General features: G+C 63.9%; 5 protein-coding genes across 12 annotated transcripts; 2 read left to right on the plus strand and 3 right to left on the minus strand.

Moving 5' to 3' along the window:
• The first annotated feature begins 3,073 nt into the window (after positions 1 to 3,073).
• On the plus strand, positions 3,074 to 10,830 carry DHRS7C (dehydrogenase/reductase 7C). The gene is made up of 7 exons (XM_029049328.2): positions 3,074 to 3,259; positions 3,574 to 3,733; positions 4,388 to 4,500; positions 6,053 to 6,263; positions 8,958 to 9,050; positions 9,974 to 10,123; positions 10,210 to 10,830. Exons 2-7 carry the CDS (start codon positions 3,580 to 3,582, stop codon positions 10,416 to 10,418), a joined length of 930 nt encoding a protein of 309 aa, XP_028905161.1. The 5' UTR covers positions 3,074 to 3,259; positions 3,574 to 3,579; the 3' UTR covers positions 10,419 to 10,830.
• Positions 10,831 to 21,455: 10,625 nt separating this feature from the next.
• On the plus strand, positions 21,456 to 43,349 carry LOC114806112 (BLCAP apoptosis inducing factor). 3 transcript variants are annotated; one of them, XR_003754215.2, is made up of 3 exons: positions 21,456 to 21,515; positions 25,537 to 25,626; positions 43,033 to 43,349. XR_003754215.2 is itself a non-coding variant. In XM_029049285.2 (3 exons), exon 3 carries the CDS (start codon positions 27,595 to 27,597, stop codon positions 27,856 to 27,858), a length of 264 nt encoding a protein of 87 aa, XP_028905118.1. In that variant the 5' UTR covers positions 21,456 to 21,515; positions 25,537 to 25,626; positions 27,479 to 27,594; the 3' UTR covers positions 27,859 to 27,886. The 3 variants fall into 3 exon arrangements, 2 of the variants coding, with proteins under 2 accessions (XP_028905118.1, XP_028905119.1); XM_029049285.2 differs by lacking the exon at positions 43,033 to 43,349 and adding an exon at positions 27,479 to 27,886; XM_029049286.2 differs by lacking the exons at positions 21,456 to 21,515; positions 43,033 to 43,349 and adding exons at positions 25,215 to 25,391; positions 27,479 to 27,886.
• On the minus strand, positions 32,247 to 61,891 carry SRC (SRC proto-oncogene, non-receptor tyrosine kinase). Of its 4 annotated transcripts, none has more exons than XM_029049283.1 (14): positions 61,861 to 61,891; positions 46,724 to 46,973; positions 46,442 to 46,541; positions 46,102 to 46,119; positions 41,395 to 41,427; positions 40,661 to 40,759; positions 40,409 to 40,512; positions 39,104 to 39,253; positions 38,695 to 38,850; positions 38,425 to 38,604; positions 38,246 to 38,322; positions 37,977 to 38,130; positions 36,012 to 36,143; positions 32,247 to 32,581 (listed from the first exon to the last, which is right to left on the minus strand). In XM_029049283.1, the coding sequence occupies exons 2-14, from the start codon at positions 46,962 to 46,964 to the stop codon at positions 32,373 to 32,375; spliced, it is 1,653 nt and encodes a 550-aa protein (XP_028905116.1). In that variant the 5' UTR covers positions 46,965 to 46,973; positions 61,861 to 61,891; the 3' UTR covers positions 32,247 to 32,372. The 4 variants fall into 4 exon arrangements, with proteins under 4 accessions (XP_028905116.1, XP_028905117.1, XP_039770994.1 ...); XM_029049284.2 differs by lacking the exon at positions 61,861 to 61,891 and adding an exon at positions 50,890 to 51,033; XM_039915060.1 differs by lacking the exon at positions 41,395 to 41,427.
• A 15,317-nt stretch (positions 61,892 to 77,208) lies between these two features.
• MANBAL (mannosidase beta like) lies at positions 77,209 to 83,950 on the minus strand. Its single transcript, XM_029048660.1, has 3 exons — positions 83,877 to 83,950; positions 80,058 to 80,252; positions 77,209 to 78,452 (listed from the first exon to the last, which is right to left on the minus strand). The coding sequence occupies exons 2-3, from the start codon at positions 80,205 to 80,207 to the stop codon at positions 78,345 to 78,347; spliced, it is 258 nt and encodes an 85-aa protein (XP_028904493.1). The 5' UTR covers positions 80,208 to 80,252; positions 83,877 to 83,950; the 3' UTR covers positions 77,209 to 78,344.
• Positions 83,951 to 97,401: 13,451 nt separating this feature from the next.
• On the minus strand, positions 97,402 to 118,264 carry RPN2 (ribophorin II). Of its 3 annotated transcripts, none has more exons than XR_003754216.1 (18): positions 118,237 to 118,264; positions 115,103 to 115,308; positions 113,766 to 113,861; positions 113,262 to 113,437; positions 112,975 to 113,050; positions 112,697 to 112,831; positions 111,367 to 111,543; positions 110,489 to 110,607; positions 110,191 to 110,296; positions 109,588 to 109,679; positions 109,390 to 109,504; positions 108,747 to 108,941; positions 107,772 to 107,858; positions 107,436 to 107,531; positions 102,510 to 102,585; positions 101,237 to 101,366; positions 98,480 to 98,605; positions 97,402 to 97,683 (listed from the first exon to the last, which is right to left on the minus strand). XR_003754216.1 is itself a non-coding variant. In XM_029049290.1 (18 exons), exons 1-18 carry the CDS (start codon positions 118,247 to 118,249, stop codon positions 97,671 to 97,673), a joined length of 1,941 nt encoding a protein of 646 aa, XP_028905123.1. In that variant the 5' UTR covers positions 118,250 to 118,264; the 3' UTR covers positions 97,402 to 97,670. The 3 variants fall into 3 exon arrangements, 2 of the variants coding, with proteins under 2 accessions (XP_028905123.1, XP_028905124.1); XM_029049290.1 differs by having other exon boundaries at positions 98,573 to 98,605; XM_029049291.1 differs by lacking the exon at positions 98,480 to 98,605.
• Between the last annotated feature and the right edge of the window lie 18,600 nt (positions 118,265 to 136,864).

The raw sequence follows: 136,864 nt of genomic DNA on the forward strand, positions 1-136,864 counted from the left end.
TGCGTGCCGAGCACCGCTCTAAGCGCCGGGGGGGGGGACGCGGGGTCATCGGCTTGGCCCCCGTGGGGCTCGCCGTCTTCATCCCCGTTCTCCAGTCGGGGTCACGGGGCGCAGAGAAGTGAAGTGACTTGCCCGAGGTCACCCAGCTGACAAGCGGGGGAGCCGGGATTAGAATAACAACAAGGATAATGTTGGTTGTTAAGCGCTTACTATGTGCAGAGCGCCGTCCTAAGCGCTGGGGGAGATACAGGGTCATCGGGTGGGGCTCGCACGTGGGGCTCGCGGTCTTCATCCCCGTTTTCCAGATGAGGGAACTGAGGCCCGGAGAAGTGAAGTGACTTACCCAAGGTCACCCGGCAGGCCCGCGGTGGAGCCGGGATCGGAACCCAGGTCCTTCTGAGTCCCACGCCCGGGCTCTATCCACTAAGCCACGGGCTCGTATCTGCCCCGGCGCTTAGCGCGCAGTGAGCGCTCAGCGCCCGCCGCGGTGACCGGGAGTGGGCCGACCGGAGTCTCTGCCCGCAGGCTGGCATGGGGCTCCTTCGCCTTCTGCATGGCAGCGGCGGTGACCGTCCCGAACCGCTATACCCGAGCAGCCCTGGCACCGCACCCCTAGGACGGCCCGCCCGCCGGCCGCGGGGGCCGCCGAGAGATGGGACGAGGCGGGGACCGGCGGCCCCGCTGGGGGAACACCCCAACTGCCCGAGCCCCTCTCCGCTGCCGGCGGTGGTCGGCTCCAGAGGGCCGGACTGTCCCGGCTGGGACTCGGGACCCGCCGAGAGCCGGCCGCTGATGTGGAGAGCCAGAGCGCAGACTGTCCGACGTCCCGGCTCTCCCTTCTCCATCCCTGGCCCTCCCCCCGGTGACCCGGCCCGGACGCCCTCGCACCTCTGACTCTCCCCTCTCCGTTTCTGTCTCGCCCCCAGTGACCCAGCACGAACTATCCAATCCCCCCGACTCTCCCCCAGTGACCCAACGGGGATTATCCAACACACCCGACTCTCCCCTCTCCATCCCGACTCTCCCCTAGTGACCCGGCCCGGCCCATCCAGCTCCCCTGACTCCCCCAGCGACCCAACAGGGAGTATCCAACACCCCTGACTCTCCCCTCTCCATCCCGACTCTCCCCTAGTGACCCGGCCCGGACCATCCAACACCCCTGACTCTCCCCTCTCCAATCCGACTCTCCCCTAGTGACCCGGCCCGGCCCATCCAACACTCCCGACTCTCCCCTCTCCATCCCGACTCTCCCCTAGCGACCCGGCCCGGACCATCCAACACCCCTGACTCTCCCCTCTCCAATCCGACTCTCCCCTAGTGACCCGGCCCGGACCATCCAACACCCCCGACTCTCCCCCGGTGACCCAGCCCGGACCACCCAACACCCCTGCCTCATCCCTCTCCATCTCTACTCTCCCCCAATCGCCCAACACAGACCATCCCACCCCTCCGATTCTCCCCCCAGTTTCCCAGCGCGGACCGGTCCTCCCGACGCCCCCGGCCCCGTAAGTGTTCCCGGCCGCGGTCTCCATGGGAACGGATGCCTGCGGACCGGGGTCCGGCGGGGGGCACGGAGGGATGCTGGCTCGAACCCGCCGCCCTCCCGCTCCGCATCCTGGGGGGCGGGAGGTGGGATCCGGGGAATAGCGATTCCGCGTTGGCGCCGCCCACCCTTTTCCGGGTTCTATAAATCCCAACCCCGCTCCCCGTGTCTCCGCGGACGGCAGACCCCCGACCCTCAGGGCCCATCCTGGCCCCGGCACCGCCCCGGCCCCCGATCGCCACCGTGCCCCTCCCCGGCCGTGCCAGACTCACACACTCCGACCCCGTCGCTTCGGAAACACTTCACGGACCCTCTCTCCGGACGTTTCGGCAATAATAATGATAACGTCGGTATTTACTAAGCGCTTACTACGTGCCGAGCACCGTTCGAAGCGCTGGGGTAGACACGGGGTCACCGGGTGGCCCCGTGGGGGTGCTCGGGCTTCATCTCTATTTTCCAGATGAGGTCACTGAGGCCCAGAGAAGTGAAGCGACTTGCCCAAGGTCACACAGCTGACCGGTGCCGGAGCCGGGATTAGAACCCACGACCCACGGGGGAGCGTCAGCGGTAACAGCAGCGGTCGTTGGAGTAATACAGCTGCAGTAGAGCGGCATTTGGGATTTATGCACTGTACTAGACGGTTGGGAAGGACTGAAATGAGGAGAACCCCGTCCGCAGAGAGCTTCCACTCCGGAGCGGAAAGAGCCCGGGCTTAGGAGTCAGAGGTCGTGGGTTCGAATCCCGGCTCCGCCGCCTGTCAGCTGTGTGACCTTGGCCGAGTCACTTCACCTCTCTAGGCCTCAGCGACCTCATCTGGAAAATAGGGATGAAGGCGGTGAGCCCCACGTGGGGCAACCTCATCACCTTCTAGCTTCCCCAGCGCTTGGAACGGTGCTCGGCGCATAGTGGTTCGGCGGAAAGAGGCCGGGCTTGGGAGTCAGAGGTCAAGGGTTCGAATGCCGGCTCTGCCCCTTGGCAGCCGGGTGACCGCGGGCGAGTCGCTTCGCTTCTCGGAGCCTCGGTTTCCTCATCCGTCAAAGGGGGATGAAGACGGCGAGCCTCACGTGGGACGACCCGATGACCCCGCGTCTCCCCCGGCGCTTAGAACGGTGCTCTGCGCATAGTGAGCGCTCACCGAATACCGACGTTACCGACTCGTCCGTTCCAAGCGCTCAGTACCGTGCTCCGCGCGTGGTAAGCGCTCACCAAATACTACTGAATTGAATAGATTATTACACGGGGTCATCAGGTCGTCCCACGTGAGGCTCACGGTCTTCATCCCCATTTTACAGATGAGGCCCAGAGGAGCGAAGCGACTCGCCCGCGGTCGCACAGCCGGGCGGAGGCGGGACCCGGACCCCCGGCTCCCGAGCCCGGGCTCTTTTCCGCCGAGCCGCTTCTCGGGTTAAGCTCGGTGGATGCAGGAGGCCCGAGAGGAGACCTATAAAAGGTCCGACCCGGGCTCCCGGAAACAAGATCCGCCCGTCAGCTGATCGGCCGAACTAAAATTACTCTCGTCCGGCCCCTAAGCGACCCCCGGGATCCCAGCGAGGAGGCGGCTCGCGGCACGGGCCCCTCTCCGGTCCCCGGTTTTGATCGCGCCAGATCGAGGGGCGAATCCGGCCGGGAAGCCCTCCGGCCCCGGCCGCGAGCCGTCGCTCTCCGTCGGGCCTCCCGGACGGTCCCGGTCGCCCCGGCGCGGCCCGGCCGAGGGAGGTGGGATCTGGGGCCCGGGAAGGGGAAGGGGGTGGGCGACGGGATCCGCAAATCGGAGGGGGCCGGGGGTGGGGGAGGCCGCGGCCCGGAGATCCGCGGGGCGAAGGAGGGAGGCCGGGGGTCGGGGCGTGAGCCGGGATCCGCGACGGGCGGGGGTTGGGGCTGGGAATCGGGGCCGGGGGCTCGCGGGCGAGCGAAGGCTCCTCGAGTGGGCCGGGGAGCCGGAGGGGGGTCCGGCGCGGCGGTGGCGGACGGGGCCCGGGGCCCCCGGGGGTTCCCGGGGGTCCCGGGGGTGAACGTCGACGGTCCCCCAGGCGGAGATGGGCCTGCCGCTGGTGCTCTTCCTGCCTCTGGTGCTCTTGGCCGGGAGCGGCGTCCTCTTCATCTACCGGCAGGTGTCCGGGCTGTGGGCCAGGTCGGCCGTCCAGAACCGGGTGGTGGTCATCACCGACGCCACGTCGGGCCTGGGGAAGGGTAAGGTCGCCGGGGCGGCCGGACCCGTCCGGACCCCCCCGCCCCTCGCGCCCCAACGCCCCGTCTACGTCCATCCTCGCGGACCGGAGGCGGCCCGTCGCCTCCTCCCGGCCCCCGGCCCGCCCCGGCCCCCTCTTTCGGCCCGGCGGAGGCCAGAAACTCCGGCGAAGCCCTCCGGAATCGGACGGCGCGCTCGAAAGGCCAAGGGAAGGTGGCCGGCCACTCTCCCGAGGGCTCGGGCCGGCCCTCGATACTGACGTCGGTATCTGTTAAGCGCCCACTACGCGCCGGGCACCGCTCTGAGCGGCGGGGGAGATCCGGGGTCGTCGGGCCGTCCCACGGGAGGCTCCCGGGCTTCATCCCCTCGGATGAGGGAACCGAGGCCCAGAGAAGGGAAGCGACTCGCCCACGGTCACCCGGCTGCCGGCATTCGAACCCACGGCCCCGGACTCCCAAGCCCGGGCTCTTTCCACCGAGCCGCGCCGCTTCTCCGATAAGCGCCAGCCAACGAAGGGGGGAGCGAAAGAACTCAGCCGCGTCCCAGAAGGGGGTTCGGGGGGGGGGGGCGGTCCCCCGCGCTCTCCCGAGGGAGGATCCGTCAGGGTGGGCGGAAGGGGAGCGCTCAACAGATAGCCCCGTTATCGTCATCTTTAGAGTGTTCCCGCTTGTTCCACGCCGGCGGGGCGAGGCTGGTGCTGTGCGGCCGCGACTGGGAGAAGCTGGAGGAGCTGTGCGAAGCGCTCCGCGGCGTCGCCGATCCGAGCAAGGTGCGTGGGCGGCCGCCCCCACGGCCTAGCGGCCCGAGCCCGTCGCGGGCCGGGGATGCGTCCGCTTCTCCCCTCCGGACCGTCGTCGGCTCGTCTTGGGGGGTTTTTGTTAAGCGCTCACTATGTGCGAAGCGCCGTTCTCAGCGCCGGTACGGGCGTCATGGGGTGGTCCCACTCGGGGCTCCCGGTCTGAATCCCCATTTTCCAGACGAGGGAACCGAGGCCCGGCGAGGCGAGGCGCCCGGCCCAGGGTCACACGGCTGACGAGAGGCGGAGCCGGGATCGGGGCTCAGCGGAGAGAGGCCGGGCCGGGGAGTCCGAGGTCATGGGTCCGAATCCCCGCCCCTCGGCAGCCGGGGGACCGTGGGCCAGTCGCCTCTCTGGGCCTCAGTTCCCTCATCTGGAAAATGGGGATGAAGAACGGGAGCCTCACGGGGGACGACCCGATGACCCCGGATCTCCCCCGGCGCTTAGAACGGCGCTCGGCGCCTAGCGAGCGCTTAACGGATATCAACGTTATCATTATTATCAGAACCCGCGACCCCCGACCCCCGAGCCCGGAGCTCTTGCCACTGAGCCGCGCCGCTCCTCTAAGCGTCTCGTTACGGGCGGGGAGCGCGTCTACCGATTCTGTTCTAGTGGACTCTCCCAAGCGCCTAGTACAGTGTTCGGCCCATAGTAAGCGCTCAATAGATACGCTCGATCGACCCGCCCCAGCACTTAGTACGGTGCTCTGCACATAGTAAGCGCTCAATAGATACGATCGATCGGCTCGCCCCGGCACTTACTACGGTGCTCTGCGCAGAGTAAGCGCTTAATAGATACAACCGACGGATGGACTCGCCCCAAGCACTTACTACAGTGCTCTGCGCAGAGTAAGCGCTCAATAAATACGCCATAGAGAAGCAGCGCGGCTGGGGAGTCAGAGGTCGTGAGTTCAAAATCCCGGCCCCGCCACTCGCCAGCTGTGTGAGCGCGGGCGAGTCGCTTCACTTCTCTGGGCCTCAGTTGCCCCATCTGTCAAATGGGGATGACGACCGGGAGCCCCGGGTGGGACGGGGACCGGGTTCGACCCGATTATCTCCTACCTACCCCGGCGCCTGATAGAGTGCTCGGCCCGTAGCGAGCGCCTAACGGACACCACGACTATCATCGGCATCCTCATCGGGGGGGGCAGGGGCCCGGAGATATTCAGTAGGATCTTCTGAGCGCTCACTACGTGCAGAGCACCGTACTAAGCGCTCGGGACGGACGGCCCGGCGGCAGGGAGCGACGATCCCCGCCCGACGACGGCCTAGACGGGGAGAAGAGCTGACGGCCGCCCCCGAGAGGCTTCCTCTCTATCGATCCATCGGGAGCAGACTGAGCGCCCGCGCCGCGCGGGGCACTTGGGTGGCCGCCTCGGAGCGGGCACGGCGTCGGCGGGCGCGGCCCCCGCCTCCGGGACCTCCCGATCTGGCGGCCCGTCGACGTCTCCCGGGCCGGGCGCCGTACGGGGGACGCGGATCCCCGGCGGTCCCCTCCGCCGACCGTCTCCCGTCTCGGCCTTCAGACCTTCCCCCCGAGGCTCGTCTTCCTGGACCTCTCGGACATAAACTGCGTCCAGGATGTAGCCAAGGAGGTGTCGGACTGTTACGGCTGCGTGGACGTCCTCGTCAACAACGCCAGCGTGAAGCTGAAAGGGCCGGTCCAGAGCCTCTCCCTGGAGCTGGACAAGGAGATCATGGAGGCCAACTACTTCGGGCCCATCACGCTGACCAAAGGTACCGACCGCGCGGCGACGGACGCCTCCCTGACCTCTGACCCCGCCGGCCCCGGCCCCTCTCCGACCTCCCCGTCCGGCGAGGCGGGGATCTCGGCCTTCCCCTCGGCTCCCCCGTCCCTTCCGCCCCGCTCGGCGGATCCCGTCGGGCCGCGCCTTCACGGCGGCCCCCCCGGGACCCGTCCCGTCCGCCCCCGCGTCGGCCTCCCGTCCGTATCCGTCATCACGGGGACGTGAGGCGGAGCAGCGCGGCTCGGCGGCTTGGGAGTCGGAGGCCGCGGGCGAGTCGCTTCGCTTCTCTGGGCCTCGGTTCCCTCATCTTCACTTCTCCGTGCCTCAGCTCCCTCATCTGTAAAATGGGGATGAAGACGGTGAGCCCCACGTGGGACGACCCGATTCCCCCGGGTCCACCCCGGCGCTTAGAACGGTGCTCGGCACACAGTGAGCGCTTAACAGCCACCAACGTTATTATTAAAACGGGGATGAAGACGTGGGACCATCCGATCCCCCGGCGCTTAGAACGGCGCTCCGCGCGTAGTAAGCGCTTCACAAAGACCGACATTATCATTATATTTATTTTTTAACGTCTGCCTTCCCCTCTCGCCTGTCAGCTCGTTGCGGGCGGGGAATGCGTCTGTCACGTTATTCTTTTGTCCTCTCCCAAGCGCTCAGGGTTCCGCACGCGGTAATGATAATGTCGGTATCTGTTAAGCGCTCACTACGCGCCGAGCACCGTTCTGAGCGCCGGGGGAGACCCGGGGTCATCGGGTCGTCCCCCGTGAGGCTCCCGGTCTCCGTCCCCATTTTCCAGAGGAGGGAACTGGGAGCCCCACGGGGGACGACGACCCGATTCCCCCGCGTCTCCCCCGGCGCCCGGAACGGTGCTCGGCACACAGTGAGCGCTTAACAGATACCGACGTTATTGTTATTAAATACGACCGACTGACATAAGCGCTCGATAAACACCACTGGCCGACTGGCCCCGGCCCCAGCTTAACTCCGTGAACCAAGGGGGTATCCGCAGTTGGGGGACTGTGCTGGACACCCACTGGCTCCCCGAGGTCACCCGGCTCGGAGGGCCGCTGGCGGGGACCGAGCCGCGGCGACGGCCCCCGTCGGGGAAGCGCCGCGGCCTCGCGTCTCGACCCGGGTTCTGATCCTGGGACGCCGGGCGAGCCGCATCCCGTCTCTGGGCCTCAGTTTCCTCCTCTGGAAAAAGGGGCTTCGATCCCCGTTCTTCCTCCCCCCTTCGACCGTCGACCCCGGGGGGGGGGGGGGACGGGGACCGCGGCCGACCCGATTCTCGGAGCTGAGTACGGTGTTTGGCGATGAATGGCGTTTAGCAAGTGCTATTATCGTTGTTGTTATTGCCTTCGAGGGGCGGATCACCCCTCCTACCCCGGAGGAGGTCAGGGGGCCCGAATCCCGGGTCCGCCCCGACCGGGACGGAGGCCTCGCCTTCCCCCCATCTCTCCGCACGCCACCCCCGCACCTTCCCCCCGGGGACCACGGCCTGTAAATATTTATTCTTTCCGGGGAGTCCGTTTCCGCCCATCTCCGGCTACGCGATGTTCCCCCGCGTGTTTACGCGCGCTCCGGGACGGAGCTCGGCACGGAGCGGGGGCCGGGGCTCCCCTGAGCGTCCAACACGGCGCCCCGATCTCGGGGGGGTCCCCCTGGACGCCGGGGAAGCGAGCGACGGTCGTATTAACCGCGCGCGGAGCCCCGTACTAGACGTCGGGCGAGCGCCACGCCGAGCAGGCGGACGCGTCTCCCGCCCCCGGGACGGTCTCGAGGTTGGAACTCGGGGACGGCCAAATGGCAGGGGGTTTGGGCCCGGGGTCACCGGGGTCTCTTCGGCTACCCCCCCCCCCCACCTGCCACCCGGCCCGGCCTACCCGAGGGGGAAACCGAGGAAGAGAAGCGGCGGGGCCCGGCGGACGGAGCCCGGGCCCAGGAGTCGGAAGGACCCGGGTTCTAATCCCGGCCCCGCCTCCTGTCTGCCGGGTGACCTCGGTGGAGTCATTTCGCCGCTCTGGGCTTCCGGCCGCCCCTCCGGTCGATGATGATAAAAATAACGTCGGTATTTGTTGAGCGCTTACTATGTGCACTGTTCTAAGCGCCGGGGGAGATCCAGGGGCATCGGGTCGTCCCACGTGAGGCTCCCGGTCTCCATCCCCATTTGACAGACGAGGGAACTGAGGCACAGAGAAGTGAAGCGACCTCATGATAATAATGATAATGTCGGTGTTTGTTAAGCGCTTACTATGTGCACTGTTCTAAGCGCCGCTCAGTTCCCGCGTCCGCCAAATGGGGATGAAGACCGGGAGCCTCACGTGGGGCCGCCCGATGACCCCTTACCTCCCCCGGCGCTCAGGACGGTGCTCGGCGCATAGTGAGCGCTTAGCAGATGCCGACATTATTATCATCCCCGTCGATATCGGCGCTTAGAACGGTGCTCGGCACACAGGGAGCGCTTCACGAACACCGACGTTAGGGTGACGATTACTGCGATTATTCCCTCTCCGCCTTTCCCCACTGCTCCCCCGACTCTCTCCCCTGTCCCCGTCGGGACCTGGGGACGGGGCGGAAGGACGGGCCGGTCTCCATCTGGCGCCGGATGTCCGCTCCAAGCGCTCAGTACAGTGCTCTCGATCAGGTCGACTGAAGAAACGATTCTCCGATTGACTTTCAGCTCTGCTTCCCGGCATGTTGTCCCGTAGGACCGGCCAGATCGTCCTGGTGAACACCGTGCAGGGGAGAGTGGGGCTGCCCTTCCGCACGGCCTGTAAGTCTCCCGAGAGGGCGAGCCGGGGCGCGGCGGGAGGGGAGAGCGGACCTCCGGGAAGAAGGGGGGGGGGGGGCCGGGGCCGTTCGGGCCCCAGTTTCGAGGTCACCCAAGCGGCCGGGCGGATCCCACATCAGAAGGGCGGCGGAAACGGCCGAGGAGCGGTGCGGCCGCGAGCCGGGGTCGGGAGGGCCCGGGTTCTGATCCCGCTTGTCTGGCGCGTGGCCTCGGGCCAGCCGCTTCGCTCCCCCGGGCCTCGGTGCCTTCATCCGTAACCCGGGGGTCAAGGCTGCGAACCCCCCGATTGGCTTCTATCTGCCCCAGCGTTCGGTACGGTGTCCGGTACAGAGCAGGCGCTTAGCCGACGCCATCCCGCACACGCTCCTCCGGGCCTCGGTTCCCTCGTCTGCAAAATGGGGGTGAAGACCGTGAGCCCCACGAGGGAGAGTCGGACACGACGAGCTCGAATCTCACTCAGCGCCTAGCACGGTGCCCGGCACCCGAGGAAGCGCTTGATAAATAGCGTAAAAATAAACGGGGGAGGGGGGCTTCCCCGTCCCCGATCCCGCCAACGCGGTGGCCGCCGCCGGCCGGGGGCCCGCGCTCGGCCCGTGGCGTCCGGCGAGGGAGCGCGCCGCCCCCCGAGCCCGCCCCCCTCGCCTAGGGAAGCGGCGCGGCGCGGCGGAGAGAGCCCGGGCTTTGGAGTCAGAGGTCCCGGGTTCCAATCCCGGCTCGGCCCCTCGTCGGCCGGGTGACCGCGGGCGGGTCGCTTCGCTTCTCGGCGCCTCGGCCGCCTCCTCTGTCGAATGGGGACGAAGACGGGGACCGCCCGATGACCCCGCGTCTCCCCCAGCGCTCAGAAGGGCGCTCGGCACCCAGCAGGCGCTCCACAGAGCCCCAACGCTGTCGTGACGCCCCGGCAGACGCGGCCTCGAAGCACGCCGTCCTGGGCTTCTTCGACTGCCTGCGGGCCGAGGTGGAAGAGTTCGACGTGGCGGTCAGCACCGTCAGCCCGGCCTTCGTCCGCCCCGCCGGGCCCCGGCCGGGGACCCGGGACGGCCCCGTCCGGAAGCGTGAGTCGCCGGGGGACGGGGTGGCGGGTTCGAGGGCCACCCCGGGGAGGCCCCGGGGCTGACGCCGGGCCGCCCCGCCGGGGCAGTCTTCTTCAGGAAGCCGGCCTACGGGTCCCACCCGGCGGACGTGGCCGAGGAGGTGATGCGCGTCGTCCGCGGGAAGAGGCCGGAGGTCCTGCTGCTCGACCCCCTGCCCCGGGTCGCCCTCTACGTCCGCACCCTCCTGCCCGACCTGTTCTTCGCCGTGACGGGCCGCGGGGTCGAGGACCGGCCGAGCGCCCCGCGGGACGGGTGACCGCCTCGCCCGCCCCGACGGAACCCTTCCGGACGGGCCCCGACGGCGCGTGCGGTCGCCACGGACGAATAACGACGTGGGTGTTGGCTAAGCTGCGCCGAGCGCCGTTCCGAGCGCGGCGCGGGGGCGAGTGAGTCGGAGCTGGGCGACCGCGGGCCGGTCGCTTCGCTTCCCTGGGCCTCGGTTCCCTCATCTGGAAAATGGGATTTAACATCCGACCCCCATCGCCCTGTACCGACCCCGGCGCTCGGAACGGCGCTCGGCACCTAGTGAGCGCTTAACAAATACCAACGTTACTAGTCCCCGTTAAGTATCCGTAATAACGTTGGCGTTCGCTAAGCGCCCGCCGGGTGCCGAGCGCCGTTCTGAGCGCGCGGCACGTAGCGGGCGCTTACTAAATACCAACGTTATTATTGAAGTATCTGTAATAATGTTGGTATTTGTTAAGCGCTCGCTAGGTCTGAGCGCTCGGCACCTAGTGAGCGCTTAACAAATACCAACGTTACTAGTCTCCGTTAAGTACCCGTAATAACGTTGGCGTTCGCTAAGCGCCCGCCGGGTGCCGAGCGCCGTTCTGAGCGCTCGGTACGTGGCGAGCGCTTAATAAATACCAACATTATTAAGTATCTGTAATAACGTTGGTATTTGTTAAGCGCTCGCCAGGTGCCGAGCACCGTTCTGAGCGCTCGGCACCTAGTGAGCGCTTAACAAATACCAACATTATTATTATTATTGTTCTTATTATTAACAAATAATGATAATGTTGGTATCTGTTAAGCGCTCACTATGTGCAGAGCACCGTTCTAAGCGCTGGGGCAGATACGGGGTCATCGGGTCGTCCCACGGGAGGCTCCCAGTTAATCCCCGTTTTCCAGATGAGGGAACGGAGGCCCAGAGAAGTGAAGTGACTGGCCCACGGTCACACAGCTGACAGGTGACAGAGCCGGGATTCGAACCCGCGACCTCTGACTCCCAAGGCCGGGCTCTTGCCACTGAGCGCGTACTGCGGGCGGAGCACCGTACTGAGCGCTTGGGAGAGTCCAATACAGCCACACGCAGCGACATTCCCCGTCCCCGACGAGCTGACGGCCTAGAGTGGCGGCGCGGCTCAGTGGCCAGAGCCCGGGCTTGGGAGTCGGAGGTTGTGGGTTCTAATCCCGGCTCCGCCGCGCGTCTGCTGCGTGACCGTGGGCCAGTCGCTTTACTTCTCTGGGCCTCAGTGACCTCATCCGGAAAATAAGGACAAAGATCGTGACCCCCGTATCTCCCCCAGCGCTCAGAACGGCGCTCGGCACACAGGAGGCGCTTAACAAATACCCTCATTATCATTATTAGAGCGGGGGAGACGGACGTCGATACAAATAAATGAAATGACAGATAAAATGGTGGCGTTGGTTAAGCACCTACTAGGTGCCGAGCGCTGTTCTGAGCGCTGGGGGAGAAACAGGGTCATCAGGTCGTCCCACCCGAGGCTCACGGTTAATCCCCGTTTTACAGATGAGGTCACTGAGGCCCAGAGAAGTGAAGCGACTCGCCCGCAGCCACGCAGCTGATAAGATGTGGACGTAAGGGGACATCGGAGAAGCGGCGCGGCTCAGTGGAGAGAGCCCCGGCTTGGGAGTCGGAGGTCATGGGTTCGGATCCCGGCTCCGCCGCCGATCAGCCGTGTGACCGCGGGCGAGTCGCTTCACTTCTCTGGGCCTCCGTTCCCTCGTCTGCAAAATGGGGATGAACCGTGAGCCCCAGGTGGGACGACCCGCTGACCCCCGTCTCTCCCCCAGCGCTTAGAACGGCGCTCGGCACGTAGTGAGCGCTTCACAGATACCGACGTTATTATTATAAGGGGTGAGGAAGAAAGCGAGTCGGGGCGACGCGGGAGGGAGGAGGGAGGAGAGGAGGGCGCAGTCAGGGAAGGCTTCTCGGAGGAGGAGGAGGAGGTGGGCTTTCCATAAGGCTCTGAAGGAGGGGAGAGTCAAGGTCGGATTCGGGGGCCGCTGGCGGGACGGGGGTCTGGGTCCAACCTCACTTGTCTCCATCCCCCAGCGCTCAGTAGACGGGCTTTGGAGTCAGAGGTCGTGAGTTCGAATCCCAGCTCTGCCACCGGTCGGCCGTGTGACCGCGGGCGAGTCGCTTCGCTCCTCTGGGCCTCGGTTCCCTCATCTGGAAGACGGGGATGAAGACTGGGAGCCCCAAGGGGGACGACCTGATTCCCCTATGTCCACCCCAGCGCTCAGAACAGTGCTATGCACTGGTAGTAAGCGCTTAACAGATACCAACATTATTAGTGCAGTGCCCGGTACCTAGTAAGTGCGTGATGGATATCATAAAATACTCAATTCATCAACTGTATGAGTACGTACCCTGCGCGAAGCACTACGAAAAATACCAGAGCGTTAGAAGACACAATCCCTACCCACAGAGAAGAGGGACTGTATCCAAACCGATCAACTCGTATCTAGCCCGGGGTTCAGCCCAGTGCTTGGCACATAATAAGTGCTTCACAAATTCCACAATTATTATTCTTATTATTCTTATTAACAACTCGTCATCTAGCCCAGGGTTTAGAACTCGTATCTAGCCCGGGGCCTAGCACGGTGCTCGCCACATCGTAAGCGCTTCACGAATAGCGCAGTTATTATTCTCAATATTCTTATCAACGGCTCGTCATCTAGCCCAGGGCTTAGCACGGTGCTCGGCACATCGTAAGCGCTTCACGAATACCGCGATTATTATTATTATTCTTATTAACAACTTGTATCGACCCCAGGGCTTAGAAAAGTGTTTGGCAAACAGCACTGTTATTAAATAGTACTTAAAAAGTACCCCTATCCTTATTATTATTAGCAAATTGTATCTACCCCAGGGCTTAGAACAGCGCTCGGCATATTATAAGTGTTTCGCAAATATCACAGTTATCATTATTATTGATAGCAATAACGACTTGTATCTAGCCCAGTGTTTACAACAGTGTTCAGCACATAAGTGCTTAAAAAGTACCATTATTATTATTAACAACTTGTATCAACCCCAGAGCTTAGAAGAGTGTTCGACAAATAGCATTATTATTAAATAGTGAGTGCTTAAAAGTACCATTATTATTATTAATAAATTGTTTCTACCCCAGTGCTTAGAACAGTGCTTGGCAAACAGTATTATTATTAAATAGTAAGTGCTGAAAAGTATCATTATTATGATTATCATTGTCATTATTAACAAATTGTATCTACCCCAGTGCTTAGAACAGTGCTTGGCAAATAGTATTATTATTAAATAATAAGTGCTTAAAAGTACTATCATTATCATTATTATTATCATTATTATTAACAAATTGTATCTACCCCAGTGCTTAGAACAGTGCTCGGCATATAGTAAGTGCTTAACAAACACCACAGTTAGATTATTAATAATAACAATAACAACTTGTATCTGCCCCAGTGCTTAGAACGGTGCTCGGCGAATAGTATTATTATTAAATAGTAAGTGCTTAAAAAGTACCATTATCATTATTATTATTATTCTTAACAAATTGTATCTACCCCTTTCTTAGAACAGTGCTTGGCAAATAGTATTGTTCTTAAATAATAAGTGCTTAAAAGTACCATTATTATTATTATTATTATTAACAAATTGTATCTACCCCAGTGCTTAGAACAATGCTTGGCAAATAGTATTATTATTAAATAATAAATGCTTAAAAGTACCACTGTTGTTGTTATGATTATTAACAAATTGTATCTACCCCAGTGCTTAGAACAGTGCTTGGCAAATAGAATTATTATTAAAAAGTGCTTAAAAGTACCATTATTATTATTATTATTGTTAACAAATTGTATCTACCCCAGTGCTTAAAACAGTGCTCGGCATACAGTAAGCGCTTAGCAAAATCCACAGTTATTATGTGATTGATAATAAGCAATAACAACTTGTATCTACCCCAGTGCTTAGAACGGTGTTGGACACATAGTTAGTGCTTAAAAAAAATACCGTTATCATTATTAACAACTAGTATTTACCCCAGTGCTCAGAAGAGTGCTCAGCATATAGTAAGCGCTTAACAAATACCACCGCTGCTATTATTATTATTAGCAATAATAATAATGTTGGTATTTGTTAAGCGCTTACTATGTGCCGAGCACCGTTGTAAGCGCTGGGGGAGATACAGGGGAATGAGGTGGTCCCACGTGAGGTTCCCAGTCTTCATCCCCATTTGACAGATGGGGTCACTGAGGCCCAGAGAAGTGAAGTGACTCGCCCACAGTCACACAGCGGACAATATCAACTTGTATCTACCACAGTGCTTAGAAGAGGGCTTGGCACATAGTGAGTGCTTAACGAGTATCCATTCGATAGTATTTATTGAGCGCTTACTATGTGCAGAGCAGTGTACTAAGCGCTTGGAATGGACAAATCGGTAACAGATACAGTCCCTGCCCTTTACCATACCATTATCATTATTATCATTGTTATCATTATTATCATTATTCCAATGACGCCACGCATCTGTCCCTCCTCGGAGTCGGGGGAGACCCGGTGGCCACCCCCTGTCTGGCTCGGGAGGTTGGCGGATAGGAAGGACCTTGGGACAGCCTCGGGTGGAGGTCAGCACAGCGCTCCGCACGTAGTAAGCGCTCAATGAATACTACTGAATGAATGACCTCTGTCCGGGCATCTGCTCCCGGGGGGTCTTCTCCAGGAAATGGACCCCAATCCTCTGAGGAGGGGGGTCTTCTCAGGCCGCGGACCACCCTCGAGCCATCGATTTTCTCCAGGAAAGGGACCCCAGTTCTGCGAAGAGGGGTCTTCTCTGGCCGCAGACCACCATCGATCCATCCATTTTCTCCAGGAGAGGGACCCCAATCCTCTGAGGCCGGGGCGTCTTCTCTGGCCGCAGACCACTGTCGATCCATCGGTTTTCTCCAGGAAGCGGCCCCCAATTCTGTGAGGCGGGGGTCTTCTCTGGCCACAGGCCACTATCCATTAAGTTTTTCCAGGAAAGGGACCCCGATTCTGTGAGGAGGGGTCTTCTCCGACCAGAGACCGCTCTCAATCCCTCAATTATCGCCAGGAAATGGACCCCAATTCTCTGAGGTGGGGGTCTTCTCCGGCCTCAGTCCGCTATCGATCCCTCAGTTTTCTCCAAGAAACGGACTCCGATTCTGAGGCGGGGGGTCTTCTCTGGCCACAGTCCACTATCGATCCATCGATCTTCTCCTGGAAATGGACCCCAATCCTCTGAGGCGGGGGTTTTCCCTGGCCGGAGACCACTACCGATCCATCAGTTTTCTCCAGGAAATGGACCTCGATTCTGTGAGGGGGGCCTTCTCCGGCCACAGTCCTCTATCGATCCATCAATTTTCTCTAGGAAATAGACCCCAATTCTGTGAGGAGGGACCTTCTCCGGCCGCAGACCACCATCCGTCAATTTTCTCCAGGAAACGGCCCCCAGATCCGCGAGGAGGGGCCTTCTCCGGCCGCAGACCGCTATCGATCCATCGATTTTCTCCAGGAAACGGACCCCGGTTCTCTGAGGCGGGGGGGGGGGGGGGGTCTTCTCCGGCCGGAGACCGCTATCCATCAATTTTCTCCAGGAAATGGACCCCGATTCTGTGAGGAGGGCCTTCCTCCGGCCACGGTCCGCTATCGATCCATCGATTTTCCCTCGGAAACGGACCCCGATTCGGCGAGGAGGGGCCTTCTCCGGCCGCGGACCGCTATCCGTCCGTTTTCTCCGGGAAACGGACCCCAATCCTGTGAGGCGGGGGTCTTCTCTGGCCGGAGACCGCTCTCAATCCATCGACCGCGTCTGCCGAGCGCTCACCGTGTGCAGAGCGCTGTATTAAGCGCTCGGGAGAGGACGATGCAAGAGTTGGCAGGCCCCCTCCGTACCCACGACGACGGGTTTACACTGTAGAGGAGACAGACGGTCAGATAAATAAATAGAGGACGGATCCGGGGACCGAAGCGCCGCGGGGCCGAGGGACGGGGGGAAGAGAGGGAGCGATCCAAGCGCCGGGGCGACGCGGGAGGGACGAGAGGGTTTAGGCGGGGAAGGCCTCCTGGAGGAGGTGGGCCTTCGGGAAGGCTTCGAAGGCGGGGAGAGGGATGGTCTGTGGGGTTTGAAGAGGGAGGGCCTTCCGGGGCGGAGGCGGGATGGGGGCGACGGGACGGCGGCCACGTGGCCGAGAGGGACGGTGAATGAGGACAGCGGGGAGGCCTAGTGGCTGGAGCCCGGGCCTGGACTCGGGGGGACCTGGGCGGGCCTCAGTTCCCTCATCTGTCAAATGGGGATGAAGCCCGGGAGCCCCACCGGGGGCCGGGGACGGCGCCCGACCCCCTTAGCTTCGATCGGCCCCCGGCGCTTCGATGGGTGCCCGGCACGGAGCAAAGATACCACGTGAAGAACGACGGAAGGCCCGCCGGCAGTGAGAGAAATTCATCCGGTAGTATTTATTGAGCGCTCGCTATGCGCAGAGCACTGTACTAAGCGCTCGGAATGGACAGATCGGCGATAGAGACGCGCGGGGCCGGCGGGGAAAGGGACCACCGAGGAGGATGGGAGCCCCCCGGGGTCTCCCCCGGGACCCCTCCTCCCAAGGGGCTGGTCCACCCCTGCCGCTCTTTAATAATAATAATGATGGTATTTGATAACAGTTATGGTATTTGTTAAGCGCCCGCTATGTGCCGAGCACCGTTCTAAGCGCTGGGGGAGATTCGGGGTCATCGGGTCGTCCCGCGTGAGGCTCACGGTCTTCATCCCCATTTTATAGATGACGTAACTTGAGGCACAGAGAAGTGAAGTGACTTGCCCATAGTCACCCAGCTGCCAAGGGATTCGAACCCGTGACCTCCGACACTAATAATAATGATGGTATTTGTTAAGCGCTTACTATGTGCCAAGCACTGTTCTAAGCGCTGGGGGTGATATAAGGTGATCAGGTCGTCCCATGCGGGGCCTCACAGTCTCCATCCCCATTTGACAGATGAGGGAACTGAGGCACGGGGAAGTGAAGCGACTCGACCAAAGCCACCCAGCTGACGAGCGGCGGAGCCGGGATTGGAACCCACGACCTCCGACTCCCGAGCCCGGGCTCTTGCCACGGAGCCGCGCTGCTTCTCTAGCACGATGTGCCAAGCACTGTTCTAAGCGCTGGGGTAGATACGACACGATCACCAGTTGGTCCCACGTGGGGCTCCCAGGCTTCATCCCCATTTGACAGAGGAGGCCACTGAGGCCCGGGGAAGTGAAGGGACTCGCCCGAAGTCACCCAGCTGACCGGTGGCGGAGGTAGGATTAGAACCCACGACCTCTGACTCCCGAGCCCGGGCTCCGTCCACTAGGCCGCGCTCCGCCGGCCTGCCGGTAGCCGCGGTCCCGGGTGCGACGGGACTTCCCTCTCTCTGTCCTCTAGACCCTCAGCTCCTTGTGGGCAGGGAATGTGTCTGTTTATTCATCCGTCCATTCCGTCGTATTTATTGAGCGCTTACTATGTGCAGAGCACTGTAGTAAGCGCTTGGAATGGACCATTCGGCAACAGACGGAAACCAACTTCTCTGTGCCTCAGTTCCCTCATCTGTCAAATGGGGATTAACCGGGAGCCTCACGGGGGACCGCCCGATGACCCCGTCTCTCCCCCGGCGCTTAGAACGGTGCTCTGCACGTAGTAAGCGCTTAACAGATACCAACGTTGTTATTATCCCTGCCCAACGACGGGCTCACGGTCTGTCTGTTGTCCTACCGTCCTCTCCCAAGCGCTCAGTACGGTGCCCGGCGCACGGCCAGCGCTCAGTAAGTACTTAGAGAAGCAGCGCGGCTCAGTGGAAAGAGCCCGGGCTTTGGAGTCAGAGGTCACGGGTTCGAATCCAGGCTCTTCCACTCGTCAGCTGGGTGACTGTGGGCGAGTCACTTCACTTCTCTGGGCCTCAGTTAGCTCATCTGGAAAATGGGGATTAACGGGGAGCCCCACGTGGGACAACCGGATTCCCCCGTGTCTACCCCAGCGCTTAGAACAGTGCTCGGCCCATAGTAAGCGCTTAACAGATACCAACATTATGATTATTATTATTATTATTATTAAGCACCTCCGACCGGGCCCCCCCGCGCCGGGTTCGCCTCGTCCGCCGTGGGCTCAAGATGCCGGTGTGTCAGCTTGTGCCTGCTCCCCTTCGCTCCAGGGTCAGTCGACGTGTTGGAAAGAAACGGCGTCCAAACAGTATCTTCCGAGGCCAATCCAGTGAATTTCTAGAGAGGCAGCGTAGCTCAGCGGAAAGAGCCCGGGCTTGGGAGTCAGAGGTCACGGGTTCGACTCCCGGCCCTGCCCCTTGGCAGCTGGGTGACTGTGGGCGAGTCACTTCGCTTCTCCGTGCCTCAGTGACCTCATCTGTAAAATGGGGATGAAGACTGTGAGCCTCACGTTGGACCACCTGATGCCCCTGGATCTCCCCCGGCGCTTAGAACAGCGCTCTGCACATAGTAAGCGCTTAACAGATACCAACGTTATTATCACTGGGAAGCAGCGTGGCTCAGTGGAAAGAGCCCCGGCTTGGGAGTCAGAGGTCATGGGTTCGACTCCCGGTTCTGCCCCTTGGCAGCTGTGTGACCGTGGGCGAGTCACTTCACTTCTCTGGGCCTCAGTTCCCTCATCTGGAAAATGGGGATTAACCGGGGGCCTCACGTGGGACGACCCGATGACCCTGTATCTCCCCCAGCGCTTAGAACAGTGCTCTGCACGTAGTAAGCGCTTAACAAATACCATTAACAAATACCAATATTATTATTATTATTATTAGGGAAGGGCACGGGGGAGGCCCGCCCCCTGCTGGTCACTCTGTGCACTAACATCCCAGCCACCTGATCGATCGATCAGTAGTATTGATTTTTTTTTGTTTCGAGGGGAACTTGATAAGCTCTTACGAATAATAATCATCACGATCATAATGTTGGTACTTGTTAAGCGCTTCCTATGTGTCGCGCACGGTTCTAAGCGCTGGGGCTGTGTGACTGTGGGCCAGTCACTTGAGTTCTCTGGGCCTCAGTGACCTCATCTGGAAAATGGGGATTAACTGTGAGCTTCACGTGGGACGACCTGATGCCCCGGGATCTCCCCCAGCGCTTAGGACAGTGCTCTGCACACAGTAAGCGCTTAACAGATACCAACATTATCATTATTATACAGGGGCATAAGGCGGTCCCCCGTGAGGCTCCCAGTCTTCATCCCCATTTCCCAGATGAGGTCACTGAGGCCCAGAGAAGTCAAGCGACGGGCCCGAAGCCACACAGCTGACAGGGGGGGGCGGAGCCGGGATTAGAACCCAAGACCCCTGACTCGTAGGCCCGGGCTCTTTCCACTGAGAACTATAATAATGCTGGCATTTGTTAAGCGCTCACTACGCGCAGAGCACCGTTCTAAGCGCCGGGGGAGATACGGGGTCATCGGGCGGTCCCACGTGAGGCTCACGGTTCATCCCCATTTTACAGATGAGGGAACTGAGGCCCGGAGAAGCGAAGTGACTCGCCCACAGTCACGCAGCTGCCAAGTGGCAGAGCCGGGAGTCGAACCCGTGACCTCTGACTCCCGAGCCCGGGCTCTTTCCACTGAGCCGCGCTGCTTCTCTGTACTAGGTGCCAGGCGCTGTGGTAAGCACTTATTCAATCGTATTGAGCGCTTACTATGTGCAGAGCACTGTACTGAGCGCTTGGAAAGGACAATTCGGCAACAGACAGAGACCATCTTTGCCCGACGACGGGCTCGCCGTCTAATCGGGGGAGACGGACGGACAAAAACAAGACAACATCATCAGGTACGAGGAAAGCAGTGTAGCCTAATCGAGGAAAGCAGTGGAAAGAGCCCGGGCTTGGGAGTCAGAGGTCATGGGTTCGACTCCCGGCTCTGCCGCTCGTCAGCTGGGTGACTGTGGGCGAGTCACTTCACCTCTCTGGGCCTCAGTTCCCTCATCTGTCAAATGGGGATGAAAACCGTGAGCCCCACGTGGGACGACCCGATGACCCCGCATCTCCCCCAGCGCTTAGAACGGCGCTCTGCCCATAGTAAGCGCTTAACAAATACCAACATTATTATTCTCTGGCCCTCAGTTGCCTCATCTGGAAAATGGGGGTGCAGACCATGAGCCCCACGTGGGACAACCTGATTTACCTTGTATCCACCCCAGCGCTTAGAACAGCCCTTGGCACATAGTAAGCGCTTAACAGCGTGGCTCGGTGGAAAGAACGCGGGTTTAGGAGTCAGAGGTCATGGGTTCGAATCCCAACTCGGCCACTCGTCAGCTGGATGACTGTGGGCGAGTCACTTCCCTCCTCTGGGCCTCAGTGACCTCATCTGCAAAATGGGGATGAAGACTGGGAGCCCCATTTGTGGGACAACCTGATTCCCCTGTGCCTACCCCAGCGCTGAGAACGGTACTCTGCACATAGTCAGCGCTCAACAAATACCAACATTATTACTCTTATTTAAAGAAAAAGACAAGGTTGCCCCGAAAGGTCATTTCGCCCATGCCCCTGCTGCTGGAGGCCCCGCCCCTCCGCCCCCGGAGGCCTTTTCTCCGCGCGGGGGCCCCAGTGCGCATGCGCGCAGATAGAGCTCCCGCGGGGAGGGCCAGAGCGCATGCGTGTGGATGGGGCTGCCCGCAAGGGGATAGTGCGCATGCGCGTGAGTGGGCTGCCCGCGGGGGGGGGGACAGTGTGCATGCGCGTGAGTGAGGCTGCCGGCGGGGGACAGTGCGCATGCGCGCGGAGGGGGCTGCCCGCGGGGGGAGCGGTGCGCATGCGCGCGAATGGGGCTGCCCGCGGGGGGAGCGGTGCGCATGCGCGCGGACGGGGCTGCCCCGCCCGACGCCTGACGGAAAATGGCGCGGGGTCGCCAGCGGGAGAGGGACGAATCGTGCGCCGCGGAGCCCGTCCCGGCGCGGGAGGGAGGGGAGGGCGTCCCGCCGCGGCCCGGCCGGGGCGTCCGGCGGGGTGGGGCGGGCGGTGCGGCGGGCGGGCCGGCGGGCAGCCCGGGGGAAGGGGCGGGGCGGGGGCGGCGCGGCGCAGCCGCAGTGGGTCGGGCCGTTCCGGCGGGGGGCGCCATGGCCGCACGTCAGGTACTCGAGCGCCGCCCCCAGGCCCGGCCGGGCCGGGCCAGCCCGGGCGGCCCGCCTGGCCGCTCCTCTTGGGCCGCATGGGCCTCCCCTCCCCTCCCCTCCCCCGCCTGCCCTCGCCTGCCCTCGCCTCCCCTCGGGCCCAGCGCCACGCAGCCCGTCCCCCTCAGCCTTCGCCCTCAGCCCCCACTTCCGGCCCGGCTGCCCCTCACACCACACTTCCGGTCTGGCTCCCCCTCAGCCCCCTCACTGGGCCTGTCTCCCTCTCAGCCCCCCACTTCCGGCCTGTCCCCCCTCAGCCATGTCCCCCTTTAGCCCCCCACTTCCAGCCTGTCTCCCCCTCAGCCCCTCACTTCCGGTCTGGCTCCCCCTCAGCCCCTTCAGCCTCATCCCCTCTCAGACCCCCACCTCCGGCCTTGTCCCCCCTCGGCCCCCCACCTCTGGCCTGTCTCCCCTCAGCCATGTCCCCCCTCAGCCCCCCACTTCCGGCCCGTCCCTCCTCAGCCCCCCCAGCCTTGTCCCCCCTCAGCCCCCTGAGCCTTGTCCCCCCTCAGCCCCCCACATCCATCCTGTCCCCCCTCAGCCCCCCACTTCCGGCCCGTCCCTCCTCAGCCCCCTCAGCCTGGCCCCCCTCAGCCCCCCACATCCATCCTGTCCCCCCTCAGCCCCCCACTTCCGGCCCGTCTCCCCTCAGCCCCCTCAGCCTGGTCCCCCCTCAGCCCCCACATCCATCCTGTCCCCCCCTCAGCCCCCCACTTCCGGCCCGTCTCCCCTCAGCCCCCTCAGCCTGGTCCCCCCTCAGCCCCCTCAGCCATGTCCCCCCTCAGCCCCCCACTTCCGGCCTGTCCCTCCTCAGCCCCCTCAGCCTGGTCCCCCCTCAGCCCCCCACATCCATCCTGTCCCCCCTCAGCCCCCCACTTCCGGCCCGTCTCCCCTCAGCCCCCTCAGCCTGGTCCCCCCTCAGCCCCCCACATCCATCCTGTCCCCCCTCAGCCCCCCACATCCATCCTGTCCCCCCTCAGCCCCCCACTTCCGGCCCGTCTCCCCTCAGCCCCCTCAGCCTGGTCCCCCTCCAGCCCCCCACATCATCCTGTCCCCCCTCAGCCCCCCACTTCCGGCCTGTCCCTCCTCAGCCCCCTCAGCCTGGTCCCCCCTCAGCCCCCCACATCCATCCTGTCCCCCCTCAGCCCCCCACTTCCGGCCCGTCTCCCCTCAGCCCCCTCAGCCTGGTCCCCCCTCAGCCCCCCACATCCATCCTGTCCCCCCTCAGCCCCCCACTTCCGGCCCGTCTCCCCTCAGCCCCCTCAGCCTGGTCCCCCCTCAGCCCCCCACATCCATCCTGTCCCCCCTCAGCCCCCCACTTCCGGCCCGTCTCCCCTCAGCCCCCCACATCCATCCTGTCCCCCCTCAGCCCCCCACTTCCGGCCTGTCCCTCCTCAGCCCCCTCAGCCTGGTCCCCCCTCAGCCCCCCACATCCATCCTGTCCCCCCTCAGCCCCCCACTTCCGGCCCGTCTCCCCTCAGCCCCCTCAGCCTGGTCCCCCCCTCAGCCCCCTCATCCATCCTGTCCCCCCTCAGCCCCCCACTTCCGGCCTGTCCCTCCTCAGCCCCCTCAGCCTGGTCCCCCCTCAGCCCCCCACATCCATCCTGTCCCCCCTCAGCCCCCCACTTCCGGCCCGTCTCCCCTCAGCCCCCTCAGCCTGGTCCCCCCTCAGCCCCCCACTTCCGGCCTGTCCCTCCTCAGCCCCCTCAGCCTGGTCCCCCCTCAGCCCCCCACATCCATCCTGTCCCCCCTCAGCCCCCCACTTCCGGCCCGTCTCCCCTCAGCCCCCTCAGCCTGGTCCCCCCTCAGCCCCCCACATCCATCCTGTCCCCCCTCACCCCCCACTTCCGGCCCGTCTCCCCTCAGCCCCCTCAGCCTGGTCCCCCCTCAGCCCCCCACATCCATCCTGTCCCCCCTCAGCCCCCTCAGCCTGGTCCCCCCTCAGCCCCCCACATCCATCCTGTCCCCCCTCAGCCCCCCACTTCCGGCCCGTCTCCCCTCAGCCCCCCAGCCTGGTCCCCCCTCAGCCCCCCACATCCATCCTGTCCCCCCTCAGCCCCCCACTTCCGGCCCGTCCCCCTCAGCCCCTCAGCCTGGTCCCCCTCAGCCCCCCACATCCATCCTGTCCCCCCTCAGCCCCCCACTTCCGGCCCGTCTCCCCTCAGCCCCCTCAGCCTGGTCCCCCCTCAGCCCCCTCAGCCTGGTCCCCCCTCAGCCCCCCACTTCCGGCCTGTCCCTCCTCAGCCCCCTCAGCCTGGTCCCCCCTCAGCCCCCCACATCCATCCTGTCCCCCCTCAGCCCCCTCAGCCTGGTCCCCCCTCAGCCCCCCACATCCATCCTGTCCCCCCTCAGCCCCCCACTTCCGGCCTGTCCCTCCTCAGCCCCCTCAGCCTGGTCCCCCCTCAGCCCCCCACTTCCGGCCCGTCTCCCCTCAGCCCCCTCAGCCTGGTCCCCCCTCAGCCCCCCACATCCATCCTGTCCCCCCTCAGCCCCCCACTTCCGGCCTGTCCCTCCTCAGCCCCCTCAGCCTGGTCCCCCCTCAGCCCCCCACATCCATCCTGTCCCCCTCAGCCCCCCACTTCCGGCCCGTCTCCCCCTCAGCCCCCTCAGCCTGGTCCCCCCTCAGCCCCCCCACATCCATCCTGTCCCTCCTCAGCCCCCCACTTCCGGCCTGTCCCTCCTCAGCCCCCTCAGCCTGGTCCCCCCTCAGCCCCCCACATCCATCCTGTCCCCCCTCAGCCCCCCACTTCCGGCCCGTCCCTCCTCAGCCCCCTCAGCCCTGGTCCCCCCTCAGCCCCCCACATCCATCCTGTCCCCCCTCAGCCCCCCACTTCCGGCCCGTCTCCCTCAGCCCCCTCAGCCTGGTCCCCCTCAGCCCCCCACATCCATCCTGTCCCCTCAGCCCCCACTTCCGCCGTCTCCCTCAGCCCCCTCAGGCCTGGTCCCCCCTCAGCCCCCACATCCATCCTGTCCCCCCTCAGCCCCCACTTCCGGCCCGTCTCCCCTCAGCCCCCTCAGCCTGGTCCCCCCTCAGCCCCCCACATCCATCCTGTCCCCCCTCAGCCCCCCACTTCCGGCCCGTCTCCCCTCAGCTCCCTCAGCCCCGTCCCCCCTCGGCCCCTCACCTCCGGCCCGTCTCCCCCTCCGCCCCTAGGCCCACCCCCGCTCTCCTACGACGCCCCCGCGTCCCCCTCCCCGGCTCGGTCCCTTCACTCCCCCTACCCACACACGTAACCACGTTGGTATCTGTTAAGCGCTCACTAGGTGCCGAGCACCGTCCTGAGCGCTGGGGGAGATCCAGGGTCATCGGGTGGTCCCCCGCGAGGCTCCCGGTTAATCCCCATTTTCCAGATGAGGTCACCGAGGCCCAGAGAAGCGAAGCGACTCACCCACGGTCACCCGGCTGACCCGTGGCCCAGCAGGGATTCGAACCCGTGACCTCTGACCCCCCCCCCCCCCGCCAGCCCGGGCTCTCGCCACTGAGCCACGCTGCTTCTCTAATAATAATGTTAGTATTTGTTGAGCGCTTACTATGTGCGAAGCACTGTTCTAAGCGCTGGGGGGATACGAGGTGATCGGGTTGTCCCACGTGGGGCTCCCAGTTTTAATCCCCGTTTTCCAGATGAGGTGACGGAGGCACAGAGAAGTAAAGTGACTTGCCCAAAGTCACACAGCTGGCAAGCGGCGGAGCGGGGATTCGAACCCATGACCTCTGACTCCCAAGCCCGTCTCTAAGACACGGCGGGCTCGTCCGCGATTTGAACCCGGGACCTCTCGCACCCAAAGCGAGAATCACACCCCTAGACCAACGAGCCACATCACACGCTCCCGCCCCAGGTCCGGCTCCTCTCCCCGCACCGCGTTTCCCAGCCCCAGTCCACACGCAAAAATCCGGAATTCGAACCCGGGTCTCCCAAGGCCCCGTCCCGTGTCCCAGCGGCGGCGCCGCCCGTTAAATACCCTCCTCTCTTTTGCTTCGTAGGATACGACTCTACCCTGTTTCTGACCGAAGGACACCTTGGGTCCTAGAATATTTCCAACCTGTCAATAGTCACTCGCCCAGCAACCTGCGGTGAGTCCTTCAGCTCCTTCCATCTTTACGCTCTTTCTCCCTCTAAAATCAAAAAAACCCACGTGCGGGTGAGCGAATTTTTCTTTTCTTTCCGGCCTTCCGTGGCGGGCTAAAACAATCCACTTGAAAGGAAAGAACTGACGGTCCACCTCGTGTATCTACCCCGCTGCTGGGGACGGCGCTCAGCACATAGGAAGCGCGGGGTGAAGCGCCGTAACGATGATAATCAGACATCCCGTCGCACTGGGATCGGGGGCCGGATCGGAGTCCCCGTTCGAATTCTGCCTGGCCAGATTATTGTAGTTTCCTATCTCAGTCACCCCTTTATCTTCCCGGAGGAGAACTGTCATCTAAATCTCCGTTTCCGGGCCGAAGCCTTCCAGAGGGTTTGCGTGCGCAGAAGGCAGCCGTTGCTCAAGGCTTCGAAAATCCAGAATTCCCGCCCGCGAGGCCTCTCGGGGTTAAACGACGCTCCGCGGTTTCCATTTCGGGAGCTGCCCTGCGGGTCTCTTCATCCCCTGCCCCCCGAGGGCCGACTCGGCCCGGCCCGGGGGGCGGGTTCGAATCCCGGCTCTGCCGGGTGACCTTGGGCAAAGCACTTGGCTTCTCCGGGCCTCGGTTCCCTCATCTGTAAAATGGGGCTGGAGTCTGTGAGCCTCGGGTGGGAGGCGGGACTGGGTCCGAGCCCTGTTGGCTTGCGCCCACCCCAGCGCTTGGTACGGTAAGCGCTTGCTTGACAGATACCACAACCGTTGTGATTATTAGGCACCGAACGGGCGCTCAGCAAGTAATGGACGGCGTTTACTGAGCGTCGACCGAGGACAGAACGCTTGGGACAGCAGAGAATAATGGCGCCGGTGGGCCCCGTCCCTTCCCTCGAGCAGCTTAGGGCGCGGCGGCGTTCCACCCGATTTGCGTGCGTCCACCCCAGCGCTCAGCACAGTGCCTGGCGCGTACTAGGTGCTTAACAAATGCCGCTGCGGTTATTACTACCGTCTCAGTAAACGCAGCTGGCGGCCCCGCCGGCGGGGACGGGGTTCGAGCCGCGGGAGCGGAGCCCGGTTATCGGGCAAACCGCCGACGGGATCGCTCGACGGCCAGATTCCCAGAGGGCGGGACGGAGCCTCCGTCTGACTCTCGGCTTCCAAGATCCAGGCCGGGCCTCGTCGCCCCGCGACTGCATGCCCAAATTTGGGAATGGCTCTCATCTCCCTAGCGATCCGTCACCCGAGCGGGATAACCGTGGCACCTGCTCAACGCCGACCGCGTGTCGGGCGCCGCGCTGAGCGCCGGGGTAGAGAGGAGCTCGTCGAGTCCCCCGCGGGGCTCCCGGCCCTCGGTGGGAGGGAGCACGGGGTCCGAATCCCCACTCTGCAGAGGAGGGAACTGAAGTCCCGAGAAGCGACTGGCCCAAGGTCACCCAGGGGACAGGTAGCCGGGGTGGGATCAGAACCCGGGCCTGGGCGCTTTCCCCTGGACCGCGCTGCTTAGCGGAGGGAGAGAGCGGACAGAGCCGGACCCGGGTTGGCGTCGCGGCTCTGCCGTGTGACCCCGGGCCAGCCGCTCCCCGTCTCCGGTCCTCGGTTCTTTCCCCCGTAAAACGTCGAGCCCCGTACGGACCGTGTCCAACCCGATTAGCGTCTGTCCGCCCCGGTGCTGGGCCCGTAGCGAGAGCTTAACCAACGCCACGGAAAAGAAAAACAAAGCGGGCACCTGCGGAGCGATACCTGGCTCCGTCTCGAACTCTGGGACCCCAAGACCCCCCGAGGGGGCGGGGAGGGGGCGTCTCCCGCGACCCCGGGATTTAGGGAGCGGCGCCGGCATCGCGGTCTCGTCTCTCTTTAATCCCCAGGCTCGGGGGGCCGCCGGAGACCCGCGGCCGGCGGCAGCCACGGCCGCGGCGGACCCGACCGGCCGGCGCGAGTGGAGAGGGGGCGGAGAGGAAGCCCCCCGGCCCCCCCGCCCGCCATGTACTGCTTGCAGTGGCTGCTGCCCGTCCTCCTGATCCCTAAGCCGCTCAACCCGGCCCTGTGGTTCAGCCACTCGGTGTTCATGGCCTTCTACCTCCTGAGCTTCCTCCTGGAGCGGAAGCCCTGCACCATCTGCTCCCTGGTCTTCCTGGCGGCCCTCTTCCTCCTCTGCTACAGCTGCTGGGGAAGCTGCTTCCTGCTCCACTGCCCGGGCTCCCCGCTGCCCCAGCTGGCCCACGACCCCGGCATCGTGGCCACCTGAGGCCCGGCCCGGGGACCCCCCCCCCCCCCCCCGCCCCCCGGCCGACCGGAGCCCGGGGCTCGCGGCGGCCGAGAGGCCGGCCTCCGCAAGCGGGCCGCCGGCTCTCCCGTCGCCTCCCGGATGGACTCCGTCTCCCCGAGAAACAGATTTCCAGAGTTTACAGAGATTCCCGACGGTCGGGACGGCAGACGTTCGGCGGCGGGGATTTCGGCCGGGGGGGGGGGGGGGGGCGGCGGGCGAGGGGGGGCGGTTCGGGGGGCTCGCTCTCCTTTTTCTGGGCGGCGGTCTCTCCCCCCACCTCTCGTTCCCCGCCTCACATCCCCCCACGTCGGCTTCGAGCCGGCGGGCACGTGGAAGCGTCCCGCCCGGGTGGGGGTCGGCGTTCCCCGCCGCGCCCCCGGTCGGGCGTCTCCGTCATCCGTGGGCCCCTCTCCGCCGTTTTTTGTTTCTTCTCCCTTAGAGGAACTCAAAGCCAAGAAGGAAGATTCCTTTCTGTACAGTAAGATGTTTACTCATGAGAAACGGCCCCACCTCTCCACCTCTGGCCCCGTTTCCGGGCCGGGGCGCTTGTGAGTAATCTTCTCCTTGGCGGCGCTCCCCGAGGGAGAGGGGGTGGGGCTGGGACCCGACCCCCCCACCCCTCCTCCAGCTCTCGATTTGGACCCGAGACAACACCGGGGAAACGTCGGGCCGGGGCTCGGGGTCCCTCCGCCTTTCTGTTCATCCACCACCCCGCCGTCCAACGTGTTTAATAAAGCTTTCCAAACTTTGGTTTTCGAACTCGTGCGGGGCGAGGCCCCCCTCCTGGCAGCCCGAGCGACCTTGCGGAGGCCCGGCGGCGGGACCGGGCGACCCGCGCGGCCGGGCTTTCGAGGGTCCCTCGGGGTGAAAATCTTCACCCGGGGGGCGGGGGCCGCGCCTTCTCCTTTCCTTCGCCCCTCTGCCACTCCCCGCAGCAAGCGGGCCGCCCCCGAAGCGTCGCCAAGAGCGGCCGCCGGTTCCCAGAACCGTCTCGGGCGCCTCAGCGTAACCACCGGCCTCGTCCTCTTGTCCGGCGGAGGAAAATCGAGCCGCCCTCTGGCTCGAGAAAGACGCCGCCGACCCAGACGGGCGGCGCGGACGGCGAGGGGACCCCCCCCCCGCCGCCCCCCGCCTCGGCAAGAGGTGACGGTCGCGGTGTTCACCGAGCACGGCGTCCTGCACCAAGTCCTCGCCTGGGGCTCCCGCCGCTTCCGTTCAGGGTCGGTCCCGTCACCGGCGCTCGGAGACGGGGCGGGGGCTCTGGATGCGGTGACGGTTTGCGCCCGAGACCGAAGCCGCCGGGGGAGTCTCCGCCCCCTGCCCGGGAGTCTGGGGCCCTGGGGGGCGGAGGGGGCCGTGCATCCCCTCTCTGGCCGCCGGTATCCGTTCGAGACTTGATAGGCAGCAACCGTTCCCCCCCTCCGGGGCCGAGCCCACGTTCCCATCGGGTCGGCCGTCGACCTTCTTACTAAATGACCACGGCGGTAACCGCGGTACTCGTTAAGCTCCGTGCCCCGCACTGCGCTGAGCGCCGGGCTAGACAGGAGATCATCGGGTCGCTCACAGTCTGAGGAGGAGGGAAAACGGATCGAGTCCTCGTATTTACAGACGAGGGAACCGAGGCCCAGAGGAGCAAAGTGCCTCGCCCGAGGCCACCCAACAGACGAGCGGCGGAGCCGGGAGGAGAACCCGGGTCCTTCCGACTCCGGGCTCTGCCCGCTAGGCCGCGGGGCTCCTTCCGCTGCCCCGGCCCCTCGGAGCCCGGAAGGCGGCGGCTCCCGATCCCCGAGAGCTCGGACACGGTTCTTCTCCCGACCCCTTCCCCCCGGCCGGGGTAGCCGCCGCTTCCCGACGTTCCCCACCGTTCCCGTCCCAGCTGACGTAACGGCCCCGCGCCCGCCCCGGACCACCGGTTCCCCCTCCGCCGGGCGGCTCCCTCTGCTTCTGCCCCGGCACGTCCCACCGACTTAGTTTTCCTCCCTCCTGGAAACCGAGTTCCAAAGCTCCCCGAGGGGAGGGATCTTCCCTGCCCGTCGGACCCCCTTCCTTCTCCCGTCCTAAATTGGAAGCTCGACAAAGAGGCGAAGCGGCCGGTCCCCGGAGTTCAAAGTAGCGGGGCTAAGCGGGAGACTGGGAGTGGACGAAAGAACGACGGTAATGACGGTCGGAGTATTTGTTAAGCACTTGCTACGGGCCAGGCGCTGTACTGAGCGCTGGGGTGGGACTCGGCCTTAGATAAAGGAGAGGAGCGACGTGGCCTGGGGGGGGGGGACCCGGGACCGGGGGTCCGAGGACCCGGGTTCGCCTCCTGACCTCGCCCCTTACCTGCTGGGTGACCTCGGGCGAGGCGCTCGGCTTCTCAGTTGCCGCCGGTCTCCGAGACCCCGCCGGCCGCGGGGAGCGGGATCCGCCGACGTGGGCAGACGGGACGGCTCGCGAGGTCGGGCCGGGTCCCCTTCCGGAGCCAAAACGTCCGGTCATCGGCCCTCCTCTTCCCCCTCCCGGCAACCCCGGGCAGGGGTGGACCCGGGGCCGCAGCATTGGCCAGGGTTCCGCACCTAATTGTGCCGTTTAAGCGCTTACTACGTGCCAGGCACCGGACCGAGCCCCGGGCGGATACAAGCAAAGGAGGTCGGACCCATTCGCCGGCCCCCGTGGGGCTCACCTGCTTCGGGGGGAACAGAGGCCCTCGCCGGGGCGGTTGTTTCCCGTCCTGGAAGTCCGCGAGAACCGTGGCTCCTGCGTCTCCTGACACCCCCGGGTTGGGCGGGCGTATTCCCGAATCTTGGAAAACCGTCCCGGGCGACCTTCCCGAGGGCCCCGAGTGGCTACGGTGGGTCAAGCGCCCCGCCGGCCCCCGGGGCGGCTACGGGGTCATCACGGGACGGGCCAGCGGCCCGGGCGGGGCGAGGACCTGGCCGTCCCGACTCCCCGAGGTTTCGGGGTCGGGTCGTCTCGGGGGCCGAGCCGGCTTGGGGAAGGAGGGAGGAAAGGAAGAAAGGGAGCGTGGCCGGCGAATCCTTCGGCTTCGGGGCGGCGTACGGCTCCCGGGCCGCGGAGGGGGGAACGCCGTCCCGGGTCCCGCCGTCTCCGCGCGGGAAGGGGAGGGAGTCGCGGGCCGTGGGGAGCCGGGGTGAGGGGGACCTCCGGGACCCCACACGGAGGCCAGAGCCCGGCCGAACGGGCCGCCCCGTCCCCCGCCGCCCGTCGTCGGCCTTCCCCGGGGCCGAGAGGGTTCCCGGTGGTCGATCGGGGGGCCGGCTGTGATCCCCACGGGCCTCGACCCGGACCCGAAACCGTATCGAAGAGCCGGGGGGGATCCGGCGTCCTCCCGCGTGGGGGGCTCGGGACCCCCCTCCTCCCCGTCAGTGCCGATCCCCGCCCCCCCCACCGCCGCACACGCCGACCCCCCCCCCCGCTGAAGAATGAGGTGCGCAGAGGAGAGGTCTGCTTCTCGTTTAATCGGACAAAATGTCGACTATTTACACCACCACCTTGGGAGTTTCAGAGAACGTTCCCCGCCACCGCCACCCCAGCTCTTTTACAAAACACCGTTAGAAAAACCCGAGGGGGTCCGCGCGGCCTAAACGACCCCCCGGCCGCCGGAGGGAACGGGAGGGGCGGGAGGGCGCGGGGCGGAGGGGCCGGTCTCCGGGGGGCAGGGGGGGGACGGCGCCGGTCGTCAGCGCTACGCTTCCGGGGCCGAGGCCTCCCGAACCGGCGGAAGGGCCGAGCCCGCGCGCCGTCGCACGGGCGCCCGCGCGTCCGGACGCGCGCCCGCACGCCCGATGGCCCGCCCGGGATCGTCCGGCGCTCCCCGGGGCGGCCGCCGCCCTCCGGGCGAGCCCGGCGCGGAGGGGCCCGCCCTCCGCCGCCGGAGGCGGGCACGCCGGCACGCGGGCCCTGCCCTCTCGCTCCGCCGGGGCGTCTCCGTCGCCCCTCTCGCCTTCACCCTCCGCGGCTCCGCTCCCGAGCCCCCGACCTAGCGTACGTGTGGCACGTCGGGGTCGCCCGCCGCCCCGCGTCCCCGTGCCCCAGGAGGCCCGGTACCGCGCCTCGCCCCCAGCCGGCGTCGAGTACGGTGCCCCGCGCGCAGGAGGGACCCTGGTGACTATGGGGAGGACGCCGGGGGGGTGGGTCCCGCGCCGGGATGCGGGTCCGGCCCCCGCAGACCGCCCCCGACGAGGGTCCGCCCCCTCGGGCAGGGACGGGGGTCGGGCGCGAGGAAGAGGGCGGATTCCCCCTTCCCCTCCGTCACCGGCTTCTCCGGGCCTCGGTCTCCTCGTCCCGCGAGCGCCGGGGAGGACGGGGAGGGAGGGGACGGCGTCCGACCCGACGAGAACCCGGTAAACGCTTAAATACCACAGTCACCGCCTCTCGCCGCCCCCGCGCCCCGAGACGGGGCGGCCCGGCGCGGGGAGGGGGCCGCTCCCCGAATCTCACCCCCGGTGCCCCCGAGACGGGGCGGCGGGGGTCCGGCGCGGGGCGGGGGGCTATAGGTTCTCGCCGGGCTGGTACTGGGGCTCGGTGGCGGTGAAGTAGTCCTCCAGGAAGGACTGCAGGTACTCGAAGGTGGGCCGCTCCTCGGGGTCCGGCCGCCAGCACTGCCCCATGAGCTCGTGCAGCGACTCCGGGCACTCGGGCGGGCAGGGCATGCGGTACCCTCTCTCCACCTGGTCCAGCACCTCCCGGTTGACCATCCCTGCGGGCGGGGCGCGGGCCGAGGGTGAGGGGGACGCCCCCCCCCGGGCCGCCGGCGGGCGGGGGCGCGCCCCCGGAAGGGCGGGACCCCGCCCGGCGTCCGCCTCGGCCGGAAAACGGGGCCGGGGAGGACCGGCGGCCCCACGGCGTCTCCGGCCGGTCCCGTCGCCCACATTAGAACCCGTCGCCGCCTCCATCCGGCGCCCAGCTGGCCGGCCCGGGCGCCCGGTACGGGGCTCTGCACCCAGTAGGCGCTCAATAAATACCATCGAAGGAACCAATAGTCAGCGCTTAACCACTAATAATAATGTCGGTGTTCGTTAAGCGCTTACGACGTGCCGAGCGCCGTTCGAAGCGCTGGGGGAGATACAGGGCGACCGGGTGGTCCCACGTGGGGCTGGCGGTTTTAATCCCCATTTTGCAGATGAGGTGACTGAGGCACCGAGGAGTGAAGTGACTCGCCCACCGTCCCACAGCTGACAGGTGGCAGAGTCGGGATTCGAAGCCATGACCTCTGACTCCCGAGCCCGGGCTCTTTCCACTGAGCCGCGCCGCTTCGGTAACCCCTACTATCCTAATAACGACGATGATGGCATTCGTTAAGCGCCTACTATGTGCAAGGCACCGTTCGAAGCGCCGGGGAGGAGACAGGGTGATCAGGCGGGCCCACGTGGGGCTCGCGGCCTTCATCCCCATTTTACAGAGGGGTAACCGAGGTACAGAGAAGCGAAGGGACTCGCCCGAAGTCACACGGCTGACGGGGGGGGGGGGGGGGCGAGCCGGGATTCGAACCCACGACCCTCGACTCCCACGGAGTCGCGCTGCTTCTCTACTTAGACCGTGAGGCCCCTCGTCGGGCCGCGCTCGTCTCCACCCGCTGCCGAACGACGCTTTCCAAGCGCTCGGCCCGGTGCTCTGCACACGGTGAGCGCTCCAGAAATATGACCGAATGAATGAATGACGTTTGATCGAGTAGAGGGCCCGCCACTCGGTAAGCGCTTAACAAATAGCACCATTATTATGTTTTATCTGGTAAAGCGCCTGGCACGTAAAAAGCCCTCGACAAATGCCATTATCATGATGTATTATCTGATGGCGTGCCTGGAGCGTAGTAGGTGCTTAGAAAATACTATCATCATCATCACTATTATTAATAGGGATTACCTGGTCCGGTACCTGGCACCCAGTAAGGAGTTGACAAATACTATTACCGTTATAGATTATTTGATGCCGTGCCTGGCGCGTAGTAGGTGCTTAACAAATAATATTATTATTATTATCACTATTATTAATAGGGATTATCTGGTCCGGTACCTGGCACCCAGTAAGGACTTGGAAAATACTATTATCGTCATAGGTTATTTGATGCCGTGCCTGGCGCGTAGTAGGTGCTTGGAAAATAATATTATTACTATTATTAATAGGGATTACCTGGTCCGGTACCTGGCACCCAGTAAGGACTTGACAAATACTATTATCATTACAGGTTATTTGATGCCGTGCCTGGCGCGTAGTAGGTGCTTAGAAAGTAATATTATCATTATTACTATTATTAATAGGGATTATCTGGTCCGGCACCTGGCACCCAGTAAGGACTTGACAGATACTATTATCGTCATAGATTATTTGATGCCGTGCCTGGCGCGTAGTAGGTGCTTGGAAAATAATATTATTGCTATTATTAATAGGGATTACCTGGTCCGGTACCTGGCACCCAGTAAGGACTTGACAAATACTATTATCATTACAGGTTATTTGATGCCGTGCCTGGCGCGTAGTAGGTGCTTAGAAAGTAATATTATCATTATTACTATTATTAATAGGGATTATCTGGTCCGGCACCTGGCACCCAGTAAGGACTTGACAGATACTATTATCGTCATAGATTATTTGATGCCGTGCCTGGCGCGTAGTAGGTGCTTGGAAAATAATATTATTGCTATTATTAATAGGGATTACCTGGTCCGGTACCTGGCACCCAGTAAGGACTTGACAGATACCATTATCATTATGGATTATTTGATGCAGTGCCTGGCACGTAGGAGGTGCTTAACGAATATTATCATTATTACTGTTATTAACAGGGATTATCTGGTCCAGTACCTGACACCCAGTAAGGACCTGACAAATACTATTATCATCATCGATTGTTGGATGCAGTGCCTGGCGCACAGTAAGTGCTTAACCAATAATAATATCATTATTACTATTATCAGGTATTATTTGGTCCAGTGCCCGGCACATAGTAACCACTTAATAGATATCGCTGGCATCATTATTCTGCATTATTTAGTTCAGCGCCTGGCACGTGGCGCCTAACAAATCCGTGGCTCGGTGGAAAGAGCCCGGGTCTCGGGAGTCAGAGGTCCCGGGTTCTAATCCCGGCTCCGCCTCTTGTCAGCTGGGTGACTCTGGGCGAGTCACTTCACTTCTCTGGGCCTCAGTTCCCTCATCTGTCCGATGGGGATTAGAAGCGTGGGCCCCCCGCGGGACAACCCGATGACCCCGTCTCTACCCCGGCGCTTAGAACGGGATCACCCTATATTTATTTTGTCATCACCCTATTTATTTTGTTAATGAGATGTACGTCACCCCGATTCCATCTGCTGCTGTTCGAATGAGACGCTCTTCCCCTCGATCCTATTTACTGCCGTCGCTCCCGTCCGTCCGTCTCCCCCGATCAGACCGGGGGCCCGTCTCTATCCGTTACCCATCTGTCCGTTCCAAGCGCTCAGTCCGGTGCTCTGCGCCCAGTAAGCGCTCGACAGATACGATCGAATGAATAATAATAATAATAATGTTGGTACGCGTTAAGCGCTTACTAGGCGCCGAGCACTGTTCCAAGCGCTGGGGCAGACACAGGGGAATCAGGTTGTCCCACGGGGGGCTCACAGTTAATCCCCATTTTACAGAGGAGGTAACTGAGGCCCAGAGAAGTGAAGTGACTCGCCCACAGTCACCCGGCCGACAAGCGGCAGAGCGGGGAGTCGAACTCATGACCTCTGACTCCGAAGCCCGGGCTCTTTTCCACTGAGCCCCGCTGCCTCACGCTGCGTGAATGGACCAACGGTGCTTGGCACGTAGTGAGCGCTTGACGAACGCCATCGTCGTTAGGACCGTCACTGTTCTTAAATACCGCGATCGTTATTATCGCTCTTATTGAGGGCCGAGGACCCGGGGGCCCCCCCGGTCCGGGCGGGGGGGAGCCCGGGGACCGAATCCTCGTCTCCCCGACGAAGCAGTTAAAGCCCGGCCGAGTGACTCGGCCGAGGTCGCCCGGCGAACGAGCCCGGATGGGGAGCCGGGACCCCCCCCCCCCGCCGCCCCCCCGGCGGCGGCTCCCTCCCCGAGGCCGCGCGGCCTGGGCGTCCCGGAGGGGCTCCCGCGGGGCGCGGCGCGGGCACCCCGGGGCGGAGGCGGCGCCCGCTTACCCGGGTAAGGGACTCTGCCCTTGGTGGTCAGCTCGGTCAGCAGGATGCCGAAGGACCACACGTCCGACTTGATGGTGAAGCGGCCGTACAGGGCCGCCTCCGGCGCCGTCCACTTGATCGGGAACTTGGCCCCTGGCCGAGAGAGCGAGAAGGATAACGGCTCGGCGGGAAGAGCCCGGGCTTTGGGGTCCGGGGTCACGGGTTCGAATCCCGGCTCCGCCCCTCGTCAGCTGGGTGACCGTGGGCGAGTCGCTTCACTTCTCTGGGCCTCAGTTCCCTCATCCGGAAAACGGGGGTGAGGACCGGGAGCCCCATGGCGGGGGCAACCCGATTCCCCCGTGTCTACCCCAGCGCTCGGAACGGTGCTCGGCCCACAGTGAGCGCCTAACAGATACCGACATCATTATTATTATCTGTTAAGCGCTCACTACGTGCAGGGCACCGTTCTGAGCGCTGGGGGAGACACGGGGGAATCGGGTTGTCCCCCGTGAGGCTCACGGTCTTCATCCCCATTTTCCAGATGAGGGAACTGAGGCCCAGAGAAGGGTCTCGCCCACGGTCCCCCAGCCGCCGAGCGGCAGAGCCGGCATTCGAACCCGTGACCCCTGACTCCCCAGCCCGGGCTCTTTCCACCGAGCCGCGCTGCTTCTCAATGACCACACCTCCGGGACCTGATGAGCGCTTACTACGTGCCGGGCGCTCTACCAAGCAGCGAGTCAGCAGGCTGTGGGTTCTATCAGAGAAGCAGCGCGGCTCAGGGGCGGGAGGCCGGGCTCGGGGGTCCGAGGTCACGGGTTCGAACCCCGGCTCCGCCGCCCGGCAGCTGGGGGGCCGCGGGCCGGTCGCTTCGCTTCTCCGAGCCTCAGGGTGACCTCATCTGGAAAATGGGGATGAAGACCGGGGGCCCCACGGGGGACGGGCCGGCCACCTGGTAGCCCCCCAGCGCTTAGAACGGCGCTTGGCACCGAGTAAGCGCTTACCAAATGCCATCGTTATTATTATTATTATTATTATTATTATTAATAATCCCGGCTCCGCCACCCGTCTGCGCGGGCCTCCGCCCCCTCCTCTGTAAAACGGGGATTCAGAACGAGAGCCCCACGTTGGGACGGGGACTGGGTCCAACCTGATTCGCTCGTAATAATAATAATAACGTTGGTATCTGTTAAGCGCTTACTACGTGCAGAGCGCGGTTCTAAGCGCCGGGGCAGACACGGGGTCATCGGGCCGTCCCCCGGGAGGCACCCGGTCTTCATCCCCATTTTCCAGATGAGGCCACCGAGGAGTGAAGTGACTCGCCCACGGTCCCCCGGCTGCCGGGGGGGCGGGGCCGGGGTTCGAACCCGTGACCTCCGACTCCCAAGCCCGGGCTCCTCCCCCTGAGCCCCGCCGCTTCTCCGGGTCCAGCCCGGCGCCGGGTCCAGTGTCCGGCACATAGCAGGCGCCCGCCGAACGCCACGCCGCCATTAATAACGTTGGTATTCGTTAAGCGCCCACCGCGTGCCGAGCGCCGTTCTAAGCGCCGGGGTGGGTGGGCACGGGGGGAATCAGGTCGTCCCCCCCCCCGTGGGGCTCCCGGTCTTCATCCCCGTTTTCCGGATGAGGTCACCGAGGCCCGGAGAAGCCAAGTGACTCGCCCACAGTCCCACAGCCCACGCGGGGCGGAGCCGGGATTCGAACCCACGATCTCCGACGCCCGGGCTCCTCCCACTCAGCCGCGCCGCTTCTCGAATTATTATTACAGGCGGAGCGGGTCGGACCCGGCCCCCGCCCGCCGCGGGGCTCCCGGTCTCCATCCCCATTTAGCAGATGAGGCAGCCGAGGCCCGGGGAAGTGAGGCGACCGCCCCCCCCCCCCCCCCCCCGCCCCGAGGCAGATTAGAACCCACGACCTCCCGCCCCGGAGGAGGCCCCGCGGGAGACGGGCGCGCCGTACGCCAGGGTGGCTCCCGCCGGTCCCGCCCACCTTGCCGGGCCGTGTACTCGTTATCCTCGATGAGCCGCGCCAGCCCGAAGTCGGCCACCTTGCACACGAGGTTCTCGCCGACCAGGATGTTGGCGGCCCGCAGGTCGCGGTGGACGTAGTTCATCCGCTCCACGTAGGCCATGCCGGACGAGATCTGCGGGGACCCCCCCGCCGGGCGCCGCCCCCCGCCTTAGAGGGGGCGCGACGGACGGAGCGGCCCCTCGCCCCGACCGTCGGGGAGACCCGCCTCCGGTCCCCGCCCCGCTCACCTGAGCCGCCATGTCCACCAGCTGGGGCAACCGCAGGTACTTGCCCATGTCCCCCTTGAGGAAGTCCAGCAGGCTGCCTGCGGGCGGGGGCGGGGAGGCAGACGGGGCCCGGGCTCAGCCTCGGGCGGCCCCCCCGGCCCCCCCCGGCCCCCCCCCCGGCCCCCGCCGGCGGCCCTCACCCTTGTTCATGTACTCGGTGACGATGTAGATGGGCTCCTCGGACACCACGGCGTACAGCTGCACCAGCTTCTCGTGCCTCAGTTTCTTCATCACCTGCGCCTCTTGCAGGAAGGCCTCCGGCGACATGGTGCCGGGCTTCAGCGTCTTGATGGCCACGCGCGTGGTCCCGTTCCACGTCCCTGCGGGAGGGCGCGGGTGGGTGGGGCGGCCCCCCCCCCCCGCGCCGGTCTCCCTCCCGGTGCCCGGCGGCGGGGCGGGGGAAGGCTTACCCATCCACACCTCCCCGAAGCAGCCCTGGCCCAGCTTGACCTCGAGGCGCAGGGACTCGCGGGGAATCTCCCAGGCGTCCTTGGCCAGGCCCTGGGTCTGCGGCTTGGCCGTCGGGCAGACGCCGGCGAGCCGGTAGCACAGGCCGTCCGCGTGCTCTGGGGGCGGGGGACGCGGCGGGGGTCACGGCGGCCCCGCCGCGCCCCCCGCCCGGGTCGACGGTCACCGCCGGGGCCGGGGGACGCGCCCGACGACCCCCGTGTCCGGCGCCCGACGCGGACCGGGATCCTCCTCTGCCGGGGACGCGCCCGCGCCGCCCCGGGGCCCCGCGGGGGTCCGTCCGACGGTCCGCCCGCGCCGTCCGGACCCCCGCCCCCGGACCCCCCCCCAGCCCCTCCGCCCGGCCCGTACTGGAGTAGTAGCCGACGAGCTGCTGCAGGCTACTGAACTGCGTGCGCGAGGTGATGTAGAAGCCGCCGCTGTCCAGCTTGCGGATCTTGTAGTGCTTCACGTTCAGCCCCTTGGCGTTGTCGAAGTCGGAGACGGAAAGGCAGAAGGCACCTGCGGGCGAGGGCGAGGGGCTCGCCGCGAGGACCCCCGGCCGCCTCCCCGCCCCCCCCGGCCGCCCCTCTCCGGCGGCCCGGTGGGACCCGGGTCCTGATCCCGGCCCCGCCGCCCGTCCGCTGCGGGACCTCGGGCCGGTCGCTTCCCCTCCCTGGGCCTCGGTTCCCTCCCCGGGAAGATGGGGGTGAAGACGCGGAGCCCCCCCCCCCCCGTCCCGCCCCTCGCACCTGCCCCTCCCCCGCCGGTCACCCGGTGGGCGCTTAACGAGCACCGTGACTATTAACGAAAATAATAACGCCGGGTATCTGTTAAGCGCTCGCTATGTGCCGATCTAAGCGCCGGGGGAGATACGGGGTCCCGTCCCACGGGAGGCTCACACCCTTAATCCCCGTTTTCCAGCTGAGGTAACCGAGGCCCAGAGAAGTGAAGCGACTCGCCCACGGTCACGCAGCCGACGGGCGGCAGAGCCGGGAGTCCAACCGGTGACCTCCGACTCCGGAGCCCGGGCTCCTCCCACGGAGCCGCGCTGCTTCCCAGCGCTCCGCCCGCGGCGGGAGCTCACTCCACGGCCCCGGGGGGGGCGGAAGGCCGGACTCGGTGGCAAGAGCCCGGGCCCGGGAGGCGGAGGTCACGGGTTCGAAGCCCCGCTCCGCCACCTGGCGACCGCGGGCCGCTCACTTTGCCTCCCTGGGCCTCGGTGACCTCGTCTGGGAAACGGGGATGAAGCCCGGGGAGCCTCACGTGGGACGGCCCCACGAGCCGGCATCTCCCCCAGCGCTTAGAACGGCGCCCTGCGCGTAGTAAGCGCTTAACGGATACCAACGGGATCATCGTGGCCGAGCGGCCCGGGCCGGAGGGCCCGCCGGCGCCGGGCGTCCCCCCCGGCCCCGACCACGGCCCCGGACGCCGGGGTCCCCCGCGGGGCGTCCCGCCCTCCCCGGCTCCCGCGCCGGCCCCCGGCCCCGCGGGAAGCCCTCGGCTTTCTCGGCCGGACCCCCCCGCCCCGTCCGGGAGAAGGGCGCGGACGCGTGCGGGGGTCGGAGGCCCGGGCCCTCGGCGAGCGGTCCCATGGCTCCGCGCCCCGGTCTCCCCGGCCCCGGGACGGGGTCCGGGGGGCGGCGGGGACCCCGCGGCCCCGGGGAAGCCGACTACCTTTGGTGGTCTCGCTCTCCCGCACCAGGAAGGTGCCCCGGGGGTTGCTGGGATTGAGCAGAAGACGCTCGGACTCTCGCCTCGTTATCTTGCCGAAGAACCACCTGCCGGAGAGGAGAGGAGGGGCTCCGGCGGGCCGCCGCCGGCTCAGCCGCCCTCCCCCCGGCCCCCCGGGGGGGGGGGGGGGCGGGAGGGCGGACCGGGGCCTCGGGTTCGAGGGGGGGCGAGGTCAGCGGGGGACCGGACACTCACTCCTCGGCCTGGATGGAGTCGGACGGGGCCACGTAGTTGCTGGGGATGTAGCCCGTCTCCCCGCTGGTGAGCGAGTGGGCCAGCCACCAGTCTCCCTCCCTGGCGGGGGCGAGAGGAAAGAGACGGGGCCGGAGGTCAGCGGGGAGGCCCGGAGCAGGCCGAGCCCCCCGGGGGGCGGGGGGAGGCCCCGGGCTCCCGGCGGACCCGGCTCGCTCTCCGGTCCGGGGGTCTCCCTGAAGACGCCGCAGCCGGCTCCGGACGTCGGTCCCCCGGCCCCCCGAGGCCGCCGCCGGCGACCGCCGGGCGGGCGGGGGCCGTCCCCGCCCTTCTCCGGGTGGGCGGCGCGGAAGCGAGGGGGGGGGTCACCTGAGGCGGCGGGGAGGGGCGCGCGGCACTCGAATCCGGGACGCCGGGCCCCCCGGCGGCCCGGACCCGGCGGCGACGGGGGCCGGGCCTCCCCCCCCCCCGGCATCTGGGACCCGTCCCCGCCCCCGCCCCGCCTCCGATCGGGATTTAGACCGGCGGTCTCTCCGGGGCGGGGAGGGGAGGCCCGTCCGGCGGCCCCCGGAGACCCGTCCGCCCGCCCCTCCGCCCCCCCGGCCGGGGCTCGGGTCCGCCCGAGATCGGCGGGACGGGCCCCGAGGAGAGCCGGGCGTCGAGAGGGAGCGACGCCCGCGGGGCCGGGGCGGCCGGCGGGGGCCGGGGGGCGGGGCGGGGGGGGCGGCGGCAGGTACCTTTGGAGCCATCTGAATTTGAACCAGGTGTTGCTGGAGCAAGGGAGATCCAAGAGAGGCGGAAAATGGCACGGGCGAGGAGAGGGACAGAGCGGGCGAGAGAGAGAGAGAGAGAGAGAGAGAAGAGAAAAGCAGAACGGCCGTGGTGAGAGGCAGCCGGAGGAGCGGGCGGCACGGCCCCCGGCCGGGGGCTCCGGCCGGCGGAGGGGGACGGACGGAAGGACGGGCCGGCGGCCCCCGCGAGCCGCGCGGGGAGCCCCGGTCGCCGGCGGGGAGAAGAAGCCGGAGCATCGTCGCGAGGACGGTAGCTGTCGAGCGCTCCCTCGGCACCCGCCCGCTTAGAAGGGCGCCGGGGGCGGGCGGAGCCGTCGGACGCGGGCCCCGCCGACCCCGTGTCCCGGCCGAGGGGACCGAGGCCCGGAGGGGCCCGGTGACTCGCCCGGGGCCCCGCGGCGGACGGGCGGCGGAGCCGGAGTCGGGACCCGGGATCCTCCCGGCCGCCGGGCCCGGGCTCCGGCCGCCGGACCCGCGCCGCCGAGGCGGAGGGAGAGACCGAGGCCCGGAGGAGGCGAGGGACGGGTCGGAGGCCTCACCGCGGGGCCGGCCGGGACCGCCCCCCCCCCCCCGACCCTCCTCCCGCCCGCCGCCTCTCTCCCCTCTGAGCTGGGTGGCCTCCCCTCCCCCCGGGGGTTTTAATCGGGGGGGGAAACGGTACCTACGGAGCGCTCACTGCGCGCCGGGCCCCGTCCTCGGCGCCGGGGCGGACGCGAGGTGAGAGCCGGGACCCGGAGGGGGCCCAGGCAAAGAGGCGGGGGCTTCATCCCCGCTTTACGGCTGGGGAAACCGAGGCCAAGAGCGGTCGGGGGACTCGGGCGGCCACCCGGGCCGCCGAGACGAGGGGGGCGGAGCGGTGAGGTGGCACCCGCCCGGCGTCAGCGCCGGGAGAGCGCGGCGCGGACGCCTCCGGACGTTTCCCTCGCGCTGCTCTTGGAAACGCGCACCCCGCCGGGGGTCCGCCCTCTCGCCCTCCGACCCCTCCGGGCGCCCCGGGCGACGGACGGGCTCACCTCTCCGGCCCCGCGCCGCCCCTCTGCCCCCTCGCCCCCCTCCTCCCCTCCTCCCGGCCCCGCGGAGACGAGGGCGCGGGGACCGGGCGGCCCCGGGCCCGCCCCGCCGCCGGACACCACTGCCCGGAGGGTCTCTTGGCTCCGCGGCCCGCATCGCACCGGCAGAAGCCCCCGGGACCCCCGGCGACCCCCACTCCCGTCCCCTCCCTTCAATCCCAGCACGTCCGGTGGGGACGAGAGCTTCCGTGGGGATGAGAAGGACGCAGAGTCCCCGGGGGTAGCCCGCTCTACCCTCGGGAATAATAAAAATCGTGACGACGACGGTGCTTGCTCGGCGCTTACTGTGTGCCAAGCACCGCTCTAAGCACGGGGGTCGATACGCAGATCCGCGTCCCATATGGGCTCACGCTCTCAATCCCCATTCGACACCTCGGGTCTCGTAATGATAGCGACCGCGGTATCTGTTAGGCGCCTAACTACGTGCCGAGCACCGTTCCAAGCGCGGGGGTGGACGACGGGGGTCGAGCAGGTCGGCCCGCACGGGGCTCACGCTCTTATCCCCATTTTACAGACGAGGTGACCGAGGCCCCAGAGGAGGGAAGCGACCGGCCCGAGGCCGCCCGGCAGACGCGCGGCGGAGCCGCCCCTGGAAAGGAAACGGTCGACTAGTTGAAGACCCTGGATCGATCCAACAGCGTCCGCGTTCCCCGGCGGCCCCGGAGACCCACGTCCTCCCGCCGTCCGAACGGCAGCGTCCGAGAAGCGAGCGCGAGGCTCGGGGACGGCCGGGGGGGCCGCCCGGGCACCCGGAACGACGAGAGTGACGACGACGATGGCGTCTGTCAGCGCTTACCACGTGCCAGGCGCTGTTCTAAGCGCTGGGGTGGATGCGGGACGATCGGGTTGGACGCCCCCCCCCCCCCCCCGCCCCCCGCCGTCCCTGTCCCACGGGGGGCTCCCGGTCTCAATCCCCATTTTCCAGATGAGGGAACCGAGGCCCAGAGAAGGGAAGCGACTTGCCCGAGGCCACACGGCGGTGGAGCCGGGGTTAGAACCGCTGGCTTTCTGACTCCGGGAGCCGGGTGCCATTCGGGTCGGGGAATGATAATAACGTTGGTATTCGTTAAGCGCTTACTGGGTGCCGGGCACCGTCCTAAGCGCCGGGGGGAGACACGGGGTCATCGGGCGGTCCCACGTCGGGCTCACAGCCTTAATCCCCATTTTCCAGCTGAGGGAACTGAGGCGCCGAGAAGTGAAGTGACTCGCCCGCAGTCACACGGCCGCTAAGCGGCGGAGCGGGGATTCGAACCCACGACCTCCGACTCCCAAGCCCGGGCTCCGCCCACCGCGCCGCTTCTCGAAGCCAGGGCGGGGGGCGGGTTCCGGAGGGGGCGGGGGAGGTCCAGAGACCGGATAAACCGAGGCGCGGGATGGGGGGGGGTCCACGCGGCCGCAGACGGGTCGACGGCCGATGGGGCCTGCGTGACGCCCCCCGCCCCCCTTGTCGCTCCCTCGCTGTCCCCCTGCGATCCCCGCGCCCCTTTTCTGCCCCATCCCACCCCCGCCCCGCCCCGGGCCCATCGTTCAGTCACTCCAAAGTATTTACCGAGCGCCTACCGGGTGCACGGCACCGTACTAAACGCCGAGGCCCCAACGGGCCGGACACCTAAAGCGACGGGCGGGCCGGAGGTGGGCTGACTGGCCTCACCCGCAGGGCTACAGGGCGGGGCCCGGAGGGCGGCCTCCGTTGATAACGTCGCAAGCGCGCTTACTACGTGCCGAGCGCCGTCCTAAGCGCCCGGGGGCGATCCGGGGTCATCGGGCGGTCCCACGGGAGGCCCCCGGTCTCCATCCCCATTTTCCAGATGAGGGAACCGAGGCCCGGAGAAGCGAAGCGACCCGCCCGCGGTCGCCCGGCTGCCGAGGGGCAGAGCCGGGGTTCGAACCCGTGACCTCGGCCTCCCGGGCCCGGGCTCTCCCCGACCGGGGGCTTCGGTGGTATTTCCCGAGAGCCGTGCGCGGAGCACGGCGCTGGGCGCTTGGGAGGGGACGACGGAACGGGAGAAGAGACACGGTCCCTGCCCCGGGCGAGCCGGCGGGCGAGAAGAAGCGGGGGCGAGAGGGGCGACCGGTGGCCGGGAGCGCGGGCCACCTCAAGCCGAGCTCGGGCGGGGTCGGGGGGGGGGGGGGAGGGACCCCCCCCCCCACCCCGGGGGGTGAGAGGTCAGATTTCGCGCTGGGCGCCCCTCGAGCCCCCCGAAGTGGGACCGGGAGCCCGTCAGCGGGCAGGGACTGTTGCCCATCTGTCCGTTCCAAGCGCTCTCCACGTGGCGATAACAACGTTGGTAGCCGTTAGGCGCTCACTACGTGCAGAGCACCGTTGTAAGCGCCGGGGGAGATACGGGGTCATCGGGCCGTCCCACGGGAGGCTCCCGGTTCATCCCCATTTTCCAGACGAGGGAACTGAGGCCCAGAGGAGCGAAGCGACTCGCCCACAGGTCCCACAGCTGACGGGCGGCAGAGCCGGGAGTCGAACCCGCGACCTCCGACTCCGAAGCCCGGGCCCTTTCCGCTGAAAAGCGCTCAGTAAACCCTAGCGAGCGGACGAGCGCCCGTCGGCCTCCGCATCCGACGGAGAGCCCTCGCCGGCCGTCTAGTCCAGCGCGGCCCCGCACGCTTCTCCCGGTCCCTCCTTCTCGTCTCTCGCCTTCCCCGACCTTCCCTCCCGTCTCCTTCTCCCACTCCCTTCCGCGTCTCCCCGACTCGTATCCCGTTTACCGCGGTCCCGCCCTCTCCCCCAGGCGCTCCGCACGCGGTAACGCGCGATAGATACGGACGGCCGACCGACCGCGGCGCCGCCGTCCCGAGCCCCGGGACCCTCCCGCCCCGAACGCGCTCCCCGCCCCAAGAGAAGCGGGGCGGCCTGACGGGCGGAGCCCGGACCGGGGGCGCCGAGGCCCCGGGTTCTCGCCCCGGCTCCGCCGCCCGTCCGCCGCGGGTGACCCGGGATCAGTCGCCTCACCCCTCGGGGCCTCGGCGGCGGGGACCGAGGCCGAGCCCCCCGCGGGACGGGGACCGCGTCCCGTCTGATGAGCTGGGATCTCCCCCGGGGCTTCGAACAGTGCCCGGCACATAGCAGGCGCTTGACGATTACCGTATCAAAAAGAAAAATCCCCTCGACCGTGGAGAGGACGGCTGCCAACCCTCCCGCCGAACCGCTAGATTCCCGCGCGCGACAGCGATGGGGATATTTTACAGCGCCGCGCCACGAACGTCCAGGGGCGCCTAAGCGCCAGGCGGTAGCCGGCCGGACTCTCTCGAAGCCCCGGGGTGGGCGCCGGGCCCCCGGCCACCCCGGGGACCCCGTGGGCCCGGACGGAAGGGCGCGGGGAGGTCGAGGGCCGAAACCCGTCTCCCCGCGGGGGCGGGCGGCGGCGGCCGGCCCGGGGGCGCGGGAAGACGGGGGGGCGGGGGCGTCAGGGAGGAGGAGAGGGAAGCGAGGGAGAGGGGCGGGGCCGGAGACCGGGCCCGGGGAGGGAGGAGCGCGGACGACGGAGGCGGCGCGGCGGCCGGGGGCCCCGAGGAGCCCCCGCGCCCTCCCCGCCCCGGCTGACAGAAGCGAAGATAATCAGATACACACCTGACGTCCACTTTCCTCCTAGTGCCGGCGTACGGTGCAGAGCAGAGGAAGAGAGAGAGAGAAAAGCGGGGAGGCGGGGAGGAGGAGGGAAGGAGCGGGGTGGAGGAGGGGTGAGAGGAGATGGGGTCGGAGAGGGAGCGGGAAGAGCGAGGCGAGGAGGGAGGCGACGGATCAGCGGAGGGGGGACGGGGGGCGTCCGGCCGGTCCCCGCGTGCGGCGGGGGAGCCGGGGCCCGGCGGCGAGGCCGCGGTCCCCTCCGTCCCCCCGGGCGGCCCTCTCCGCGGGGGGACGTCCGGGCCCCCCGCCCCGCGCCCTCCCCTCCCGCCGCCGCCGGACTCACGTGCTGTTGACGATCTGCAGCCGCTCCCCTTTGCGGAAGGACAGGTCCGTCTCCGTCCGGGACTCGTAGTCGTACAGGGCCACGAAGGTGGTCACTCCCCCTGGGGGTCCCCCGACGGACACGGGGAGGGACGGACACGGGGCGGGGGCCGTCAGCGCCGCCGCCGGCCCGGCCCCCCCCCCCCCCCCCCCCCGGCGCGGCCCCCTCCTCGCCCGCGGGGGTCCCCCGGGCCGGACGGGGGGGCCGGGCCGAGCCGCCGACCGCCCCGGCCCCCCGGCTGACCTGCCAGCGGCCCGGCCCGCTGCGGGGACGCGACCGCGTCCGAGGCGTCGAAGCCGCCGAAGAGCTTGGACTCGGGCGCGCCGGCGCCGAAGGCCGGGTTGGGGGCGCGCTGGGGGTCGTGGCCGGCGGGCTGCCCGGGGGCGGCGGCGGCGGCGGGGGCGGGGTGGGCCCCGTCGGGCACCTCCAGGCTGCTGCGGCGCCGCTGGGCCGGCTCTCTGGGCTTGCTCTTGCTGCTCCCCATGGTCCGCGCCTGCGGGGGGGAAGGGAGGGCGGGCGGGGGTCGGGACGCGACCCCGGGGGCGGCCGGAGGGGCTCTGGGGGGGGGGCGGTTCGGGGGGGCGAGAGGCAACCGGAAGATCCCGGGGACGGGGACGGGGGGCGACGGGGGACACCCGAGCTGGAACCGGAGGGGAAGGAGCGCGGCCGAGGCGGAGGACGCCGGGGCAAACCGAGTCCGGCCGACAGTCGGGTGACGCCCGTCTCCCCGTGGGCGGGGGACGTGCCCGCCGCCTCGAACGACGATAGTCGTTAAAAGCGCTCACCACGTGCAGGGCTCCGTCCCAAGCGCGGGCGGAGACGCGGGGTCCTCAGGCCTTCATCCCCGTTTGACAGACGAGGGGACCGAGGCACCGAGAAGCGACCCGTCCGCGGTCGCGCGGGCGGCGGAGCGGGGATTCGAACCCACGACCTCTGACTCCCGCGCCCGGGCCCTTCCCACCGAGCCGCGCCGCTTCTCCGACTCCGTTCCCCTGGGCCCTCCCAAGCTCTCGCTACGGCGCCCCGCACGCGGCGAGAGCTCGGTATTTTTTTCCCTTATAGGACGCGTGAAGCGCTTAATAATAGTGATGACGACGTCGGTGTCCGTTAGGCGCTTACTCGGTGCAGAGCACCGTTCTAAGCGCTGGGGGATACAAGGTCATCAGCTTGTCCCACACGGGGCTCGCCATCCACGCCCGTTTTGCAGATGAGCTAACTGAGGCCCAGGGAAGGGAAGCGACTCGCCCGAAGTCACACGGCCGGCGAGTGGCGGAGCCGGGATCCGAACCCACGGCCTCCGACTCCCGAGCCCGGCCTCCTGCCACCGAGCCGCGCCGCTTCTCCACAAGCGCTCGCTACGCGCCGGCCACCGGATGGAGCGCTGGGGTGGATCCAGGCGCCTCCGGTCGGGCCCGGTCCCTGCCCCGCCGTGGGGCTCGCGGTCTCCGGCCCCGTTTTCCGGATGGGGAAACTGAGGCCCGGAGAAGGCAAGCGACCGGCCCGAGGTCGCGCGGCAGGCGGGCGGCGGAGCGGGAGGGGCCGGGCCCCGGGCGCCGCTAGGCGAGGCCGCCCCGCTTCTCTACGAGAAGGGACGGGCCCGAGGTCACGCGGCAGGCAAATCATAACAGCGCCGGTATTTGTTAAGCGCTTACTACGCGCACAGCACCGTTCTAAGCGCCGGGGTAGATACGGGGTCGTCGGATTGTCCCACGTGAGGCTCACGGTCTTCCTCCCCATTTTACGGATGAGGTCGCCGAGGCCCAGGGAAGTGAAGCGACTCGCCCACCGTCACCCGGCTGCCGGGCGGCCGGGCCGGGATTCGGACCCGTGACCCCCGACTCCCAAGCCCGGCCTCCTTCCACTGAGCCGCGCCGATCCTTACTGTCCTGGGCGCTGGGGCGGATACCGGGTCGTCAGGTGAGGCTCGCGGCCTCCGTCCCCGTTTTCCAGGTGAGGTCACCGAGGCCCAGGGAAGGGAAGCGACTCGCCCACCGTCGCCCAGCGGCGGAGCGGGGATTCGAACCCGTGACCTCCGACTCCCAAGCCCGGCCCCCCCCCCCCCCCCCCCCGCGCCGCGCCGCTCCTGCGGCCGACGGCAGAGCGGAGATCTGTGTGCGGAGCCCCGTTCTAAGCGGCGGGGGAGACGCAGGGGGATCGGGTCGTCCCACGCGGGGCTCGCGGCCTCCATCCCCATTTTCCAGAGGAGGTCGCCGGGGCCCAGAGAAGCGAAGCGACTCGCCCGCGGTCACCCAGCTGCCGAGGGGCAGAGCCGGGATTCGAGCTCATGGCCTCCGACTCCCAAGCCCGGGCTCTTTCCACCGAGCCGCGCCGCTTCTCTAAATGACAGCCCGGGAGCTCCCCGAGGGCGGGGATCAGCACCTAGTCGGACTCTCCCCTGCACCCAGCCCCGTGCTGCCGAGCCTACGGGAGGCGCCCGGGAAATAATCACCGTGCAGCGCGCTCACTATGTGCCGGGCACTGGCCCGAGCACCGGGGCGGATACGAGCAAACCGGGGGGGGGGGGGGACGGGACACCGAGGTGTCCCCGGGTGGCCGAGGCCCGGAGAAGCCGAGTGACCGGTCCGGCCTGGATCGTACCTCTGCCGGGACCTTGCCGGGCGCTCGGCACAGCGCTCGCCCCACGGCAGTGCTCGATTCATCGTGTCCGCGACCGGCCCGGGGGTCAGAGGTCACCCGAGCGCGGGGGGGGGGGGGGGGGCGGGAAAGTCACTTGGCTTCTCTGTGCCTCAGTTCCCCCATCTGTCAAACGGGGACGAAGACCGGGAGCCTCACGGGGGACCGCCCGACGCCGCCCCCGGATCTCCCCCGGCGCTCAGAACGGCGCTCGGCACCTAGTGAGCGGCGCGGCTCGGTGGGAAGAGCCCGGGCCTGGGAGTCAGAGGTCACGGGTTCGACTCCCGGCTCCGCCGCCTGTCAGCTGACTGCGGGCGGGGCACTTCTCCGTGCCTCGGTCACCTCGTCTGGAAAACGGGGACGAAGACCGCGAGCCCCACGGGGGACGACCCGAGTCCCCCGTGTCTCCCCCGGCGCTTAGGACGGTGCTCGGCACAGAGTGAGCGCCTAACAGATACCGACATTATTATCCCGACCGGGAGGGGGATCGGGGGGGCGGGGCGGGGGGGGGAGATCGGCCTGGATTTGGGGGGGGCCGTGCCCGCCCCCTCCCTCCCGGACCACCTACCCGGGATGAGTCACGACGCTCTGAGGCGGGGAGGGGACACCATCTGCTTGGCTTAGCAACCGGGGGGGGGGGGGGTACTGGGAGACAGAGACGGCGAGACACAGAGAGACGGAGAGACCGAGAGAGGTTGGGGGGGCGGGGGCGGCCCCCCCCCGAGATCTAAGGGGGCTGACGGGGCCGACGGGGGGGGGGGGGGCGAGGCGGGGGGGTCCGCCTCCTCCCGGGAGCGTCGGCCGCATCTCCGGCGCGCCCGCTCCGCGCGCGGCGCCGGACTAAGCGCCGGACGGGGCGACGCTACTCTTCTCGTCCGTCCGTCTCCCCCCGATCGGACCGTGAGCCCGTCACACGGCGGGGACCGTGTCTCTATCTGTTGCCGACCTGTTCATCCCAAGCGCTTAGTACAGTGCTCTGCGCATAGTAAGCGCTCCATAAATACTACTGAACGGATGAATAATGACGCTATCTGTCAAGCGCCCGGTCCGCGCCGAGCGCCGTCCCGAGCGCCGGGGGAGGCCCCGGGGCGTCGGGGCGTCCCACGTGAGGCCCCCCGGTAATCCCCATTGGACGGATGAGGGAACCGAGGCCCAGAGGAGCGAAGCGACTCGCCCACGGCCGCACAGCTGCCCGGGGGCGGAGCCGGGATTCGAACCCACGACCTCGGACTCCCGAGCCCGGCCTCGTTCCGCCGCGCCGCGCCGCTTCTCTGCTCACTGTGGGCCGAGCGCCGTTCCAAGCGCCGGGGGAGGTTAGGAGCCCAGCGGGGGGCTCGCGGTTCCGACCCCCGTCTTCCGCATCCATTCGATCGTACTCGCCGAGCGCTCGCTACGCGCGGAGCCCCGCGCTGAGCGCTCGGCACGGACGACCGGGCGACAGAGAGAGACCGGCCCGGCCCGATGACGGGCTCGCGGTCCCGACGGGGCGACGGGCGGCTTGCCCGAGGTCACCCGGCAGACAGGCGACGAGGATGACGACGGTGCCTGTTAAGCGCTCGCTATGCGCAGAGCGCCGTGCTGAGCGCCGCGATGGGGGGATGCGAGGTCCTCGGACCGTCCCTCGGGGGGCTCCCGGTCTTCATCCCCATTTTAGGGATGAGGCGACTGAGGCCCAGAGAAGCGAAGGGACCCGCCCACGGTCGCGCGGCCGACAGGCGGCGGCGCCGGGATTGGAACCCGGGGCCCCCGGACTGCCGGGCCCGGGGCGCGATCACCTGAGGCCACGCCGCTTCTCCGTAGTACCGGACTGGTGCTGGCGGCGACGCTGGGGGGACCGGGAAGCAGAAGCGGCGGGACTCGGTGGCAAGAGCCGGGGCTTGGGAGTCAGAGGTCACGGGTTCGGATCCCGGATCCGCCGCTTGCCAGCTGTGGGACTTCGGGCGAGTCACTTCACTGGGCCTCAGTGACCTCATCTGTCAAATGGGGATGAAGGCTTAGCAGATACCAGCATATTATTATACATTACGTTATATAGAGAAGCAGCGTGGGGAAGAGGCCGGGCTTGGGAGTCGGAGGTCATGAGTTCGAATCCCAGCTCCGCCCCTCGTCAGCCGGGTGACCGTGGGCGAGGCACTTCGCTTCTCCGTGCCTCAGTCCCCTCATCTGTAAAACGGGGATTAACCGTGAGCCTCACGTGGGACGACCCGATGACCCCGGATCTCCCCCGGCGCTTAGGACGGTGCTCGGCGCATAGTGAGCGCTTAACAGATACCAACATCGTTATTATTATTATTATTATTATTATTAAAGGAAGGAATGGGGGTCCGTCCCGTGGGGTGCCCAGGCGCACACCGGACCACCCCCCCCTCCCACGCCGGGTCGGGGGCGGGAGAATAATAATAACGTCGGTATCCGTTCGGCGCTCACTAGGTGCCGAGCACCGTCCTAAGCGCCGGGGGGGATCCGGGGTCATCGGGCGGTCCCACGGGGGGCTCCCGGGCTCCGTCCCCATTTGACGGACGAGGGAACCGGGGCCCGGAGAAGGGAAGCGACTGGCCCACGGTCACACAGCAGACAAGGGAGAAGGGAGAGTTGGGGGGCGGGGGGAGGTGACGGGGAGCGACTCCAGATCGCCCGTCCGCACTTCCGGCCCCCGGGGAGGAACCCCGCGGGGAGGGCCCGAGGCCCGGATTCGAATGTCGCCTCCACCCCACGCCTCCGCACGCTCCCCTCGCCGGCCAGAAGCGAGCGGCGCCCGCGAGGCGCTCGGAGAAGGCCCCCCCCCCCCCGGCCAAACGGGGACCAAACAGGGTTCGGGGGGGTGGGGGGGGCCGGGCCTGGGGGCGTCTCCCCCACCCGGGGCCCCCGCGGGGCCGGGGCGAGTCACGGCACGCGGGGAACGCGGGCGAGGCCGCGGGGGCCGCCGGGAGCCGGGCCGGCCGCCGGGGGCGGCGGAAGGCGTCCGGGAGGTAGCCGGAGACCTCGCGCCCGGCGCCCCCGGCCGGGCCCACCGGCCCGGGGGCGGGCGGGACCCCCGCGGCCCCGTCGAGCCGGCGACCGAGGCGCGTCGACGGGGCGCGGAGCTCCGGACTGAGCACCGGGGAGAGTCCAACCGTTAGTTGACAGGGTCCCCGCCCGCCAGGAGCCGATAAAAAAAAATAAGTCGGTACCTGTTGGGCGCTCACTACGTGCCCAGCGCCGTCCTAAGCGCCGGGGGAGATACGGGGGTCTTCGGGTGGTCCCGCGGGAGGCCCCCGCTTAATCCCCACTTACAGACGGGGCGACCGGAGAAGCGAAGTGACCGGCCCACGGTCACCCGGCCGACAAGCGGCCGAGCCGGCATCCGAGCCCGTGACCTCGGGCTCCCGCGCCCGGACCCGGCGCCCGTCTTACGGAGGAGGTCGCCGAGGCCCGGGGAAGGGAGGCGACCCGGCCGGGCCCGCCGAGCCCCCCGGGCCACGCGGACCCGCGGAACGGCGCGCGCGGCGCCGGGCGTCCGGGGGTGGACCCGGTCCCGAGAGGGAGGGGTTGGGTACTTAGAGGGAGTGGGGGGTAAATAGAGGGCACGGGAGGGTAAACAGAGGGAACGATAGGGGAAATAGAGGAAGTGGGGGATAAGTAGAGGGAGTGGGGGTAAACAGAGGGAACGGGAGGGTAAATAGAGGCCGGGGGGGGTGGGGGGAGTCGAGGCCGGAGGGCGCTCGCTCCGGGCGAGGGACGGCCCCCTTTCGGGTCGTGTCGGACTCTCCCCGGCCGCCCGGCACGGTGCTCCGCACGCAGAGAGGGCTCGACGGGGCCATCGATCCGAGCGGCACCGACGGCGGCCCGGCCGGGAGTCGGGCGGGCCCGGCTCATCCGTCCCCTCGGGCGTGAAGCGCTCCGTACGTGGTAGGCGCTCGGTAGGTAGTACTGAAGGAATCGAGCGAGCGCTCGGGGAGTTCAATTCGGCCCGGCGCCGTTCTAAGGGCCGGTCCCACCGGGGGGGGGGGGGGGGCGGGGGGCTCGCGGTCTCCGTCCCCGCTCGACGGACGGGGGAAACTGAGGCCCCCGAGGAGAGAAGTGACCCGCCCCAAGGCACGCCGCCGGCCAGGGGCGGTGCCGGGATTAGAACCCACGACCTGCGGCGCCCGGGCCCTCTCCGCTGAGCCGCGCCGCGGTCGTCGACCGGGTGACCTGGGACCGGTCGCTTCGCCGTCCGTAGCCGGACTTGATCCGTTTCCCTCCCCGGCCCGTCTCCCCCTCCAGACTGTCGGCCTGCCGTGGGCAGGGACCGGCTCCGCTGTAGTGGACGCTCTCCGGTGTCTAGAACGGCGCCGAGCGCGCGGGAGGCGCTCGCTAAGTGCCGACGATGCGCTTCCCTGGGCCTCGGTGACCCCGTCTGTAAAACGGGCACCGAGACCGTGAGCCCCACGTGGGACGGGGACCGTGTCCGGCCTGACGACCCTGGACCGTCCCCCGGCGCTCGGTACGGTGCCGGGCCCCGGGTAGGCGCGGCGCGGCGGGAAGAGCCCGGGCTGGGGGGTCGTGGGTTCGAATCCCGACCCCGCCCCTCGTCAGCGGGGTGACTTTGGGCAAGGCCCTTCGCTTCTCTGTGCCTCGGTGGCCTCGGCGGGAAAATGGGGATGAAGCCCGGGAGCCCCACGGGGGGGGGGGGGGCCACCCGATGACCTCGTATCCCCCCGCAGCGCTTAGAACAGTGCTCGGCACATAGTAAGCGCTTAGCAAATAGGAAAATTATTATTATTATTATTAATCCCGACTCCGCCCCTCGTCAGCTGGGTGACTTTGGGCAACTCGCTTCGCCTCTCTGGGCCTCAGTTCCCTCATCCGTAAAACGGGGACGAAGCCCGCGAGCCCCACGTGGGACGACCCGATGACCTCGTATCCCCCCAGCGCTTAGAACAGTGCTCGGCACCTAGCGAGCGCTTAAATACCACCGTTATTATTACTATTAAACCCTTAAAATACCACAATTATCATCATCATAATGCAGGACGTGGACCGCGTCCAACCCGGTGAGCTTCCGTCTCCCTCGGCGCTTAGTACAGTGCCTGGCACAGAGTGAGTGCTTATTATTATATTATAGTTATATAATAATATAATTATATATAATCCATAATTATCGTATATCATTATAGTTATCGTTACAATGCAGGACGTGGACCGTGTCCAACCCGACGAGCTTGGATCTCTCCCTAGTGCTTAGCACAGTGCCTGGCACCTCGTAAGCGCCTACCGGATACCCCGATGATTATTACACCGCGGGGCGTGAGCCGTTTCCGACCCGATGAGCTTGAGGCCGGTCCGGCGCTTAGCGCATAGTAAGCGCTTAAGAAATATCACTACAGGCACACACACAAAAAAAAATGTCTGGGAAAATAATAATAAAAAAATAAATAAAATAATCACCATTCGGTATTCGTTAAGCGCTCACTGTGGCACCGTCCTAAACGCCGGGGTGGATCCGAGCGGATGGGGTCGGACGCGGCCCCCGTCCCCCGTTTTCCGGACGAGGTGACCGAGGCCCAGGGAAGGGCAGCGACTCGCCCGAGGCCAGGCGGCAGGCGAGCGGCGGGGCCGGGATTGGAACCCGGGACCCTCCGTCTTTCCGCTCAGCCGTGCCGCTTCTCACTCCGTTGGATCGGACACCCCGAGGCGCTCGGTACAGCCTCCGCCCTCAAGAAATAGCGCCGACCGGCGGAGCGTAAGCCGGCGGCCGTACTGGACTCTGCCAAGCGCTCGGCCCACGGGAAGCGCTTAATAAGTACCGGTCACGGACCGGTTGATCGTCAACTCCCCGGGGGCAGGAATGGCGTCTACCGACTGTGCTGTACTGGACTCTCCCCGGCGCTCGGTCCGGTGCTCCGCACACAGGGAGCGCTCGACGGATAGCGCTGATGGATCGCAAACTCCTTGAGAGCAGGGAACGTGGCTTGGACTCTCCCAAGCGCTCAGAACGGTGCTCTGCGGCAGGGTGGCTCGGCGGAAAGAGCCCGGGCTTGGGAGCCGGAGGTCGTGGGTTCTAATCCCGCCTCCGCCCCTTGTCTGCCGTGTGACCTCGGGCGAGTCGCTTCGCTTCTCCGGGCCTCAGTGACCTCCTCTGGAAAACGGGGATGAAGACCGGGAGCCCCGCGGGGGACCCACCCGACGACCCCGTTTCTCCCCCGGCGCTTAGAACGGCGCGCGGCACGTAGTGAGCGCTCAAATAATGCCGTCATCGCCGCCAGTAGTATTCTCTCCTTTTTCTGTTTGTTTTTCGACGGACCCGTTAGGCACTGGAGACGTGCCGGGGACTTTACTGAGCGCCGGGGGGGAGGAAGAGAAGCAGCGCGGCTCAGCGGAAAGGGCCCGGGCTTGGGGGTCGGAGGTCATGAGTTCGAATCCCGCCTCCGCCCCTTGGCAGCCGGGTGACCTGGGGCGAGTCGCTTCGCTTCTCTGGGCCTCAGTGACCTCGGCTGTCAAATGGGGATGACCCGGGAGCCTCGCGGGGGACGAGCCGATGACCCCGGCTCTCGACCTTGGGCGAGCCGCTTCACTTCTCCGGGCCTCAGTGACCCCATCTGTCAAATGGGGATGAAGCCCGCGAGCCCCACGGGGGACAGGGATCGGGTCCGACCCGATTAACTTGTATCTCCCCCGGCGCTTAGTACAGCGCCTGGCACCGAATAAGCGCTTAACAGAGACCGTAAGAATAATTCTCACCGTTACTAATAACAGCCTCTCTTTGCCTCAGTTTCCTCATCTATAAAACGCGGATCACGGTCGTGAACCCTACGTGGGACACGGGCTCTGTCCGACCCCATTAACTGGAACAATCGCCCGCTGACCCTGTATCTCCCCCAGTGCTTAAAACGGCGCTTGGCACCTGGTGAGTGCTTAACAGATGCCCCTATTATTATTAATAATAATGAGTCGATCCGTCGATCGATCAGCCCCCCTCCCCAGTGCCTCCAGCCCCTCGGGCTGGGTCGGAGCGCGCCCCCCCCCCCCCATTCCGTCCGCCCCCCCCCCCCCCCAACCCTGGTCCTTCCTTAAGCCGGGACCACCGCCGGGGTCGTGACCTCCCCCTTCCCCGGGGGCTTCTCCCCACTTTCCGGAGGGCAAGACCGAGGCCCGGAGACGGACGCCAAGGGCAGCCGGCGGGGGGCGTCCTCCGCGGAGGGGGGTCACCGTCGGTCAACCACCGTCCTCCGCTGCCCGGGCGCCCCGCCCCACCCTGGCACTTCCCCCTACAGGGGGTGGGGGAGGAAGGGGAAAGAAACCCGCCGGGAGAAATTCCCACCCCGGGTCACGAGCGGGCGGACGGACCGGACGGGCTCCCCCGTTGGGGAGAGGCAGGGCGGCCTAAAAATAATAATAATACCGTCGGTATGTGTTAAGCGCTCGCCAGGTGCCGAGCACCGTTCTAAGCGCTGGGGGAGATGCGGGGTCGTCGGGTCGTCCCACGTGAGGCTCCCAGGTAATCCCCATTTTCCAGATGAGGTCGCCGAGGCCCGGGGAAGCGAAGCGACTCGCCCCCGGTCCCACGGCCGCCGAGCGGCAGAGCCGGGAGTCGAACCCGTGACCCCCGACTCCCAAGCCCGGGCTCCTCCCGCTAGAGCCGCGCTGCTTCTCTAGCCTGGCGGTGGGCGCCCGGGGGCGGGCGCGACGGTCTGGGTCCTCGCCCCGGCTCCGCCCCTCCCCGGGGGCCTCGGGGCAACCCCCGTCCCGTCTCCGGGCCTCGGTCCCCTCCCCCGGCGCGAGGGGGGCGAAGGCTGTCGGCCCCACGCGGGACAGGGACCGCGTCCCCCCCCCCGACCGGTCCGGATCTCCCCCAGCGCTCCGTAGGCACTCCGGGCGCTGGGCAAACGACGACGACGTTGGTATCCGTTAAGCGCTTACTACGCGCCCAGCCCCGTTCGAAGCGCTGGGGCCATCGGGTCGTCCCGCGTGAGGCTCACAATCTAAATGCCCATTTTCCAGATGAGGTCACCGGGGCCCCGAGAAGCGAAGCGACTCGCCCCCGGTCCCCCAGCTGACCGGCGGCAGAGGCGGCATTCGAACCCGTGACCTCTGACTCCCAAGCCCGGGCTCTTCCCACCGAGCCGCGCCGCTTCTAAATACCACTCGGAAGACAAACCCAAGGAAATAAGCGGGTCGCTCGACTCCTCCGGGCCTCGGTTCCGTCGCCCGCCAGGCCACGCGGGACGGGGACGGGCTCCGGGCTGGGATCTACCGCGGCGCTCAGTCCGGCGCCCGGCGCGGGTTCGGCGGCCCACACCACGTCCCCCCCGGGGTCCCTCCGGCCGCAGAGGCGCCGAGCCCGGACGCCCTGCGAGCCGCCCTCCGCGCCGGGGGAGATCCGAACGCCTCCGTGCCCGTTCTGCGGCCGAGGGAACCGGGGCCCGGAGAAGCGACTGGCTCGGGGCCACCCGGCAGACCAGCGGCGGGATGGGGCTTCGAACCCGGGCCCCGCCGACTCCCGGGTCCGGGCCCTGTGTACCGAGCGCCTACGGCGGAGTCGGTAGGGGCCTTCCCTGTCCCCCAAGGAGCCGACAGCGTACGGGGCTCTCCTACCGACCGAGCCACGGTATTTACTGAGCACCTCCCGTGAGCCGAGGACTGGACTAAGTGCTCGGGAGAGTCCGATACGGCAAATTCGGTAGCCACAATTGTTTCCTGGGAGGGAGGCTGGTATTTAATAATGGCAATTATCATTATTATTATTATCATCATGGTAGGTCTTCAGTGCTTCCTACGTGCCGGAGACCGTACTAAGCGCCCGGGGAGGTACGGGCTAACCGGGCTGGACACGGTCCCCGTCCCGCACGGGGCTCCCGGTCTCCGTCCCCGTTTTCCAGAGGAGGCGACCGAGGCCCAGGGAAGGGAAACGACTCGCTCAGGGTCACCCGGCGGGCAAGCGGCAGGGCCGAGGACCCAACTGTTTCCGACTCCCGGGCCCGGGCTCTACCCACTGGGCCACGCTGCTCCTGGTTCCCTGCCCCCGAGGAGTCGACCCCTCCGTCTCCCCCCAGGCGCTCGGCACAAGGTCCGGCACGCGGCGAGCCCTCGCTCGGAAAGAACCCGGGCTTGGGGGTCAGAGGTCGTGGGTTCGACTCCCGCCTCCGCCGCTCGTCAGCTGTGTGACCGTGGGCGAGTCGCTTCACTGCTCTGGGCCTCCGTCCCCTCATCTGTGAAATGGGGATTAACTGGGAGCCTCAAGTGGGACGACCCGATGACCCTGTATCTACCCCAGCGCTCAGAACGGCGCTCTGCACGTAGTGAGCGCTTAACAAATACCGACATTATTATTATGATGATCATTATTAAATACCGCTGACCGACGGGGCTGCCGGGCAGCGGGCCGGTGGCGCGGGGGAGAGACGGCACCCGCTCCGCGCCCCGCGTGGCCTGGGTCCGGGCCCAGAGCGGGGGCCGCCGGGGGACCCCCCCCCCCGGGGCCTGGCGCTGGACCGGGAGGACGGGGAGGACTGGGAGGACCGGAGAGAGAGACAGAGGGAAGTGTCGGGGCGGTGGGGGTGGGGAGGGGAAGTGGTTCCCGCGGGCAGATAAAGGAAGCGGGGATTTTTAGGCCGGGGGCCGGACGGGGGCCGGGAGGTCCGGGGGGGCCGGGGCGGCCGGACGGGGAAACCGAGGCGCTTCACGGGGCCCTCCCCGCATCGGGGTCACGCCGCGGGGAAGGGACGGTGGCGAGGGCCCGGCCGCTGGCCGAACCGGACCGCCGCCCCGCCCGGCCCCGCCCCGCCCCCATCATCTCCCAACTCCCCGAGGCGCTTAGCGCAGGGCTCGGGAAAATCGCTTCATAAACGCATCCCCGTTAACCTCCACTTCCCTCGTCGCCGCCAACCCGAGAGCGCCGTGTGGGCCGGGGCCGGGCCGGCCCGACCGTCTCCCGTCACCCCGAGCGGGCACCCGGCCCGAATCGAGCCCCTTCTGGGGGGCCGGGCGCCGGACCGGGCGCCGAGGAGGGTCCGGCGGTCCCGAAGCCCCCGGCGCTCCGACCCCTATACCGCAGACGCCTCCTGAACCCGGGCCCCGGCCGCCCCGCACCCGCCTTGCGCCGGCGGATGGGATCCCGCTCCCGATGAGGCTTCAGGGAGACCCCGGACCCGGAGAGACCCCGACCGCGGAGATGCCCTGGCCCGGGAGAGACCCCCTGGAGAGATCCCGGCCCCCCGCAGAGACGCCGGCCACGGAGAGACCCCGGCCACGGCGAGGCCACCGGCCAAGTTGGGAAGACTGGCCCGGGGTGGGGGGGGTTGGGCGGCGGGGAGAGGAAAAACCAGTTTAAAAACGGGCTGGAGGTGGGGGCGGGGGGTTGGCGGGGGTGGTCTGCCTCAGAAACCGCCGGGGCGGGGAGAGGGGAGCGGGAGGAGAAGCGGCGTGGCCTAGCGGGTAGAGCCCGGGCCTGGGAGTCGGGAGAACCTGGGTTCTCATCCTGGCTCCGCCCCCTGTCTGCTGGGTGACCTTGGGCTAGTCTCTGGGCCTCAGTTGCCTCATCTGTAAAACGGGAACGAATAACGTCGGCATCCGCTAAGCGCTCACTACGCGCGGAGCACCGTTCCGAGCGCCGGGGCGGATACGAGGCCATCGGGTCGTCCCCCGTGGGGCTCACGGTCTTCATCCCCACTTTCCGGACGCCGCCCAGAGAAGTGAAGCGACTCGCCCACGGTCACAAGCGGTAGAGCCGGGATTCGAACCCACGATCTCCGACTCCCCGGCCGGGGCTCTTCCCGCTGAGCCGCGCTGCTTCTCCGTGAGTCCCAGGCGGGAGGGGGACGGTAGCCGACCCGACGAGCTCGTCTCTCCCCCAGCGCTTAGGACGGGGCCCGGCACACGACAGGGGCTCAACGAATACCGCCGGTTGGCATTATTATCGCCAACGGGTCGACCGACTCTTCCGTCGGGCTCTCCCGAGGGTTCGGTCCGGCGCCGTGCGCCCGGCGGGCGCTCAGCAAATACCACGGATGGACCGACCGACCGCAGCCGTGGCCGCCCCCCACCTCCCGGGGCTCTCCGCGGCGGGGCGGAGGGGTCTGGGGCGCCGATGGACCGACGGGCGTTCGTAAAACTGGACTTTCTGGAGGCCTCTTGCCCCCCGGTCCCACCCGAAGACCCCCGCCCCCCTCGCACTTTCGGGGAACGTAATATTAACGATAATAATAACAATAAGGTATTTGATCTGCACTTACTACGTGCCAGGCCCTGTACTAAGCAGCGGGGAAATCGGGTCGGACACAATCCCTTCTCCCCCGCGGGGCTCCCCGTCTCCATCCCCGTTTTCCAGAGGAGGTCCTCGAGGCCCAGAGAAGTGAAGTGACCGGCCCAAGGTCACACAGCAGGCGGGGGGGGGGGGGCGGAGCCGGGAGGAGAACCCATGACCTTCTGACTCTCACGCCCGGTCTCTACCCGCTCCTCGGACACCCGGGCGTATCTGTTGAGCGCTGACTGTGTGCGGAGCGCTCGGGAGAGGCCAACCGAGCGACAAACGGGCACATTCCCCTCCCCCCGCCCCCCGTCACCCAGAGAGGGATCGAGGGGGGTCTCTCTGGGACCCCCTTTTTAGCTCAGGGTCCGCAGGGTTGATTTTTAATTTGCAAACGAGGGCGTTTATTCCGGGCCGAGCGCCGGGGGACGGACGGACACGGTCCCCGTCCCGTCTCGGGGTCGGGGGTGGGACTGTGCGTTCCCAGCGCACGGTCCGGCGCTCTGCACAAAGTAGGCGCTCAATAAGTACGATCGGATGAATGAACGAAAGGGAAGGGTGGGGGGGCTGCCCCCATTTTACGGACAAGGCCAGAAGCGGCTCCCGATGGCTCTCCCGCTAGGCCGCACGGAAGCCCCCCCCCCCCCGACCCGGGGTCTGACCCCGGGCCTGACCCCGGGCCTGACCGGCTGGGGGGCCCGGGGGGACCGGGGGGATGGAGGTGGTGGGGGGGGATCCGGGGGGGGGGGGACCCCCTAGGGATGCCAAGAGCCGCCCCGGTTACCAGCTGACCTCTGACCTCTGACCTCCGGTGCAGATGGAGGCCTGGGAGCCGAGGACCGGCTGCGGGGGTCGGGGGTCCGGCGGAGGAGGAGCACGGCGGGACCCCCTTCCCGCCCCCCCAGCCAGGGACGACCGAGGTCGTTCGGAAAAGGGGGTCGGGGCTTGGGGGGGGGCGGGGGGAGCAGGGAGGACCCTGAGGGCGAGGAGGGGACCGGTGCGAGGGGGCGGGAATTGGGGGGGGGGCCTACATGGGGGGGCGGCCGGGGCTTGATTAATTGAAAATCTTTCATTCCCCGGCGAGGCCTTCACACGCTCAGACACCCAGACGGAGAGCGGGGGCCGGACACCACCATGGGCCCCCGCACCGCCCCCCCAGGGGCTCACACCCCCCCCCCCCAGCCCCCACCCCCGCCAGCCGGCCGGCCGGCCACGGCCGGGCCCACGCTACGACGAAAGGGCGTGGGAGGGGAGCGGGGGCGCGGACCCCTCCCTCCCTCCCTCCCTCCCTCCCCCGGCCCCGGCCCCCCACGGGGACACACGCACACACACGAGGGACCCCCCTCCGAGGAGGCGAGGGGTCCGGCGTGGGCGGGAGGGGGGTCTCTCCGTGCGGGGGTCGTCGTCCCTCCGGGCCGGAGGCAGGAACAAAGCCGGGGCCGGGGACCCCCGGGACCCCCGGGACCCTCCTCCCCACCCCCCCGCCAGGACCATCCCCACCCCCGGGAGGGGCAGTTGGGGGGCAGGGCCGGGCTCTTACCTCCTTCTCTCCCACCAAGAAGGACCGTCGAGACGCCCCCTCCTCCTCCTGCTCCTCCTGCTCCTCCTCTTCCTCCTGCTCCTCCTCCTCGTCCCCCTTTCCCGATCCCCCCGCTCCACCCGCTCCCTCGGCCTTCCCGGCCCCGGAGGCTACTACGGAGACACCGCACTGGCCGCCTCCCGGAGGGCGGGGCGGGGGTGGGGAGAGGAGGAGGAGGAGGAGGGAAGAGGAGGAAGGAGGAGGGAAGAGGAGGAGGGAAGAGGGAAGAGGAGGAGGGGCCGGGCAACGAGGCAGGGGAGGATCAGGAGGAGGAAGAGGACATCGAAAACCTCCCCGTCCGGCCTAGAATAATCACCATGACAATCGGGGTGATGAGACTGTTTGTTTTAAAGCGCTTACTACGTGCCGGGCACCGTCCTGAGCGCCGGGGTGGAGCCCAGCTCATAGCCGGACCCGGTCCCCCGGCCCACGTGGGACTGGCAGCCTTCACCCTCCTCCTAACACGGGAGGGGACCGAGCCCCGGAGAGGAAGGTTGGAACTCGTTCCTAGGCGCGGAGCGCCGTTCTAAGCGCTGGGGAGATACGGGGGTCGTCAGGTGGTCCCACCCGAGGCTCCCGGTCTTCGTCCCCATTTTCCAGATGAGGCAACTGAGGCCCAGAGGAGCGAAGCGACTCGCCACACGGCTAAGTGGCAGATCCGGGATTCGAACCCACGGCCTCTGACTCCCAAGCCCGGGCTCTCGCCACCGAGCCAACAAGGAGCCGATGGTCTAGAGAGGGAGGACGAGAAGCCAAGCGACGGGTCCAAGGCCGCACGGCCGGCAAGCGAGAGGGCGGGGACTGGGGAAAAAAAAAATGATGGCATTTGTTAGGCGCTTACTATGTGCCGAGCACTGTTCTAAGCGGTGGCAGGGATACAGGGTGATCAGGTCGTCCCCCGTGGGGCTCACGGTCTTCATCCCCATTTTACAGATGAGGGAACAGGCCCGGAGAAGCGAAGCGACTCGCCCACAGTCAACGCAGCCGACGAGCGGCGGAGCTGGGATTGGAACCCATGACCTCTGACTCGCCGGCCCGGGCTCTTTCCACTGAGCCGCGCTGCTTCCCCTAAACTAGGCCACACTAGAACTCGGGACCTCGCGCCGACCAGCGGGCCGGACGGCTCCCTCTCGGGGTCCCGATGCCGGCCCCCGCCGCTCGCCTGCAGGGAGACCTTGGGCGGGTCACCTCTCTGGGTCTCTGCTAATAAGAAGAAGAAGGATGTTGGTATTTGTTAAGCGCTCACTACGTGCCGAGCACCGTTCTAAGCGCTGGGGGAGACACGGGGTCATCGGGTCGTCCCGCGCGAGGCTCATTTTCCAGATGAGGTAACTGAGGCCCAGAGAAGCGAAGTGACTCGCCCACAGTCGCACGGCTGCCAAGTGGCAGAGAAACGGGAGTCGAACCCGTGACCTCCGACTCCGGAGCCCGGGCTCTCTCCACTGAGCCGCGCTGCTTCACTCCTTCGATGGGATTTAGGAAGCGCTTACCGTGTGCAGAGCGCTGTGCCAAGCACTCGGGAGAGTAGGCTACGACAGAGCGTGCCGAGCCCTGCCCCCAACGAGCTCTCGGTCTAAGGGGAGGGGAGATCGACGCCGATACGCAGAAAAAGAAATCGAGAAAAATAAATAAAGGGAGAGGACGTGGCCGTGAGCGGCGTGGGGCCGGGAGAGGGGGCGAGGCGACGCGGGACGGAGTGGGACATGAGGAAAAGGGGATTTAATCTGGGAAGAGTCGGGGATCCCGCAGAGCGGGAATGAGATCCGTGGCTCCGTGGAAAGAGCCCGGGCTTGGGAGTCAGAGGTCATGGGTTCGACTCCCGGCTCTGCCCCTCGTCAGCTGGGTGACCGTGGGCGAGTCGCTTCGCTTCTCTGGGCCTCAGTGACCTCATCTGTCAAATGGGGATGAGGACCGGGAGCCTCCCGTGGGACCGCCCGATGACCCCCGCATCTCCCCCCCCCCGGGCGCTTAGAACGGCGCCCGGCACATAGCGAGCGCTTAACAAATGCCAACGTTATTATTGTCCCTGCTCCGTCCTCTCCCTTCGCCGGGAACCGCGCCGGGCCCGACGGTCCGGTCCGTACTTCGCTCTCGATCACACGTCGTCGTTTTTCTCCCGAAACGATCCGGGCCCCCGAACGGTTTCTAAGAAAACGTTCGCCTCATTCCTCGACACCCTCCGCCGGTGGCCCGTCCACCTCCGCGGCCTCGTGGCCACAGCCCGGGCCCGGGAGGCGGAAGGTCGTGGGTTCTAACGGCGGCTCCGCCGCTCGTCTGCTGCGTGACCCTGGCCGGGTCGTTTCACTGCTCTGGGCCTCAGTGTCCTCATCTGGAAGATGGGGGCGGCGGCTGTGAGCCCCACGGGGGGCGGGGACCGATTTGCTTGTATCCACGCCAGGGCTCGGTACAGTGCCTGGCACGTAGTAAGTGCTCAGTAAGGCGACATCTCCTCCAAGAGGCCTTCCCCGATAGAGAAGCGGCGTGGCTCCGTGGAAAGAGCCCGGGCTTGGGACTCAGAGGTTGTGGGTTCAAATCCCAGCTCTGCCCCTTGTCAGCCGGGTGACCGTGGGCGAGTGGCTTCGCTTCTCTGGGCCTCAGTGACCTCATCTGGAAAATGGGGATTAACCGCGAGCCTCGCGCGGGACAGCCTGATCGCCCTGTATCTCCCCCAGCGCTCAGAACGGTGCTCGGCACATAGTGAGCGCTTAATAAATACCAACGTTATTATTGTTAAGCCCTCCTTTCCCCCGGCTCCCTCTCCCTTCTGCGTCGTCTACGCGCCGTGACCTTTGGACGTTCGATGTTCGCCCCCACCCCACGGCGCTTACGTACCTATCTATAAATGACGTAGTTATAAGCATTCACCTTTCTGTTTCCCTCTCTGGACCCTTCTCAGCTCATTACGGGCGGGGGACGGATCTGCTCGTTCCGTTCTACTCTCCCAAGCGCTCAGTACAGCGCCCTGCACAGGGAAAGCGCTCGGTCAATACCGTCGGCCGACCGCCCACCCTCCTCGGCGTCGAACGGAAAGCCCTCCGTCCCCTCGCCCCCTCCGACCTCGCCTCGGCGGGCGTCCGGTCCGGCCCGAGCACGTCGCCCCTCTGGTGCCGACCTTCTCCCCGTCCCTCCGGCTCGTCTCTCTCGCCCGCGTCCCGCCTCTCCCCGCCTTCAAATTCTTATTTTTTTTAAAAAAAAAAAAATCCCACCTCCTCCGAGAGGCCTTCCCTGACTGCGCCCTCCTTTCCTCTTCTCCCCCTCCCTCCTGCGTCGCCCCGACTCGCTCCCTTTATTCCCCCCTCCCTCGGCCCCACGGCCCTTACGTCCCGACCGGTCACTTATTTATTCGTAGAAATGCCCGTCTCCCCCCCCACCCCGCCCAGACTGTGGGCAAGTCACGTAACTTCTCTGTGCCTCAGTTCCCTCATCTGTAAAATGGGGACTAAGACCGTGAGCCCCACGCGGGACGACCCGATTCCCCTGTGTCTACCCCGGCGCTTAGAACGGTGCTCTGCCCGTAGTGAGCGCTTAACAAATACCAACATTATTATTGTTATTCTCTGGGCCTCAGTCACCTCATCTGTAAAATGGGGATGAAGACTGTGAGCCTCCCGTGGGACAGCCTGATGACCCCGTACCTCCCCCGGCGCTTAGAACGGTGCTCTGCACATAGTAAGCGCTTAGTAAATACCAACATCATTATTACTGTGGGAACCTGCCCACTAACCCTGCCCTACCGGACTCTCCTAAGGGCTTAGAGCGGTGCTCGCCTCCCGGGAAGCGATCAGTAAATAGGATTGATTGTACCTAGAGAGCATTTAGCTGCTCACTGTGGGCAGGGAACATGTCTGTTTGTTGTTCTATTGGACTCTCCCAAGTTCTAATCAGGGTAAGCGCTCAATAAATACAATCGAATGAATGATTCCACGCCTATTCTCCCTCCCCTGTAGACTGGGAGTCCTGGGAGGGACATGGACGGGGTCCCATCTGATTATTTTCCACCCAGCCTAGCTCTCGGCTCGGAGCGACTGCTTAATAGACTCCACCCTCATTATGGCTTTCGCGATTTCCTGGCTCAACTGTAAAGGGGCGGGAGAATGGGCAATATGATAAGGATGGAAGTATTTATTGAGCGCTTGCTACTTGCCAAGCACTGTGCTAAGCGTCGGGGGGGATCCCGGTTCCCCCCCCCCCCCCCGCGTGTACCGCGCGACCTCGGGCCGGTCGCTTCACTTCTCTGGGCCTCGGTTCTCTCCTCTGGAAAATGGGGGCACTCGATCGCCGTCCTGCCTCCTCCCGGGAGCCCCGTGCGGGACGGCGGCTGGGTCCCATTCTGCTCGTCTTGTACCTGCCCCGGCGCGCTCACTACGGCGCTGCTTCCTGCTCCGCCGCTTGCCTGCTGTGTGACCCTGGGCAGGTCACTTCACTTTCCTAGGCCCCGCTTTCCTCGTCTTTTTTTTCTTTATGGTATTTGTTAAGCGTTTACGGCGTGCCAGGCACCGTCCCCTAAGCGCCGGGGTAGATCCGAGCTCGTCGGGTCGGGCGTGGCCCACGTCCCCGGCGGGGCCGCGGTCCCAACCTCCATTTTACCGAGGAGGGAACCGAGGCGCAGAGAAGGGACTTGCGGCGGACAAAACGGGGACGCGACACCTCGGCTTCCCGGGCGCCGTTCTCCCCGTCTCTCCGGCCGCTCGGCCTCCGTCTCATTGGCGGGCTCCCCCTCCGCCTCCCGCCGTCTAACTTTGGGGGTCCCCCGGGGTTCGGTCCCGGGTCCCCTCCTCTTCTCCGTCTCCACCCCCTCGCCCGGAGAACCCCCGCGCTCCCGCGGCTTCGACTCCCACCTCCGCGCGGACGATTCCCAGATCTCCACCCCCGGCCCCGACCTCTCTCCCTCTCGGCCTTCTCGCGTCTCCTCCCGCCTTCGAGACGTCTCCACTCGGATGTCCCCCCCCCCCCCCCCCGTCGAGCTTAACGCGTCCGAAACAGAGCCCCTCGTCTCCCCGCCCGAGCCCCGTCCTCCGTCACCGTAGACGGCACCGCCGTCCTTCCCGTCTCCCGGGCCCGGAACCTGGGCGTCCTCCTCGACTCCTCTCTCTCCTTCAACCCACGCGTTCCGCCGCTCACTGAATCCTGTCGGCTCCGCCTTCACGCCGGGGCTAAAACTCCCCCTTTCCTCTCCATCCGAACGGCTCCCACGCTAATCCCCGCGCTTCTCCTCTCCCGCCTCGCCGACCGCATCGGCCCCGCACGCCGCGCTCCTCTAACGTCAGCCTTGTCCCGGGGCCTCATCTCGTCTACGTGGCCGCCGACCTCTCGCCCACATCCTGCCTCTGGCCCGGAAGGCCTTCCCTCCTCATATCCCACAGACGATGACTGTCCCCGGCTTCGGAGCCTTCCCCAGGGCCCACCTCCTCCTCCTAGAAGCCTTCCCCGACTGCGCCCTCCTCTCCTCTTCCCCCCGCTCCCTTCCGCGTCGCCCCGACGCGCTCCCTTTCTTCATTACCCCCCCTCCCGGCCCCGCACCCTTCACGTCCACCTCGTTTCTTTCTTTCTCCCCCTCTAGCCCGTCAGCTCCTTGTGGGCAGGGAATGTGCCCGTTTATTTTTCTCGTCGTTGTTGATGTTAAGCGCTGACTATGTGCAGAGCACTGTTCTAAGCGCTGGGGGAGATACAGGGTCATCAGTTGGTCCCCCGTGAGGCTCACGGTCTTCATCCCCATTTTGCAGATGAGGTCACTGAGGCGCCGAGAAGTGAAGTGACTCGCCCACAGTCACCCGGCTGACAAGTGGCAGAGCTGGGATGTTCTTACCTCGTCCTCTCCCGAGCGCTTAGTACAGCGCTCTGCCCCCAGAAAGCGCTCGATAAGCATCACTGACCTACCTCACCTTCCCACTTCAACCGCGAACCCTGCCTCGGGGGTGGCGGGTGACGGCGGCCAACCTGAGTACCGTGTGTCTATCCCGGCGCTCGGCACGGTGTTCGGCACGTAGTAAGCGCCCCGCAGGCGCCGCGGTTATCCTACGGGGCCCCGGGGCTTCGGGTGGATGCGGAACTTCCCGAGAGTCGACCAAGTGAGACCGAACGTTGGCCTGACTCCGGCAAACGGGGAAGTACTCCTAGCCCGTGACCCACTCCCCGTGCGGGGCTTTTCTTCTTTTTTGGTTTCTTTTTTAATGGTCTTTTTCAAGCGCTTTCCTAAGCGCGTTCCGGGAACCGTACCGAGCGCTGGGGTTCAGACGAGCTCCCCCAGGTTAGACGCGGTGCGGGCCTCGCGTGGGGCTCACGGTATATCATTCGTTCACTCGACAGTATTTATTGAGCGCTTACTAGGCGCAGAGCACTGTACTAAGCGCTTGGAACCAACGAGTCGGCAGCAGATAGAGACGGTCCCTGCCCTCTGACGGGCTCGCGGTCCGATCGGGGGAGTCGGACGGACGAGAACGAGGGCGATGAATAGAGTCGAGGGGAGGAACGTCTCGTAAAAACAACGCGGTCAGTCTGTCGGTCGTATCTGTTAGACCGTAAGCCCGTCAAAGGGCGGGGACCGTCTCTGTTCCCGATCTGTCCATTCCCAGTGCTTAGTCCGGTGCTCTGCACAGAGTTAAGCGCTCAATAGATACTGGTGAATGAATGAATGAATTCATTGAGCGCTGACCGCGTGCAGAGCCCCGGATTAAGCGCCTGGGAGAGGACAACGGAGCGACAGAGAGACACATCCCCTGCCCACGACGACGACGACGGGGATTACGGTATCGGTTAAGCGCTTACTACGTGCCAGGCGCCGTTCTAAGCGCTGGGGGAGGTACCAGATAATCAGGTGGGATACAGTCCCTGTCCCGCGTGGGGCTCACGGTCCTCATCCCCGTTTTCCAGGGGAGGGAACCGAGGCCCAGAGAAGCGAAGCGACCGGCCCGAAGTCACACAGCAGGCGAGTGGCGGAGCCGGGATTCGAACCCACGACCTCCGACTCCCGAGCCCGGGCTCCCGCCCCTGGGCCGGAGGGGGAGATAGACAACACCCAGCCCCCTTAAATTATATATCTAAAATGACTTATCTATTCCCATTAATGTCCCCCTCTAGACCGCAGGGAACATATCTGCTAATCCTGCTGGGCGGAACGCTCCCGAGCGCTTAGTACGGTGCTCCGCACATAGGAGGAGCTTAATAGATACCAGGGAAGGATTGATGGATGAATCCCCCGCTTTACTGACGTGGTGGCTGAAGCGCAGAGGAAAGAAGCGACCAGCCCCAGGTCTCACGGCAGACGAGTGTCGGAGACGGGAGGCTCTCCCCGCTGGGCCCGAGGGAAGCAGCGCGGCTCAGTGGCGAGAGCCCGGGCTTGGGAGTCAGGGATCATGGGTTCGAATCCCGGCTCTGCCCCTTGGCAGCCGGGTGACCGTGGGCGAGTCGCTTCGCTGGGCCTCAGTGACCTCATCTGTCGAACGGGGATGAGCCGGGAGCCTCCCGGGGGACGACCCGACGACCCCGCATCTCCCCCGGCGCTTACAACGGTGCTCGGCACACAGTGAGCGCTTAACAAATACCAACGTTATTATCGTTAGGCCACGCCGCTGTCGTTGGCCGACGCCGCTCCCCGCGGCCTGGGGAAGCCCAGGCGAGTGTCGTCCTCGTCCGCCCCGGCTGCCCGGCCCCCGGCCCGGGGCCGTCTCCCCCCATCCCCACGGGACCCCCGGTCACCGGCCGACTGGCCGCTCTGCTTCTCGGGGTGCCCTCCGGCCACGGACCCCCAGGCCCGGGCTTCCGCCGCCCCCCCCCCCCCGGCACGCGGGGACGGGGCCGGGGTCTCGGGGCCTGCCTCCGCTCACGACGCCGGGGGCCGGGGGCGCCTGTCGGCTGGACCTGGGGAGGGGCGGGGCAAGGGAATGGAAAAGGGAATCATACTAATGATAACGATGTTGGTATTTAAGCGCTTACTACGTGCCGAGCCCCGTTCCAAGCGCCGGGGGAGATCCGGGGTCATCGGGCGGTCCCCCGGGAGGCTCCCGGTCTCCATCCCCATTTGACAGATGAGGGAACCGAGGCCCAGAGACGCGAAGCGACTCGCCCGCGGTCCCGCAGCTGACGCGCGGCGGAGCCGGGATTCGAACCCACGACCTCCGGCTCCCCAGCCCGGGCTCTTTCCACTGAGCCGCGCCGAAAGGAGCCTTCTCTTTATTGCCCGCAGGCTCGGGGTTGGGCCGGGTGGTTGGCCCACCTCCTCCGAGAGGCCTTCCCTGACTGCGCCCTCCTCTCCTCTCCTCCCCCTCCCTCCCGCGACGCCCCGACCGGCTCCCTCTCTTCCTCCCCCGTCCCGGCCCCGCGCCGCTCACGTCCCCGTCCCTCATTTATTTATTTCTCTTCGTGTCCGTCTCCCCCTCTAGACCGTCAGCTCCCCTTGGGCGGGGAATGTGCCTGTTTATTCTTCTGTTGAGAAGCAGCGCGGCTCAGTGGAAAGAGCCCGGGCTGGGGAGCCGGAGGTCGGGAGTTCGAATCCCGGCTCCGCCGCGCGTCAGCTGCGGGACCGCGGGCGAGTCGCTTCGCTTCTCTGGGCCTCGGTTCCCTCATCTGTCAAATGGGCATGGAGACCGGGAGCCTCACGTGGGACCGCCCGATGACCCCGGATCTCCCCCGGCGCTCGGGACGGTGCTCTGCGCGTAGTAAGCGCTTAACGGATACCAACATTATTGTTCTTGTTTACTGGGACTCTCCCAAGCGTTTTGTAGAGTGCTCTGCACCCAAGGAGAGCTCAATAAATACGATCGACTGACTGAATGCCCGCGGTGCCTCTTCAGAATCGGCCCAGGCCGATTTCCTTTCTCGCCCCAAGCCCAGTCTGAGAATGGGGAACACGTTGGGGGGGGGGGGGCGGGTCGGGGCGCACTCTCCCAGACGCTTAGTACATTCGTCCGATCGTATTTGTTGAGCGCTTACAGCGTGCAGAGCACTGTACCGAGCGCTTGGAATGGGCAACTGGGCAACAGATAGACACCACCCCTGCCCGACGACGGGCGCACGGTCCAAGAGTACACGGCGAGCGCTGGCAAGCACCAACGATCTTCCGGCAACTGATCGACGGAAGAACGGCACGGTGGGTCGAACCCGGGCCTGGGAGTCAGAGGGGCCCGAGTTCTCCTCCCGCCTCCGCCGCCCGTCTGCCGCGTGACCTTGGACCGGTCCCTTCCCTTCCCTGGGCCTCAGTTCCCCGCCTCTGTCGAGCGGAGATGAAGACCCGGAGCCCCGGGAGGGCCGGGGACCGTGTCCGACCCGATTAGCTGGCATCTCCCGCGGCGCTCGGTACGGTGCTTGGCACCTAGGAAGTGCTCAACCAACACCGCGATTACTCTTATGGACCGTGAAAAAGAGAGAGGATCGGGAATCCCCATTTTCCTAACCGAACCGCTGACCTCCGAGGGTCCCCGAGGATTCCCGCTTTCCGGAACGCGGGGAAGCTCGACTCCGTCCTGAGAAGGTGAGACCTCGGAAGGGGGGGAGGGTTGGAAAAGTGAATTCCAGCAGCACAGGTGCGTGCTTGCGCTTTCACGGTTTGCGGAGAACGATCCGCTGCTGTCCAAAACTCAGTAGAGGAGCGGAAAGAGCCGTTTCTTCGTGCAGGTGACCCAGATGGTGTCTCTCGCTCCTCTCGCTCTTTCGCTTTTGTGGTTTTTTTTTTAAACGGTATTTGTTCGCCCGTTCGTTCGGTCGTGTCGATTCGTTCATTCGATCGTAGTTATTGAGCGCTTAGCGTGCGCGGAGCACTGGACTGAGCGCCCGGGCGGTACGCTTTGGCCACGGCTGGAGACCGTCCCTACCCGACAACGGGCTCGCGGTCTAGAAGCAGCGTGGCTCGGTGGAAGGAGCCCGGGCTTGGGAGTCACGGGTCGTGGGTTCGAATCCCCGCCCCGCCACCTGTCAGCTGGGTGACTGGGGGCAAGTCACTTCGCTTCTCTGGGCCTCGGTGACCTCATCTGGAAAATGGGGATGAAGACTGGGAGCCTCACGTGAGACAGCCTGATCACCCTGTATCTCCCCCAGCGCTTGGAACAGTGCTCTGCCCATAGTAAGCGCTTAATAAATGCCATCATCATCATCATTATGATTATTATTATTATGAGAAGGACTGTTAAGTGCTTACTATGAGGCAGCCACTATTCCAAGCACTGGGGTAGATACAAATTAATAATAACGTTGGTATTTGTGAAGCGCTTACTAGGTGCAGAGCACCGTTCTAAGCGCTGGGGGGGATACAGGGTCATCGGGTGGTCCCCCGTGGGGCTCCCGGTCTCCATCCCCATTTGACAGACGAGGGAACCGAGGCCCGGAGAAGTGAAGCGACTCGCCCACGGTCACACAGCTGACGAGCGGCAGAGCCGACATTCGAACCCCCGCCCCCCAAGCCCGCGCTCTTTCCACCGAGTCGGGTTGGACGCACGTGGGGCTCCCGGTCTTCATCCCCATTTCTCAGACGAGGGAACCGAGGGCCCAGAGAAGTGAAGGGACTCGGCCGAGGTCACCCAGCGGACGAGCGGCGGAGCCGGGATGAGAACCCGGGCCCTTCCGACTCCCGGGCCCGGGCTCTACCCGCTAGGCCGTGCTCGCCGCCGATGACGACGAGGATGAAAATAATAATAATTCTCTTCCGGGAAGCAGCGTGGGCCTGGCGGGGAGAGCCGGGCCCCGGGGCGGGGAGAGGGTGGGTTCTCACCCCGGCTCTGCCGTCCGCCTCCCGGGTGACCTTGGGTGAGTCATTTCCCTTCCGCCCCTCGGCGTCGAGGCGGTCCCTCCGCCTCAGACTCTGTCTCACGAATGGAAAGTGGCAGGTGGTTTCCTCTACGAAACCCCCCCCGAAGCGCGCCTCCAACGGGAGGTCCCCCGAGGAAGCGGCCGTGTATGAAGGGGGCAGCCGAAGGGCTACTCACTGGACAGACCACGGGGCCGGGAGTCGGGCGATCGGGGCCCCAGGCCGCCCCGGGGGCGAGTCGTTCCGCCTCCCCCGCCCCGTAAAACGGAGCCGAGTCGCGGGCAGGGAGCGTGTCCGTTTACTAGACCCACCCAAGCGCTCGGCCCAGCGCTCCGCACACGGTGAGCGCTCGATAAATACCGGTGAACGGATGACGCTTCCCTCCCCGAGTCTCGGGGCCCACCGTGGTAAAAGGGCCGCGTCCCACCTGCTCAGTTTGAATCCTTTTTCATCCGATAGGCGCTTAGTAATAATGCTGGTATCTGTTAAGCGCTCACCATGCGCCGAGCGCCGTTCTAAGCGCCGGGGGAGATCCGGGGTCATCGGGCGGTCCCCCGGGAGGCTCCCGGTCTTCATCCCCATCTGACGGATGAGGGAACCGAGGCCCGGAGAAGTGAAGTGACTCGCCCGAGGTCACACAGCTAAGTGGCAGAGCCGGGATTCGAACCCACGACCTCCGCCTCCCAAGCCCGGGCTCTTTCCACCGAGCCCCGCCAGTAGGGGTCCGACACCGTACTGAGCGCGGGGGGGGGGGGGGGGAGCCCCGGGCCGGGCCCGCGGGCCGAGCGGGGGAGGGCGAGCAGGCGAACCGAGGCCCGGAGAAGTTCAGTGACTGGCCCAGGGTCACCCAGCGGACCGAAGGGCGTAGCCGAGATCGGAACTCAGGTCCTCCGACTCCCAGGCCCGGGCTCCACCCGCTAGGCCACGCCGCTTCCCTTCATCTTGAGAGATAACGTCGCCCGGGGGGAAGGGTCCGGGGCCTGGGAGTCAGAGGACCCGGGTTCTAATCCTCCGCTCGCCCGCCGAATGACCCGGGGTCCCCACGCTTCTCTGAGCCTCGCTATCCTCGCCTGTAAAATGGGGCCTCGGCACTCCCGCCTCCTTACACTGGGGACCCGCTGGGGGCAGGGATTGTCTCTATTTCTCGCTGAATGGTAAAATAGAATAAAGGGTAGCATTCGTTAAGCGCTTACTATGTGCACAGCACTGTGCTAAGCGCTGGGGGAAACGAGGCGATCAGGTTGTCCCACGTGGGGCTCACGGTTTTCATCCCCGTTTTACAGAGGAGCTCACTGAGGCACAGAGAAACGAAGTGACCTGCCCAAAGTCACACAGCCGGCAAGCGGCGGAGCCGGGATCAGAACCCACGACCTCTGACTCCCAAGCCCGGGCTCTTGCCGCTGAGCCGCGCTGCCTCTCAAGCGTTCAGCCCGGCGCCCTGCACACAGTAAGCGCTCGATAAACACGACTGAACGCACGAATCCCACGGAGGGCAGGGACCGTGTCCGTCCTGGTTATCCGGGATCTAACCTAGCGCTCAGTACGTTCCTTGGCATGTCGCGAGCGCTTCACCTCATCTACCGTCCCTACTCCAGCGGAGTCTCCCACAGCGCTCAGCGCAGCGTGAGAGCGGGAGAAATGCCCCCGGCTGATGGATCACCGAATTCCAGGCGTCCCGGCGCTCAGCACGGGCCTCGGCACCTACTGGGCGCCTCTAATGCCGGTTCCGGCCCTCGTCTGCTGCGTGACCTCGGGCAGGTCGCCTCACTTCTCCGTGCCTCGGTTCCCTCACCTGTAAAACGGGGACAAAGACCGTGAACCCCACGCGGGTCGGGGATCGGGGCCGACCCGATCGGCTTTAACCTCCCCCGGCGCTTAGCGCGGCGTCCGCCACACGCGAGACGCCTAACAAATATCACAATCATCATTATGGTAGGTTCGCTGGGCCACTCCTGCGGTACCGTGCTCTCCCAAGCGCTCAGTACAGTGCTCGGCACAGACTAAGGGCTCCCGACCCCACCGCCTGTCGGCCGTGTGACCTCGGACAAGTCGCTTCCCCGGGGCCCCGGTTCCCTCGGCGGTAGAACGGGCCTCACGTGGGACGGGGCCGGTGTCCAACCTGATGGGTTTGGATCCACCCCGGCGCTTACTACGGTGCCCGGCACTTAATAAGCGCTCAACAAATCCCATTATTATTAAAGGCACCGCGGGCGGGGAACCGTCCCCGCGATCAGATTGGGTCCGTCTCCCCCCGGTCAGACCGTAAACCCGTCGATGGGCAGGGTCTGTCTCTTTCTGTTGCCCAACTGTCCATTCCGAGCGCTCAGTCCGGTGCTCTGCACCTAGTAAGCGCTCGATAAATGCTATTGAATGAAATCCCGAATTAAAAACCCGACGCCCCAGTGACCGCCTTGACCCCGTTGGTTCAATCCTATCTCTTGAGCGCTTTCCGCGTGCAGAGCACCGGACTGAGCGTTCGGGAGAGTCCGGCACGATAGACAGAGACGTTCCCGGCCCACGACGGAGCTGCCAGCCTAGGGGGGGGGGGGAGACCGACATCGATGCAATAAAATGACAGGGATAGAAGTTCAATGGGTGGCATTTATTGAGCGCTGCGTGCTAAGCGTCTCCAGGCCCCCGCCCTCAGCCCTACCCCCGGTGGAGCTTCTCTCCCCGGGCCTTTTCCAAGAGCGACAGGTCCGTCCCGGGAGATCTCCGGGAGGCCAAAGGGGGACGGGGGAAAATCCGAGTCGGCTTCTTCTTTCCGGGTGGTTTCCGATGACTAACGGGCCCCCGTGCGGCTTCTCCTCCGGGTGGACCTTCCCTCTCCCTCCCCGCCTTGACCCTTTTTTGTCTTTCTCCCCCCCCCCCCCGATGCCCCCTTTCCCTCGGAGGAGCGACCGCGGCCCGGTGGGGACTATGACGTTGGTATTCGTTAAGCGCTTACTATGTACAGGGGTCATCAGGCGGTCCCGCGTGAGGCTCCCAGTTCATCCCCATTTGACAGGTGAGGTCACTGAGGCCCGGACAAGTGACTCGCCCACAGTCGCCCAGCTGCCAAGGGGCAGGGCCGGCATTCGCACCCATGGCCGCTGACTCCCAAGCAGTCCCTCCGCCGACCACGGGGTCCGAAGGAGCCGGGTTCTCTGCTCGTCCGCCGTGGGACCTCGGTCCGAGTCGCTTCCCTCCTCCGGGCCTCCGTCCCCTCCGCCGTCGGGGCGCCTGGCGCAGCCCTCCGCACACGGTCGGCACTCGACAAACACGACTGAACGAATGCCACGGGGCTTCCTGACCCGTCGTCTCTCTCCCCCGCCAAGACCCGCAGCGCCGGGTGGGACCCGACGAGCTCGGATTCGCTCATTCCTTCCATCCGCCGTATTTACCGGGCGCTTACGGGCTGCGCAGAGCGCTGTACCGAGCGCTCGGAACGGACGGCTGGGCAGCAGACGGACACCGGCCCCGCCCGACGACGGGCGGACGGTCCCAACGGGGGGAGGCGCGAGTCCGGCGGCCATATCATCAGCGTGGCTCAGTGGACAGAGCCCGGGCTTTGGAGTCAGAGGTCATGAGTTCGAATCCCCGCTCTGCCACTTGTCAGCTGCGCGACTGTGGCCGAGGCGCTTCACTTCTCTGGGCCTCGGTTCCCTCATCTGGAAAATGGGGATGAAGACCGTGAGCCCCACGCGGGACATCCTGATTCCCCCGTGTCTCCCCCAGCGCTCAGAACGGTGCTCGGCACACGGTGAGCGCTTAACAGATACCAACATTATTATCATCATCGAGATAGATAGAATCGCAGATCACACGCCCAGCGCTTAGGACGGGGCTTGGCACAGAGTGAGGACCGAGGAGCGGCGCGGCACCGTGGAAAGAGCACCGGGCAGGGAGTGGGAGGAACTGGGTGCTTAGCACATAGCAAGCACTTCACGGCTACCCGACTATCACCCGCCGCGATGCCGCCGAGAAGCGGCGTGGTCTGGTGGTTAGCGCCCCGGTCTGGGTTCTCATCCCCGGTCTGCCGCGTGCCCTTGGACAAGTCGCTTCCCTTCTCCGGGCCTCGGTCCCCTCATCCGTCAAACGGGTGGGAAGCGGCGTGTGGCTCGGGGGAGGGGGCCCGGGCTTGGGAGTCGGAGGTCCTGGGTTCTAATCCCGGCTCCGCCGCTTGTCGGCCGTGGGACCTGGGACCCGTCACTTCTCTGGGCCCCAGCGACCTCCTCCGTCAAACGGGGACGAAGACCGGGAGCCCCACGTGGGACGACCCGATCCCCTCGTATCCCCCCCCCCCCCCCGGGCGCTTAGAACGTAGTAAGCGCTTAACAAATGCCATGATTATTACTAAAGCCGTGGGCCGGGGACCGCGTCCGATCCGACGGTCCCGTGTCCCCCCCGGCACTTAGTACGGTAAGGGCTTAACAAATACCATTAAAAATATATATATATATATATATATATATATATATATATATATATATATATATAAGAAGATGGACTGACGGGTCAGTTGCCGGACGGAAAGGGGGGGGAGGAAAAGATCCCGGAAAAGAGGGCAAAGGGATAAATTAAATAGACCCACACACGAGCCAGGGAAGTAGTTATTTCAAGAAAAAGAAGCCCCACGACCCAATAAGACGCCTCTTTGCGATCTCGGCGGGGGCTCGCACCCCGGACAGGCGCGGGGAGGGGAACCCATGGGTCGTAGCTCGTCCGGGTCGGACGGCGCGGTCGGGTCAGGGCGGCGCGGCCCGGGGGGTGGAGCCCGCACCCGGAAGGACCCCGGTTCTCATCCCGGCTCCGCCCCTCGTCTGCTGGGTGACCTCGGGTAAGTCATTTCCTTCCTCTTCCAGAAGCCGGACGGAGCCCGGGCCCTCACCCTTCGGCTGGGCGACCTCGAGGAAATCGCTCCACTCCTCTGGGCCTCGGCTTCTTCATCCGTCAGAGGGGGGGAGGGGTCCAACCTGGTCAGCCTCTCTCCCCCCCCCAGCTCCTCGCAGGGCGTCCGGCAGGTGGGAAGCCCTCCAATTCCACCAAAAAATCCCCGGGGAACCCAGTTTTTACACGGGACAGCGCGAAACGCGGGCGACGCGACCTCTCGGTCGAATGGCGCGATTCTGCGCTCTCCGCCCTCTCCAAGCGGGACAGCGCGGTTCCGCACCCCGAACCGACTCCAAGCTGCACGGGGGAGTCACGTGGCCTACGCGATCTCGAAAGCGGAGGGGCGCGGCGGCCGCCACCTCTAAACGGCACGGCGCGAATGACGACCCAGATTAGGTAACCGTGCAGTTCGCCCGACCTCTCGGCTGACGAGGGGGACGACGGGGGGGGCGGGGGATACGCGACCGTGAGTCCGCAGCGTGTACGGTCTCTCGACCCAACGGGCCGATTACGCGGCGGGCGCAGTCGAGCGGAGCGGTCACGCGGGGTAGGCGTCCTCCGAACCCGACGGCGGGAGCCCACGATCCCTAAACCGGTGCGGGTACGCGGCGTGAAGGGATGGGGGTGAGTGTGCGGGACGCCCCCCCCCCCCCCAGCCCGCCCCCGGGGCCGTGGACCCCCGGAACGACGGGCCGACGGGCGGGACGCCGCCGCGGAGAGCGGGTCTGAGCCGGACGGATCCCCCCGGGGCGGGGAGGGGGCCGTGGGCTCCCCGCCGGGCCCGGGTTCGACCGCGGTCGGGGGTCCGGGCCCCTTCCCGCTCCCCCTCCGCTCCGGCCTATCGCTTCTTCTTCGTCTCCTTCTTCAGCTTCTTGCCGAGGGGAGGGCCGGACGTCTTCGGCTTCCTGGCCGACTCCGGACCTCTCGCCTCCGGGGGCTCCGGCTCCTACGGCGGCAACGGGAAAGGTGAGCGGGGACGGGGCTTTGGGGTTTTTATTTTATTTTGGGTATCTGCTCCACGCCTACGAGGTGCCAGGCGCTCTTCCCAGACCAACCTCGTCGGGTGGGTCGCGGTCCCTGTCCCACGTGGGCTGTGAGGAGCGCTTTACTGGGCGCCGGGCGCTGTTCTGAGCGCCGCGTTAGGTACGAGCTCATCAGGTCGGACCCCGGGGGCTCCCGGTCTCCGTCCCCGTTTTCCCCAGGAGGAAACCGAGGCGCTGAAAAGTCAAGCGACGTGGCCAAGGTCCCACGGCAGACAGGGGAGGAGAGGCCAGGTCCCTCTGACTCGTTGCCCCGGGCTCCGCCCGCTAGAAAACGTGACTTCCTGACCCGCTTTTTGTGGGGGAAAAAAGGCATTTGTTAAGCGCTTACACTGTTCCAAGCGCTGGGGCGAGTACAAGCTCAACAGCTCGGATAGAGTTCGTGTCCCGTGTGAGGCTCCCGGTCTACGTGACGATTAATAACGATGGTGCCCGTTCATCATAATAATAATAATAATAACGTTGGTATTTGCTAAGCGCTTACTGTGTGCAGAGCACCGTTCTAAGCGCCGGGGCAGACACAGGGGAATCAGGTCGTCCCACACGGGGCTCACAGTCTTCATCCCCATTTTACGGATGAGGTGACTGAGGCCCGGAGAAGTGAAGTGACTCGCCCACAGTCACCCAGCTGCCAGGTGGCAGAGCGGGGATTCGAACCCATGACCTCCGACTCCCAAGCCCGGGCTCCTTCCACTGAGCCGCGCTGCTTCTCCCAGCGCTTGCTACGTGCCGGGCTCTGTACTAAGCGCCACAGCAGAGAGAAGATCATCAGCTGCTGTCCCACTTGGGGCTGCCGGTCTTCATCCCCATTTTAATACTAATAATAATGTCGGTATCTGTTAAGCGCTCACTACGTGCCGAGCACCGCTCTAAGCGCTTGGGGAGCCACGGGGGCATCGGGTCGGCCCCCGTGAGGCTCCCGGTCTTCATCCCCATCTGACGGATGAGGGAACCGAGGCCCGGAGAAGCGAGGCGACTCGCCCACGGTCCCCCGGCTGCCGAATGGCGGGGCCGGGATTCGAACCCGTGACCTCCGACTCCCGAGCCCGGGCTCTTTCCACTGCGCCGCGCTGCTTCTCATCACCCGCTTCCATTAGCGCCCCCCCCCCAGCTCGTCACGTGCAGGGAACCCTTCCGGGACTCTCCCAGGCGCTCAGCCCGGGGCACCGCGCGCGGGAAGCGCTCCCCAAACGCCCCCGTCCGCCGCCACGGGAGAGGTTCTTTCCTTCCACTGACGTCCGCCTCCCCGCAGGACCGCGGGCCCGTGGCACGGCCCGCTCCCGGCCGCTCAGCACAGCGCTCCGCCCAGCCTCGGCGCCCGGCGGGCGGCGAGAGAGAGGCGGCGGCGGCCCGGGGGCGGGAGGTCGGCAGGCAGAGGAGCCCAGCGGGCGGCGGCGGGGCGAGGCCGGAGGGGGCGGGCCGATATCAATCGCAGTAATGATAACGACGATCAACCACGGCGGCCGAGGAGCGCTCAGTAGGTGGCAGGCCCCGAGGGGGGAGGCTCTCACCGGCTGGTGGGGTTTGGCGGCGGGGAAGACGATGGCCAGGATGCAGACGAGCTGGAACACGGCTCCCAGGAAGAGCCCGTAGCGCAGGACGTGCTCCAGGAAGGTGGGCTCGGGCACCTCGGGCGGCGAGAAGCCCAGCTCGGACGCCATGGCCGCGGGCTCCTCGGCGTCTCCTCGCACTCGGGCCGGCGGCGCCTACGCGCAAACCACACTATGACCGCCTACCCAGGCGCGGGGCGCGGAGCCGGACCCGGGGTCGGCGCGCGGCGGTCGTCCTCTCCGGGGGCGGGGGGGGGGGGGAACGGCCCGAAACAGGACCATCGTCGCGACGGCGTCCGTTAAGCGCTTACTACGTGCCGAGCACCCCGCTAAGCGCCGGGGAGGGTACAAGGCGATGGGGTGGGCCCCCCCCCCGCCGCGGGGCTCTCGGCCTTTATCCCCATTTTACAGATGAGGGAACTGAGGCACAGAGGAGTGAAGTGACTCGTCCCGAGTCACCCGGCTGTCGGGCGGCGGGGCCGGGATTCGAATCCACCAGCCCGGGCTCTCGCCACTGAGCCGCGCCGCTTCTCTACGATGATATGATAATGACGGCACGCGTGGAGCGCTACCCGATTTGCTTGTATTCACTCGTTCAATAGTATTTATTGAGCGTTTACTATGCGCAAAGCACCGTACTAAGCGCTTGGAACGGACAGTTCGGCGACAGACAGAGACCGTCCCGGCCCTGTATCCACCCCAGCGCTTAGAACGGTGCCCGGCACATGGTAAGTGCTTAACAGATACCCCCGTTATTAGTATGATTAGTGGGTAGCGCCCGGGAGTCAGGAGGATCCGGGTTCTAATCCCGACTCTGCCACGTGTCTGCTGCGTGACCTCGGGCAAGTCGCTTGAATTTTCTGGGCCTCGGTTTCCTCGCCTGTAAAACAGGGATTAAGAGGGGGAGCCCCGTGCGGGGCAGGGATTGGGTCCAACCCCATTTGCGTGCCGGGGGCTGGGAGGCAGAAGAGACTTGGGTTCTAATCCCGCATCTGCCTAATAAATAATAATAACGTGGGCAGGGAATGGGTGTGTTTCTTGTTGCGTCGTCCTCGCCCAAGCGCTCAGTCCAGTGCCCCGCACTGCGTAGGCGCTCGATGAATAGGATCGACGGACGGAGGAGGGTGAGACGAGCACCGTGCTGAGCAGCGGGGTCGAGGCCGGCTCATCGGGCGGGACACGGTCCGCGTTCCGCGCGGGGCTCAGGGTCTCCGCCGCCATTTGAGGTAACTGAGGCCCAGGGAAGGGAAGTGGCTCGCCCCAGGTCGCACGGCAGACGGAGTGGCGGCGGCGGGATCAGAACTCACGACCGCCTGCCACTTGGGCGTGCTCCTTCGCGATAATAATAATAATAATAATAATGATAATGGCACTTGTTAGGCGCGTTCGAGGTGCCGAGCGCTGTTCTGAGCACTGCGATTCCTAACAGTCAAGTCTGTGCAGCGGTAGACACCGTGACTCCGAGCGCTCGTGGCTCAGGGGCAAGAGGCCGGGCTGGGGAGTCGGAGGTCATGGGTTCGAATCCCGCCTCTGCCCCCTGTCGACCGTGGGCGCGACCCTTCACTTCTCTGGGCCTCAGCTGCCTCATCTGTCAAATGGGGACGAAGACCGGGAGCCTCACGTGGGACCACCTGAAGCCCCTGGATCTCCCCCGGCGCTCAGCACAGTGCTCTGCACAGAGTAAGCGCTTAACAGATACCGACATTATTGTTATATTAAAACGGGGATGAGGATGGGGAGCCTCCCATGGGACAATCTGAGGCCCCTGGGTCTCCCCCAGCGCTTAGCACAGTGCTCTGCACATAGTAGGCGCTTCACAGATACCCACATTATTATTATTATATTAAAACGGGGATGAAGACCGTGAGCCTCACGTGGGACAAACTGATGCCCCTGGATCCCCCCCAGCGCTTAGCACGGTGCTCTGCACGTAGTAAGCGCTTCACCAATGCCAACTTTATGATTCTTAGTAGGTGCCAAGCGCTGTTCTAAGTGGCCCGGGAATATTAATAATAATAATGTTGGTATTTGTTAAGCGCTTACTATGTGCAGAGCGCTGGGGTAGACACAGGGGAATCAGGTCGTCCCACGTGGGGCTCCCAGTCTTCATCCCCATTTTACAGATGAGGGAACCGAGGCCCAGAGAAGTGAAGTGACTCGCCCACGGTCCCACATCTAAGTGGCAGAGCTGGGATTCGAACTCATGACCTCTGACTCCAAAGCCCGGGCTCTTTCCACTGCAAAAGCAGTAGTCCCAACAGTCATAACCGCGGTACTTAAGCGCTCGCCTTGGGTCAAGGACTGTACTGGATGCCGGGGGGGGGGGGGGGGGGAGGTGACCCTATTTATTTTGTTAATGAAATGTCCATCGCCTCGGTTCTATTTATTTGCTATTATTTTAATGAGACGTTCTTCCCCTCGACTCTATTTATCGCCATCGTTCTCGTCCGTCCGTCTCCCCCGATTAGACCGTGAGCCCGTCAGAGGGCAGACACCGTCTCTATCTGTTGCCGACTTGTCCATTCCAGGCGCTCAGTACAGTGCTCTGCCCCTAGGAAGCGCTCAATAAATAATAATGTTGGTATTTGTTAAGCGCTTACTAGATGCCGAGCACTGTTCTAAGCGCTGGGGTAGACATAGGGGGAATCGGGTTGTCCCCCGTGGGGCTCCCGGTCTTCATCCCCATTTGACAGATGAGGGAACTGAGGCCCAGAGAAGTGAAGTGACTCGCCCACAGTCACACGGCCGACGAGTGGCAGAGCTGGGATTCGAACGCATGAGCCCTGACTCCAAAGCCCGGGCTCTTTCCACTGAGCCACGCTGCTTCTCTAAATAATATATACTATAATATATACTAGTATATATTATTTATATATACTAGTTTATATATTAGTAAATAATATAGTATAGTATATATTATAGTATATATTATTTATATATACTAGTTTATATATTAGTAAATAATACATACTAGTTTATATATTAGTAAATAATATATACTATAATATATACTATACTATTTATATATATACTATAGTATATATAGTATAGTATATATTATATATACTATAATATATACTATAATATATACTATATATTTATATATATACTATAGTATATATAGTATAGTATATATTATAGTATATTATAGTATATATTATTTACTAATATATTATTTATTATATAATTATAATAATTATAAATTTAATTTATATAATTAAATATATTAATATAAGTATATATTATAGTATATATTATTTATATATACTAGTTTATATATTAGTAAATAATATATACTATAATTATGTATAGTATATATTATAGTATATATTATTTTATTAATAATAATATAATATATAATATAATAATATAATAATAATAATATAATATATAATAATATATATGTATAGTATATATTATAGTATATAATGTATAGTATATAATATATACTATAATAATAAATACTAGGGAATGAATGAATGACCGGCCTGCCTCGCCCCCGGCGCTCAGTACACCGCCCGGGCGCTCAACAGACACCGCGGTTAGCACTGCGGGAGCCACAGGGCTGGGGAGGCGGAGGTCCTGGGTTCGGATCCCGCCTCCCGCCACCACCTGGCCGCCCGGGACCTCGGGCAAGTCGCTTCCCTCCTCTAGGCCTCGGTCTCTTCGTCTGGAAAATGGGGGATCAATAACAATAAAAATAATAAGAATAATAGCAAGGCGCCTCCCCTCCCCCCCACCCCCCCACCTCCCGGCCTCAGTTTCCCTCCCGGTTCTCACCTCGGGGCCCGACGGCCGCGGCTCCCGGAAGTGACGTCGCCCGGGCGGCTCCCCGCCGGAAGTGACGTCACGGCCGCCCTGTTTCCCGCCTTTCTTTCATTCATTCATTCATGCAGCGCTCACCTCAGGGCCGCCTTTTTTTTTTTTTTTTTTCGGCCTGGTGTTCAGTCATTCGATGGCGTCGATTGAGCGCTTGCAATCTTTCCTTTATACAGTATTATACGGTCCTTCTGGGGTTCATTCATTCATTCCGTTCATTCATTCATTCATCCCTTCCTTCCTTCCTTCAGTTCATTCGATGGCATTGATTGAGCGCTCACTGTGTGCGGAGCGCTGTCCTGAGCGCTTGCAATCTTTCCTTTATACGGTCTTCCTGGGGTTCATTCATTCATTCCATTCATTCATTCATCCCTTCCTTCCTTCCTTCAGTTCATTCGATGGCATTGATTGAGCGCTCACTGTGTGCGGAGCGCTGTCCTGAGCGCTTGCAATCTTTCCTTTATACGGTCCTCCTGGGGTTCATTCATTCATTCCATTCATTCATTCATCCCTTCCTTCCTTCCTTCAGTTCATTCGATGGCATTGATTGAGCGCTCACTGTGTGCGGAGCGCTGTCCTGAGCGCTTGCAATCTTTCCTTTATACGGTCTTCCTGGGGTTCATTCATTCATTCCATTCATTCATTCATCCCTTCCTTCCTTCCTTCAGTTCATTCGATGGCATTGATTGAGCGCTCACTGTGTGCGGAGCGCTGTCCTGAGCGCTTGCAATCTTTCCTTTATACGGTCCTCCTGGGGTTCATTCATTCATTCCATTCATTCATTCATCCCTTCCTTCCTTCAGTTCATTCGATGGCATTGATTGAGCGCTCACTGTGTGCGGAGCGCTGTCCTGAGCGCTTGCAATCTTTCCTTTATACGGTCTTCCTGGGGTTCATTCATTCATTCCGTTCATTCATTCATCCCTTCCTTCCTTCAGTTCATTCGATGGCATTGATTGAGCGCTCACTGTGTGCGGAGCGCTGTCCTGAGCGCTTGCAATCTTTCCTTTATACGGTCCTCCTGGGGTTCATTCATTCATTCCGTTCATTCATTCATCCCTTCCTTCCTTCAGTTCATTCGATGGCATTGATTGAGCGCTCACTGTGTGCGGAGCGCTGTCCTGAGCGCTTGCAATCTTTCCTTTATACAGTATTATACGGTCCTTCTGGGGTTCATTCATTCATTCCGTTCATTCATTCATTCATCCCTTCCTTCCTTCCTTCAGTTCATTCGATGGCATTGATTGAGCGCTCACTGTGTGCGGAGCGCTGTCCTGAGCGCTTGCAATCTTTCCTTTATACGGTCCTCCTGGGGTTCATTCATTCATTCCATTCATTCATTCATCCCTTCCTTCCTTCCTTCAGTTCATTCGATGGCATTGATTGAGCGCTCACTGTGTGCGGAGCGCTGTCCTGAGCACTTGCAATCTTTCCTTTATACGGTCCTCCTGGGGTTCATTCATTCATTCCATTCATTCATTCATCCCTTCCTTCCTTCAGTTCATTCGATGGCATTGATTGAGCGCTCACTGTGTGCGGAGCGCTGTCCTGAGCGCTTGCAATCTTTCCTTTATACGGTCCTTCTGGGGTTCATTCATTCCGTTCGTTCATTCATCCCTTCATTCAGTTAATAATAATAATAATGATGTTGGTATCGGTTGAGCGCTTACTATGTGCCGAGCACCGCTCTAAGCGCTGGGGGAGACACGGGGGAATCGGGTTGTCCCACGTGGGGCTCACGGTCTTCATCCCCATTTTACCGATGAGGGAACTGAGGCACAGAGAAGTGAAGTGACTTGCCCACGGTCACCCAGCTGACGAGTGGCCGAGCCGGGATTCGAACTCATGACCTCTGACTCCAAAGCCCGTGCTCTTTCCACTGAGCCACACTGGTCAGTTCATTCAGTGGTATTGATTGAGCGCTCACTGTGTGCGGGGCGCTGTCCTGAGCGCTTGGAATCACTCCTTTATACATTCCTCCCCCCCCCCCCCCCTTTTTTTTGGCCTGGTATTCATTAATTCATTCTTTCCTTCGGCTCATTCAATCGTATTTATTAAAAGCAGTGAGTTCCAGCGGGTAGAGGGACCTGGGTCCGCATCCCCACTCCGCCCCTCGACTGTCTCTGTCTGTTGCCGACGTGTTCGTTCCAAGCGCTTAGCCCAGTGCTCTGCACATAGTCAGCGCTCAATAAATGCTATTGAATGAATGAATGCTGGGTGACCTTGGACCGGTCACTTCACTTCTCTGGGCCTCAGTTCCCTCATCTGTAATTCGGGGATTAACACCATGAGCCCCATGTGGGACGGGGACCGCGTCCCACGCGATTTGCCCGTATGCATCCGAGCGCTTAGCACAGTGCCTGACACCTAGTAAGCACCTAACACGAACCATTATTATCATTCCAATTGGCAGATAGTAAGCGTTTAACAAATACCATTATTATTATTATTATTATTATCTGCCCTCAACCCACCAGGCCCCAGCTTTATCCTCCAACCCAGCTTTAAGGAAGCAGCACGGCGTAGCGGGTAGAATCCGGGCCCGGGTTCTGACCCCGACTCCGCCCTAGGTCTGCCGCGTGGCCCCGGGCCAGTCATTTCACTTCCTCTCGGCCTCGGTTCCCTCATCTGTCAAATGGGGGTGTCAGCCCCACGCGGGACGGGGACCGTGTCCGACCCGATTCGCTCGTATCCGCCCCGGCGCTTAGTACAGCGCCTGGCACACGGTAAGCATCTAACAAATACCTTTATCATTATTATTAATCGGCCCTCAAACCCACCAGGCTTTAAGGAAGCAGCACGGCGTAGTGGGAAGAACCCGGGCCTGGGCGTGAGGACGTGGGTTCTAATCCCGGCTCCGCCGCTTCTCAGCTGTGTGACCTGGGCCCAGTCGCCTCACTTCTCTGGGCCTCGGTTTCCTCATCTGGAAAATGGAGATGAATTCTGTGGGACAGGGACCGCGTTCAACCTGATGATCGTGTATCCACCCCAGCGCTCAGTACAGCACCTGGCACAGGGTTGGGGCTTAACAAATAACCATCCTAATTCTTCTTATTTTCATTATCCACCCTCCACCCCACCCCACCTCCTGCAGGCGGCCTTCCCGGTTTGGCCTTTCCCCCTTGTCAAGTCATCTCACCAGATAATAATATTGGTATCTGTTAAGCGCTTACTAGGTGCCGAGCACCGTTCTAAGCGCTGGGGTAAACACAGGGGAATCGGGTCGTCCCCCGTGGGGCTCCCGGTCTTCATCCCCATTTTACAGATGAGGGAACTGAGGCACAGAGAAGTGAAGTGACTCGCCCACAGTCACACAGCTGACGAGTGGCAGAGCCGGGATTCGAACTCGTGAGCTCTGACTCCAAAGCCCGCGCTCTTTCCACTGCGCCACGCAGATGCCTCGAGAAGCAGCGCGGCTCAGTGGAAAGAGTGAGTCAGAGGGCGTGGGTTCGAATCCCGGCTCTGCCACCTGTCAGCTGTGTGACCGTGGGCGAGTCACCTCACTTCTCTGGGCCTCGGTCACCTCATCTGGAAAATGGGGATGAAGACTGGGAGCCCCACGGGCGACAACCTGATGACCCTGTATCCCCCCCCCCCCCAGTGCTCAGAACAGTGCTCGGCACATAGTAAGCGCCTAACAAACACCATCGTCATCGTGCGAATCCAGACATATCTATACGTTTATCACGTAGATGTTGATGTTGGTTAAGGACTTGATGATGTGCCAAGCCCGGACAGACCTAAGGCATTCTTGCCCCACCCGGAGCTCGCGCTCCAAGTCACTTAACTTCTCCGTGCCTCAGTTCCCTCGTCCGTAAAATGGGGATTAACCGTGAGCCTCCCGTGGGACGACCCGATGCCCCCCGTCTCTCCCCCAGCGCTTAGAACGGTGCTCGGCACGTAGTGAGCGCTTCACAGACACCAACCTTATCCAAGCGGGAGGAAGAGCAGGGATCGAACCCCCAGATGAGGAAACACGGGCACGGAGAAGTTAAGTGACCCCCCCCGAGGTCACACGGCAGGTACAGGGCGGAGCCAGGATTAGAACCCAGGTCCTCGGATTTCCGGGCCCGGGCCCTTTCCACCTCTTATTCCATTCATCCTTTTCGTTTCGGCTTTTGTCGTCGCCGGCTGCGTTAGGCCCTTCCTCTCGGTTTCGATCCATCGGACACATTTATCGGGCGGGTGCGCAGCGCCGCGCTAACTGCTTTCCTCTTGTTTTCGATCAATCATACTCGTCCGCTCGACTCTACACGTTTTCATTACCCTATTTATTTTGTCAATGAGCTGGACGTCGCCTCGATCCTACTGATTTGCTATTGTTTTAATGAGACGTTCTTCCCCTCGATTCTATCTATCGCTATTGTTGTCCGTCCGTCTCCCCCGATCAGACCGTGAGCCGGTCGAAGGGCAGGGACCGTCTCTATCTGTCACCGATTTGTCCATTCCAAGCGCTTAGTACGGCGCTCTGCACCTAGTAAGCGCTCAGTAAATACTATTCAATGAATGAATGAATGAATATCTGTTGAGCGAGCGCGCGGCGCCGCGCTGACCGCTTTCCTCCTGTTCCCTCGAGACGGTCAGCTCGTTGTGGGCCGGGAAGGTCTCTTGCAACTCTGTTGGACTGGGCTCGCCCGAGCGCTTAGTACAGTGCTCTGCACGCAGTGAGCGCTCAATAAATACCATCAGTAGAGGGATCGTTCCCCCTGAAATATTTCTCGGAAAGAGGCCGGGCCGGGGACTCCGAGGGCCTGGGTTCCAGTCCCGGCTCTGCCACGGGTCTGCCGTGTGACCTCGGGCGAGTCACTTCACTTCTCCGGGCCTCGGTTCCCGCATCTGGAAAATGGGGACGGACACCGGGAACCCAGGGGGGACGGGGTCCGACCCGCTTTCAGGGTAGCTTAGCACGGCGCTCCGCACACGGCGAGCGCTCAGTAAATACGACCGAACGAACGACGACGACGAGGAGACGCGTCCCCTCCTCGTCCGTCCCAGAGAAACCTCTCCGGCTTCCGAGGCCCGGCTCTCGCTCAGTCTGGTCGTGGAGAGGGAACGTCCGGGTCGGGCGGCCTAAGGACGTTCATAAATTCTCCCCCGGAGCCGCCGGGATCCGGGGGGGGCAGGGACGAAGGCCTAAATCGCTGGGCCCGGTGCTCCGCACAGAGTGAGCGCTCAATAAATACGATCGACTGAATCGTTCCCGCCACCCCGGCACGCCCTTCCCAACCTCGCTAAAAACCTCTCCTCCCCCTCCGAACGACTCCCACGTTAATCCGGGCGCTTCTCCTCTCCCGCCCCGATGACCGTACCGGCCTCCTCGCCGACCTCCCGTCTCTCCCCGCTCCGCAGCGGGCTCGGGAGTCAGAGGTCATGGGTTCGAATCCCGACTCCGCCCCTTGTCAGCTGGGTGACCGTGGGCACGTCACTTCACTCCTCCGGGCCTCGGTTCCCTCGGCCGGAAAACGGGGATGAAGACCGTGAGCCTCCCGTGGGCCGACCTGGTTACCCCGTATCTCCCCCGGCGCTTAGAACAGTGCTCGGCACGTAGTAAGCGCCTAACAAACACCAACGTTAATTATTATTTTTCTACCGAAACGTTCAGGCCAGGCGTCCCCGCTCCTCCGGACCCTTCCTGGTCAAGCAGAGACTGGTGGCCGTCGGCCTCGAAGCCCTCAATCCCCTGGCCCCTTCCATCCATTCAGTCATATTTATCGAGCGCTAACTACGTGCGGAGCACTGGACTAAGCGCTTGCAACGGACAAGTGGGCCACGGGGCGAGACCATCCCCGCCCGACGACGGGCTCCCGGTCTAAAAGGGGGAGACGGAAAACCGAAACGCGTAGTCCGGCGTCGGTATCGTCGAGCTAGAATCATAGCGTGGCTCGGCGGCAAGAGCCCGGCCCTGGGAGTCAGAGGTCGTGGGTTCGAATCCCGGCTCGGCCGCTCGTCAGCTGGGTGACCGTGGGCGAGCCGCTTCACTTCTTACCTCATCTGTAAAACGGGGATGAAGACCGTGAGCCCCACGGGGGACGACCTGATCCCCCCGTGTCTCCCCCAGCGCTTAGAACGGTGCCCGGCACAGAGTGAGCGCTTGACAAATACCAACATTACTATTATCATTATTATTATTATACACATCGTTAAGAAAGTAGAGTCATAATTAAATAGGCACACGCGCTGTGGGGAGGGGAAGGGGCAAGAGCAGAGGGCGGGAATGGGGAGGGAAAGGGCAGGCTGGGCCTGGGAAGGCCTCCCGGAGGAGGGGAGCTCTCAGGAGGGCTTGGAAGAGGGGAAGAGAGCGAGTCTGGCGGAGGTGAGGAGGGAGGGCGATCCGGGAAGCGGGAGGACGCGGGCCGGGGGTCGCCATCGAGGGAGCGTGAAGGGGCGAGCGGCCGAGCCTCACGTCGCCGGGCGTCCAGTCCGGCCCGCGCGGTCCGCTCCTCTCACGCCCACCGTCTCCCCGTCCGCCGCCGACCTCTTACCCCCGTCCCCGCTCGGGCCCGGACGGCCCTTCCTCTTCCCGGCCCGCTCCGATTCCTCCCTGCCCACCCGGAGCGCTTCTCCTTCCTGGCCCCGTCCCCTCAGCCAGCTCTTCCAGGCCTTGAACTCCCTCCTCCAACCTCCTGTCCCTCCGTCTGTAGACGGTCAGCTCGCTGCGGGCAGGGGAGGTCACCGTCCACTCATAATGTTGGTATTTATTAAGCGCTTACTAGGTGCAGACCACCGTTCTAAGCGCTGGGGTAGGTACGGGGTCGTCGGGTCGTCCCACGGGAGGCTCACCGTCAATCCCCATTTTCCAGATGAGGTAACTGAGGCCCAGAGAAGCGAAGCGACTCGCCCACGGTCCCACGGCTGACGAGTGGCAGAGCCGGGAGGTCGAACCCACGACCTCTAGACTCCGGAGCCCGGGCTCTTTCCGCTGAGCCATGCCGCTTTACCGTCGTGCGGTCCTTTCCTCAGCGCTCGGCGCGCCGCACCCCGTAAGCGCTCAGTAAACAGGAGGGAGTGAATCTCTCTCCCCTCGCGACCCGGCCACGTAGTCCGTCGGCAAAATCGAAACCGTCAGGCCTCCTCTCCCAACCGCCCCCCCCGACTTCCTCCTCCACCCTCTTTGCCTCGCCCTTCGGTTCTACTGATGTCCGTCTACCCCCCTCGGGACGGTCAGCGCGTTGTGGGCGGGGAACGGGTCTAACCGAGCGCTCAGTACGGCGCTCCGCACGCCGCAGAGCACGGAATAGACGAAGGAGCCGACGGTGTCCTGTTGTACTCTCCAAGGGGTTAGTACAGTGCTCCGCACTCAGTAAGTCCGACTCAGTGAATGAACTATGTTCTACTGGACTCTCCAGAGTGCCTAGTACAGTGCTCCGCACTCAACGGGCGCTCAGTAAATGCCGCCCATCGACGCAGAGGTGCAGCGTGGCTCAGCGGAAAGAGCCCGGGCTCGGGAGTCGGAGGTCGTGGGTTCTAACCCCGGCTCCGCCGCGCGTCGGCCGTGTGACCGTGGACGAGTCACTTCGCTTCTCCGTGCCTCAGTTCCCTCGTCTGTAAAATGGGGTGAAGACCGCGAGCCCCACGGGGGGACGACCCGATGAGCCCGCATCTCCCCCAGCGCCGCGCTGGGCACCTGGTGAGCGCTTAACCAACGCCAGCGTTATTATTACTGACCGACTGTCAGCTCGCTGTGAGCAAGGGATGTGTCTATTATTCTACTGGACTCTCCCAAGCGCCTAGTCCAGCGCTCCGCACCCGGGAAGCGTTCACTAAACACGACAGAACGAACGAAGGAAGGAACGATCGACGAACGGGGCCTTCCTTCCTTCCTTCCCTCCCTTCGTCCGCGGCCCGGTTTCCGTCCCGCCGGCACCGACGGTCCCAGGGCGGGGCCCTTCCCTTTCCTCCCTACTCCTTCAAGGGGTCGCATTTATTTACCACTGTACTGAGCGCTCGGGAGGGTTCAATGTCACCGAGCTAGAGTTCTCTCCTTCCTCCCCTTCCTTTTCTCACCCTGCTCCTTCCCTCTTCTCCCCTCCCCTCTTCTTCCCCTCTCCCATCCTCCTTCCCTTCTCTCCCCACAGCTCCCCTCTTCTTCCCCCTCCCCACTTCCCTTTCCCTCCTCCCCTTCCCTCTTTTTAATAATAATCACGGTCTTCGTTAAGCGCTTACTATGTGCCCAGCAGTGTTCTAAACGCGGGGGTAGATACGGGGTCATCAGGCGGCCCCGCGAGAGGCTCACAGTCTCAATCCCCATTTTCCAGATGAGGTCACCGAGGGCCAGGGAAGGGAAGCGACTCGCCCACGGTCACACAGCCGACGAGTGGCGGAGCCGGGATCCGAACCCACGACCTCCGACTCCCAAGCCCGGGCTCTTTCCGCCGAGGCTGCTGCTTCTGCTTTTTCCCCTCCCTCCCCACACCTTCCCTCTTTCCCCTCTTCCTTCCCTCCGTCTCCCCCTTCCCCCTCTTCTTTCCTCTCCCTTGCTCTTTCCCTTCCTGAAACTTCCTCCCTCTCTCCTCCCTTTCCCTCTTCTTTCCTCGCCCCTCTCCCCGCCTTACCCCTCTTCTGTCCTCTCCCTTCCTCGCCATTCCCCCTCCCGTCCCCTCTCCCTTCCTCCTTCCCTTCTCTCCCCGCAACTTCCCTCTTCTTCTCCCTTCTCTCCTCCCTCCCGCCTCCCCTTCCCTCTTTTTCCTTCTTCCTCCCTTCCCACAACTTCCCTCTTCTCCTCCCTTCTTTCCTCTCCCTTCCTTTTTCCCTCCCTGAAACTTCCTTCTTCCTCTCCCCTCTCTTCCTTCCCCCTCTTCTTTCCTCTCCCTTCCTGAAACTCGCCTCTTCCCCCTCTTCTTTCCTCTCCCTTCCTTCAGCTCGCCTCTTCCCCTCTCTTCCCTCTTCCTTCTCTCTTCCCCCTCTTCTTTCCTCTCCCTTCCTTTTTCTCTTCCTGAAACTCGCCTCTTCCCCTCTCTTCTTTCCTCTCCCTTCCTTTTTCCCTTCCTGAAGCTCGCCTCTTCCCCTCTCTTCCCTCTCCCTTCCTCTCTCTTCTTTCCTCTCCCTTCCTTTTTCCCTTCCTGAAGCTCGCCTCTTCCCCTCTCTTCCCTCTTCTTTCTCTCTTCCCTCTCCCTTCCCCCTCTTCTTTCCTCTCCCTTCCTTTTTCCCTTCCTGAAGCTCGCCTCTTCCCCTCTCTTCCCTCTCCCTTCCCCTCTCTTCTTTCCTCTCCCTTCCTTTTTCCCTTCCTGAAGCTCGCCTCTTCCCCTCTCTTCCCTCTTCTTTCTCTCTTCCCTCTCCCTTCCCCTCTTCTTTCCTCTCCCTTCCTTTTTCCCTTCCTGAAGCTCGCCTCTTCCCCTCTCTTCCCTCTTCTTTCTCTCTTCCCTCTCCCTTCCCCTCTTCTTTCCTCTCCCTTCCTTTTTCCCTTCCTGAAGCTCGCCTCTTCCCCTCTCTTCCCTCTCCCTTCCCCTCTCTTCTTTCCTCTCCCTTCCTTTTTCCCTTCCTGAAGCTCGCCTCTTCCCCTCTCTTCCCTCTTCTTTCTCTCTTCCCTCTCCCTTCCCCCTCTTCTTTCCTCTCCCTTCCTTTTCCCCTTCCTGAAGCTCGCCTCTTCCCCTCTCTCTCTCCCCCTTCCTGAAACTTTCCTCTTCCTCTCCCCTCGCCTCTTCCCCTGCCCTCCCCTTTCCCTTCCTGAATTCAATTCCCCGTTCCTCTCCCCGCTTCTCCCCCCCGCCCCCCGCCTCCCCTCTCCCCGGCGGCCGATTGGCCGCGGGGGACGCGCGGGGAGGGGGCTTTTCGGGGATAAAAGGGTGCGGGGGCCGCGGGCTGGGGGTCCCGCCCTCCTCCGGCCGGCCAGTGCGGGGGGCTCCTTCCCGAGGGGGGCGCGGGATGGCGGGCGGGCGGACGGGCCCCCGGGGGTCGGGCCGGACGAGGCTCCCGCCGCCGCCGCTGCTGCTGCTGCTTTTGCTGCTGGTGGTCCGGCCGGGTGGGCAGGAAGCCCCCGGCCGCGCCCTCCCCCTCCGCCCGGCCCTCAGGTGAGAACGGACGCACCCGACCCCCGCCGCCCACCCCCCAGCCAGCCCTCTCCATCCCCTCGAGTTTCCCATCTGTCCATTCCAGGCGCTTCGTCCGGTGCTCCGCACATAGTAGGCGCTCGATAGACACGATTGAATGAATGGATGAGTGAATGGCTCTCCCTCCCTCCCTCCATCCCATCTCTCCCTCCCTCCATTCCCTTCCATCCATCCCCTCGTCCCTCCCTCCCTCCATCCCCTCAGGTTTCCGAGCTGTCCATTCCAAGCGCTTAGTACGGTGCTCTGCACATAGTAGGCGCCCAATAGACACTATTGAAGGAATGGATGAGTGAATGAATCTCTCCCTCCATCCATTCCCTTCCATCCATCCCCTCATCCCTCCCTCCCTCCCCTCCCTTCCAACCATTCCCTCCATCCATCCCCTCATCCCTCTATCCATTTCCTCATCCCTTCCCTTCCAGCCCTTCCCTCCTCCCTCCCTCCATTCCCTTCTTCCCCTCATCCCTCCCTCCCCATCGATACCACCGATGGATGGACCGTCAGTTCGTTGTGAGCAGGGAAGCGATTCTATTGTATTCAACTCTCCGAAGCGCTTAGTACGGTGCCCTGCACCCCAGAAAGCGCTCGGTAAGTACCGCCGATCGATCGACTGTTATTCGTTGCGAGCGGGAGAGCGACTCTGTGGCAATGAACTCTCTAAAGCGCTCGGTACGGCGCTCCGCACCCAGAAGGCGCCCAGTGGGTACCCCTGACGCGTTAACTGCCGCGGGCTCCTTGTGAGCGGGGGAGAGGCCTGACCGATTCCGTTCGCTTGGACTCTCCCAGGCGCTTAGTACGACGCTCGGCACACGGTAAGCGCGCAACAAATGCGACCGATCGACGGACCGTTGGATGTAACGATCGCGTCGGTCTCTGTTAAGCGCCTACTATGTGCCGAGCACTGTTCTAAGCGCTGGGGGGGGGGGGGAGATGCCAGGTGACGAGGTCGTCCCCCGTGGGGCCGCCGGTCTTCATCCCCATTTCCCGGATGAGGTCGCCGAGGCACCGAGAGGGGAAGTGACTCGCCCGAAGCCACGCAGCTGCCGGGATTTGAACCCACGACCTCGGACGCCCAAGCCCGGGCTCTTCCCACCGAGGCACGGAGGTCTCCGGGGAAGGGCGGACGGGGCCTCGGCTTCCCCGCCCTCGTCCGCTCCCTCGGGACGAAGGAGGCGTGGGAGCCCGAGGTTTATCCGCTCGCTGCTATTTACCGAGCGCTTACCGTGTGCAGAGCGCCGGACTGAGCGCTCGCCCTGGCCAATTCGATCGGGCCCCGGGCAGAGCGGATCGGCTCGGGTCCGACGCGGCACTCCGCGCAGAGTGAATGCTCCACGGATGCCCCTCTAATTATTATTATTATTCCTCTGATGGTCATTAGCGGGCGACCTGCCCCCGGCGGGGCAGGGGAGCGCGGAGGAGGGCAGAGGGGGGGGGCTCGGGGAAGGGTGGAGACCCCCCCGGCCCCGGCGTCTCTCTAATCGTCATCGAAAGACGTCCACCAGGCGCTACACGCTATGCCAAGCGCCGGGCCAGAGGCCGAGCGGGCCGGACACGGTCCCCGTCCCACCGTCTTAAGGGGGACCCATTTTACAGCCGAGGATCCCGGGGAGCAGGGAAGCGACGGGTCCAGGGTCACGCGGCGGCGTGGCTCGGCGGCCCGAGCCCGTGGGTTCGAATCCCGGCTCGGCCCCTCGGCGGCCGACGGCGGGCGAGTCGCTTGGCTGCTCTGGGCCTCGGTTCCCTCATCTGGAAAATGGGGATGAAGACCGGGAGCCTCACGGCGGGGGCGGGGGCGACCCGACGACCCCCGTGTCTCCCCCAGCGCTTGGCACGTAGCAAGCGCTTAACCAACACCAACATCGTAAGAGTCGGGATGGGAACCCGGGACTCGGACACTCCCGGGCCCGGGCTCTACCCACCGGGCCGCACCGCCCGGACCCCCCGACCGCCGTCCGGGAAGGCGGCGGGAGACCCCCCCCCTCCCCTCACCTGTCCTCTTCCAGAGTCCATCGCCACGCCGACGCCATCTTCACCAACAGTTATCGCAAAGTGCTGGGCCAGATCTCCGCCCGGAAGCTCCTGCAGCGCCTGGGGTGAGCGGGCCCCCGCCTCCGGGCAGTCCCCCCGGGGCGCCACGGCCCACCCTCTCCCCCCGGACCCTGGGGCCGCACGGGGGGAGGGTCGGAGGGCGCCCGCCGGGTCGACCGAGGGGGGCCGGCGGCGGGTCCCGACCGGGTGTCGCCTTCTGCAGCAGGGAGGGCCGCCCGGAGGAGGAGGAGGAGGCCAAGCGAGAGGCGTGGAGGAGCCGCCGGTGGGACGGCATCCCGCCCGACGGCCGTCGCCGCGCCGGCCTCCGGGACTTCCCGGAGGCCCCGCTCGGGGCCCGGAGGTGGGTGGGGAGTCCCCGGGGTCCCTGCCCCGAGGGGCGACCGGACCCCCGGTCCCTGCCGTCCAACGGGGCCCCGGGGCCCCGGCCCCGACCGCCCCCGGCCCCCTGACCTCACGGGAGGGGCGGCGAGCGCCCGAGGCGACAAATAAAGCATCCGCTGCAAACGAGACGGTGGTGCCGGCGGTGGTGTCCACGGGGCGGGGCCGCGCCGGTCGGGCCTGCGGGCCTGCGGGGGGAGACCCGAGCCCGCGACCGGGGGGTCCCCCGCCTCGGTTCCGGCCGCTTGGCCTCCTCCGGGAAGGCCCCCTCCCCCCCGCGGGCCCCATCGAGAGACCGCACGTCCCGCCGCCGGACGGGCCTCGGACGGGAGGACCCGAGAGGGGCTTCCGCGACTCCGCTTCCCCGTCCAGACGATCCCACGGGGAGAGGGGGGCGGGAGGAAGACCCCGCTTCCCCAAGCGCCCGGCCATCCCCGATGCCACCCGGACCCCGGCTCCCGGCGGGAGGTCGAGGGCCGGCCTCCTCCCACCCGTTTCACAGAAGAGGACAGCGAGGCGCAGAGGGGCCGAGCGACGGCCCAAGGCCACCCGCGCGGGGCGAGACCCTCGGTCCCGGGCTCCGTTCGTTAGGCACTCCCTAGGCGCCGGGCGCCGTACCGAGCACCGGGGCGGGCGCCGGGTGACGGGGTCGGGGACGGCCCCCGGCCCGCGTGGGGCTCGCGGTCTTCACCCCCGTCTTACGGACGAGGGAACGGGGGCCGGGGAAGGGAAGCGACCCGCCCGAGGTCGCGCGGCAGACGGGCGGCGGGGCCGGGGTCAGAAACCGGGTCCTCCCGGCTCCCTTCTCCGAAACACTCAGGGAGTCCCCTCTGCCCCACTCGCTTACCGAGGCCTCGGAGACCACCCTAGAACGCCCCGCCCGGAAGGACCGCCGCCAAGAAGCCCCCCGTCCCAGCCCCAACGTCCGGGCACGACTCGCTCCCCTCCGCTTTCTCTTTATTCCACGCGCGATCGCCGTCGTCCGTGCCGAGACGCCCCCCCCCCCCCCCCCCCCCGGTCTTCGTCGGCCGACCTCCCAAACCCCTCCCGCCCCCCAAAATCCCGAGCGAGTCCCGGCGCATCCCGGGTCCGGCTCGGCGGGAGAGACGGGAGACCGCAGCCGCGCGGGGGCTTCGTCTGGCTCCCGGCCGGACCGCCCCCCCCCCCCCCCAAAGTGAAAATCGAATAGACGGCCGAAGGAACGGTCCCCTCTTCCTCCCGGCCGCTTCGTTGGGCCGCACGTCGGGCTCCGGCTCGGGGCGGGCTCTTCTTCCTTCCGGGACTAGCGCGTGGTCCTGAGGGAGGGGAGCCGTGAGCGGGAGAGGCTGCGGCGGGAAGCCCGCTCTTTCCGCGCCGCCGCCGGTCGGCGGGGCGCGGTCCGGGACCCTCCCCGGGCCATCGGGCGGCGGTCTCGAGGCCCCCCGCCCCCGAGGGGAACCCACGGACCCTCCCCCCACCCCGCTTGGGACCACCATCCCCCGGCCCAACGGAGGGCGGCCCCTGGCCCGGGAGCCCGTGGAGGTTCAGCCCCCGGCGACCCTCCGGAGGGCGGAGGCCGGGCTCCCCCGGCCGCCCGACGGGACCCCGGCCCGCGGGGCGGCGCCACGCCGGCCCACGCCCGCTTCTCCCGGGGCTGAGGTCGGGCGCCGGCAGACGCGCGCCCCGGCTCTGAGTCGAACCGGGCGCCGGCAACGGGACGGAAGCGAGCCCGGACCCCCCGGCTTCCGTCCCACAGGGACCGCCGGCTCCCCGGGCCCCCGCCGGGGTGCTCGCCGGAGTGTGCGGCGCCGGGGCGGACCCCCCGCCCCGGGCCCCGATGGCGCCGTGGCGGACGCTCGGGGCGGCGGGGGCGGGGGGCGGACGGGGGAGAGGAACGAGAGGCTCCCGCCCCCGGGCCTCGACTCGCCCGGGGTCGAGGGGGTCTGGGGTCCCCGGCCCCCGGGGGCTTCCCGCCGACCCTGGGGACCCGCTCCCGCCCCCTCCCCCCCGCCGGCGCTGAGGGGTCCGGCCAGCCCGGGGGCCCGGAGGGGGTCGGGGAGGAGGACGGGACGACCAGCATGCTCCCGGCCGGCGATCCGCGGAGGCTCTTACTTGGGGAGGGGAGGGGGAGAGCGGTGCTCGCTAGGGAAGAGACCCCCTCCCCCCCGGCGGGGAGCTGGGGGCGCTCAGCGCAGGGTCCTATACCTGGCCAGCCTGCTGCTCTGCTCCGCAGCCGACCTGCCGAGAGGAAAGAGCGTCAGAGGTGGCCGACAGGACAGGGCAGGACAGGGCGCAAGGCCGGGGGAGGCCCGGAGACCGGGAGAGGAGGCCGGCGGAGACGAGAGGAGGCCGCCGGGGGAGAGGACGGGAGAGGAAGTCGAGGGAGAGGAAGCCGGGGGAGAGGAGAGGAAAGAAGAGGAGACCGTGGGAGAGGAGAAAAAGCTGGGGAAGAGGAGAGGAAAAGAAGACGGGGAAGAGGAGAGGAAAGAAGACGGGGAAGAGGAGAGGAAGACGAGAGGAAATGAAGCTGAGGAAGAGGAGAGGAAATGAAGCTGAGGAAGAGGAGAGGAAACGAAGCCGGGGAAGAGGAGAGGAAGGCATGGGAGAGGAGAAGAAGCCATGGGAGAAGAGAAGAAGCTGGGGAAGAGGAGAGGAAAAGAAGCCGGGGAAGAGGAGAGGAAGCCATAGGAGAGGAGAAGCCGGGGAAGAGGAGAGGAAGCCATAGGAGAGGAGAAGCCGGGGAAGAGGAGAGGAAAAGAAGATGGGGAAGAGGAGAGGGAGCCATGGGAGAAGAGAAGAAGCCGGGGAAGAGGAGAGGAAAAGAAGCCGGGGAAGAGGAGAGGAAAAGAAGATGGGGAAGAGGAGAGGGAGCCATGGGAGAGGAGAAGAAGCCGGGGGAGAGGAGAGGAAAAGAAGCCGGGGAAGAGGAGAGGAAGCCATGGGAGAGGAGAGGAAGCCGGGGAAGAGGAGAGGAAAAGAAGCCGGGGAAGAGGAGAGGAAGCCATGGGAGAGGAGAGGAAGCCGGGGAAGAGGAGAGGAAAAGAAGCCGGGGAAGAGGAGAGGAAAAGAAGATGGGGAAGAGGAGAGGAAGCCATGGGAGAAGAGAAGAAGCCGGGGAAGAGGAGAGGAAGCCATGGGAGAGGAGAAGAAGCCGGGGAAGAGGAGAGGAAGCCATGGGAGAGGAGAGGAAGCCGGGGAAGAGGAGAGGAAAAGAAGCCGGGGAAGGGGAGAGGAAGCCATGGGAGAGGAGAGGAAGCCGAGAAGAGGAGAGGAAAAGAAGCCGGGGAAGAGGAGAGGGAGCCATGGGAGAGGAGAAGAAGCCGGGGAAGAGGAGAGGAAGCCATGGGAGAGGAGAAGAAGCCGGGGAAGAGGAGAGGAATAGAAGACGGGGAAGAGGAGAGGAAAAGAAGACGGGGAAGAGGAGAGGGAGCCATGGGAGAGGAGAAGAAGCCGGGGGAGAGGAGAGCAAAAGAAGCCGGGGAAGAGGAGAGGAAAAGAAGACGGGGAAGAGGAGAGGAAAAGAAGATGGGGAAGAGGAGAGGGAGCCATGGGAGAGGAGAAGAAGCCGGGGGAGAGGAGAGCAAAAGAAGCCGGGGAAGAGGAGAGGAAGCCATGGGAGAGGAGAGGAAGCTATGGGAGGGGAGAAGCCGCCGGGGAAGAGGTAGAGGAAGCCGGGGAAGAGGAGAGGAAAAGTAGCCGGGGAAGAGGAGAGGAAAAGAAGCCGGGGAAGAGGAGAGGAAAAGTAGCCGGGGAAGAGGAGAGGAAAAGAAGCCGGGGAAGAGGAGAGGAAGCCATGGGAGAGGAGAAGAAGCCGGGGAAGAGGAGAGGAATAGAAGACGGGGAAGAGGAGAGGAAAAGAAGACGGGGAAGAGGAGAGGAAAAGAAGCCGGGGAAGAGGAGAGGGAGCCATGGGAGAGGAGAAGAAGCCGGGGAAGAGGAGAGGAATAGAAGACGGGGAAGAGGAGAGGAAAAGAAGACGGGGAAGAGGAGAGGAAAAGAAGATGGGGAAGAGGAGAGGGAGCCATGGGAGAGGAGAAGAAGCCGGGGAAGAGGAGAGGAAGCCATGGGAGAGGAGAAGAAGCCGGGGAAGAGGAGAGGAAGCCATGGGAGAGGAGAGGAAGCCGGGGAAGAGGAGAGGAAAAGAAGCCGGGGAAGGGGAGAGGAAGCCATGGGAGAGGAGAGGAAGCCGAGGAAGAGGAGAGGAAAAGAAGCCGGGGAAGAGGAGAGGGAGCCATGGGAGAGGAGAAGAAGCCGGGGAAGAGGAGAGGAAGCCATGGGAGAGGAGAGGAAGCTTGGGGAGGGGAGAAGAAGCCAGGGGAGAAGAGAGGAGGAGGGCAGGAGGGTGAGGAGAGAGAGGGAGAGGAGGCGAGGCCGGGGGAGCTGAGCTAGAACGACGTTGGCTTTCCGGCCCCAGGCGGTCCCTGCGACAACAGCAGAGCCCGAGGACTCAGGGTCCCGTCTGGCCGGTCCCCGCTCCACATTTACCGTTACCGGGGGGGGGGGGGGGCCTCTCGAGGTCGAAGCCCCGTCCCCTCCCCACGGGTCCGCGGCCGAGCTCCCGCCGCCCCGGATCCGGGCCTCGGGGCCGGGCGGCCCCGGTAGCCGGCCCTCCCCGCGGGGTCCGCCGGCGGGCAAACGACGCCCCCCGCGGCCGAGGCCGGGGGGCTCGGGAGAAGGGGGGGGGGGCCCGGGCCCCCTCCGCGGCGCCGCCACGGCTCTCCGGGATCCTGAGGATCCGGAGGAGCGACCGCCCTTCCCCGAGGAGCCCCGGCTCCGCCGAGCCCCGGGCGGGCTTCGGGGGGCCGCGGACGGCCCCGTGCCGGCCCCGCCCGATGCCGGGGGCACGACCGCGCGTCCCGCCCCTCGCACCTCTTGACGGCTTTGTGGGCCAGCATCCTGTTCCCGGCCAGGAAGGTGACGCCGCCCAGCAGGGCCAGGAACTTCAACGTCTGGAACATGTTCAGCTGCGTCCAGTACACGTACATGAGGCCCAGCGTGGCTGAAACGACAGCGGGGCCCAACGCTCGGCAGAGGACGACACGTGGCGCGTGACCCCCGGCTCCGCCGCCTGACGGCAAACGAGGACGGCCGAGGGGTCCGGCGGGCGCCCGCCGTGCTAAGCGTCGGGGTGGACGCGGTCCCCGTCCCGCCTGGGGCCCGCGGTCTCACCCCCGTTGGACAGGGTGAGGGAACCGAAGCCCGGGGCGGCACGGTGACTCGCCCGAGGTCGCAGGGCAGTCGGCGGGGCCGGGATAATAATCGCGGCACTCATTAAGCGCGCGCTACGTGCCGAGCGCCGTTCTGAGGGCTGGGGCGGATACGGGGCGATCGGGTTATCCCACGTGGGGCTCCCGGCTTTAACCCCCATTTTACAGATGAGGTCACTGAGGCACAGAGAGGTGAAGCGACTCGCCCGAGGTCACACGGCAGACAGGTGGCGGAGTCGGGATCGGAACCCGTGTCCTCCGTCTCCCAAGCCCGGGCTCCTTCCACCAAGCCACGATTCGGCCGTGGATCACGGATAACCACCGACCCGGCCCTGATATGCACCGAGCGCTTAACTGCGGGCGGAGCACCGGCCCGAGCGCTTAGCAGAGGGCGACACGTAACCCACGATCTCGGCCCGGCCTCGGTTCCCCCGTCGTCCCGGAAAATCGGGCGGGATGGCCGTGAGCCCCACGTGGGAAGCGTGGCCGGACCCCGGGACCTGGGTTCCAATCCCGGCCGGGCCGGTCGCTCGGCTTCTCTGGGCCCCGGTCCCCTCATCCGTGAAACGGGGACGTGGGCCCCGCGTCGTCGGACCCCATTAGCTCGCAGCTCCCCAGCGCCCGGTACGGGGCCGGACACATAGTAAGCGCTTAAATATCCTCCGGGAAGAGAAAGAAATAAACAAACCCCTCCGGCAAAGAGAGACCGGCGGCCGGCGGGGAGGGACGGGGTCGGCGGGAAGGCGCCCAGGAGATAAACAGCGCCATTAATGGGGGCCGAGGGGGGGGATAATGGGTCGGGGACCAAAACAACTCCCCGGCCAAGGCGCGGCTATTAAGTCATTAGGGGCTAATAGCCCGGGGGGGGGGCCGGATGGAAGGATGGACGTGCGTCAGAGCCGGGGGCCGGGTGCGAGGGGGTGGCCGGGGCTGACCTGCGTGTCCCAGGTGAAAGATGACGGTGCTGGGGGCCAGGCTCAGGTTGGAGACGTTGGCTCCGAGGCGGATCCACTGAGGGCCGGAGGACGGAGCGGGCGCGGGCGGAGACCGGGACGAGGAGGCCCCCGCGGAAACGGTGACCGGAGCGCAGGAGCAGAGGGAGACACACACACACACACAGGGACAGAGATGAAGAGGAGGAAGCAGAGACGGAGATGAACAGAGACAGAGATACACAGGGGGAGGCAGGGACGGAGATGGACAGAGACGAGAGACAGAGATACGCAGGAGGAAGCCGAGACGGAGATGGACAGAGACGAGAGACAGAGAGACGGAGACGAACAAGGAAGCAGAGACGGAGATGAACAGGGACAGAGATACCCAGGGGGAGGCAGGGACGGAGATGAACAGAGATGAGAGACAGAGAGACAGAAGGAAGCAGAGACGGAGATGGACAGAGACAGAGATACCCAGGAGGAGGCAGAGACAGAGATGAACAGAGGTAAGAGACAAAGAGACAGAGAGACAGAAACACAGAAGGAAGCAGAGACGGAGATGAACAGAGACGAGAGACAGAGATACACAGAAGGAAGCAGAGACAGAAATAAACAGAGGACGCAGAGACAGAGATGAACAGAGACAAGAGACAGACAGAGATAAACAGAAGGAAGCAGAGACAGAGATGAATAGAGACAAGAGACAGAGAGAGACAGAGAGGAACAGAGACAAGATACAGAGAGACAGAGAGACAGAGAGAAACAGAAGGAAGCAGAGACAGAGATGAACAGAGAAGACAGAGAGAGACAGAGATAAACAGAAGGAAGCGGAGACAGAGATGAACAGAGACGAGAGACAGAGATACACAGAAGGAAACAGAGATGGACAGAGACAAGAGACAGAGATAAACAGAAGGAAGCAGAGACAGAGATGGACAGAGACAAGAGACAGAGAGACAGAGTTAAACAGAAGGAAGCAGAGACAGAGATGAACAGAGACAAGAGACAGAGAGACAGACAGACAGAAACAGAGATGAACAGAATCAGAGACAAAGAGACGCAGAGACAGACGCGGAGACAAACAGAAGGAAACAGAGACAGAGAGGACCAGAAACAGAGACAAAGAGACACAGGGACAGAGAAGGCAGGCAGAGACAGAGACAGAGAGACACAGAGAGAGAGAAAGCAGGCAGAGACAAAGAAACAGAACAGAGATGAACAGGGACAGAGACAAAGAGATACAGAGAAGAGAAAGCAGGCAGAGACAGAGAAACAGGCAGAGACAGAAACAGAGACGAAGAGAGACAGAGAAAGCAGGCAGAGACCAGCAGAAGGAAGCAGACAGAGATGAAGAGAAACAAGAGACAGAGAGACAGATTCAGGCAGAGACAGAAACAGAGATGAACAGAAACAGAGACAAAGAGACGCAGAGACAGAGAAAGCAGGCAGAGACAGAGAGACAAAGAGACGCAGAGAGAGAGAAAGCAGGCAGAGACCAACAGAAGGAAGCAGAGACAGAGATGAAGAGAAACAAGAGACAAAGAGATGTAGAGACAAAGAGACAGATTCAGGCAGAGCCAGAAACAGAGATGAACAGAATCAGAGACAAAGAGACGCAGAGACAGACGCGGAGACAAACAGAAGGAAACAGAGAGAGAGATGAACAGAAACAGAGACAAAGGGACAGAGAAGGCAGGCAGAGACAGAAACAGAAACAGAGAGACACAGAGACAGAGAAAGCAGTCAGAGAGAAAGAAACAGAGCAGAGATGGACAGAGACAAAGAGACAATGCAGGCAGAGACAAAGAGACGGGCGGAGACAAAGTAACAGGCAGAGACAGAAACAGAGACACAGAGACAGAGAGCAGGCAGAGACAAACAGAAGGAAACAGCAGAGATGAACACAAACGACAAAGAGGCGATGTAGGCAGAGACACAGAGACAGGTAGAGACGGACACAGAGATGAAGAGAAACACAGAAAAAGAGACAAAGAGACACAGAGATCGATGCGGGCAGAGACAAAGAAACAGAGACAGGCAAAGAGAGAGAGACAAACAGGAGAGACAGAGATGACGGGGAAACAGAGACAGACGAACAGAAACAGAGACAAACAGGAGAGACAGATGATGGGAAACAGAGAGAGCAACAGAAAAGAGACAGAGACAAGCAGGAGAGACAGAGATGACGGGAAGCAGAGAGATAGCAACAGAAAAGACACAGAGACAAGCAGGAGAGACAGAGATGACGGGTAAACAGAGAGATAGCAACAGAAAGACAGAGACAAGCAGGAGAGACAGAGATGACGGGAAGCAGAGAGAGAGCAACAGAAAAGAGACAGAGACAAGCAGGAGGGACAGAGATGACGGGAAACAGAGACAGACGAACAGAGACAGAGACAAGCAGGAGAGACAGAGATGGCGGGAGAGAGATAGCAACAGAAAAGAGACAGAGACCAAGAGGGGGGGAGACAGAGATGACGGGAAGCAGAGAGCAACAGAAAAGAGACAGCGACAAACAGGAGGGACAGAGATGACGGGGAAACCGAGAGAGAGCAACAGAAAAGAGACAGAGACAAGCAGGAGAGACAGCGATGACGGGGAAACAGAGAGAGAGCAACAGACAGAGACAAGCAGGAGGGACAGAGATGACGGGAAACAGAGACAGACGAACAGAGACAGAGACAAGCAGGAGAGACAGAGATGGCGGGAGAGAGATAGCAACAGAAAAGAGACAGAGACCAAGAGGGGAGGAGACAGAGATGACGGGAAGCAGAGAGAGAGCAACAGAAAAGAGACAGCGACAAACAGGAGGGACAGAGATGACGGGGAAACCGAGAGAGAGCAACAGAAAAGAGACAGCGACAAACAGGAGGGACAGAGATGACGGGGAAACAGAGAGAGAGCAACAGAAAACAGAGACAAGCAGGAGGGACAGAGATGACGGGAAACAGAGAGAGAGCGCAACAGAAAAGAGACAGAGACAAGCAGGAGAGACAGAGATGACGGGAAACCGAGAGAGAGAGCGCAACAGAAAAGAGACAGAGACAAGCAGGAGGGACAGAGATGACGGGAAAGAGAGAGACAGCAACAGAAACACAGACGAACAGAGACAGAGGTGAACCGAAACGGAGACAGAGCCAGAAGCGGACACCAGGACGCACCGAAAGAGCCCGAACCAAGAGACGGAGAAAGAGACAGAGACCCGGACGCGCCCGGAGGAACCAAGAGACAGAGCCAGAGACAAAGAGCCAGAGATCCAGACGCACCGGTCAGAAACGAGACAGAGACAAAGGGACGGAAACCCAGAGACAGAGAGCCAGAAACGGAGACGCAGAGAGAGACAGAGAGACAGAGTGAGAAGAAGGCAGTGGTACTTCCTCCCGCCCCCGCCCCGCTCGCTGCCCGGCCTCCCGCCGTCGACCCCGCCCGCCCGGCCTACACGTGTAGCGCCACCTCCGCGCGGAGGGGAGATCTCTTCGGGGGGAGCCCAGGGGAGAGACGGCGGGAGGGGAGGTCCGCCCCCCCGGACCCCACCCCCCTTTTCCGGAGAAGGTCGTCGAGGCCCGGAGAAGTCACCCCGGGACTCTCCCGAGCGATCAGCGCGGCGCTCGGCACCGGTCGGTGCTTCTCTAGACCGACGGCTGTCCTCTCCCGGGCGGTCTCTACGGTGCTGAGACCGTAGTAAGCGCCCCGCTAGACCGTCAGCTCCCCGCGGGCAGGGAGCCGGTCTGACCCACCCTGTCGTGTTGGACTCGCCCAAGCGTTCGGCCCGGCGCCCCGAACGCTCCGCTGAACCGTCGGCTCCTTGTGAACGCGTCCGCCCACCCCGTTTATCTGGGACTCTCCCCGGCGTTTAGTACAGCGCTCTGCCCACGGAGCAGCGGCGCGGCTCAATGGAAGGAGCCCGGGCTTGGGAGTCCGAGGTCACGGGTTCGAATCCCGGCTCTGCCGCCTGGCAGCTCGGTGACTGTGGGCGAGTCACTTCACCGCCCGGGCCTCGGCTCCCTCATCCGTAAAACGGGGACGAAGGCCGTGAGCCTCACGGGGGACGGCCCGATGACCCCGTACCTCCCCCAGCGCTTAGAACGGTGCTCTGCGCGTACTAAGGGCTCAACAGATACCATCATCATCGTTATTACTGGGAGTCGGGGGTCACGGGTTCGAATCCCGGCTCTGCCACTCGTCAGCTGTGTGACCGTGGGCGCGTCACCTCGCTTCTCTGGGCCTCAGTTCCCTCATCTGGAAAACAGGGACTAACCGGGAGCCTCCCGTGGGACGACCCGACGCCGCCGTATCTCCCCCGGCGCTTAGAGCGGTGCTCGGCACGTAGTGAGCGCTTAACGGATACCAGCATTATTATTACGGGTCTACCGTCCTCTCCCAAGCGCTGCGTACAGTGCTCCGCACACAGTCGGCGCTCGATCGATACCCCGATCCATTAGCCACCCGGAGACCGGGCACCGGCAGCTCCTCGGGGGCGGAGTCAAACTATACGTATCTTCATCGCCCTATTTATTTTGTTTAACGAGATGCACATCGCCCTGATTCTATCCAGTCGCCACTGTTTTTACGCGACGTCCTTCCCCTCGACTCTATTTATCGCCACCGTTCCCGTCCGTCCGTCTCCCCCGTTCGGCCCGTCTCTATCTGTTGCCGACTCGTCCGTTCCAAGCGCCCGGTCCGGCGCCCCGCACGCAGCAAGCGCTCAGTAAATACTAGTGAATGAACGAATGAACACCGGTCTCCCGTCTTCGCCCGAGAGCTCAGTCCGGAGAGCGCTCGGTACGTACGGGTCGGGCCCGACTCCCCTCCGACGGCGTGACCGGGCGGGTCCCCGCGGGGCGTCGATCGTCCGTCTGCCGGGAGGGGGGCCCGGGTCCCTCCCCGTCCCCCGCGGGGGTGGCCCCGGGGTCCCCCGCCACTCACCAAGACGAAGAGGAGCAGCAGCGGGCAGAGGACGAGGGCCGTGAAGGTGGCCGACAGGGCCGCGGGGGGTCTCTTCTCCGGCTCCCTGAACAGGTGCTGGGGGGGACCATGCCGCCGCCCGTCAGACGGGCGACCCTCCGCCGCCCGTCGAGACGCGGGGGCGAGCGGCGCGGGGCAGATGGGGGCGGCACGGCGGGGGGGGGGAGAGGGAAAGGGAGGGGGCGCAGCCGGGGAAGGCCGCCCGGAGGAGGCGGCGGGCTTCCGAGCGGCTCTCGAAGGGGGGGGGGGGGGGCGGTCCGCGGGGCCGGGAGGGGCGGTGGCCCCCCGACCACCCACCTGGATCTCCTGTTTGGGGGCGAAGAGGTTCTTGGCCAGGACGGTGGAAGGGGCGTCCTCCTCGGGGAACTTGACCACCACGTCGGCCTGGCGCGGACGGAGAGAGCCCGGCTCGGCCCAGGGACCGCCCCCCGCCCCGCGGTCACGCACGCCCTCGGCGCTTACCACGCGCAGGGCGCTGTTCTGAGCGCCAGGAGGGTCATCAGGCGGTCCCCATTTGACAGAGGAGGGAACCGAGGCACCCAAGCGACTCGCCCACGGTCACACGGCTGCCGAGTGGGGATTCGAGCCCGTGACCGCGGACTCCCGAGCCCGGGCTCTTTCCACCGAGCCGCGCCGCTCTTCAAGAAGCCCAGGGCGAGCCCGCGGAGCCCCGAGGGGGAGACGGATGTGCCTTTGGGGCAGGCGGTCGTGTTTTCGGAGCCCTAACCGGGCGCGGAGCACCGTACTGAACGCTCGGGAGATTGCGGTCTCACGGCGGAACGCTCTGAGAGACGCGATCCCCGCCCACGACGAGCTCGGAGGCCAGAGGGGGAGACGGCGTGGCTCCGCGGCGGCAGTCCCGGCTCGCGAGTCGGAGGACGCGGGTTCTAATCCCGGCTCCGCCACCTGTCGGCTGTGCGACCTCGGGCGAGCCGCTTCACCGCTCTGAGCCTCGGTTGCCCCATCCGTCCAACGGGGACGAAGCCCGGGAGCCCCACGGGGGACCGCCCGATGCCCCCGGATCTGCCCCGGCGCTCAGAACGGTGCTTGGCGCCCGGCGGGCGCTTAGGAGATGTCACCATCACTTCACCTCTCTGTGCCTCGGTTCCCCCATCTGTCGAACGGGGACGAAGCCCGGGAGCCCCACGGGGGACAAACCGACGACCTCCTCACCCGCCCCGGCGCTCAGGACAGGGAGCGCTCGGCGACCGCCGCCCTCATCACCGCCGCGCCGAGCGCCGGCTCTCCCGCGGCCCCCCGCCGGCCACCCACCACGTTCCAGAGGATGGGGTTGTCCAGGGTGGCGTCCCCGACGACGAGGTGGAGGGCGTAGGTCCCGGAGGCGGCGCCGAACTCCGTCTTCCTCTCGGAGGTGTCCAGCTCAAAGCGGTAGACGTTCCTGCTGTCCGGCTCCGCCACGAACACCACCTCCTGCCCCGTCCTCTGGTTCAGCAGGCGGACGAACGTCTGACGGGACGCCAGGGGACGCCGGGGTCGGGACCCCCGTGCGGGAGACCCCCCCTCCCCGCCCCACCCCCGGCCGCCCTCCCGGGGCGTCCGTCGACCGCCCCTCCGGATCCGTCATCTTATTTCTGGCGCCGTCCGCCCCCCTCGAGACCCGGAGCCGGTCGCGGGCGGGGACCGTCTCTATCGTGCTTTCCCGATCCAGGATCCCAACGGATCCGGGAACCCGGCCCCGGCCCCGAGGGAGATCCGGTCCCCGTCTCGCGGAGGAGGGGACCGGGGCCCGGGCGGGGAAGCCACCGAGGTCGGGCGGCCCGGTCCGGGCCGCTTCTCCACCGGGAGGTCCGCGAGGGACGGCGTCCGACCCGCCCGCCCCGGCGCCGGCCGGGCGCCCAGAAGATAGCCGGGAGAGCCGAAGGCGGGGAAGGGCGCGAGCCGGCTTCCTCCTGACCTGGTGCGGGGTGAGCTCGGCCCCGCCGTTCCGGTCGACCAGCTGGAAGGACAGGGCGAAGTTCTGGTGGCCGTCGGCGACGAAGGAGCCCTTGGCCTTGGCCGGGTGGGCCACCCTGGGGAGGGGAGGGCGGGGGTCGGTGCCGGCCGAGCGGGGGTCCCCCCCGGCCCCGCGCGCGGACCCCCCCCCGGGCCTCACCGGGTGGTCTTGGGCGCGATGCTCTGGTCCTTGTCGACGGTGGACAGGTCCACGTTGGCGATGCCCACCTCGGTGGACACCTTGACCCTCAGCTGCGGCGGGGGCCGGACAGGACGTCGGCGGCCGGCCGGGGGGGAGAGGGTCCGGCCCCCGCCTCGGTGGTGACACCCCCGCTTCCGCGCCCCCCCCCCCCCCCCGTCCGACTGATCATCACGGTGGCGTTCATTAAGGATACTAACGACGTTGGTATCTGTTGAGCGCTCGCTACGCGCCGAGCACCGTCCTAAGCGCCGGGGGAGATACGGGGGAATCGGGCGGTCCCGCGTGGGGCTCCCGGGTCTTAATCCCCATTTTCCCGATGAGGTCGCCGAGGCGCGGGGAAGCGACTTGCCCGGGGTCGCCCGGCGGCTGCGGTGGAGCCGGGATCGGAACCCGGGACCTCGTGACTCCCTAGCAGCCGCCAGGCCGCGCCGCCTCCGGGCGATAACGATGGCTATCATTTAACGAGCGGGATCGTCGGCAGCGGCACCCGGCGAGCGCTCAACAGACGCCAACGTTGTTACGACCGCGATTATTAACACGACGGGGCCGGCGACCGCCCACCTCCACGGTGCCGGCGACGTAACGGTCGTCCCCTTCCACCCGCACGGAGAAGTCGTAATAGCCGCTGGCCGGTTTGGCGCTCATGAAGTCGAGGGTGAAATCGTCCCTGTGGGCAAGGGTCGGGTCACCCGGGGGGGGGGGGACGGGGGACGGGGGCGACGAGGGGTCGCGGGTTCGAATCCCGGGAGCCCCCCCGCCCCGGGGACCGCGCCCGGCCCGCTGTCGGCGCTCAGCAGATCCCGGCGCCGTCCGAGCCGGGCGCCCCGGAGCGGAATCGGCACCCGGCCCCGCGCGTTACCCGGTCTTGGCGAAGGCGACCTGCTGCAGGACGGTGGCTTTGGTGGACGCCGACCTGGCGTGTTCCAGCTTGACGGTGGCCCGGGCCAGCGGCCGCGACAGGACGTCGGTCACCCGGAGCTGCGGGAAAAGCGGGGCGACCGGCGGCGGCCGGACCGACGTAGGCGCTCGCTAAATACTACCGGCTGACCGGCTGCCGCCTCGAGGGCAGAGATTCTCGCTCCGAGGGGCCCCGGACTCTCCCGAGCGGTCGGTTCAGCGCTCCGCACACGCGGTAGGTGCTCAGTCAACACTACTGAAAGGTTGGAGCCTCTCTGAGGGCCGAATTCTCTCCTCTGGGTGTACTGGACTCTCCCGAGTGCTCGGCTCAGTCCTCCGCACACGCGGTAGGTGCTCGGTAGATACTACCGATAGGCTGCGACCTCCTCGAGGGCAGAGATTCTCCCCTCTGGGCGTACCGGACTCTCCCGAGCGGTCGGTTCAGCCCTCCGCACACGCGGTAGGTGCTCGGCAAATACTACCGAAAGGCTGGGGCCTCCCGGAGGGCCGAATTCTCTCCTCTGACCGTACCGGACCCTCCCGAGCGGCCGGTTCAGCGCTCCGCGCACGCCGTAGGTGCTCAATATATACTACCGACGGGCTGTGACCTGCTGGAGGGCGGAGATTCTCTCTCCTAGGAGTTCCGGACTGCCCCGAGCGCTCCGTCCAGTGCTCCGCACACGCGGTGGGTGCTCGGTAAACGCTACGGGAAGGCCGGGGCCTCCCGGAGGGCGGCATTCTCTCCCGCGGGCGTTCCCCGCCCTCTCCCCTCGGGAGGTCGGCGCAGGCCGGCGGCAGGCGCTCGGTAGATACCGGTCGGGGGCGCGGGGGCGGCCGTACCCGGAGCAGGGGCCGGTCTCGGGCGACGGCGGGCGGGCCGAGGGGCGCGAGGACGACGGGCAGGTGGAAGCGGTTGCCGGCCAGGGCGGCGGCGGCGGCGGCCACGGCGAAGGCCTCGGCCGGGGACTCCCAGCGCTTCTTGCCGAAGATGGCGTTGGCCAGCTGGACCGCCTGATCCTGCAACGCAAGGCGGACGCCCCCCCCCGCCCCGCCTGAGCCGGGGGACCCGGGTTCCGATCGCGCCCCCGCTCCCGGAGGAGCGGCGCGGCCCCGGGGGGGGGGCGGGGTCCGAAGGGGCCGCGCTCTCCGCCCCGCCGCCGGTCATTTCAGCGGAAAGGGCCCGGGCTCGGGAGGCGGAGGTCGGGGGGTTCGAATCCCGGCTCCGCCCCTCGGCAGCCGGGGGACCCTGGGCGGGTCACTTCGCTTCTCTGGGCCTCAGTGACCTCCTCTGGAAAACGGGGACGAAGACCGGGGGCCTCGCGTGGGACGCCCCGACGCCCCCGTATCTCCCCCGGCGCTTAGAACGGCGCTCGGCACGTAGCGAGCGCTGAACGGACACCGACGTTATTATTATTTCGGTTCCCTCGGAGTGACCTGGCGTGGGTTCCAATCCCGGCTCCATCCTCCGTCCCGGGGCCGGTTACTTTACTTCTCTTAGGGAACCACCGGCCCGGCGGATCGAGCCCGGGAGTCGGAGGGATCCGGATTCTAATCCCGGCCGGGCCACCCGGCCGCGACCTCGGGCGAGTCGTTTCCCTTCTCTCGGAGAGACGCTGGCCTTAGTAAAGGGACCGGAACGTAAGACTAATGACGTCGGCACCTGTTCAGCGCTTACTATGTGCAGAGCACCGTTCTAAACGCCGGGGGGGGGGGGGGGGGATACGATAATAATCATCCTAATGTTGGTATGTGTTAAGCGCTCACTACGTGCAGGGCGCCGTTCTAAGCGCCGGGGGAGACACGGGGTCGTCGGGTGGTCCCACGCGAGGCTCCCGGTCGATCCCCACTGGACAGATGAGATAAGCGAGGCACAGAGAAGTGACTCGCCCACGGTCGCCCAGCTGCCGAGGGGCAGATGGGGGATTCTGAACCCGTGACCTCGGACCCCAGGGCCCGGGCTCTTTCCGCCGCGCCCCGCCGCGCCCGACAGGTACCGTATTAAAAGGAGAAAGGCTAGAAGGTCGGATCCTCCGCCTCCCGGGCCCGGGCTCCGCCCGCCAACCGCGCCGTCGGCCCCGCCCGAACCCGGACCCCGGGGAGACGCCTTCCCCGCCCGGGGGGGGGGGGGGGGGTCCGACCCGGATCCTCCCCGCCGAGGGGCCCCCGGTACCTCCTTGACGGGCGGCTCGGCCCCCGCGCGGTCGGAGAGCCGGTAGGCGGCGGCGACGAAGAGGGCCGTGGTCTCCAGCCCCTCCTCGAATTGCAGGTAGACGCCCCCCAGGTCATCGAGGCGGGCCACCAGGTCCTGGCGGGGGCGACACCCGCCGTGCGGAGCGTTCAGGACCCCCCCCCCCCCCCGGGGGCGGACGGACCCCCGGACGGGCCCCCCGCTCCCCTCCCGGGCGGGACGGGGACCCGCGCGTCGCCCCCCCGGCCCGGGGCGCTCACCTCGATCTCCTCCGCGATCCCGCCGAGATCCGCCTCCGGGGAGAGGTAGGCGGCCGCCTCCAGGGCGTGGACCGTCCTGCGGGAGAGAGGCGGGGCCGGGGGGGGGGGGGGGGGGGGGCCCCGGGTGCGAATCAGACAAGAGAGACGGGAACGGAGGCGGGGGAGACGGACCCCGAAGGAGCAGGTGGGGTGGGCGAGACGCCCCCGGAGAGACGCAGGAATGATCGGGGGGGGGGGGAGACGACGAGAGACGGACGGGGGAGACGGGGAGGGGCGAGGTCCCTTACGCCATGACGCTCTCCTCCTTGGCGAGGCGCGCGGCCAAGGCCCCCAGGACCTCTCGGGGGGCGAGCGGGAGAGCCAGGCCCGCCAGGGCGCCCGCCGCGTGGCGGATCCGGGCCGACGGCGACTCCTCGCTCACGGCCGACGCCAGCAGGTCCTTCGTCTCGTTGGAGACGGTCAGCTGGGGGACGGACGACACCCCCCGGGGATCAGTCTCCCCCCCGCCGCCTCCCTCCTCCCGGAGCGGCTCCCCCGGGCCTCGGTTCCCTCCCCCGTAAAACGGGGGCGAGGACCGGGAGCCCCGCGGGGGGCGGGGACGGCAGCGCGTCGGCCACGCCGCCGTCGGGTACGGCGCCGGCCGCCCCGTCCGTTCAGCAGGCGGGATCCCTCCGCCCGGAGGGGCTCCCGGGCCGGGCGGGGGGATCCGCCGCGGCGCTCGGTACAGCGCTCGGCAGACCGCGGGGGGGGGGAGGAGGAGAGTCCGGCGTCCGGGCCCGGCCGACGCTCACCTGGCAGTCGGGCAGGGCCCGGCTGGCCTGGGCGGCGTAGAAGAGCGAGTCCACGCTGGTGGGGTCCAGGTTCGAGCGGATGAAGGCGCAGGCTTCCTGGAGGAGGGGACGGCACGGGGCGCTCCATGAGAAGGCCGCTATCCGTCGAGCGCTTACCCTGTGCCGAGCCCCCGCTCCCAACGCCGGGAGAGATCCGGGGTCTTCGGGTCGTCCCGCGGGAGGCTCACGGCCAACCCCCGCTTTACGGACGAGGAGACCGAGGCGGCGCCCACGGGACGCTCTACTGAGCGCTCGGGGGAGTCCAACGAGGGGGACCCCGCCCCGGGGCGCCGTGCCGAGCGCCGGCCCGGGTCCGACAGACGGGGCCGCGGGGAGCGTCCGATCTACCCACCGAGGGCCGGTGAGCCCCTACCGGGGGCGGGGCGCCGTACCGGGCGCTCGGGAGAGCCCGGCCGAAGGAGGGTCTCCTCCAAGGGGCCTTCCCGGATGGCACCGCCTCTCCTCTTCTCCCCCTCCCGGCCCCGCTCACGTCCGCATCTGGAAACTCCCCGCCCGTCTCCCCCTCCGGGCCCCTCCCGGGCGCTCGGTACGGCGCCCCGCGCAGGGTGAGCGCTCGATCGACACGGCCGGCGGACCGGGGTCAGACGCCCGGCTCCGGACTCCCGGCGGGTCGTCGGAGGGGGAGCGCGCCCGCTCCTTCCGGGGGCCCGGACCCTCCCGCTCGGCACGGGGCGGGCGCCCAGTACGTCCCCCGACCGGCCGGCTGCCATCTCGCGGCGGGCAGGGAATACGCGTCGGACTCTCCCGGGCGTCCGGGCGGGGAGCGTGGCGACCGACTCCGTACCGGACCCTCCCGAGCGTCAGGTCCGGCGCTCGGCACGGCGTCCGATAGATACCCCTGCCGGGATAAAATCGGGACACGCGCGCCTCGGCCCCCCGGGAGTTCACCGCCTGCCCATCGGCAGTATTTACCGAGCGCCCAACTCCCGTACCGAGCGGCCGGGAGGGAGCGGGCCCCACGGGGTCGGCTTGGAGATGTGGGGTGTCCATTCTGTGCCGTACCGGACGCTCCCAAGCGCTCGGGAAGCGCCCTGCCCGCAGTAGGCGGCGTCGCCCGGTGGCACGAGCCCAGGCTCGAGAGTCGGAGGTCCCGGGTTCTGATCCCGGCTCCGCCGCCCGTCAGCCGGGTGACCGCGGGCGGGTGGCTTCGCTTCTCTGGGCCTCGGCGGCCTCACCCGGAAGACGGGGACGCAGACCGGGCCCCACGGGGGACCGCCCGACGACCCCCCGCCTCCCCCCCCCCCCGGCGGGCGGCCCTTCGCCCCTCGTCCCCTCACCTGGGCGTCGGGCGGCCGAAGGCCGAGATGGGCGAGCCCCGCGACGGAGTAGTAGACGCCTTCCAGGTCGGGGAAGGGGCGGCGGAGGAGGACGGCGCGGAGGCCTTCCACGTCCCGCGGGGCCAGGTGGTGCGCGGGGCCCGGGCCGGCGCGGCAGGCGGCGGCGGCCAGCGCCAGGGCCCAGATGGCCGCCGCGCCGCTCCCGCCTGCGGGGACGCCCGCCGTCACCGTCCCGTCGCCCGGGCGCTTATCACGCGCCGGAGCGGGGGCGGCCCGGCGGCTCGGGGGTCGCGGGCCACGGGTTCGGATCCCCCCTCGGCCCCCCCCCCCCGCCCGCCAGACCTCATCCGGATCAGACGATTAGACCGCGCGCCCGTCAGAGGGCGGGGACCGTCTCTCTCTGTTGCCGTTCTGTCCCGTCCCAAGCGCTCAGTACGGTGCTCTGCGCATAGTAAGCGCTCAATAAATAGGATTGAATGAAGGACTGAAAATGCAGGCCGCACGGGGGCCGACCCGATGCCCCCCGTCTCTCCCGCAGCGCTTACAACGGTGCTCGGCACCTAGTGAGCGCTTCACGGATACCAACGTTATCATCGTCGGATGGTTCCCCCCGGGGGGGAGGGCGTCACCCTCTTCATCGAGAAGCGGCGCGGCTTGGGGGTCCGGAGGTCACGGGTTCGACTCCCCGCTCCGCCCCTTGGCAGCCGGGTGACCGTGGGCGAGTCGCTTCTCTGGGCCTCGGTCACCCCGTCTGTCAAATGGGGATTAACCGGGAGCCTCCCGTGGGACGGCCCGACGACCCTGGATCTCCCCCGGCGCTCAGCACGGCGCTCTGCACGTACGAAGCGCTTAATACCGACGTCGTTATCCCCATTTTCCAGGTGAGGTCACTGAGGCGGCGCAGCGACGTCAGGTGGCTTGCCCAAAGTCACGCGGCGGATAACGACGGCATTTGGGAAGCGCTCACTATGCGCCGAGCCCCGCTCTAAGCGCTGGGGGGGATCCCGGATGATGATAATGTGGCTATCTGTTAAGCGCTCACTATGCGCCGAGCCCCGCTCTAAGCGCTGGGGGGGGATCCGGGGTGATAATCATAATGTGGCTATTTGTTAAGCGCTCACTATGCGCCGAGCCCCGCTCTAAGCGCTGGGGGGGGATCCGGGATGATAATCATAAGGTTGCTATTTGTTAAGCGCTATGTGCCGAGCCCCGCTCTAAGCGCTGGGGGGGGATCCGGGGTGATAATCATAACGTGGCTATTTGTTAAGCGCTCACTATGCGCCGAGCACCGCTCTAAGCGCTGGGGGGGGGGGATCCAGAGGGTGATAATCATAATGTGGCTATTCGTTAAGCGCTTACTATGCACCGAGCACTGTTCTAAGCGCTGGGGGAGATCCGGGGGCATCGGGTTGGCTCCCGGTCTTCACCCCCATTTTCCAGATGAGGGAACCGAGGCCCAGAGAAGCGAAGCGACTCGCCCCCCCGCCCCCCCGTCACCCAGCTGACAGGGGGCAGAGGCGGGATTCGAACCCACGACCTCCGACTCCCGAGCCGCGCCGCTTCCTCCGCCCAGCGCCGGGGAGTCCAACGCAGCGGGGGGGGGGGGGGGGGGCGGTCGGAAGGTCACGGGTTCTGATCCCGGCTCCGCCGGGCGACCTCGGGCCAGTCACTTCACCGGGCCTCGGTTCCCTCATCTGGAAAATGGGGATGAAGAACCGGGAGCCCCACGTGCGACAGGGACGGGGTCCAACCCGATTTACCTGTATCCAGCCCGGCGCTCGGTACGGTGCCCGGCGCTTAATACGTACTATGATTATTATTATTACTAGGGCGATTTGGGGGCCCTCGCCCCAGCACTTGGGACTCTGCACGCATTATCGGCCCGTTAATGGTATTTACTGAGCGCTCCCTATCCTGTGCTAAGCGCCGGAGAGAGTCCAGTACAGCAGGAAGCGGCCCGTCCCTGCCCCCGTTTGGGCGCCCTCTCCCCAGCGCTTAGGACGGTGCTCTGCCCACGGTATCACGCAACCAATGCTATTTGCACCCAGTAAGCGCTCAATAAATAGCACTACATGAATGAATGGATTTACGCAGCGCTCCTTGCGTGCAGAGCGCTGTGCTAAGCGCCGGAGAGAGTCCCATGTAACAGGAGGCGCCCAGTCCTTACCACGATTTTGGCGCCCTTTGCCCAGCGCTCGGGACAGTGCCCTGCACGGTATCACGCCACCAACGCTATTTACGGAGCGCTCCTTATGTGCGGAGCACTGTGCTAAGCGCTGGAGAGAGTCCAATTCAGCAGAAAGCGGCCCGTCCCTACCACCATTTGGGCGCCCTCTCCCCGGCGCTTGGGACAGCGTTCTGCCCACGGTATCACGCAACCAATGCTATTTGCACCTAGTAAGCGCTCAGTAAATACTCCTGAATGAATGTATGGGGCGCTCCTTGGGTGCAGAGCCCTGTGCTAAGCGCTGGAGAGAGTCCAATACAGCAGAAAGCGGCCCGTCCCTACCACCATTTTGGCGCCCTTTCCCCAGCGCTTCGGGCAGTGCTCTGCACCCAGTATCCTGCGATCAAGGGTATTTGCACCTAGTAAGCGCTCAATAAGTACTCCTGAATGAATGGATTTATGGAGCGCTCCTTGGGTGCAGAGCACTGTGCTAGGCGCTGGAGAGAGCCCAGTACAGCAGAAAGCGTCCAGACCCTACCTCCACTTTGGCGCCCTTTCCCCAGCGCTTCGGACAGGGCTCTGCACACGGTATCACGCAACCAATGCTACTTATTGAGCGCTCTTTATGTGCAGAGCACCGTGCTAAGCGCTGGAGAGAGTCCAATGCAGCAGAAAGCGTCCAGACCCTACCACCATTTTGGCGCCCTTTTCCCCAGCGCTTGGGACAGGGCTCTGCACCCAGTAGCCACCACCCAAGGGTACTTGCACGTAGTAGGCGCTCAATACATAGTCCTGCGGGAGTGAAGGAACGTAGGGAGCGCTCCCTCTGTGCAGAGCCCCGCGCTAAGCGCTGGAGGCAGCCCAAGGCAACGGGCGGCGGCCCCTCCCTCCCTCCCTCCTCCCCGCAGCGCTCGGCGCAGTGCTGCGCACACGGCGGGCGCTCGGTAAGTAGCCGGCGGGTCCTCACCGAAGGCCGCCATGCTCCCCGTGACGTCACTTCCGGCTTCTTCTCCCCTCCCGCCCGACCCACTTCCGGCCGAGGGGGCGGCGGACCGCACCAAATGGCGGAGGGCGCGGGGGGAGCCGGGCGGCCTCGGCGCCGCTCCCCAGGCGGGAATTCGATCTCAGATCTCCCGGACGAATGGAAGACGCGGTTCAAGGCTTGGCGGAAGTGGGGGCCGCCTTGGGCCCGTCGGGAATGTCTGAGTTTTCTTCCCGGAGGGAGACGTTTCCCCCCCCCCCAGGGGAGCTGCTGTGGAACGGCCCGGAGAGCGCGGACCGAGGAGCCGGAAGAGGAGCAGGCGGGAGGCGGGGCCTGGGCACACACGGGGCCTTCGCTCATTGGCCAGAGGAACTGTCACTCACTCACTCATCTATTCACTCACTCACTCATCCATTCATTCACTCATCCATCCATCCACTCATTCATTCATCCATCCATTCACTCATTCACTCACTCACTCATCCATCTATCCATCCATTCACTCATCCATCCATCCATTCACTCATTCACTCACTCACTCATCTATCCATTCATTCGCTCATTCATTCATCCACTTATCCATCCATCCACTCATTCATTCACCCATCCATTCACTCATTCACTCACTCATCCATCCATCCATCCATTCACTCATCCATCCATCCACTCATTCATTCATCCATCCATCCATCCATTCACTCATTCACTCAGTCACTCATCCATCCATTCATTTGCTCATCCATCCATCCATCCATCCATCCATCCATCCATCCATCCATCCATCCATCCATCCATCCATCCATCCACTCACTCACTCACTCATCCATCTATTCATTCTCTCATTCATTCACTCACTCAGTCACCCATCCATTCACTCATTCATCCATCCATTCATTCACTCATCCATTCACTCAATCACTCATCCATCCATTCACTCATTCATCCATCCGTCCGTCCGTCCAACCATCCATCCCTCCATCCATCCATTCACTCATTCATCCATCCATCCATCCTTAAGAAGAAGAATAATAATAATGTTGGTATTTGCTAAGCGCTTACTATGTGCCGAGCACTGTTCTAAGCACTGGGATAGATACAGGGTCATCGGGTTGTCCCACGGGAGGCTCACAGTCTTAATCCCCATTTTCCAGAGGAGGGAACTGAGGCACAGAGAAGTGAAGCGACTCGCCCACAGTCACCCAGCTGACAAGTGGCAGAGCCGGGATTCGAACCCATGACCTCTGACTCCCAAGCCCGGGCTCTTTCCACTGAGCCAGGCTCATCCACCCACCCATTCATTCATCTATCCATCCATCCACTCATTCATTCACCCACCCATCCATTCACTCATTCATTCACTCACTCATCCATCGATCCATTCGCTCCTTCGTTCATCCATCCACTTATTCATTCGTTCATTAATTCATCCATCCATTCATTCCCCAATTCACTCATTCGTTCGTTCATCCGCCCATCCATCAGTTCATTCATTCATCCATCCATCTATCCATTCATTCATTTTAATTGAGCACTTCCTGAGAGCAGAGCACTGTACTAAGCGCTTGGAATTTACAATTCGGCCAGAGGGAGAGAGACAATCCCTGCCCGACCACAGCGGGCTCACAGTCGAAAAGCAGGGAGACAGACAACGAAACCGAACAAGGAGTCGGGCATCGATCCCATCAAGATACATCGAAAGAATCGTAGATAGAGACACGTCCTTAATAAAATAAATAGAGCAATACATAATATGTACAAACACACACCGGTGCTGAGGGGAGGGAAAGGGGGAATGGGGAGGGGAGGAGGGACGGAGGGAGGGAGAGGGAGGGCTGAGTCTGGGAAGGCCTCCCGGAGGAGGTGAGCTCTCGGTAGGGCTTGGAAGAGGGGAAGAGGGTTGTCAATCTCCCGCTTCGAAAAAACCATTTAAACGGAACCGCAACCCCACCTCTCAATCAATGGCATTAATTATTAATAATAATAATAATAATGTTGGTATCTGTTAAGCGCTCACTATGTGCAGAGCACTGTTCTAAGCGCCGGGGGAGATACGGGGTCATCGTGTTGTCCCACGTGAGACTCACAGTCGCTCCCCATTTTATAGATGAGGGAACCGAGGCACAGGGGAGTGAAGTGACTCGCCCACGGTCACCCAGCTGACAAGGGGCAGAGCCGGGATCCGAACCCATGACCTCTGACTCCCAAGCCCGGACTCTTTCCACTGAGCCGCGCTGCTTCATTATTATTATTATTATGGTATTGGTTAATTATAATAATGTCGGTCTTTGTTAAGCGCTTCCCATGTGCCGAGCACCGTTCCCAAGCGTTCAGTACAGCGCTCCGCACAAAGTAAGCGCTCAATAAACACGATTGGACGAATGCCTGGGACCTAGGAAGCGCTCAACACAATACCATCGTCATTAAAACACGATCGAACGAATGAATGCGGGGCTCTGCCCCCCGGAAGTGCTCGATAAAACTTGATTAATTGTCCCTCAGAGGGTCACCTCTTTATGGGCAGGGAACGTATCAGCCGATTCTGGGGAAGCCAGGGGTCACGGGTTCGAATCCCCACTCTGCCACTCGTCAGCGGTGTGACCTTGGGCCAGTCACTTCACTTCTCCGTACCTCAGTTCCCGCATCTGCAAAATGGGGGTGAAGACCGTGAGCCCCGCGTGGGACAACCCGATGACCTTGTCTCTACCCCAGCGCTTAGAACGGTGCTTGGCCCGTAGTAAGCACTTAACCAATTATCATTACTTAGTAATTATTAATTATTATTATCAACTCTATTGTATTGGACTTTCCCAAGTGCTTAGTACAGTGCTCTGCCCACAGTAAGCCCTCAATAATAACATAATTATTATTATGAGGAGCAGCGTGGCTCAGTGGAAAGAGCCCGGGCTTGGGAGTCAGAGGTCATGAGTTCGAATCCCCTCTCTGCCGCTTGTCAGCTGGGTGACGCTGGGCAAGTCGCTTCACTTCTCTGTGCCTCAGTGACCTCGTCCGTCAAATGGGGATGAACTGGGAGCCTCACGGGGGACAACCTGACGACCCCCGTATCTCCCCCCAGCGCTTAGCACAGTGCTCGGCACATAGTGAGCGCTTAACAAATACCGACATTATTATGATTATTACAAGCAAATTGGGTTGGACACAGTCTCCGTCCCCCGTGGGCCTCACGGTCCCGGTCTTCATTTTCCAGATGAGGTCACCGAGGCCCAGAGAAGCGAAGCGACTTGCCCAGGCTCACCCGGCAGACAGGTGGCAGAGCCGGGATTAGAACCCAGGACCTTCTGACGCCCAGGCCCGGGCTCTACCCACCAGGCCGTGCCCCTCCTTTGTCTTGCACTGTGCTGTGCACTTGGGAGAGGACAGTACAAGAGCAGGGAAGCAGCGCGGCTCAGCGGAGAGAGCCCGGGCTCGGGAGTTAGAGGTCGTGGGTTCGAATCCCGGCTCCGCCACGCGTCAGCCGGGGGCCGGTGGGCCAGTCACTTCACTTCTCTGTGCCTCAGTTCCCTCATCCGTCAAATGGGGATGAACTGGGAGCCTCACGGGGGACAACCCGATTCCCCTGTGTCTCCCCCGGCGCTTAGAACGGCGCTCGGCACGTAGTAGGCGTTTAACCGATACCGACATTATTATTATTAATGAACAGACCCATTCCCCGCCCACGAGGAGCTGACGGTCTAGAGGGGGAGACGGACAGGAAGAGAAATAAATAAATGAGGGATGGGGACGGGAGCGGGGCTGGGGACGGGGGAGGAAGAGAGGGAGCCGGTCGGGGCGACGCGGGAGGGAGGGGGAGGAGAGGAGAGGAGGGCGCAGTCAGGGAAGGCTTCTCGGAGGAGGAGACGGGCCTGCGATAGGCTTTTGAGACTCCCCTTCCCCTCCCCATCGCCCCGACTCCTCTCTCCCTTTCCTCTAATAATAATAATAATAACGTTGGTATTTGTTAAGCGCTTACTAGGTGCCGAGCACCGTGCTAAGCGCTGGGGGAGACGCGGGGTTATCGGGTTGTCCCCCGCGGGGCTCACACGCTTTCAATCCCCATTTTACGGAGGAGGGAACTGAGGCCCAGAGAAGTGAAGCGACTCGCCCACAGTCACACAGCTGACGAGGGGCAGAGCCGGGAGTCGAACTCATGACCTCTGACCCCCCCCCCCCCCGGGCCCTTTCCACTGAGCCACGCCGCTCTACCCCCCTCCCCGCCCCACATCGCTCGGGTGTATACGTCCATATTCAGAATTATAATCCGATTTATTGACCTTGATGCCCGGTGACGAGAGAAGCAGCGCGGCTCAGTGGAGAGAGCCCGGGCTGGGGAGTCAGAGGTCGTGGGTTCTAATCCCGCCCCCCGCCACCCGTCAGCTGGGTGACTGTGGGCGAGTCTCTTCACTTCTCTGGGCCTCAGCGACCTCATCCGGAAATGGGGGATGAAGACCGGGAGCCCCACGGGAGGCAACCCGATCGCCTTGTGTCTCCCCCGGCGCTTAGAACAGTGCTCGGCACATAGTAAGCGCTTAACACGTCCCATTATTAGTAGTAGTCATGGTAATAAATGCGATTGATTGAATAAATGAAGGAAAAAGTGGGGAGAGTCACTGTCGGATAAATGTTAGGGAGAGTTTGGGAGCGTCCCTGGGGGACGGGGACTGTGTCCAACCCTATAAGCCCGTATCCACCCCAGCGCTTAGCACAGGGTCTGGCACGTAGTAGGCGTTTAGAGAAGCAGCGGCAAGAGCCCGGGCTTGGGAGTCAGGGGTCCTGGGTTCGAATCCCGGCTCCGCCGCTTGTCATCTGTGTGACTTTGGGCAAGTCGCTTCGCTTCCCTTGGGCCTCCGTTCCCTCATCTGGAAAATGGGGATGAAGACCGGGAGCCCCACGCGGGACAACCCGATGGCCTGGTATCCCCCCCCCAGCGCTTAGAACAGTGCTCGGCACATAGTAGGCGCTTAACTAATATTCATTCAGTAGTATTTATTGAGCGCTTACTATGGGCAGAGCACTGGACTAAGCGCTCGGGACGGACGTACGTGTTGGAATGGAACGGATACCGACATTAACAAACATCCTTCCGACGATGCTATTACCGTTATTATCTTTATTACTCTCATTAATAATAACGATCCGGGGCCGCCCCCCGCCCCCCCCAGATGGTCCTTGCGGAAGACATCGAGGCCCGATTATCCGCTGGAAACCGAAGTGTCCGTTGAGGCCGCGGACCAGCAGAGGGCGGTGGCGTCTCGACAGTAGCCCGGGACCCGCCGCCTTGATTGACAGATGGAGGCTCAGCGGAGGGTGGGGGGCAGGGAGGCCCAGTGGGTAGAGCTGGAACCCTCAGGTCGAGGCTCGGCAGAGCGTGGGAGGCCGGGTGGGCTAATGGGTAGAGCTTGCGTGGCTCAGAAGCAAGAGCCCGGGCCTGGAAGTCAGAGGTCATGGGTTCGAATCCCGGCCTTGTCAGCTGGGTGACTGTGGGCGAGTCGCTTCGCTTCTCTGTGTGTCTCGGTTCCCTCGTCTGGAAAACGGGGGTGAAGACTGGGAGCCCCACGTGGGACGACCTGATTCCCCCGTGTCTACCCCAGCGCTCTGCGCATAGTAAGCGCTTAACAAATACCAACATGATTATTAAAATGGGGATGAAGACCGTGAGCCTCACGGGGGACCACCCGACGACTCCGTATCTCCCCCAGCGCTCAGCACGGTGCTCGGCACAGAGTAAGCGCTTAACAGATACCAACATTATTATTATTTACTCCTCAGGTGACGGCTCAGCGGAGCGCGGGAGGCAGGGTGGTCTGTTGGGTAGAGTTTTAATTGTCAGATCAGAGCTCGGCGGAGCACGGGAGGCAGGGCGGCCTACCGGGTAGAGCTGGGACCCTCAGATGGAGGCTCGGCAGAGCGTGGGGGGCAGGGTGGCCTAGTGGGTCTCATCCCGGGTCCCCCCCCTCCCCCCCCGTCTGCTGTGTCGCGTCGGGCAAGCGGCTTCCCTTCTTCCTCCGTCAGATGATAATGACGATGGGATCTGTTAAGCGCTTCCCATGGGCCGAGCACCGTACTGAGCGCTGGGGCGGATACGAGCAAATCGGGTTGGACCCAGTCCCCCGTCCCGCCCGGGGTTGACATCCCCCTTTGACGGATGAGGGAACCGAGGCCGAGAGAAGTGAGGCGACTCCCCCGAGGCCACGGAGCGGACACCCGGCGGAGTCGGCATCAGAACCCAGGTCCTCCGATCCGTCCGCGGGGCTTCGCTGCTCGTGTAATAATAATAATGTTGGTATTTGTTAAGCGCTTGCTATGTGCAGAGCGCCGTTCTAAGCGCTGGGGGAGACACGGGGGAATCAGGCCGTCCCACGTGGGGCTCACAGTCTTCATCCCCATTTTACAGATGAGGTCACTGAGGCCCAGAGAAGTGAAGTGACTCGCCCACAGTCACACAGCTGACGAGTGGCAGAGCCGGGATTCGAACTCATGACCTCTGACTCCAAAGCCCATGCTCTTGCCACTGAGCCACGCGATCCCTGCCCTCGGAGAGCTTGGTCGGGCCCAAGAGAGTCGGATGGAGAACAGCAGATGAGAAGAACATCCCCGATAAGCGGGGTGGTATGTATTGAGCACCTACCGTGCGCCAAGCTCTGTACTAAGCGCTGTGGTTGATACAAGACCATCGGGTAGGACACCGTCCCTGTCCCCCCGGCTAGAGGAGTCAGAGGACGGTATTGAATCACCATTTTACAGGTGAGGAAACCGAGGCCCAGGGAAGCGACTTGAAGTGACCCCCACGGCAGACCAGCGGCGGAGCCGGGATTAGAACCCAAGACCCCCGCTTCCCAGGCCCGGGCTCTTCCCCGTAGGCCGCAGTGCCTCTAGGGTCCTCATCTTCCTGTCGCCCTCCCTGCCTCCCCCGGCCCCCTCTTCTTCCCAGCGTGGCTCAGTGGAAAGAGCCCGGGCTTCGGAGTCAGAGGTCACGGGTTCGACTCCCGGCTCTGCCACTTGTCTGCTGGGCGACCGTGGGCGAGTCTCTTCACTTCTCTGGGCCTCAGTTCCCTCATCTGGAAAATGGGGATTAACGGTGAGCCTCACGTGGGACGACCTGATTCCCCTGTATCTACCCCAGCGCTTAGAACAGTGCTCGGCCCATAGTAAGCGCTTAACAGATACCAACATCTCAGCCCGGCTCAGTGGCCAGAGCCCGGGCCTGGGAGTCGGAGGTCATGGGTTCGACTCCCGGCTCTGCCACTTGGCAGCTGGGCGACCGTGGGCGAGTCGCTGCACTTCCCGGTGCCTCGGTTCCCTCGTCTGTCAAATGGGAACGAAGACCGTGAGCCTCAGGCGGGACGACCCGATGACCCCGTATCTCCCCCGGCGCTTAGAACGGTGCTCGGCGCATAGCGAGCGCTTCACGAATACCAACATTATCATTGTCCCACCCGTCCACCCCCGCAATTCCGGCGGCACCCCCGGACCTCAGACACCCACCGGACCCGCTCCTCTTAGCAGGGAAAGCGGCGCGGCCTAGTGGGTGGAGCCCCGACCTCGGCCTCAGAAGGCCCCGGGTTCTGATCCCACCTCCGCCACTCGCCTCTTGGGTGACCTCGGACCAGTCACTTCACTGGGCCTCAGTTCCCTCATCTGTCAAATGGGGATGACGACTGGGAGCCCCCCAGGGACTGCACCCGACCCGATAAGCTCCCGTCTCCCCCGGTGCTTAGAATGATAACGTTGGTATTTGTGAAGCGCTTCCTCTGTGCAGAGCGCTGTTCTAAGCGCTGGGGGAGACACAGGGGAATCAAGTTGTCCCACTAGTGCTTGACACGTAGTGAGCGCTTAACAAACACCGTCCTTATTAAGCCCAAACGCCCCGACCCCGTTCCAAAGCCCCCCCAGGGACCCTCCGCCGTCGCCCTCCTCCCCGGGGCTCCCCTCAGCGCCTCCGGAAAACAACCTGAAATATCGATTCAGCGTTTCCCCTCCTCGCCCCGCCGTGATGGCCCGATAGATTATCCATATTAAAAGAATACATTCTCCGGGAGTCTGGGGAAGCGATGAAACGCTCTATATATCCATATATTTGCCCTTCCCAAAATAGGCCAACTCGGAGCCGTTCCTCGGAGCCCCTCCAGCGGGGGAGAGCCCTGAAATACGGCCCGGAACATCCCTCCCTCCTCCTCCTGGAGACGGCGGCATTAAAGATTTAAGAAAGATGGGGTGGGGGGAGCTTCATGCCCTCGGGCACCCCATTAAATATTAAACTCGCCGTTGCACCGGCTACCCGCTGACGGATGCTCTGACCCTTAACTGCGAGGGAGGGAAGGGGGGAGAGATTCTCCTGCCGGGTTGGAGCGCGATGTAGCGGACGGAGGCCGGGCCTGGGACTCCGGAGGCCCTGGATTCGAATCCGCGCGCTCGCCGGCTGCGGGGCCTGGGGAGAGTCGCTTGACTTCTCTGGGCCTCGGTTCCCCCACCTGGAAAATGGGGATCGAGACCGTGGGACGGGGATCGGGTCCCACCCCATTTGCTTGTCACCCACCCCGGCGCTCAGTACGGCGCCTCGAGAAATAGCACGGTTATCATTTGCGGCCAGAAGAGAGCCTGGCCCTCGGAGGGTCTCCGCGGGGACAGCCCCCTCCCCGGTTTCCTCGACAGCCCCCCGGGTTCCCGCTAATATCGTCGAAAGGGGATAATGATACAGCTGTGTGACTGCGGGCAAGTCACTTAACTTCTCTGTGCCTCAGTTCCCTCATCTGTAAAATGGGGATTAAGACTGTGAGCCCCACGTGGGACCGCCTGATTCCCTTGTGTGTACCCCAGCGCTTAGAACGGTGCTCTGCACATAGTAAGCGCTTAACAAATAGCAACATTATTATTATTATTATTAATTGAGGTATTTGTCAAGCTTTGACTAGGGAAGCAAGCGCGGTCTGATGGATAGAGCCGGGATCCGGGAAGCGGGAGGACCCGGATTCTCATCCCGGCTCCGCCGCTTGGGTCCTCTGTGACCTTGGGCAAGCCACTTCCCTTCCCTGGGCCTCAGTTCCCTCGTCTGGAAAATGGGGATTGAGACTGCGAGCCCCAGGTGGGACAGGGACCGGGTCCGGTCTGACGACCTCGTATCTCCCCCGGCGCTTAGAAGAGCGCTTGACACAGAGTCAGCGCTTAACAAAACACAATCATCATCATCATCGACGTAGTAAGCGCTTAACAAATACCAGCAAAGCCCCCCTCTCCCGCACGAACTCTGCCCTGTGGTCCTCTCCCGATCACTTAGTCTAACAGCCCCATTCCCCGTCCACGAAGCCACGCTGCTTCTCTAAGAGGAGTGAAGTGACTTATCCAAGGTCCCGCAGCGGACGAGCGGCGGAGCCGGGATGAGAACCCGGGTCCTCTGCCTCCCGGGCCCGGGTTCTACCCGCTAGGCCACAGTGCTTCTCTAAGAGAAGTGAAGTGACTGGCCCAAGGCTCTCCCGCCCTCCTTCTTCCTGCTGGTCCTCCTCCCTCCTCTTCTCCTTCCTCTACTTCGTCTTCCCTCTTCTTCTCCCTTCTCCTCTCCCTCCTCCTTCCTTCTCTCCCTCCTCCTTCCTGCTCTCCTTCCTCTTTTCCCTCTCCTCTCTCCTTCTCTCCCTTCTCCTTTCTTCCCTCCCTCCTCCTTTCTGCTCTCCCTCCTCCCTCCTTCTCTCCCTCTCCCTCCTCTCCCTTCTCCTTCCTGTGTTCCTTCCTCTTCTCCCTCTTTCTCTCCCTCCCCCTTTTGCCCTCCTTCCTCCCTCCTCTCCCTTCCCCTTCCTATTTCCCTTCCTCCTCTCCCTCTTTCTCTCCTTCCTCCCTCCTCTCCCTCTTCCTCTCCCTCCTCCTTCTTGCCCTCTTTCCTCTCCCTCTTCCCTCCTCCTCTTCTTCCTCTCTCCTCTCCCTCCTTTCCCTTCTCCTTCCTGCTCTCCCTCCTCCCTCCTCCACCTTCTCCTCCCTTCTTCTCTCCCTCTTTCTTCTTCTCTCCCTCCTCTCCCTTCTCCTACCTATTTTCCTTCCTCCTCTCCCTCTTTCTCCCCCTCCCTCCTTCCTGCCCTCCTCCCTCCCTCCTCCCTTTCTCTCCCTCCTCCTTCTTGCCCTCCTTCCTCTCCCTCTTCCCTCCTCCTCTTCTTCCTCTTTCCTCTCCCTCCTTTCCCTTCTCCTTCCTGCTCTCCCTCCTCCCTTCTTCTCTCCCTTTCTTCTTCTCTCCCTCCTCCATTCCCACCTCCCTCCTTATCTCCCTCCTCCTGTTTTCCTCCCACCTCATTGTCTCCCTCCTCTCTCCAGCTCTCCCCCCTGCACAACAGGGACACGTCTCTCTGCCCGGACCCCCGCCCCCTGAAAGGATCTACAGAGAGAGAGCGAGAGAGAGGAGGGCGAGGGAAAAGCCCCCCAAGGCTTAAAACAGAAAAGATGAAAAGCCTACTGGAAAGAGACATTGATTATTCAGTTGGCGAAGGGGAAGGAGGAGGGGGCACCATCCCATCCCACCCCAGCCCCCGCAATCCTCGGCCTCTCCTCTTGGAGTGGAAACTCAAGTGCCTTTTGTGTCGGAGATGAAAAGTCTCCGGCACTGGTAGAAAGAGTCATTTATAGAGAATTTTTCCCTTTCCGTGCTTTCTCTCTCCTTCTCTCCCTCTCTCTCCATCTCCCTTTCTCCCTCCTTTTCCCTTCGTCTCCCTCTTCTCCTTCCCTCCCTCTCTCTGATTTGCCATTTCTCCCTCTACTTTCTTCTTTATCTCTAGCTCTAGACGGTAAGTTCCTCTCTAGACTGTGAGCTCGTTGTGGGCAAGGAATGTGTTCTATTGTCCTCTCCCAAGTGCTTAGTACCGTGCTTTGCACACGGTAAGCGCTCAATAAATACCATTGAATGAATTGAATCTCTTTCCATTTCTGCTTCTGTCTCAGTCTTTTCTCCTCTCAGTTCCTCTCTTCGCCTCTCTCTCTCTCTCTACTTCTCTATCCCCCCCTCTATTTTTCTCCCCGACTCTTGCCATTTCTCCTCCTTTCTGCCTCTGTCTTTCCTTTTCTCTCTTGTTTTCCCTCTACTTCTCTATCTCTCCCTCTACATTCCTCTCTCTTGCCATTTCTGCTTCTCTGTCTCTTTCTTCTCTCTCTCGGTCTCTTATTCTCTGTCTCTCTCTGCTTCATTCTTTGCCTCGCTCTACTTCTCCATCTCTCTCTACTTTCCTCTCCATCTCTTTCCATCTCTGCTTTCAGCTGCCTTGTCTTCTCTGTCTCTTCCCCTCTTCTTCCTTTGTCTCTCTCGTCTTCTCTCCCTGGCTCTTTCTATTTCTCTATCTCTCGCTCTCCCCCTCTCCTTGTCTCTCTATTTTTTTCCACGTCTGCTTCTCCCTGTCTCTGTCTTTTCTCTTTGTGTCGCCACTTCTCTCTCTCTCCTTTTCTCTCCATCTCTTTCCATCTGCTTTCAGCTGTCTTGTCTTCTCTGTCTCTTCCCCTCTTCTTCCTTTGTCTCTCTCCTCTTCTTCTCTCCCTGGCTCCTTCTATTTCTCTTGCTCTCTCCCTCTACCTTTCTATTTCTTTCCACGTCTGCTTCTCCCCGTCTCTGTCTTTTCTCTTTCTGTTTCCCTCCTCTCTTTGTGTCTCCACTTCTCTCTCCATCCTTTTCTCTCCACCTCTTTCCATTTCTGCTTTCAGCTGCCTTGTCTTCTCTGTCTCTTCCCCGCTTCTTCCTTTGTCTCTCTCCTCTTCTTCTCTCCCTGGCTCTCTCTATTTCTCTATCTCTCGCTCTCCCCCTCTACTTTTCTCTCTATTTCTTCCACGTCTGCTTCTCCCTGTCTCTGTCTTTTCTCTTTCTGTTTCCCTCCTCCCTTTGTGTCTCTACTTCTCCCTCTACTTTTCTCTCCGTCTCTTTCCACTTCTGCTTCCCTCGTCTCTGCCTTTTCTTCTCTCACTCTTTCCTTCTCCTCTCTTTTGTCTCTCTTCTACTTCCCTCTCTCTTCTTCTCTTTCTATCTCCCCCCTCTACTCTTCTCTCCATCTCTTGTCATTTCTACTTCTCTCTGTTACCTTCTCTCTCTGTTCACTCTTCTACTTCTCTGTCTTTTTCCCTACTTCTCTATTTCTATCTCTTTCCATTTCTACTTCTCTCTGTTACCTTCTCTCTCTGTTCACTCTTCTACTTCTCTTTTTCCCTACTTCTCTATTTCTCTTTCCATTCCTACTTCTCTCTTTATTACCTGCTCTCTCTGTTCACTCTTCTACTTCTCTGTCTTTTTCCCTACCTCTCTATTTCTATCTCTTTCCATTTCTGTTTCTCTCTGTCTCTCTTCTCCCTCTCCTACTTTAATCTCTATCTCGTTCTGCTTCTCCCCGTCTCTCTTCTCTCTCTGTTTCCTTCTCTGTCTCTTTCTCTCCCCCCACATCCCCGTCCTCCCCCCTGGCCCCACCTCGCCTCCCACACGAGAGGTGATTTCTGGGAATGGACGCACGGAGAAAATAAGGACAATAATGATAATAAATATATTTCTTAAGCGCTTACTATGTGCCAGGCACTGTCCCAAGCACTGGGATAGATAGAAGCTAATCAGGTCGGACACAATCCCTTTCCCACACGGGGCTCACGATAATAATCATAATGATGGCATTTGTTAAGCGCTTACTGTGTGCAAAGCCCTGTTCTAAGCACTGGGAGGGATACACTGTGATCACGTTGTCCCACGTGGGGCTCACAGTCTTAATCCCCATTTTAATAACGGTGGTATCTGTGAAGCATTTACTACGTGCAAAGCAATGTTCTAAGAGCTGGGAGGGCAGAGAAGCAGCGCGGCCCGGTGGGAAGAGCCCGGGCTTAGGAGTCAGAGGTCATGGGTTCGGATCCCAGCTCCGCCACCCATCTGTGTGACTTTGGGCAAGTCACTTCACTTCTCGGTGCCTCAGTGACCTCATCTGGAAAATGGGGATGAAGGCTGTGAGGCTCACGAGGGACAACCCGATGACCCTGTATCTACCCCAGCGCTTAGAACAGTGCTCGGCATATAGTAAGCGCTTAAAAAATACCGACATTATTATTATTATTATTATTACAAGGTGATCAGGGTGTCCCATGTGGGGCTCCCAGTCTTCATCCCCATTTTCCAGATGAGGTCACTGAGGCCCAGAGAAGTGAAGCGACTTGCCCACAGTCACACAGCTAAGTGGCCGAGCCGGCATTCGAAGCCTTGACCTCTGACTCCCGAGCCCGGGCTCCTTCCACTGAGCCGCGCCGCTTCCCGGGAGACCCCCCCCGGGCTTAACCCCTTCCCGTCTCCACGACGGCGGTTTGGGGCGGCCGTGGGGGCGGCACCTTGGCAACCCCACCATCCTCTTGGAGGTGGGAAGGTCGCAGGCCGCCGACCCAAAAATCCCAGCGGGAGAAGCAGCGCGGCTCAGTGGCAAGAGCCCGGGCTTGGGAGTCAGGGGTCATGGGTTCCAATCCCGGCTCCGCCGCTTGTCAGCGGCGGGACTGGGGGGGGGGCCAGTCGCTTCACTTCTCTGGGCCTCAGTGACCCCTTCTGTCAAATGGGACTGCGAGCCCCACGTGGGACCGCCTGACGACCCCGTATCCTCCCCAGCCTTAGAACGGTGCTTGGCCCATAGTAAGCGCTTAACACATGCCATTATTATGATTATTATTCCAGAGAGAGGGAGAGCGGGAGAAAATAAAATGGAAACAGGAAGGAGAGCTTGGTTTCTCCACGTCTCTCCCTTTCTTCTCCCCCCCCCGCCCCCGTCCCCGAGTCCTCCCGAGGCAAGAAGGGAAGGCCGCCTCCCCGGCCTCCCCCGTCTCTCCGGCCTCTCCCGCCGCGGGGCCCGGAGCCGCAGCTGGGCCCGGGACCCCCCGGGGGAGGCGGCCTCCCTCCTGGAAACGGCGTTTATTACAGCCATACATCACCGCGCTGCCTGATTCCCCGAGACGGGGCGATTTTTCTTCATGGTTTCGAGACAAATGAGGGGAAGGAAAATGGATGTGAACTTTACGGCGGTAAAGAGGTCGGGAGCGGGAATGGGAGCCGGGGGGAGAGGGCTGGGTACGGGCCGCTTCGACGCTCGCCCTCGGCCCCGGGCCCGAGCTGACGGGGTGGGCGGGCGTCTGGGGGCCTTGGGGGGCCTTGTGGGCAACGATGATGACGATGGCATCTGTTGGGCGCTTACTATATGCCAGCACTCTTCTAATAATAATAATGATGCTGGTATTTGTTAAGCGCTTACCAATGTTGGTATTTGTTACGCGCTTACTATGTGCAGAGCACTATTCTAATGTTGGTGTTTGTTTGTATTTGTTAAGCGCTTACTATGTGCAGAGCACCGTTCTAAGCGCTGGGGTAGACACAGGGGAATCAGGTGGTCCCACGTGGGGCTCACAGTCTTGATCCCCATTTTACAGATGAGGGAACTGAGGCCCGGAGAAGTGAAGCGACTCGCCCACAGTCACCCAGCTGACGAGCGGCAGAGCCGGGGTTCGAACTCACGACCTCCGACTCCCAAGCCCGTGCTCTTTCCACTGAGCCACGCTGCTTCTCTGATCGGTAAATAGTATTTACTGATCACCCGCCGTGCGCAGAGCACCTGGGAGAGTCCGATATAGCAGACTTGGGCAGACACGTCGAGCTGACAGTCCATCAGTCGATCAGCGGACTTTATCGAGCGCTTACCGTGGGTGCAGGGCACTGTGCCGAGCGCTCGGGAGAGTCCGAAAGAACAGAGTGGGTGGAAACGTTCCCCGCCCACAGTGAGCTCTGAAAGTCTACGGTCGAGGAGCTGGCGATAATTATGGTCTTCGTTAAGCGCTCGTCTCGTGTCAGGCACTGTAGTAAGCGCCGGGATAGGTACAAGCTAATCAGGTTGGACCCGGTCCCTGTCCCGCAGGGGGCTTCCAGTCTAAATAGGAGGGGGAACGGGAATAGAATCCCCATTTGACAGATGAGGAAACTGAGGCCCGGAGAAGAGAAGTGACTTGCCCACAGTCACCCGGAGGACACGTGGCAGAGCCGGGATGAGAACCCGGGTCCTCTGGATCCCAGGACCGGGCTCTAAACCGCCTGGCCGCTCGGCTTCTCTAAGAGAATAACAATAATGATAATAACGATGCTATTTGTTAAGCGCTTCCTCTGTGCAGGGCGCTGTTCTGAGCGCTGGGGGAGAGACAGGGTCATCGGGTTGTTCCACGTGAGGCTCACAGTCTTCGTCTCCATTTTCCAGATGAGGCACCTGAGGCCCAGGGAAGTGAAGTGACTCGCCCGAAGTCACACAACTGACAAGTGCCGGAGCAGGGATTCGAACCCACGACCTCTGACTCCTAAGCCCGGGCTCTTGCCACTGAGCCGCGCTGCTTCTCGAGAGAAGTGAAGTGACTTGCCCAAGGTCACCCCTCGGACACGTGGCGGAGCCGGGATGAGAACCCGGGTCCTCCCGACTCCCGGGCCCGGCCTCTACCCACTGCGCCGTCCCTTCTCTGGGTTGACGTAAATAATAATAATAACGATGTTGGTATTTATTAGGCGCTAACTATGTGCAGAGCACTGTTCTAAGCGCTGGGGGGGATACAGGGTCATCAGGTTTGTCCCCCGTGGGGCTCGCCGTCTTCATCCCCATTTGACAAGACGAGGTAACTGAGGCACAGAGAAGTGAATCGCCTTGCCCAAAGTGACACGGCTGGCGAGTGGCGGAGCCGGGATCCGAACCCAAGACCTCAGACCCCCAAGCCCGGGCCCTTTCCGCTGAGCCCCGCCGCTTCTCAGCATCCGCACCGAACCACCGGGCCCAGCGGGCCCGGGGGCTCGCGGGGAGCCAAGAGAGGGCGAGCTGGGGTGCGGTGGGAGCGGAGAGCGGAGCCCAAGCGCTGAGTACAGTGCTCCGCGCACAGTGGGCGCTCAATAAATACGGCCGAACGAGTGGAGGAGGAGGGAGGGAGCTCGGCGGAGCCGCTACCGAGGATTCCCGGGACGAACGGCTCGCCTCGGGCTCAAAAACTCCATCTTTCAGCGTTTCGCCAACAACGGTTTCGTACGGCCGAGCGCTTGTCCGACAAGGAGGGGGGATGTTTACAAGCCAGGCGCCCTCGCTTAGCTCCGGTTCTCTCGGGGCCCTCGGCCCCCTTCGCCCCTCAATTCGTCAATCAATCGATCCGTCCCTCGCCCTGTGGTATTTACTGAGCTCCTCCTCCCCCCAGCCCGAGCCCCGTGGCTCGATGGCTACAGCCCGGGCCCGGGCGTCAGAAGGACCAGGGTTCTAATCCCGGCTCCGCCACTTGTCAGCTGGGTGACCTCGGTCAAGTCATTTCACATCTCTGGGCCTCAGGGACCTCGTCTGGAAAATGGGGTGAAGGGCGGGAACCCCACCGGGGGACGGGGACCGTGTCCGACCTGCTTTCCTCAAGACCGTCAGCTCGTCGCGGGCAGCGGATGCGCCGTCTCGTTCTACTGTTCTCTCCCGAGCGCTTAGTACCGCGCCCCGCGCCCAGGAGGAGCTCACTCAATATAACCGAATGAACGATCAACGTATTTACCGAGCGCTTACCGTGTACTAAACGCCGGGAAAGAACAGCTCGGCTCCTCTCGTCCCTTTAACGGGGCCAAAAGCCGGCTCTCGGCGATCGGATCGGCGGCCCCGGGACGGGCCAAACTCCGTCGAGGCCGGAGGGACGGACACCGGACCCATCGGAGCTTTACTGAGCGTCCTCCGTGCTCTCCCGCGACCTTTCCGGGAAAATACGGCTCCCGTCCGCGTCCCCTTGGCCGTGGAGACAGAGGGAACTTCCGGCCGTCGTCTTCTTCCCGGCCGGCTCGGGTGGTCGGGGAAATCGAAAGGGATCCGTGATTTTTGTATTATACCCCCGATTTCTTTATTCCCATCGACGTCTCTCAGTGGTACTCATTGAGCGCTTACGGCGTGCAGGGCGCCAGACTCTCCCGAGCGCTTAGTACAGGAAGCGCTCAATAAGTAATGCCCCACGTGGGACGACCTGATTCCCCCGCGCCCACCCCAGCGCTTAGAACAGTGCTCTGCACATAGTAAGCGCTTAACGAATACCAACATCATCATCATCAGTGCTGACGGTCTACGGGACAATCCAAATGGTATTTACTGAGTGCTTAATACGGTGCGGGGCACTGTGATGAGCGTTCGCGAGTGGACGATCAACAGAATTAAAAGACACCTTCCCCTCCCATAATGAGCTGACAGTGTAGAGGACGCCTGCGCTGATAGATGACCCTGTATCTCCCCCAGCGCTTAGAACGGTGCTCTGCACAGAGTAAGCGCTTAACGAATGCCAACGTTATTATTCATTCATTCAATCAGTCGTATTTATCGAACGCTTACCGTGTGCGAAGCCTCTGGGAGAGGAAGATATTCCTTCATTCATCCAAGCCTATTTATTGAGCGCTTACTGTGTGCAGAGCACTGCGCTGAGGGCTCGGGAGAGTCCAAAACAACCAGAAACAGGTACTTCCCTGCCCCCAACGAGGTCTGACCACTGTACTGAGCGCTTGGGAGAATCCTGTGCCGCAGAATTCACAGCCAGGCTCGGGCCGTGCATACGGTAGGCGCTCCATAAATATTCAGGCGGGTTTACGGAGCGCTCACCACCGTGCAGAGCACTGTACTGAGCGCTTGGGAGAGTAGAACGCGACCCTACACTGAGACCTTCCCCGCCCGCGCCGAGCCGATTCATGGACGGAGGGGTTTCCCGGGGGTCCCCATCCCCTTCCCCTGCCCCCCGACCTGGGTCCAACTGAGATCCGCCTCTCCGGCCGGCAGCACGGCGCTTAGCGCGCTGCTCTGCACACGGTGAGCGCTCAATAGTAATAATGACGACGATGGCATTTGTTAAGCGCTTCCTACGTGCCGAGCGCTGTTCTAAGCTCCGGGGTCGTCGGGCGGTCCCCCGTGGGGCTCCCGGTCTTCATCCCCGTTTTCCAGATGAGGGAACCGAGGCCCAGAGAAGCCAAGTGACTTGCCCAGGGTCACCCAGCAGATCATCTCCCCCTCCCTTCCGCGTCGCTGCCACTTGCTCCCTTCTTTCTTTCATTCAGTAGCATTTATCGAGCGCTGCCTATGTGCGGAGCACCGTACTAAGCGCTCGGAATGGACAGTTCGGCGGCCGATAGAGACCGTCCCCGCCCAGTGACGGGCTCACGGTCTAATGGTTCCCTCATCTGTAAAATGGGGATGGAGACCGTGAGCCCCACGGGGGACGACCTGATTCCTCTGCGTCTACCCCAGCGCTTAGAACGGTGCTCGGCACATAGTAAGCGCTTAACGGATACCAACATTAATCGGGGGAGGCGGACAAAAACAAGACGGCCCCGTCTCCCGGCCCCACCCCATTTACGTCCACATCCCTCATTTTATTTATTTCTATCGCCGTCCGCCTGCCCCCCTCAAGACCGTGAGCTCGTTGCGGGCAGGGATCCTCCCTCTCTCTCGTTGCATTCCTACTTTCCGAGCACTCGGCCCAGCGCTCCGCACACCGTAAACGCTTAATGGGTGGAAAGAGCCCGGGCTTCGGAGTCGGGGTCACGGGTTCGACTCCCGGCCCTGCCACTCGTCAGCCGGGTGACCGCGGGCGAGTCGCTCCTCTGGGCCGCGGCGACCTCATCTGGGAAATGGGG

The sequence above is a fragment of the Ornithorhynchus anatinus genome, chromosome 21 (assembly GCF_004115215.2).
Source record: "Ornithorhynchus anatinus isolate Pmale09 chromosome 21, mOrnAna1.pri.v4, whole genome shotgun sequence".
Classification (NCBI taxonomy): domain Eukaryota; kingdom Metazoa; phylum Chordata; class Mammalia; order Monotremata; family Ornithorhynchidae; genus Ornithorhynchus; species Ornithorhynchus anatinus.

Coding starts and splice junctions, on each gene's coding strand:
- DHRS7C (XM_029049328.2), top strand. CDS start 3,580: ATGGGCCTGCCGCTGGTGCTCTTCCTGCCTCTGGTGCTCTTGGCCGGG. Junction 9,051..9,973: donor GCTGCCCTTCCGCACGGCCT/GTAAGTCTCCCG, acceptor ACGCCCCGGCAG/ACGCGGCCTCGAAGCACGCC. Junction 10,124..10,209: donor GGACGGCCCCGTCCGGAAGC/GTGAGTCGCCGG, acceptor CCGCCGGGGCAG/TCTTCTTCAGGAAGCCGGCC.
- MANBAL (XM_029048660.1), bottom strand. CDS start 80,207: ATGGCGTCCGAGCTGGGCTTCTCGCCGCCCGAGGTGCCCGAGCCCACC. Junction 78,453..80,057: donor CCGCCAAACCCCACCAGCCG/GTGAGAGCCTCC, acceptor TTGCCGCCGTAG/GAGCCGGAGCCCCCGGAGGC.
- RPN2 (XM_029049290.1), bottom strand. Junction 113,438..113,765: donor GGGCCCTGCCCGACTGCCAG/GTGAGCGTCGGC, acceptor TCCGTCCCCCAG/CTGACCGTCTCCAACGAGAC. Junction 111,544..112,696: donor CCGAGCCGCCCGTCAAGGAG/GTACCGGGGGCC, acceptor CTTGCGTTGCAG/GATCAGGCGGTCCAGCTGGC.
- SRC (XM_029049283.1), bottom strand. CDS start 46,964: ATGGGGAGCAGCAAGAGCAAGCCCAGAGAGCCGGCCCAGCGGCGCCGC. Junction 46,542..46,723: donor GCGGGCCGGGCCGCTGGCAG/GTCAGCCGGGGG, acceptor GGGGACCCCCAG/GGGGAGTGACCACCTTCGTG. Junction 36,144..37,976: donor CGAGTACACGGCCCGGCAAG/GTGGGCGGGACC, acceptor TCTCTCGGCCAG/GGGCCAAGTTCCCGATCAAG.
- LOC114806112 (XM_029049285.2), top strand. CDS start 27,595: ATGTACTGCTTGCAGTGGCTGCTGCCCGTCCTCCTGATCCCTAAGCCG.